Raw genomic sequence first — 144,179 nt, forward strand, 5'->3', positions numbered from 1 at the left:
GATGCTGGGTTTTGGCCACAAATGAAGTTATGTGGGGCAGAGAGGAAAAGGTTGCAGGTGCCAATGTGTTTCAAGTGGATTTTTAGGTGTATTTGGCTAATTTTGCAGAGAAATCATGAAAAACAGGGTTACTGGTGTTTTTCGGGTAAATACCTATTTACTTTGAGAAATGCTGTGGTGAATAGCTGCGGGCGGAGGCCGAACAGGTCGGATTGCAGGTCGAGTAGGTCTTGGCGACTGTCGGGCACGTCGAATGCGCAGTGGACGTGAGTGGCATGCAAAAGTTTGCAACGTTTGTTTGCATAAAAAAAATGAAAACAACGTTTTTTGCGGCATTTTGGCTCTTTTTTGTCATGACATCAGCATGACGTCATTGGCGGGTCCCGGGTACTACAGGGTGACGTGGCAGCTAACTAGTTTGACAACGTGGCACAGGACACAGTGGCGGGGTAGGGACGGAGGTGACGTGAGCGGTGACGTAGCACTGTCGTCAGGGGCAGAGAGACAGAAGGCGGTTTGTGGTTTTATCGGACCGCCTTCTGTACGAGGGCGGTAAGTGTCAGAGGGGCTCCGATACAATCACGTGGAGACACACGTCTTTTGTACGGCGGAGAAACCGCTAGGCTATCGGAAGCTAACCGTCGAACGTCGGGGCGGCTCCGAAATCGGTGAGAGCCGTCGGATGGGGAGGGCCCGATCCGACGGTGGACGGAACTGTGAGCTGCGGGTACGATAATGTATGGGGCCCGCTGAATATTATATCATTTGTTAATATGGCGGGGGTTCAAACCTTTGGGTTTGTGGGTTATGTGGGTTTTATATGGTTTGTGCGCCGGGGGTAGAGTTTAATTGTTTAATCAAATATTTAAACAAAACCCGAAAATGTGAGCGCGCAGGGTAAAACATTAAGGTTTATGGGTAAGAGAGGGGAAGGGAATGGTTATTAATTTAACCAAATGCTAAATCAATTCCAGGTTTGAACGCGGAAAGGCTAATGCCAAGCCCCAAATGAACTTAGCATTTCCCCAAACTTATGTTATAGGGCTATAGTGCCAAGGGGTGGGAATATGTATTATTTTTGGGTTTTTATATATTTTTTTGTATAATAGGGGATAAGGAAATGATCTAGGGAGCTAGATAATAGAGTTAGGAGTTAATATGACCTTGTGAAGTGAAAGTGTAGGGGTATGAAGCTAAGTTTATGAAATGGAACTTAGGCATAATACTGAATGGAATATGGAGAAATGATTTTTAGACAAGAAATGTGGCTTCTTTTCATTGAAAAAAGTCAAAGCTTGACTTAGTATTTTACAAAAATGAAGTGATAACAAGAGTGGTTGGGCAGATCCCAAGGTCCTTCAGGGGATATTAGTAAGAAACTTTGCGGGGGGGGTGAAAGGGAGTTAGACATGCTTCCATAGTTCTGCCATCAAACAATTGCTTCGATATTCTTTTCATTGATGAGATAAAATCTGATTGAATCCAAACCTTGCTTCTGCAACCTCAAACTACCTACCGAGCCTAATACACCTAACATTTTTTCTTCCTTTTGCATGGGTGCACTTATACTTGCAGACCCTGATTATTCTCTTTCCTTTTGACTGCCCTCCTACCAAAATCAACCCTTATCTCTTCCAAGGGCCCCGATTAAGCAGTTGGGCTCCTTAATTTCTCTACCTAGCTACTCAACTGCCAAGCTTGAATTGATTGGACATTCTCTAGTCTAGAACAAGCAATTTAAAACATGGCATGGTCCAGATTGAACTGTTGGGCCATCCATCAAGCTAGCAGTGGCATTTGGACTAACCACTTTCCTGATCTTTCTTTGGGGTTCATTTTTATCATTTTTCTGACCAATTTACTCTTTTTGCCCTTTGATAATTCTTTTAGGGCATACCCTCTTCACATTTTTTAACTTTCCACTAATGCCTTTTTACAAAATATGGAACCTTTGCAACATGAAAAAATAAACATATTTGGCACTTCCACTGTCAATCATGAAAAATAACCTATTGCTATAGGAACCTAGCAAAAGCCATGATTTTTTTATTTTTGTGATGAAAAGGTAAGATCTTACTCCCTTATTACATTTAATTTTCCTAGGCTCCAACCTACAGGAGGCTGCTACCTCAATTTTATGCAAGAGGCAACATGCAAGGAACCTCCAACACTCCTATGTTTTTTTTGTACACTACAACCCACAGGAGCCTCTTACCTCAACAAGTTCCAACGTGATATTTATGAATCTACTACAACCCATAGGAGGCTCTTACCTCAACAAGTTCTAACCTAATATTTATGAATATACTACTTGAAATGAGACTACAATCCCCTGATGCAAACAAGAATCAACAATGTTTTAGATTTCCTGGTCATCAATTATGCATATATCCATCTTCATATATTCCTCTTCTTCCCTTCAAATCTACATCACATAAGCTTCATATATGTTTATCCTATTGCTACTTTTCCTTCTTGCTGCTCCTTTTCCTTTGTTGTTCCTATTGTTTCTTTGCCATCACCTTCATCTTTTGTTTTCAAATATCCCTACAATATACCTTTATTCTCATATGCCTTTTCTACTCATTTTCTGCTCCTTTTCCATCAATGACAATAATTCCATAAATTTCCCCCTTTGACATTGGTGGAAAAACACTCATCCTCCCCTTTAGTTTTGGGAAGTGTCCTACTTACCTCCCCCTTTGACATTAATCACAAGGGGTTGTGATTGCAAAAATTCTTATTTTCCTTCAGAATAGGTTCATCATCCATTTTTTCATCAAACCACTATCAAGATTAAGGTTTAGTAATATTACTGATTATGTGGCTTCATATCACCTTGTTCATATAGGTTTTTGAATTGTTAAAAGAATCCTAGGTTCATCATCCATTTTTTCATCAAACCACTATCAAGATTTAGGTTTAGTAATATTACTGATTATATGGCTTCATATCACCTTGTTCATATAGGTTTTTGAATTGTTAAAAGAATCCAACAGTAAATTTTCTTGGGATATTTTGATGCCTTGTGACACTATGAGCATTATATCATTCATGATTATGCATACACACAAAAAAAAATCCAAAGCAACAGTTGTACCCTGCATCTCCACTATTTCTCTATATCCTTTGGAAGCAAGATCAACAACATACATTAGCCTTATTTTTTTTATACAATATTCATGAACAAGACCACAACTTTTAAATAATTTGGAATTTGCATATTGAGGCTCCTAATAAGAATCTAATATTGTGAGTGATATTTACGATATACCAATGAATGCTATCTATCTCTCTTTAGTTGTGCCACAACATACATATCAAGTAAGTTGCACTGGAACATATCAGGTGTTTTAACAAATTCTATAATGGTCCTCATAACTTCCATTTTTTTCTCCTCATTTAATGTGTACGCATTCTCACCATTAAAGGTTTTAAAGTACTTCAAAAGAAAGGAGTAAGATTCTTTGCTAAGCCTTTATTATCTTTCAAAATTTTGGAAATAACAAAAAAAAAAAAATAGTTCTCGCCGTGTATTCTTTGCAACAATGGATTCTTTCAAGAATGTATCCATATTTTTGAAATGAGGAATGATAAGATCTACAATTTTCCCATTAGCTTCCATCTTAAGAGTTCTCTTGTAAACCAAGAGTTTTCTAAATGACTTGTCGAGAACATTGTACAGATTGAAGAGTACTTTCAAGCACAAAGCATGTTTGTCACTGGGTTGTTGATTGAATTTTGTTACTGTCTAGTCATCTTCCTTTCACCATACAAACTTGGGCTTCATCAACGTAGTATATCATTTTAACTAATGCAACTTCAGGCCATGCGTTAGATCACACCATGTCTGTAGTGAAACGAGCCACAACAAGAGTGGAATCCTCATCCCAAGTGTCTATGAGTGTTGCCAATAGTGCAAGCAAGTTGTAGTTGGAGTTGAACGAGTATACGGTGGGGATTATTTTAGTACACTACAATAATAGATCCTCAAATCCCCTTAATTATTTATCTAATTCAATTTACTAGGAGAAGCATGAAGCTTGTCTACTACACTGCAGAAATTATCCAACCAATATTCAAAAGGCATGGAATCCAACCCATTCTCAAAGGCCTCATAGCGACATTACAATGCTTCAACATTATACCTTGTTTGCAATGTTGTTAGAAACCCAATCCAAACCTTCATACAATCCTTCACCATAAGTAGGACGGGTACACTAGATATACCATTAATGTTGACGTAAAGAATACAGGACAAGGTTAACAGTTATCTGAGCAGCATCCATTGCTTTGGGAAGATATTATTTGTTTTCAAATACAAGGAGAACAACATATGAAAACTCATTTTCATTCAGTGTATTATGAAATTAAACTTTTTCTTCAACAACACAGTTCCTGTTATTACAGCAGCATCAAGGCCCACCATCAGAATATGCATTTCCTTTCTGGAAAACTTGCGCTGAAAACAACTTGGTGAACATGAGCCCCATCTTGCCAAACTGAGAGAAAACCAGATATTTTATAAAATCACAGACCCTGGTGATGAAGAGCTCGTTTCTGCAGAGGCTTGAAATGAATGAATATTGGTTGTCCATTAAAACAATGATATATCTGCCATTGTAAAATATATCGCTCCGACCAACGACAATAGAATGAATACCAATTTATATTCAACGATAATATCGTTCAACTATAATATCACCCTTCCAGTGACAATATCCTATATATATATATATATATATATATATATATATATATATATATATATATATATATATATATATATACACATGAACATGAACATGTTACCATTCAAAGAGAATATGAGGCTGCATTGTATCTATGGTAATATCAGACAACAGAACTTTAATATACATATATTAACGCTCTAGCTCCATATATAATACCATAGATGATGATCAAACTATATATAATATCATATTAACGCTTCAGCTCAATATGTAATACCATATATTAATGCTCCAGCTCCATAGATTAACGGTCCAACTCCATATATAATACCATATACACTGACCATTGTTAAAAAAATGCAATCATGTAATGCAATATACAGCACCGCTATACTGCAATATATACTATAATCATAATATTTGGATGTGCATTTAAGCTTAGAACTATATTTTCGTATATCTAACTTTCGAGGAATGGGCCCTTCCTTCTATTTTGATGTTGAGGCGACTGAATGACTTGGTCGTATTTCTACTGTCAGGTGTCATCTTTATTTTATTCGTTGATCGATGGGAACCTTTAGAAGGGTTTAAATGCATGCATCGACCAAGATAATATTCCCATGCGATAATCTTTAACGGTCCTAATCCTGCAATAATCTTCCCATGCGATAATCTTTAACGGTCCTAATCCTGCAATAATCTTCCCATGCGATAATCAGCCGTCCTAATCATGTATAAACTTCGTCAAATTATATTTGCTACCGATGTATATCACCAACATATAGTTTGTATAGCTGCAAATGATAAGCACAATGTGTAAGAAAGAAAGGTGTTCATTATCTGGTTCTTATTGCAATAATTCTAACACTATTATGGAGAATCAAGCATCCAAAAGACATGTCTCTTTACCAGAAGGATATTGTTAATGGGCCAATCATATAGAAGCGGTGTTTCCAAAAGATTAGAGAACAGTGAACTGGCCATATTAAATACCAACAAAGAACATGATATCATATTCGCATATATGACAAACTCATAATATAATGCCAATCCTAGTGCAATGGATTAATTCCAATGCACAATATAATATAATATAGGTTGCCACCATGTATTTAAACAAAACCATGATACGCTATGATGTACTGAGAAATATACGCTATGATAGGCAAGCACTCCACTCACTCATGATATGTTACACAAAACCATTATAATATGAATGCTTCCATGATATGCTACATAAAACCCTTTCCCATGAGAAAAGAAACGAAAAAGAAAAGAATTACCATGTAGTGTCAACCATTGAATGCTTTTCATGACCTATATCTAACCATATATATCAAATCCATAACCCAATGCACTGCTACCATAATATGATATCCTTTTCTCTGCCACCATTATATCCACCGTAACATAATACGATAAGGCTATAGAATATGTAATGTTTCATCTCAGGTTTTTCTCAGATTGTGTTACATAATACGTTTCGAATATGAGATTCTCTAGGTCTGGCATAATAGTGAATATAATAATGATATTCACTGTTCTCTAATCTTTTAATGGAACAGAATGGCACACAGGGAGAAAAAGCACTAGACCCTCAAAGGGAAGACCAATTTAGGCAGCAGGAAAGGCCACAGCTGGAAGTTAGTCGCAACAAAAGAACTCATGGATCAGAAGGATCAGAATCCGACAAAGAACCACCAGTGAACACACAAGAATACACACAGGCCATCATTGTTCCCCCTTCCGACTCTCAGGGTTGGCCTAGGGTGGAGAAGAAGAAAGGCAGAAAAGTATAGGCTTGATGTAATTGTTAACTTATTTTTATATTTTTTTTAACAGTGTACTCGTCCTATTCATGGACAGCTATCTGCATATGCTCAAAGCATCTACAAAATGTAATTTATTTCAATATAAATATAAATTGCGACAGCTATCTGCATATGCTCAAAGCATCTACAAAATGTAATTTATTTCAATATGAATATAAATTGCGACTTTTTTCCACGTGAAAAAACACAACAAGTGCGATGATATGTCAAAATGACACCGCCCCGTAGGATCTTGACACATATCTATTGTTGGAATATTGATATAATAATGAAATTTGTTGACATAATAAACCTTTTCTGAGGAATCTGGACCATTAATATGAACATTTTTCTAATTATTATGAATGTTGGCAACCTTTTGCCAATGCATTGAAAGGTCCCACTCGATATCAAACGTTGGCAATAAAGAGTGCATTAAACATTGGGAATGATATTATGCTACATTAAATGTTGTTATAAATGTAACACTACTTATAATGTAAAGGGTTATAACATCAGATATCTGTACCCCTGTTTACTGGCCCTCTATCCATTTTTCCTCTGGTAGCTATCATGTGTTACCTGTCATCTCTCGACATCCTCTTCATCTCTTTGCTGGTGTGAAGATAAAATCCTCTCTTTATGATAAAGTGCCTCAGGCTAAATTTTCTATTAGCAACAGCCAGCAAATCCCTATACTTTTGTTTGAGATTGTACACTGAATTCCACAAAAAAAAATGTTGTGAGGTCTTTTGGAGAACTGGATTCACCAGTTTGCGTACATGCATTGATGAGTACAATGTTGAGTCATATCTAAATGGCGTTGTTAAGTGTAAGCATTTCTCTTAGAAGTTGGGATTTTCCAAAACTTATCGATCCCACTACACCCGGTCCAAAATTCCTGAAATTTTATTTTCACATCTATGAAAATGCACACCAATCACAGCACATATTTCTACCCTCCTTTTTTTAAAATCTTTACTAAGGGAATGCCTTATCCCGAAAGTATAAGTGGGTTAAAAAAATAATATAGGTGTATTATTCCAATTCTTAACACATTGAAGCGTCTCCTGATATTTAGACATCCACTTCCTTTGGTTGTGTTAAAAGATTCATGAATTTGCAAGAATCAAAATATTTGGAGCAAAAATGCTATGGTATGTAGATTCATTTCCTTTTGCAGCAACCTTGCATTTAGAAGATCGACATCATCAGCTAGTTTGAAACTTCTTATTGTCCATGTGGTAGATTCATCTTCACTTATGTGTAGAGATATTCTATTTTTTTATTATCATAAAGATGTGCCAAACACTTATTCAAAAGATTAATGGCATGGTTAAAGAGGAAAAATGACGCATTCACATCTTGGCTTACACAAACATTTTTATTACATATTTAAGACTTAAATGTCCATGGTAGCCTTAGATATTTTTTATAACTAATACTGAAATTTAAAAAACTCTGCTGTCATAGTCTTCAAGGAACATTATTCTGGTTAATGACCCTTGAGGTGTTTTTTCTCTTAGACTGCTTGAATTCTTCTTCTTTTGGTTTCTTGAGCAGCTCCCCCTGGCTATGATCACTTCATTTTGTTATTCAAGTATCAAGTTGCTCCTTTTTCTTCCTCTTCCATACCTTAGTTGTCTGCCTTTTGTTGTTGTCTGCATTTCTTTTTGGATTATTGTTTGGTATGCTTGGAGTTGCTTCTATTTTTTATCTAGAACTCTTTTGGGCATTTTCCAGTTTGAAGTCTTTGGATTTGTGTCCAAGATTGCTACACAAATATCACCTTATTTAACCAAGATATGGGAGAAATGGTGTGTGTACTCTTGTGCTCTTATTTGCATGGAATTTACATTCAATGTAGGTCCAAATTCATTGCACAAATAACAGTAACCATGGAAGTGTTTTGTGTACCTGATGTATGGTTGTCTTTTTTGTTTTCTTATGTGACATGGCCTTCTTTTTTGCTGCATCTTCCACTAAATAAAATTGTTTTGCTTTATCTTACATTTTGTTGCTACATGACCATCTTCATGGCAAGAAAAACATTTGATGTCTTTCAAGGGAGAAAGGAATCTCCTTTGAGATCTTTGAAATTTGTTAAACTCATCTCTAGGAGGAAGTGACCTTTTTGTAAAAATCATTTTCTTCAACTCATTCTTTGGATCTTGTTGTTTCTTCTTGGTTTTGTTTGATTCTTTTTTATTCACACTTCTTATACCTTCCTCTAATGGTATTTTCAGGGATGCTTCAATATCCTCTACTACTACCTTTAAGCTACTACTCTTTCCTTCTAAGTCCTTCATGGATGCAATCTCCTCTCCTAGTTGCTTACACAACTTGTTCTTTTCACCGAAATCTCTTCTATATGAAATCATTTCATACACTAATCTTTCACACCGTAGCTACTTCTCCTTTAGCTAATTATTCATCATCTCCTCTATTCTCTATGCCTCTTCAAGATGTGATCTAGGTGGATATTGTTGGCCTCCTGCCTATTCCACTTAAACCCCCAACATTGTCTCTTTCATTTTTTCAGTTTCCTTAATTGTAGCACAATTTACTATTTTTGGTAGTTTTTCAGGTCCTAAACGTTGGGGGTCGTTTTAAGGCCCTAAGCCACGTTTTTAGGGAAAACAGAGAGACTAGAAAAGCCCCAAACCACTTTTCTTATTTCCTTTCAGCCTCTTCTTCGATATCTTCAAAACAAGGTATTACGTTAGTCAAATGGAGATCGTATGCCAAAGTTATGACCCTGGGAAATTGATGTACAAATTTACCCAAACTGGGCCCACAATTTTGGTGCTTCATCTCCTAGGGTTAGGTTTTTGGATGTTTAGGGTTTTTTATTATTTCTCAATAATAAATAGGACTTTAAACCTCAATGAAACATAGTTTAGAGCCATGTAGCCGCCACATCTCCTCTAAGAGATAAGCTACCATCGCCCAAGCTAGTTTATTCCATTATGTTTGTAAGCATATTTCAGTATTTTGATATTAATAAAATGATATGTTATTTATGTCGCATATCTGTATTTATGGTTATATCTTCTCTTTCTCTGTTTTTTTTCCTTTGCATGTCCCGAGCAAGGTCAAGGTATAAGGAGTTAGGGATCGAACTAATTGAACCTTTGCAAGGCCAGCCTCACAAACTTCGACGACCTTCCATTGAGGAAGAAAAGAAAGATGAGGGGGTAGGAGATCCTTTCAAAATATTTCTCAAGGAAGCTCTCGAGCGGCAAAGGAATGCAATGATGGTAAATTTTCCCATATCCTTCAACGACTACCCACAGGCGACACATCTTCATCCGTCAGCCACTCTTGAGGCACCACTCCTTTTAAGGTACAAATTAACTTTGACATTCCCATATTTTATGTCCAGATAGATGTAGACGTCGTAGACAAATGGTTGAATCTACTCGAAGCATATTTGTTAGTTCATGAATTTTCCAATCGGGAAAAGATTACTTTTGCACTTCTCAAGGCCACCCCACACGTCAAGGATGGGTGGGAAACCTACTGTGAACAAAAGGAAGACAGGGAATCCTTATTGTTTTTAGCCGCACCCACTTGGGATTATTTCTGAGTGTTGACTTAGTGGGCCCTAACCGAGGTTTAGAGTTAAGTTTTCCAAACAAATCCCCACACTACTGGCCCTTTCCACATCAATCCATGGAACGCAGACTGAAGTCTCACCCGAAGCAGTATGGGGGGGTGCTTGAACCAAGTTTCCGCACCTAGAGATGATTATGATGTCGTTTTATGCCCTAAACCTGCCTTCACGTACATCGATAAGCCCTTGAGGCTTATCGATATAACTCCCTCTTACCAGCCTCTAGGCCTTCACGAAGGTCTATGACTATCTTTCGCAGACCCTAAACATGTGAATCAACCACTTATGCACCTCTATAATCACTCCTAAGTTTGTTATTACCCAGATCGGCTTAAGTGTCTGATATTTTTAGCATGCATTAAGATATTCTTCGTGTAAACAAATATTATTACTTACGTTCATATAACAATGTAAACCATGCATAATCGCGCATCAATATAGTATTAAATCATAAACCCAATATTCATCATGAAATAAACGCATTCATTAATAACAGAAGTAAATGGACAAAACACAGATCTTTCCAAAATATTCTCTTTATTGATACTTCAGATTTAATTGTAGACTCAAGACTACCCTGCACACTTAGCTATAGGGGTCCGCGCACTCAACTGCGAACTATACTCTAGGCCTTTGCGCACACAGCTGTAGAGCCTCTCTTCTACTCTAAGACTCTTCACTCTTCACTTCTAATGACCCATTACATCAACTATGAACTTAACTGAACTTCCCTAGACTCTCTAAGGCTCTCCTTTTTATACAATCCCATTGTCCGCAAACCATGAGTAGGTTTATACAAGCTTACACAAGTTACATAAAAGAAGGGAAAATCCCTTTATGACACTTACCATCTACATGTTCCGCGACCATAACTTGCGAAGACTTTACACTTTACATCACAAAAACTTGGGCGTTTGCCCCAAAATTGACCATAGAGGACCCTGTCCCAACAACCCCCAACACAAATATTGTGACTCGCCCTCAAGTCACTCTCTTGACGCGAAGATCTTGTTGCAGAGACCTGCCAGTTCAACATGCACTACTGCTACCTCAGTCGCACTCTTCATGGCTGCCTGTTTCCTCGGTGACTCGTGCACCAAAAGCACCTTCTTCTGTTTATACTTCTTTGGCTTGGGAGCCTCTCTTGGTGGGCAGGCTTCGGCCTAGGAAACCTTGGTGCCTTAGGCATTGTTGCTGGATCCTCCCTACTCATGACCTCAGGGGCAGCTCCCTCACAGGCGATAAAACCCCTAGTACTAGCAGTCTTAGCTGGTGCAGACATGAAGTTGTTAATGAGGTTCTAGGTTTCCTTAGGTAACCTATCAAACACAAAACTAGAAATCAAGTCCTCAAAGATCTCATGGTTCATGCGCAATAGATATCATAGCACATAAATTCTCAGATTGCAAAGTGTTTCTCGTTGCACAACCATCTGTAATTTATAGGCAATTTCGAATTCAAATTCAACCGTTCCCCCCAAAATTCGTCCATAAATGCGAGGTTGGCAGCGGATTTCCAAATATTTCACACTTGATTTCAGCTTTAAATGCCTTAAACATCGATCGTTCGCTCCTCTTAACCGTCTACTGGCAGTTAGGTCATGAACAGTGACAATAACGCTCACTTTCTAGCTACGCTACGCGGTCTCTCGTCCTACAGCGTAGCTCCCTTCACGCGTCTATTAGCACTGTGACACCCTTCTATTCCATGCAGTCGCCTCATTGCACAAATCTACAACCCGAATAGTGTATTTTATAGTCCCGTGCCTCCTTGCATCTCCCTACAGTGCTAAGATTATGCTACCATCATATAGTCATTTGGTCAGATCCCCAGTGTATGGCTTCAATCGACTGCCATTTACCTTTCCGGGAAATGGATCTCCATTCAATTTCACAAGATGAACTGCTCCACCATCGGTAATCTCCTTCATCACATATGGCCCCATCCAACGAGTTAGAAATTTGTTTGGAAATTTATCAAATTTGCTATCATATAACAGAACTAAATCTTTTACCTTGAAGGTGCATAGTTTGATGTGTCGATCGTGCCATGCCTTTTCACACTCCTTCTAAACTTGTTGATGGAATCCAGCCAAGAATATATCTTCCTCCAACTCTATCAGTTGCGTGAGCCTCTCTTCTAAGGATTCGCAGTCCATTATCCTTGTGAATGCTGCTATGCGTAGACTAGGTACAATGTTTTCCATTGGCATCATGACTTCTATGCCATAGACCAGCCTGAAAGGTGTCTATCCAGTCAACTTCTTACAAGTAGTTCTATAGGCCCTTAACACCACTGGTACATGCACGTCCCAATCATTCCTTTGCGCATTGCAAACCTTTGTTAGCTTATTCTCCAATATCTTATTAAACACTTCCATTGTCTCATTAGCCTGAGGATGATATGGCATGCTTTTTTTTATGATACACTTGGAATTCTTTCGTCACCACGCTGATCGTTTCATTAGGAAAGTGCATACTGTGATCACTCATCAAAATCCTCAGGCAACCAAACTTGGTCAACACATATTGAAACAAGAACTTCACTATTGTTTCCCCTATACAATCTTTTACAGGCTGCGCCTCTACCCATTTGGTTAAATACTCAGTCACGGTGATGATATACCGTGCACTCGTCTTCTTTCCTGGAGGCTGAATCAGCCCTACAAAATCAATTTCCCACTTTTCAAATGGCTACAATGATACTTGTGGATTTAGAGGTAGCTCATCCCTCCGTGATGGCCTGCCCGTCCTCTGACATGCATCGCATGCCCTACAATATGCTTTCGAATCCTTATGCAATGTTGGCCACCACAACCCAGCGTGTAAAATCTTCTGCGTTGTTGCCTTTCCTGCATAATGGCCTCCCACAGCTCCTCCATGAGCTTCAGCTAGGATACTGCTTCGTTCAAAATCAAGCACATAGCGTCGCAGTATCTCGTCTGATCCCATTTTATACAAATGACCTGCAATCACAGAGAAGTCTGCCGCATGCACCACTAATTCCTTCTTCTGTTGACTAGTGTATCCCTCTAGAGCTATTCTCGTAGTCAGGAAGTGGATGATGTATGAAAAATGATTGTCTACCATGTGCACCGCAAAGAGCTGCACATTAGGTAGTCCTTCCTCCAAATTAATGGGCTCCTCACCTGTTTCAGTGCGCGATAGATTATAGAGTCCTACATTAAATTTCCCTCACTTCACAATGAATACAAAATCATACTCCTGAAACAACAACAACCATTTGCATATTTTCCCCCCAACACAGGCTTGTTGACTAGGTACTTTAAGGTAAAATGGTCTATGTACATCTTAAAGTGTCCACCTAGCAGGTAATGGCTGAACTTCTGGAGCGCATAAATGATAGCCAACCCTTCACGCTCTGTCATCGAATAGTTCTTTTCAGCCTTCGATAGCTTCCTTCTTGCAAATGCTATCGGGTGATCCAGCTCTCCTTCACCAGCTTGTGTCAGTACTGCTCCCAACATAATACATGATGCATCTACATGCACATGAAATTCCTTCTTCCAATTCGGGAATACTAGGATCGGCACGGTGACCATTTTCTCCTTTAACGCATCCAAACTCCACTGACATTCTTCATTCCAATAGAATGTAGCGTCCTTCTTCAACAGTTTTTCCATCGACACGATGATTTGAGCATAAATCTTGATGAACTTTCAATAATAACCAGTATGACCCAGTGTTGCGCACAACTGTTTAACACTTCTTGGCACCTCCAAATTAATAATAATTGTGATCTTAGCTGGGTCCACCATTAATCTTTGCTTGCACACTATGTGACCCAATGAGATTCCAAAAGGGATGCAAAATAAACACTTCTTCAAGTTTAACGTGATCTAATATCTCCGACACGTATCCAGAATCAAGTGCAAACTAGATCCATGGCGTTTGACCAGTCCAAACACCATCCAATCATCAAAGTATACCTCCAAAAACTTGTGAATGAACTCTTTGAATGCCGCAGTGAATACGCGTGAAAATATTTCTGGTGCATTCTTTAGTCCAAAATACATTACTATATACTAGAAGCATCCCCACTCGATCGTGAAGGTCATCTTACTCCTGTGTTCCAACACGATCTTGATCTGATGGTACCCCGAGAAACCAACAGTGAATGAATATGCTTCCTGTCCTCCTACATTATCCAGCACTTCATCAGTGAATGGAGTTGAAAAGGATCATGTAAGCAAGCATCATTTAGCTTCCTGATATCTACACATATCCTTATTTCATATTTTTGCTTCTTTTCCTAAACAACCATAGGACTTACCCAGTCGGACTCCTCTACTGGTTAAATGGTACCTGTTGCCAACATTTTGTCCAACTCCAAGTGAACCTTTTCCTTATACTTAGGATTAAGTTGATATGACCGCTACTTCACAGGCTTCACGTCTAGTTTCAACATTATCTTCATTACTCCTAAATCCCCTATTATCCCTTTCAGGTATAAAAACTTTGTAGGGAACAAATCCTGGTACTCACGAAGAAACTTAGTGACCTTATCCACCGTAGTATCATCCCAGTAGTCCCCTATCTTCAAAAGCTTTGGCTCCGCCTCTGTCCCAATGTTCACTTGTCGCGTTTTCAGCGATGTGGTGATATCTGGATTCTCTATCTGTGGCCCCTGAACTTCACGGTGACCTTTTGTCTCTAGGATATTAATGTTGCTTGGATCCTCCTCTTCTTCTTTAGTAGTCATATTGTAGCACTCGAACGCATGGCGTAGATGGGTGGTCCAATTTGCCTGAATCAAATCCAAGGGATCATGCAGGATTCTAAAGATCGTTTCTTTGACATCCTACAGCGCTTCATTAATGCACTCAAATCCATATTCAAAGCTGAATGTCATCAAGAATCCCTGTCTCAAAACATCCCATTCGTCTGTGCCATGGTGGAGCTCTGTTTCCAAGTACCAATTCATTGGTATTACATGTAAAGTGTGACAGAACAAATGCACCCACTCTAGTTCTTGTTCTACTCCATAAGCATAAGTCCATTTTTCCAAGTGGTCGCGTAGATCACTCCTTCCATCATATTTCTCTGTCAATCATACCTTTGGGTGACCAAACCGCACCCTCATCAGTCTTTTGTATTTGCGCCATCCATCGAAATTGTCTTTATGCGTACCCCACCATCTTGTAGGTGTAGCACGCAGTGCCAAGTCCAAGGCTTGGAAGCGATGCTTCTATGGCACTTCCCTTTCAAATGCATCCAAAAATTTATCAACATCAGTTAAACCATCATAATAAGGTAGACTTCTTACCTCTGATGATACGCAGTGTAGCGATTTGGTCATCATGTTACATCATAGCGTAGACACTTCGTGCAATCTATTCTACTAGTGTTCCAATTCCTCATCTGAATTTGATGTGCAGGAGATTTTTCGGTCCCATGCAATACATCCATCAGCTATCAGATTCACCCAATCTTGATCTCGCATCGTTTTCTTATAAATTTGGTCCAAAACATTGTCACTTTCATAATCGCGGACCGGTTCAGTTTAGCATAGTCCTTTTGCAGGGTCCAAAGGTACTACTACGTGGAGCAATTTTCGTTCAAATGACATCATCTACTTCTTCAAATTGATCAACCCATTCATTTCAATAGCCTAGTCGATCCCAAGGTGCGCGGGGTAGGGATTACTATCATTGATAATCTTTATCACTTCGAAATCCTCCAATTCACTCGCGCCTTCAATATCAATTGTCACTCCCTGCAATATTCCCATGGGGATAATCTTTTGCTAATTTTCCATCCTCAATTGAATAGGAGACCACCGTAGCATAGGTCTCCCCATTCTCTCCCATGTTTGTTTCGGCAAAACTTTCGCATTTGACCCAAGATCTAAAATAACTTGTTCCATTTCATATTCTCCTATTTGCGCGGTGAGCCTCATCTCACGCCTTGTTCTTGCCTTATGTTTACCAATCTTCCTGACCATGTGCAGTCCCTCCGGAGCATTACCAACACATTTATTGATCAACTCTTGTAATCCTTTTACAGCCTTGCTATCACATAGAAGCTTCATACAAGCCTCCAAAAAGGTAGTAAGCATGGATGGGTCCATTTCTTCAGACTTCTTATCCCGACTTCCTGAGGTAGAAGCCTCAGCGAACCTTTTCTTCACTTCCATGAAGGTTTCTTTCGCGCACTCTAGATTAAAGATGACCTCCTTCTTTGGAGCTTTGCGGACCCATTCACTTTCTTCAAGCTACTTTCCCTTATCTTCGCTAGTCATCATTCCACTATGCAGCACAATATTCACATTAGGATCCTCTTCAATGGGATCAACCCTCATCATCTCCAGGTTCTAGGTAGGTTGCTGAGGCTTCGTTCCCTTTTCATGCATCTTAGCTATTAATACATGGCAGTCTTATGTCGCGTCGTCAAACTGAGTACAGTATCGATACGACAGGTGCGTCTCGTTCGTATATTCTCTCGCGTAGTGTCTTGATCCCCCACAATTGTAGCAAATAACTTGCCCCCACCCTCTCGTAGGTCCTCCTCCACCTCAACCTCATCCGTGCCGCTGATATCCTCCTCACGCTCCCCCAATGCCTTGATCCGGAGGCCGATTTTTTTTCTACATCTGATATGCGGGCATTCTCTCCATCATTAACTCGTAACTACGGCAATTGCACTCCTCGTGACCTACTGATTTGCATAAGTTGTAGAAGATTTGTTTCAGTGTCTATACAAATTTCTGCAACAAGTGGCAATTATTTGTCACATATTTGCCAGCTACCTAACAGATAGCACACCATAGCGTGGGCCCCATACTTGGCTCTGCTTGGGCTTCCGACCTTAGAGGCATTGTTCCTCCTCCTACAACATAATTCATGAAGATAGGGCAATGATCTTTATCATGCCCCTGACTCTTACATTTCAAACACCAGACCTCTTCGCACACCTCTAGCCGAGCTGCTATATCCTTCTTCAAACATTGGAATTCTAGGAAAAGGTTCTTGAATTGGTGTCTCCCAAAGCAGCATCTTGAATTAGTGTCTCGTACAATCTCATCGTAATTTCTAGGGCCTCCACCTGGGTCCCAATCTTTTGCTGTGATAAAGAAACCCTTAGATGAGGCAAGAGCAAAGCCACAAACCATTTGCAGTGCTGCCCATCCATAAGATTCATGTTAGCTTCACGGATATTGCACTTCAATCTCTGATCCATCTCCCAGGGTGTTTGTTGATCCCCTATTATGTCCCTATCACTATCAGTTCAATCCACATTTTGACCTCTTTTTGGTACTATGGAACCTACTTTTTGCTAAGTTTGCTATCCTAATCTAGTCCCAATCCCCATTCGAGGTAAATCTTCTTCTGATTTTTTTTGGTTGTTTGTTGGTATATTTAAGTGAATATAAGTAGCATATTCTTAAACTAACTTATTCTTGTAATTGAGTGTAGACTTCTCAGCAAAATGTGCAGGACTATACCAGAAGATGTGGTTAAGGAACCATGACTCTCTATTTCAATACTCAAAGTCCACATATGGATTGGTACTCAAACAATGCAATGGGCAAGGAATCACGCGCTGTTGGATGGGAAGATCGAGCCAACCACAAGTAGAACGCATCCAATCTCAAAATCTTCGCTCTCCTTCCTTTAGATACAGCATACACTAAGTTGGGGTTTTGTTACAAAGTTGTTCATCAATTTGAGCCAGCAGTTCAAACCAACTTGTTTTGAAGGAATAATATTGTTCAACTGTTATGAATTTCTATTTTTAAGTTTAGAGTCTAATTGTAATCAAATGCCTATAGAAGGCGGGGGTGTAATATGTCAAAGAGCATGCTGAACCTTTGAAATATTTTTCTGTGTAACCGTGACTTAAGTTCTAATAGAAGTTTGTTATGATTCTCTTGTTTTGAATTCCAGTGGAACGTGTTGAATGGGAAGTTGATGCTCATGTTTTAACTATGATTACAACTGTTTCGTTACTGTAAGTTTAAAACCCCCCAGGTGTGGCTGGGCCCACCCATCTGGGTTAGCTCTGTATTTTTCATTAACAGTGTCACTATGAATTAGTGCAATTAGTTTCCTTTTTCCATTATCAGTTAGTTTGATTGCGTTGTCTTATTTGATTGATTAGTCCATATAGCTATGTGAATAGTTTTGAGGTTCTTGTTATTGACATAGTGGAAATTAGATTTTGATGTGAACTTTGTGTGCCTTCCAAACTAGAGTTGTACCGTTACTTCAACATACTCTCATCTTAGACGCATCGTATGATCTCTTTCTAAATAGATGGCATTAGTACCTGTGGACAACGCTAGAATAAGTCTTTAAACTCCTTAACACAATCTTAATTGATTAAAGACAGGCTCGGTTTATCCGCCAATTCTACCTCTATTTCTCTGGAATGAATGACTCAAATAAATCCCTTGACTGAACTGTAGCATAGAGTAGGCAACCCAAAATAGGCGAATGTTGCATTGACTATTCAGGATGTTATGAATTGAATTAATGACCAAGGTAGGAAGTCACATTATTTTCACAGATGATTGATTGGAATTCGCTTCATTTCCGTTCATTCAACAAACTATCGGATCAATGTGTTGTGGGTTGGTAACAAAACATTGCGGGAACTATTTTTGTGTGATTATATACTGAAGACCAATTCTTTAGTTTACCTCCCCTACTCACGCAATTGCCAATTTCATTAGCCGACTGAAACGAGTGCTCTGCTCTTTTTTTGTGCAATAATTAGTCTCATTGAAAGATTGATCTTTTCTTAATTCATAAGGTTCCGGTTATCCACTATGTAGTTAAATCATTGCTTAAATTTGCAACAACATATTGGTTGTGAGTAAGGATATTCATAAGTCATGATTGATGTGATCCTAGAAATATTTAAGTATAGTTCCTTGAATTTGTGTGATTACATAACTAGGATCAGCATTAAGATTTCTTTCATTAATCAAATCCTGTAAGTAGCTGATTTGAAGATGGGACAATAAGTAAGTGGTAGAGTAATACGGAGTAAATCCTCCAAATTAGTACTTAAATCCTGAGTCTTGATAAGGGAACATTAAGTACAAGATGATTGTTTGATCAAAGCGCTGCTAGGACAGACTACTCATTTGCTTACAAGTTGGATGGTTATAAATTGCTTTAGGAATGAATTGTTATTCACAATCAAGAGTTCAATCAGTTGGGTAGTTATTAGTATAGGTTGTTTGGTTATTTCAAGTAAGAACTTCTATTACCGTAGGATGCTTGTTGAGGAATGATTGAGTGGATTTTCACATAAAAGTTTGGTACCAGCATTCAGAGATTTGATTGATACTATTTGGTGTGGATAAAAGTTTGTTTTCTAAAGATACATAGTTAAGTATAGATTTGAATATTGAAATTTGTAAAGGTTTTAGATTGAATTTGATTGTTGGGTTTGCTCTTGACAACTAGATGATTTGATTTACAAATAGTTATCACTCCATAAATTGTAAAAAGGAAATCATCAAACTCTGACCTAGCCTTGAACAAAGAGAGCACAAGGCAATTAATGTTTACGAACCCCAGGTTGACAATTAATATTAAGGGATTCAATCTAATCATTTAAATCTCACAACATTTTGGCGCCATTGCCAGGGAAGTTGTCATTTCTTATTCAGGTAACCATTATTATCAGAGTTTCAAGATCTTGCAGGACTGTCAGAGGGCGAATAGAGTATGGTAAGACGTGAGTGAAGAGCCACGCATCCACTTTTGTTGGGGTTGCTCCAACGTCTGACCGATCACTATTTATTCTTGATTTCTATTTTCCTTTATCTTTATGCATAGAAGTATAGGTAGACCTAGGGACAGTAAAGGTAGATTTATTTCAAATTCTAAATTTCCTACAACTTTTGGATCAATCAATATACCTATTCTAATCGCTCCTAATCGATATGCATATCTAAGACAAGAAGGAGGAAGTCTTGATGCCAACGTGGTTTCAGATCAGGAATTCTTTGATCGAGAAGGAAGGATCGTTCAACAGGTTGTCTTTGACAACCCTGTAGAAGAACCAGTAGAATAGCTAGACCCCTTGGATGAGCAGTCCACCAACATCTACCGCGTTCCAATACCCCGGTCCACACCATAATTATCAAACCCCAGCGAGTACCTATCACAAATATGGAACATGTAGATGGTGAGGACAAAAACCATGACGAACGCCACGAAGAAGGGGAAGGACCTAGATGGAATGTTAACCTGTTTGGAGGAAACCAAGAAGAAGAAGAAGTCACTTTCGAGTTCCCTATCTTGGATGTGACTCGTGACATCAACATGAAGAACATTCTGATGGCATCTCTACCACTATTCTATGGTAAATCATCCAAAGATCCCGAAGATTTTCTCTTTGAATTCTATATTTTATGTCGTAGTTATAATTACTATGAAGATGCACATAAACTCAAATTGTTTCCCACCACATTAAAAGACGCAACCCTTAGGTGGTTCATGAGTCTAGGGAAGCATACCATATACACATGGGGTGATATGAGGTCAACTTTTCTTAAAAAGTGTCAAGATTTCTGTAAGAGTAGGGACATTAGTGATATCCTTAGGATGCAGCAAAATGAAGACGAAAACCTAAAAGAGTATCATGAGAGATTCCTGTACAACTTTCATAAATCCCGTGGAAGCACCCTAGACCAAAAAATCATCAAAACTGTGTTCCTAAAAGGGCTAAGAGATGATTGCATAGAAACATTGAACTTGCTTAGTGGTGGGGACATTTACAAGAAATCCTTTGTTGAAATCATTGACCTTTTTCGTACCTACTCTAGAAGCCAAGCTAAAGTAGGTAAAAAGCTTCGTGAACTTTGAGACAATTCTCAATACTATGTGCAGAAGAAGACTGCAGCTAATGTTGTCACTAGAGTTGAGTTGGGGAATCTATTAGAGAATTTCAAAACTAACATCTTGAATATAATCAGTGACCAGCTTGAAACCATGAAAATAGACCAAAAGCATGAGGCTGAAAAGGTAGCCATGGCGATCTTTTGTCCCAAGTGTAAGCGTAAACATGCAGAGAGGAAATTTCCTATGAATTCCATAGAAGTTTGTGGAATCTGCACTCTAGAGCACCCAACCAAGAAGTGCCCATCACTCCTCAGTCTATAGGCCATTTACAAAGGCAATACTGAAACCCTTGACGAAGCTCAAACAGCTAAAAGACCCAACTGGAAAGGCCAGAGTCAGAGTTCGTTCCCAGACTTGAATTTTCAAGGATATTGCCAAACCCAACCTTGGACCTTTCTTGCATCCTACTCCCCTTGGGTTGCTCAACAATCACAAGGTACTTCTTGGAACCAGAATTGGAGAACAAGTGCTTATGTTACCAACTATCAACCCCCAATTCTACATGCCAACCCCAATTCTACATGCCTTATCCAAATATGTTGAGCACTTCATATAATCCATCCATGCAAACTTATTAGCAGGCATATAACCGTAACATGCATCAACAACCTACATAGCTGCCACCTCCTCTACATCAATTATTACCAATGCTTGCCAACACAACACCTCCTATACATCAATTATTACTTGCACCTACTAACACACCCCCTCGTAGACACCAGCTAATATAAAACCACCATGACCTACACTATTGCCTGCACAACCCATACCTAACCCAAATCACAACAGGACACCTCAACCTGTGTAAAACATAGATATCCAACCCTTTCCTACATACATGATCACTACCATTCCTATGAATGAAATCCAATTGCAGTCGGGAAAAATAGTGAGTAAAGGGAAATCGACTGTGGTTATTCAAGAAGAGGTGCCCTCCCCATCATCTGAAAAACATTCATAAAATGAAAACCAGCAAACAACAGAAAAAGAATTGATTGAACCACCATATGCAGAGAGACTAATAGTAAGGAAAGAAGAGGTCCCACTTGAATATGACCTAGAAAATGAGCTTAGAAATGTCTGTATTAAAATTCCACTTTTACAAGCAATCTGAGACATCCCTATATACACTAAAATTGTCAAGGATCTTTGCATCAAGAAACTAGGGAGAAAAGGGCATAAAAACCAGAATGTCAAAATTATGAGTCAAATGTCCACGATGATTTCAGATATGCCTACCAAATACAGTGACCTTGGGAACCCCATTGTCACTATCAAAATAAATGGAGTGCTTCTGCCAAATACTCTTGTAGATTTAAGGGCTGCAATAAATGCAATGACTTATGAAACAATGTATCAGCTGTCTGGGCTGAAAACCACCCCTATTCTTTTAGATATGGCGGATAAATCTGTTGTCAAACCAATAGGATCCTTGGAAGATATAGTAGTCATTATTTCCTCCTGGCAATATCCTATAGACCTTGTAGTCATTTCTCCAAAAACCTCTAGACCTGGACACCCTGTTGTCCTAGGAAGGCCAAGGCTGGCAACTACGGACGCCATCATCGGATGCAGAAATGGGGAAATGATTATTTCAAATGGTTCTCACTGTTGGGTATGGGATCCCCCACAACAGGTTTTGGGGCTCAAAGCCCAAGTTTTGGTGAAAGATGGTGTAGAACTCCGCGAAGTATGGGCACAGAGCTCAAAGTGTACAATAAAGTCATAGGGTTGTCCGACCTAAAATATTGTGATCTAATGTAAAGTTTTGTTGGCCTACCCATGGTCCGCGGATTATGGGATTGTATAAATAGAGCGAGGCTCTAAGTGTAAAGATAGCATAGCTTAGTAGAGAATAGATAGACTAGTGAAGGCATGGTTAGAGCATAGAGTGGAATTCGAAGTGTACTGGGTCGTAGTGGTAGGAAGAGGATCTATAGCTGAGTGCATAGAGGCCTAGTAGAGTTCGCAACTAAGTGCGTGGACCCCTACAGCAAAGTGTGCATGGCAGAGTCGGGTCTGTGCTTGGGATTGAAATATAATAAAGAGAAGTTTATTCTGTGCATCTATTTTGGAATCTTTATGTTGATGTTATTCATCACTTTTACTATGTTTATTTACTACGCGCACTTGATGAATACTTGTACGAATGCTTATATGTGAATTTAATCTAAGTAATTAGCTAACAGAGACTAATTAAGGAAGACTTGGGTGAATAACATGGGTCACGTTGCGGCTAGAACTACACGAAGACAGTAGCACAAGGCAGGGGGTGCCCGCAGGTGCATGTAGAACAACAAGTGCAAAGGTTGGACCGCGTACCAATCACCTCATATCAGACATCTGCAGGGTTTGAAAACCTGGTTCTAGCACCCTCCCATACTAATTTAGGTGAGACTTGAATCCGCGCTCCGTGGACTATTGCCAAAAGGGCGAGTAGTACCAGGATTTGCTTGGCTAAATGACTTCTGAACCTAGGTCATGCCCCACTAAGCCAATAAATGGTTCCGTTGCTGAGACCGAGATCTACATAAGGGATGTCCGATGTCGTGCCACTGGAACCCAACAAAGAAGGAAATTGAAGAGTGGTTGGACAAGAAGATTCACGAGTTCGCAACACAGGAAAATAGAACTCTGCAAATATCTGAGGAAAAGTGGTTGGAGCGCTACGTGTATATGGAAATCCACGAGATTTTATTTGCATCCTTTCCTTCTGAGCTATATGAGTGGATGGCAAAGCTAGTAGACAGCCAAGGAAGGGGTAGGCTCGATAAACCAATAGTGTGGACTCTGAAACTAGTGTGCAAACTAGAAGGCTTAGAGGATAAGATAGCACAAGTTGTGGGCCAATGGCTCGACCAAATCATAGGGGGATTTACCACTGAGTTCGAGGTGGACACATCTGTTAGTTATAGTGAGGCAGAGCGACATTTTCTCAAGGGACCGTGAGGTAAGTATATTAAATCTTTGAACACCTGGAGTAAGATGTTGTTATGTGAAAATTGGGTTGTGCGAATAAATTAATGTTTGGGACTACACGAAGCGGAAAGATCTACAGAAGCGGAAGTAGTGAAGAATTAGAAAACAGTCCCTTAATTTCATCCTCGCGGGAGAGCGAGGACGAGCTGGTGAAGGTTTCTTTGAGAAGCACGGTTAGTTTGATAAGGCAGCAGATTCCACGGTTACCACCTCCACCCACACTGCCACCCGCTTCACCTCCCTCACCTCCATCTCCACCCACTCCACCTCCACCACCTCCACAGTTCAGTATCGGGAGCATGATCAAGCTACCAGTATTTAGAGGAGCAGGGAATGAGGATCCGAATCAATTCCAGTTCATGGTAAGAGCAGTATGGGAAGCACAAGGTGTCACGGATGACAATATTAAGAAGGATACGTTGGTGAGCATGTTGTAGGATCATGCATTGACATGGTATATCAAGCACTCTAACGACCACACAAATGCAGGGATTGAAGAGATCCAGAACAAGTTGAATAGGGAATTTAGCAAGCCAAAGTTAGAAACATAATCAATCAACGGGTTTAAAGAGATTGCGATGCTCCTAGGCGAGACTCCCTAGGATCTAGATCAACAGCTGAAGAGTACAATCCATGAAGCCAATATGACATGGACAAATGGACAACATCGCACATGGTTTGTAGCATCTCTGATACCACACTTAAGGATGGCGTTGTCATAGCAGAAACTTTCTACCCAGGTCGAAGCATTGGAGATGGCGTTGAGATTACATGAGACCCCGATATAGGACCCTGGGTTGGGAATTCAAGAAATCCATGCGCAAGTACAAAATCTATGTTTGGAAATGCAAAGCTTGAAGCAGGATAGGGCACCGCAGCAAAAGGCACGCGAGGAGGTATGGTGCATAAAATGAAAAGGATAGGGCCATGATAAGGATCACTGTCCAGTGTTTGCGAACTACTTGGCAAGAGGAGGGCCAATGCTGTTGAGACCAGAGGTGCAAGCAGGGCCAAGTGCATCACCCACTTTATGGTGCATAATCTATCAAATAGGAGTGAAACACATGATGGACAATTTTCATTTGCTGCAAAAATATACACAGACACCCCAGCAATTGTTTTGTAATTTCTACAGGTCGGTAGGCCACGATGAGCGCACTTGCCGCAGTTACGAGCTAATGTGGATCGAACCCCAGCCTATAGGGTGCAAACTGAAACACGAGCCCTCGACCCAGATGCGGCGATGGCACACACTGGATTTCAGGGGTGAGGTTGGGGACGAGGTGGAATGGGACCAGGAACAGGCTGCGAACAGCTAAATTGTTACAATTGCGGAGGAGTAGGGCACTATGCCCGTGATTGTACCAACCCGAAGAGGATATCTTGTTCATATTGTGGTCAATTTGATCATGAAACAATAGACTATGCTATGTTGATCACAAAGGTGCGTGAAACTGGAGTATTCTAGCCTCCCCTGACTCAGAATATACAAATGATGAGGTCTGAGCCGCACGAAGAAGACCCGAACGTAAACGTGATGCTCAGAAGCGGTACGGACTGAGACAAGAAATGAACGAACCTTGACTTACTACCCTTGACCTCGATCTATACCTCGACCTCACTTCATGCTATGGATTACACGTACCTCGAATGGATCCATGGCGATCATTACTTACAATGCACCTGTTTTGATAAGTTGATTATGCACGGTCATAAAATGACAGGCCATAGGAGAAGATACGAGGAAATAGCCAGAGGAAAGTACATGGGTTCACAAGGCTCCTGCGAAGGAACCCGAGTTTGAATTAGAGAGTGCAAAGGAGACATTCATGGAAGCTAAGAAGAGCTTCGCAGAGGCCTCCACTTCAGGTAGTAAGGATCAACCAGAGCCAGGAATGGATCCTTCAATGCTCACTACCTTTCTGGAGACATGCAAGAAACTATTGCACAACAACAAGGCGGTTAAAGGACTACAAGTGCTGATCACCAGGTGCATGGGGTTAGGAGAACCACACGTAGTCAGGAAATTGGGAAAGCATGCATTGCGCACTGGAAGGGAAATGAGGTTGACTACACAGATTGGTGAGTATTAAATAGATCAGGTAATCCTCGATTTGGGTTCGGACGCGAATGCATTACCAAAGTAAACATGGGATCGCATGGGCAGGCTTGCATTACAATGGTCCCCTATTCAATTATAAATGGCGAACCAACAGAATATTTTGCCCATGGGAAGGTTGCAAGAGGTAACAGTTGATATTGAAGGCACGAGCGTGTAGGTGGATTTTGAAGTAATAGAGATTGTTGATGACAGCAATCCCTATCCTGTGTTGTTAGGAATAGACTGGGCCATCGATATGAATGGAGTCATCAACCTGAAGAAGCACAAAATGATATTTGAGAAAAATTCACTACGCGTAATAGTCCCACTAGACCCAGCTGAAGGAGCACGCTACACTGAACCAGTGCACGACGACGATAGCGAAAATGATCCTGATTGTATTTATAAGATAACTGTGTGAGACCAGGATTGGGTGAATCTGACTGCAAATGGGAGGATCTCTTATGAGCGTGAAAGCTCCCGCACTTCAGATTTAGACGAAAAAGTAGAGTGATATTAGAATCGGTTGCATGAAGTGACAATGCTAAATTGCAACATGATGGTTAGATCAGTGTGTTGCATGACAAAAAAGGCAAGAGAGCTATGCTATGGGGTAAAATGCATGGTGTATGGAAAATAAAAACTACCCTCAAAGGCCTTCCCGGGACCTTTGACAGATTGTAAGATTATCTGCAGAAGCTACCAAGTTATACACATGTTCATCTATCAAATATCAATTAACAAAGTATGGAAAGAGTATTACCTCAAGTCTCCTTCTAGATTTGTTTGGAGATCACAATGCAACCAAGAGGAACTCCCTCAAAGCCGACTCCAAATCAATTCCTGCACAAAGGAAAGGCAAACACAATCACAACATACAATCTTGAAAACTAATATAAGAATGCACAATGAACATATATTTGTATATAGCTTAACTACTCATCTAAACAAGTATCGAAATGAACAACTTAATGAACAATGTTACTGACACTATGGAGTAGGGAACACAACTGCAGTTCTTTGTTAATAACGGAAGAGTGATGACAACAATCCGTTGTATCAGTCTTCCCTTGCCCCTTCTTCTTCTCTCTCTCTCTCTTCTAGCTCACTTTTTCTGATTTGAGTCAATGCTCAACAGCTTAGTAGGCCATCCTTTCAAATGCTCTAACCTCCTTCACAATGACCCTCACCTTGCTTATATAGCAACTAATTTAGGGTTGCCAAGTTCCTCGTAGAGTTCACTAGGGTAAAAGCAATGAAATTGCTCTACTTTTCAACTCTTTCCCATTTTCCTTCTTTTCTTAGATTAGAAATCCTCCAAATATCTCGATTTTGGATGTTTCCTTGCTTTTCTTGAGCAAATTTAGGGATAAATATCTAGATATTTGTGAGTCAATTCATTGGTTTGACCCATTAAACTTCCCTTAGTTTCACTAACGCTAACCCTAGTCTAACAACTTGAGTTAGTAGGGTCAGTAACGCACCCTTAGGCTTGCTAACAAGCTTTATAAAGCAGGTTTTTAGTGTGTAACCAGCGTTAGTGTGGAATCAAGGCATGCAATTGTGGTCTTTGCTTCAGTCATCATGTCTTTCACCTCTGAGTTGATTAGAGGTCATTTTGTAGTATAACAAATGCCCCATAAAGTATGAGATCAAAGGCAAAGACGATGGGCGAAATACTTTACTAAAACTGTAATTTTCTGTCAAAATTTGTAGAGAGAGAGAGAAGCTTCGGGCGGCAAGGAAAACCTGATACAACACATATATATATAACTGCTAGAATCATGTCTTGAGTTGGGCATTCCCATGCTCAATAGCTATGTCATAGTAATATTCTCTGAAGAGATATAACAAGGCTAGCCGCTGATAAGCACAATGTGGATCCAGTGTCATAATAGAATCATCCTGAAACAGCTATCTCCAAAAAACAATATCCGCAGCTTGGGAGAGGAAACAAGGTTGAATGATGCAAGCCTCTACCCAAGGTCTTGATTTCCGCTTCACTGAACAACATAGATCGATACATGTGAAAAAAAGTGTTGATGTCGAACATACACAAAATCATCTTAATACCAATCAGTAATGGAGACTGTTAATAGATGCGAGGAAGGCCACTGATAATGGTGATGGTCTCTAAGATGCACAGTACAAACTAGCGAGTGTGAAATATTTCTTTGTCGTCGAACACCCTTAGAATCACTTAACCAAGAGCTAATAATGAGAACCCCTGATCAAACAGAAGGTAACTTGCCACTAATGTCTGCAAGTACTAAGGCACTGAATGTGTTTCTAGGTTATCTTCCTAGATAGAGTGTTGAACTCGATAGGAAGAAACTTGTCGAAAGGTAGGCAATGATGTGTCCTACATCAATCGACACGAAACAGGACAAGAATGATTTTTTTTTGAGGAATCTTTTGAGAATTTGGGTCTAAACAATGGAGGTCATGATGAAAGGATATGTTTGATCGGTTGATGGAGGAAACAAATGGGTAACCCTTGAACAATAGAAGGCACGACAATGGTTTTAACCAGACATCACTAGACTCATGAACACTACAAAGTGTTAGGATACAGAGACACAATTACATTAGGGTATATGGGCTAAAACTCATAGAATGGTAGGGTTCATATTGAGAGGCCATCAAAAGGAAGTTTTATCTGAGGGAGTGCCATGTTCAAGGAAACGACTGTTGCCAAACCACACTTTCTAATACAGAATACAGTTGTATTTTCCAATTTCCTCGTCTGATTAATTTAATGAGTCCAGACGAGTAAACTCATCGATATTTTCATGTTTAAAGAGTATGAAAAGGATCACAAAAAGAACGACTCTTTGCCCTATCTGATTAGTTTAATGAGTCTAGACAGGCAAACTCGTCGATTTTTTCATGTTTTAAGAGTCTGAAAAGTATCATAAAAAGAACGACTCTATATCTTGTCTGTGTAATTTAAAGAGTCCAGAATAGACAACTCAGTGGTCTTTTCATATTTAGAGAGTCTAAAAAGATTGTAAAGTGCAACTCCATGGTGGTCCCTTTGTCATAGTTGTTAACTGGGTGCGAAAAAAGGTTAATAGTATAACCGGATCAGTTATTTTTCCGTTAATTAATATATTGAACCTGGATAAAGAGAAACCTTTTTTCAATAGATGTCGACCTCAGTTTGTTATGAGTACGAGGTGATGAACTAAACTCATTTTTCGTCTTGAATTTTTAATGAGTCACGCGACGACAAACTCAATACCTTCATCAAAATGTTTAGTGAGTCAGATGAAGAAAATTGAGGGTATCTTTTTCAGTTTAGTGAGCGAGAAAAAGAGGGAAAAGAATGGCTCATCCCTTCTTCATAGTTTTATGAGCTTGAAGAAGGGGAAAAACTCAGGGATTTTTTGATTTAAGAGAGAGAAACGGTCCTAAAAAAGAAAGTGCTCTTGTCGCTGCAGTATATTTTTAACAAGCTCGATAACAAAAATTTGGGATTTTTCAGTTTAACGAGCGAGAAAGGTACCTAAAAGAATGCTCGGGTCATCTTCAACAAGTTTAACAAGTAGAAAGACTAAGCTCAGGATTTTTTCAGTTTAAAGAGCGAGAAAAAAGCGCCTAAAAAGAATGCTCCTTTGGTCTTTTTCAGTTTATGAGCTGGAAAAAGATCAAAAAGAGTTGCTCAGAGCATCATTGTATGGATTTAATGAGCACAATGATGAAAACTCGAAGATGTTTCTATTTTTTAAAGAGAAACAAAATATCACAAAAAGTGCTCCAACCATCGTCGCATAGATTTAACGAGCTCAATGATGAAAACTCGGAGATGTTTATATTTTTTAAAGAGCAATAAAATATCACAAAAAGTTCTCTTTTTCTTCGTTGTAGTAGTTTAACGAGCCCAAAGAAGGAGACTCAAGGTTTTTTGGATTAATGAGCAAGAAAAATACCATAAAAAGAATGATCGATCTTCTTCATGGTAGTTTAATGAGCTTGAAGAAGGAGACTCAAGGATTTTTTGGATTAACGAGCAAGAAAAATACCATAAAAAGAATGCTCAAACTTCCTTGATCTCATGCTTAACAATAGAAGGGTCTATGCCTTGCATTTCCTCATAAGACCAAGGGAAAACATCGCGGAAGTCCCTAAACGGGTAGGTGAAGCTCACAATTTCCTTAGGATTGTGATTGGCTCTAATCTGTATGGCTTCCATGGTGTTTGTCTTGATGGAAATATCGATGAGTGATGTTTTTGAAACATTGCCCATGTTTCCTTCTGCCTCCATAGTCTGGAGGATCGTATAGGGTGAGGAAACGATTTCTCATATGTCAGGGAACATGATTTGAAGAGGCATCATGTCCGAATTAGATATCGAAACCTGATGGTGTGAGTTCTCCCAAGGTTGCTCTTCTAAACACGTGATCTCTCTAATAGTTTCGTCCATAGGTAGGAGTTGATTGAGTGGATCAAAAGAAGGAGTGGTTATGGGAGGGGCAGTGGTACCATCGGCAGTAACTAACATGACTGGAGATGTGGATGTGGATTGAATGGCTTGGTAGGCCAGTTCAGTTGGTGACAACGATATTTGGTCTCCGTATGTGTCAAGGTCTAAAGGAGCTGGTAGGATCCATGGATCGGTCTATTTATGAGGAATAGATGAAAGCATGTTGACCAATTGCAAAACCTTGGGCGGCTGAAGAGGAAAACAACCCATGAGGGAAGAAGCCTTTAGTAGACTGGTACCTAAACTCACATAGTAGTCAGTTCCACCTCCTACTAGGGGTACTGAGCCATTTGGTAATGGTGAATAATCAGGGGTGCAGAAAGACAACTAATCTACTATAATAACCTTTCCATCCAATGGAAATTAGATGATGCGAAAGATAGTAGATACGATGGTCGTCATGGCATATGTCCAACTGCGGCCCAGCAAGAGATTATAATCGAGTTTTTTGTCTACGACTTCTATGTCCACCGTTATGGTTTTCCCATACAACTTGATGGGAAAACTGGCTAGGTATCCTTTTGGGATAGAGGTGTGGCCGTCGAAAGCTTTAAGGGAGTTTTATGGTGGGGATAGGGTTGGGGAACCCATGGCGAGCGAACATGAAGTTGACATGATGCAGGTAGAAGCACCTTCATCGATGACAATTTTGTGTATACCTCTACCTTTCGAAGTTATATGCACCTGGAATGCAAGCTGGTGAGAAAGGGGAGGTTTACACTTGTCCATGTCGAAAATAGCAAGCATGGAATCCATTGGGTCAATACCTCCAATAGCCGAAAGCAAAGCTTTTTGTTGTGTCAGGCATGTTTGTAATACTTAGAGCGTTGACATATGCGATGACGTTTACACCAAATCCTCTCCAATGTTGTAGTGTTGGGCAACATGTGCAGATGTATTGTGTGTTGTGCATCGAAGTACCCCTTTTGGGGGTTGAATTACAAAGTCCTCAACTAGCCTATCGATATGCAAATCGTTAGGCAACAGTGGGTTTTGACCTGAGGATGGTTCTGTTGGAGGAGCGATAGGAGCTCCATAAGATTTGGCTCTTGTGGCAAGTTCTACCGTTTCAAATGTGAAAATGGTAGAAGATCCTTCACCAGCTGAAGGATGTTGTGAACCATCATTGTCCCCTTGTGGGGGTTGCGGTTGGTTTGCAATAAGATTTTGCTATTGTTGAGTGGGAAAAGGATTTCTAAGGACAGAAGGGGACTTACCAAAATCCCTTTTGGCAAGGTATTCTGTGCATTCTTGAAGGCGCGGAAGACGCCAAGTTGTGTGGTATTTAGCACAGAGTTTTCATGGATATCTAGTGGTTTTATCCTTTTCCTTGTTAGTAGGCACAACGGCCTTCTGTTTTGGGTTGGGCTGCTTCGGTGACTGCTCTTCAGAAGGAGTAATCTTTTTCTTATTCTTCTTGTTCTTGCCACTATACTTTTGTGTAAACTGCACAAAGTTTATCGCAGTGGCAGGAGGAGCAGTCATATTGGTAGAGGGGTCCACTGCCAGCTTGGCAATGGAACCACTGAGTTGTTTTACAGTGGCCCCAGAGGTTGCACCGACAATCCTGTCGGTGTGCACTCTAGGGTGCTGAGTGGCGAAAGCATTGGGGATTATGTCGTAAAGAGTGCCAGACTATGAATATATCAAATCTAAGTGTTGGACACGAAGTATGGATTGGTCTTCTGTGACCGCACCACCTAGAGCGAAATCTCTAGTGATTTGAGGAAGTAAAGACCTTTAGAACTAGTCCGTTAAGAGAAAGTCTAGGATGTGAGCTTTTACTAACCTCCACCCACGTCTCCATTCATGAATATGATCGGAGATGTGGGTGGCGGTATCCTGACGAAATGAAGTGAGGATCTCTATCCCAGTCTCATAGTGGATAGGTAACTGGAAGTGCTTTAGGAATTCCATCACTAAAGTGTCAAAGGTGTTTATTGACATGCGTGGTAACTAAATATACCATTTCACTGCATTTCTAGTGAGGGTGCGGGGAATTAGACGTAACGAGACACTATCATCCACCATAGAGTTTGAAACACACCAGAGATGGTAGGTGGTGATATGGGTGCCCGAATCCTCCCCTTGTTTTCCATCGAACTTTGGGATGTCCATTGGAAATTTATGCGGGATCGGCGGCCATTGTAAGTTGTGATAGATGGAGTCGTTTTTCAACTTGTATAAGTTGGGTATATCCAATGTTGCCAAGAAAGGCAGAGAGTTAGGTGCCCCCAAATTGGACCATGGTGATGATGGATGACTTGAGGAGCTTTGCGCTCCTCCCATCGTTTGGTTCCCCATATTATACATGGGTTGCATGGCGTAGCAGTTGCTTTGAGCTATGGTGTTGTAGAGTGGATTTCCATGATGATTTTGATACTGAGGTATGAAATTGCCACCAGTAAAAGCGGTGCCCCCTTGAATCATTTGAAGATGTGAGTAGGGTGCCCCCATGGACTAGTTGGGAACCCCTTGAGGATTCCCGCCCAACACAAAACTAACCATTTGTCCTTGATTGACAGAGGGAACGCTCATGTCAATTAGCGACTGACCATGCATGCTTGAGAACGGAGGGGGAACTGTTACGTTCCCTACTGGCATGTGCATATTGGGAAACCCCCCAGGTATATGAGTCTAGGGGTTTGAACTGTACATTGGCGGCTGACCATATTGTTGGTAAATGGGAACCACACCCATAGTGCCACACTGAGTGTTATAGGGAGCACTGTATGTGGTGCTTGTCGAAGGTATGCAGTTTGGCACCGTAGGGGTGGAACCTAGCATTTGCTGGGTTCCACTCGTATGGGGTGTCATGTGAGTGGTTGTACTTGGGACAATGGGATAGCGAGATTCACCATTACCAGCATTGTGGTGACTATCGACTAGGGGAGTGGTGAAGGACCAAAAGTGTCCCTAAAGTTTCACAACCTGTTAGTCGTTGACTGGATAGATGGAAATGTTCCAACTACCAAAGCAGGAAGTACTGGTGCCACTGGAATCAAGAGTGGGTCAAACTGATTCATGAGTGGAGGGTTAAAATTAGGAAGAAATCCTTTTGTGAAGAAATCCTCCAATAAACTTGAATCGTCGGTTGTCCATACAGATCTCGTGTGAGATCTGGGAGACTGATTCCCCGAAGAGGAGGAATCCGGTTCAGTGGGACTCGGTGGATCTTCCACAATGAGTGGAGAAAGTCCTAACAATCATCTGGAGTGATGACGAGGGCCGGATGTGGCCACGGTGACCATTAAGTTTTATAAAATAAATTTTATCATGATGTTCTTTAAAGTCTAAAAAATGATAGCACTCAGGTACCTAAAAATATAAAAAATACACTAAATATATCAATCAACAAATAGAGGGAAATTATCTCATCTGATAAGAACCAATCATCGTAGATGAAACCTAGTATCTCAATGAATAACAAAGAAGGATGGCCAGATGTACGGTTATGGTTACTCTAGAGCTTCGCCTGAACCTCAGATTGAAGGGCCAAATACTCTCATGAAGACGAGCACCCTCCCAAAAACTGAAGACAGAGTAGATCCGTCCGTGTTAGGTACCAGGACAGCTCGTCCCAATCCCCTTGTGTAAGTCCCTATAAGTTTGGCCACTAGAGATACCTCAGATCACAGACATCACCAGGGGCGACATAGTCGTAGACAGCACGCTGTGTGGGCAGGATACCTGAGTCCCCGACTCAGTTCCGAAATCCCCGAAGGGACCCCTAGTACACAAAATGCCCAAAGGATTTGTAAGAGAAGGTGGGCTACCTTCAATTACAGTCTGATGTTGTCTCATATTTCGGTCCATTGTTAGTGGAATGGTCCCGGTAATATGAGTGCAGAAGGAATTTTTTGCTCGTTAACGACACTAGTTTTGGTTTTCAACCTTGGGAAATTCACTCACATGCTTATCCCAAGATCCTAGCCTAGCTAATGTTGGTTTGCTCAAAAGAGTAACTGGTTGATTTTAATGTAAATTTTGTGTGTACTTGATTATTTGTCTTCGGTAGGGGTGTTGACGTATGAAATATGGTGAGACTCTTAACTCAATAAATCATGCAAAACAATGCTCTGATTTTTTTTTTCAATTTGATGCAAAAAAGCTTTATTCTACATATTCATATTTTTCACATATTCATAGTTTCGTCTGTGCATCTATAGTCTTTCAACACATGCATAACCAAAAGATTCTTTTCCAATATTTCCTAACAACTACTGAAAACCAAAATGAAGCAACTCTCAACTATTTAAACAGAAGGATGAATACAAATTATGAGTCTTTCTTTCAGAAAAAAATGTTTTTTAAGAGAGAAAAACCAAAACCTTTTCCTAAAAAAAATTTCTAGGACACCAATTTTGCTGACATAATACAGTTACAGATCTTATTTCAGCCCATGAGAATATTTTCCATCCCTTTTGGTCCACATATACTACTAGAAATCAAGGCAAGCGGAGACTAACGCTTTGTAACAGTGGTTACAAAGAGTGAGTAGGGTCACTAACACTCCTTGTACATAGGCACAGTGCTTTATAAAGCTCTGTGTAGCCTGGTAACTTTCGTTAGTGTGGGAAATCTTTCACAACAAGGGTTTCCAAGATCAGTTTCTGAGATGAATGTATACTAGTAGGATGCAAAAAAGATATTTGGTGGATCAGAAAAGGATTGCAGAAGAGTAGGGAGCTCTTAGAAGGAAGAGAGAACCGAGAAGGGTTTGGGTAAACCGAGAACTAGATGTATAGCCCCAGCGGAGTCACCAATTCTGCTATGGGGTAAAATGCACGGTGTATGGAGAATGAAAAGTACCCTCAAAGGCCTTCCCAGGACCTTTGACAAACTGTAAGATTATTGTCAGAAGCTACCAAGTTATATACATGTTCATCCATCAAATATCAATTAACAAAGTATGGAAAGAGTATTACCTTGAGTCTCCTTCTAGATTTTTTTGGAGATCACAATGCAACCAAGAGGAACTCCCTCAAAGCCGACTCCAAATCAATTCCTACACAAAGGAAAGGCAAACATAATCATAGCATACAATCTTGAAAACTAATATAAGATTTCACAATGAACATATATTTGTATATAGCTTAACTACTCATCTAAACAAGTATCGAAATGAACAACTTAATGAACAATGTTACCGACACTATGGAGTAGGGAACACAACTGCAGTTCTGTATTAATAACGGAAGAGTGATTACAACCATCCGTTGTATCAGTCTTCCCTTACCCCTTCTTCTTCTCTCTCTCTCTCTTCTAGCTCACTTCTTCAGATTTGAGTCAATGCTCAACAACTTAGTAGGCTATCCTTTCAAATGCTCTGACCCCTTTCACAATGACCCTCACCTTGCTTATATAGCAACTGAGTTATGGTTGCCAAGTTCCTCATAGAGTTCACTAGGGTTCTCTACTTTTTAGCTCTTTCCCATTTGCCTTCTTTTCTTAGATTAGAAATCCTCCAAATATCTCGATTTTGGATGTCTCCTTAATTTTCTTGAGCAAATTTAGGGATAAATATCTAGGTATTTGTGAGTCAATTTGCTGGTTTGACCCATTGAACTTCCCTTAGTTTCACTAATGTTTCCCCTGGTCTAACAACTTGAGTTAGTAGGGTCACTAACGCACTCTTAGGCTTGGTAACAAGCTTTATAAAGCAAGTTTTTAGTGTGTAACTAGCGTTAGTGTGGAATCAAGGCCTGCAATTATGGTCTTTGCTTCAGTCATCATGTTTTTCACCTCTGAGTTGATGAGGAGGTCATTTTGTTGTATAACAAGTTGCCGACATATGATGGATTGACAGTGGTGGATGAATTCCTGAGCAAATTTGAAAGCACAGTACTAGAAAAATAGTGGTTCGATGCGTTGAAATGGGTACTGCGCGCAACACCCGCACGATGGTGTGGTACAAATCAAGGAAACTTTGAGGACTAGCACGGATGTAGAAGGATGATGTGCCTACAGTTTGGGATCCCCCAGCTTTGAACGAGAGTTGGGCAGCAAGGACAGAGAAACTTGCGCACCCACCTATGTCAATGGGTACAGATATGTGCTGTGTAGCCCACTCAAGCACACCCCAAACTAAGGATCGAAAATCGAAACAGGACACAGTAGTAGGAAAGGAAACGTGCACCACAAACGTTCCATGTGGAAGCATTCAATAAGGTATGTGGAGTCCTGAACAGGGTTCACCAGGCAAGATAAATAGATTGGGACCTGCACATGCCAGTGATTCGATGGGCCTATAGGGCCATGTGCAAAAACCTGAGTGCGTAGACGATTCCGAAGATGAGGAGCAGAGGCGAGACCATAGTTTTGCAGGAAAGGAATCCTCACTTAATCGCTCCCACAGTTAGGACAGTACACGAGGACCAGGATGAAGAAATTATGTACCTATGCGAGGGTGAATATATGTAGATTCAGGAAGTCGTGCAGTGAGGGAACCTTAAACTTCATGAAATCAAAGAAGATCGGGTACAACTGAGGAAGAAAAGCATGTTAATGGACATGGAGACCAAAAAACTAGAAAACAAAATTGTGCAAGCATGTCGCGTTGATAAACTAAGAATGATAGGACAAGATATGGGTAGCCATACTACTGCATTAGAAGATTGTCACCAAGCATTTGTGACTCTACTACCATGGCTACGACTGCACCTTACCAGACAAAGCAACCAAGGGAGTGCACCGCATAAGGAAGAATGCACGGCGCTGACTGTCGTGAGGGTAATTGAGGAGTGTCCACGGACTAGGCTGGAAGGTGAATTGAAGCCTCGCATAGGTGGTGCGACCACCTAACTATCCGTAGGGAGCACAGTCTCAGCGCTCCAAGTAGTTGAAAGAGAGAGCGGGACTATAAAAAAGTCTGTGAGGGAGTTGTGCGATAAGGAGGTTGCGCGCAGGATTGGCATGTCACAAGGGTCATGCCTACACATTGGGGGCTGCGCTGCCCCGCGGGTAGGCTAGGAAGTGAATGTTGGTGTCACTATTCATGACAAGATATCCAATTTAAGACAAAGTGGAACAGGCGGCGGGTAATTAAGACACGAATTAAGAGCTAGATTTGGGACGATCTGCTGCCAAGAAGGCATTAATAACTCAGAAGCGGGGAGAATGGTCAAATTCAAATTCAAAAGATGCTATAAAAGCCCCAGGACTAGCCACGAGACAACACTTGTTTGTTTAAGAGTTAAGTTGTTACAGAGAACCCACAGTGTTGAGCACCAAGCGGTGTTTGAGCCCCCAAAGTCGCGAAAAACTACAGAGAGCTCAAACGAGATGACAACTACCAAGAGAGGTGTGGGTTTTGTCGAAAGTACCGCTGAGGAAGCTACGCAGATCCCTACACTGTAGGTCGGGGATGCACCGGAAATTCCAAAATCACCCCAAATGTCGAGGTCCAAGACAGATCCACAGGTAGAGGGACCAATCCGCATGTCCCCATGAAATTTGCAGTTTGGTAAACTTTCTATGGAAGACAAGGGCAAGACTGTTAATCTTGAGACAGATGATGAGGAGGAGGACCTCTAGGATTTCGTAGAGGAGATAGAGGCGAATGAACAAATGGAAGAAGACATCCAGCCGGTGCCTGCTACAACAAAACTGCCCAAGTATGTCCCTCTGCAAAAAGGGAAATAAAAAGTAACCAAGGATTTGGATGCCGCTAAGAGCACACTCGAAACCCCTGTCCTTCTAGATGGAATTATGTTTGAAGGTTTGATTCTGGGCCGCATGACCACGATGAAATTTGAAGATTGGGACCTCGCGGACAGCGAAAAGTTCCCACATTTGGAGACTAGAAAACTCATGAAACAGAGCAAGGATGGGTCAGTTACAAGGTAGAACCGTAGAAATGGTTGTGCGGTGTGGAGAAGGTCAGGCTACTCTACCTACTATGGATTCTGTATTTTCACTGTGCACCGATTATGATCTTTGTCATCATGCAGCTGATTTTCTTGGTACATGATGGGTACCTGTGGCTGGAGGAGCCCATTCCCATCACGGTGGAGCTTATTCACAGGATTTCTCGGCTTCCTTGTGAGGGAAGGGACCCCGCAGAAATAGCTAGCAAAATCATAGATTTGGCGCTCACAGAGGCCATGAAGAAGAAATACAAGTTGGAAAAGAAGCAGAGAGGCTACGTAATTAGTAGCATTCCAAAAAAAGGGGTGTGCGTAGCTGCCTAGCCATTAGTCAGGAAGGTGATGAGAAAATGCCATGGCAACAAGATACCAGTGATGGTCATCGCGTTGGCCGAACAATCCGTAGAGGGGGTCCAATTCAACTAGGCCGCCTTCCTCTGTGAAGAATTCCTCACCAACTGCAAGGAAGTCCAAAAGTAGGGCAAGACCTTCCACTATGCTTGGTTGCTCTTATCCATCATACTGGTGTCAAGGGAACTGCCTGAGGACATTCAGTTGCCTCCTCTTCAACAGGACTTGCCAGAGGCTGAAAAATATGCGTCGCTCTAGGCTACGAAGGACGGCACACGAATCTGCGAGACCAAGATATTTTGGGTGCTCATGGAGGCAAGCATCGAGATGTGGATTAACAGAAGGCCGCACCTATCCCTGACAGTGTATGATAGTCTGTAGAGCTTTGCAGACTTCAAGGCAGATATGCACAATGTGTATATTAAGGCACACAAAGATCCGGTGCAAAACTGGACCAAACTTTCGTTCATCATGATTGATGATGCCATTTTCACTGTGCTCGACTCATGGCCACCTGAGTGGCACGCCCCAGATCTGGTGGTGTACGATAAGATAGCGGTACAAAAACAGAAGGATGCCACCAAGCTACTGGCTCAGCAGAAGCGCAACGAGTAGTTGGCCAAGGAGGTGAGGGCTTTCCACAAGGCAGCGAAGGCTGTTGTAGAGCAGACCAAGGGCGTCGAACAAGCAGCAACAACATAGGCAACAGGGGCCACCATGACGCGAGAAGAAGGAGGCCCAGACTTGACCATGGGACAAGGAACAGAGGACACAATGGAAGGCACGGACCCAAGCATGACATCTACACAACTAAAATGGTCGCGCGGTACGGAACGAGCAGGCCCACGGAAGAAGACCAAGGCTTCCAAGCTAGACAACGAACCCATTACACTGACAGAGGGTGACCTCTACAACATCAGCAACACAGTTCACGAGGTCACTAGGGAAGCGCTCCAGGAAGTAATGATGGAGCAATAGAATGTGTTGGGGGCCCTCAGGGTGCAGTTGCAGCAACTTCAGGTGCGGCCCCCACAGGAGGGAACGGTAGCTACCTACGGTGCCGCAGGTACATCAACAATGAAGCAGTTGCTGCAGGCCAAAATGGCTAACACCGTCACACTACCAGAAGGAGCACTAACAACGGACAACATGGAGGACAGAGCTGCGGTGGGCCGGATCAAGGGACTTGGCCTAAACTTGGCTACCCTTCCACGGGATACATTATACTAGCTACAGGATGGAGCAACAGCAAAACTCTGCACTAGGGAAGGACATGCGGTACAAATGCTTAGCAAACAGTGAATCAACATTGAAAAGCTTAGTCTACAACGCGATGAAGTGCTGGCGCAGAATCAACCGCTAGAGCAGATAGTAGAGGAAGCATGTCATTGTGCTCCAGAGTTAGAAATTGCAACAGACCTACCAGTTGGAGTGAAAATTCACAGATTGGCGAGTGAATTCCACAAGGCAAAGGAGGAAGCAACGAGGATACAGCTGGACCTCAACCTTCAGATTGCTGAACTGTGATTAAAGGCATAGTCATCCACACCCCCGAATGTTAGGGAATAGCATGTTGGCATTATCCAAAAGGGGCTGGAGGAAATAGGATAGGCAATGCAGGACTGTATTATGATATTGGAAGAATCCCTCGCTGTCCTGACTTCCTTACAGGAGAACCCCACAATACAGCTTCTGGAAACAGAAGCGCGGGAGCTTTAAGTATAGTATGACAGTGTGCGCAGAATGATGTAGATAGTTGTCTTGACCCAACGGTTGGCGAAGCTACAACAAACAAAGGCGTTGAAGGAACAGGTGGATGTTGCGCGACAGAAAGAGGCAGTACTTAAATCACGCATCGAGCATTGGATTGATGAGGCCTTCCGCATCACCGCCAATATCGAAGGAAAGCTCGCACAAATGAAGGTGATGCATGCCTTAATATAGGGATCTACCCCTGACAGCAAGCATTCGCCAGAAAGAGTATAGCAGATCCAGCAGATGGCAGAACAGTGCGATGTGGACCTTTGCACAACACAGGCACAGTTGGAGGGGCTCCATGCCAATATCATCGCACCAGTAGAGTGACTCGAGACGAGTCACGATGATTGTGTTGGGGATTTTTTGGGCATGGGATCCCCCGCAACAAGTTTTGGGGCTCAAAGCCCAAGTTTTGGTTAAAGATGGTGTAGAACTCTGCGAAGTACGGGCGCGGAGTGCGAAGTGTACAATCCAGTCATAGGGCTATCCACCCTAAAATATTGTAATTTAATGTAAAGTTGTGTCAGCCTACCCATGGTTCGCAGACCATGGGATTGTATAAATAGAGCGAGGCTCTAAGTGTAAAGATAGCTTAGCTTAGTAGAGAATAGATAGACTAGTGAAGGCATGGTTAGAGCATAGAGTGGAATCTGAAGTGTACTGGGTCGTAGTGGTAGGAAGAGGCTCTATAGCTAAGTGCACAGACCCCTACAGCTGAGTGCGCTGGGCAAAGTCGGGTCTGTAATTGGGATTAAAATATAATAAAGAGAAGTTTATTCTGTGCATCTGTTTTGGAATCTTTATGTTGATGTTATTCATTACTTTTACTCTATTTATTGACTGTGTGCACTTGACGAATACTCGTATGAATGCTTATATGAAAATTTAATCTAAGTAATCAGCTAACAGAGACTAATTAAGGAAGACTTGGGTAAATAACATGGGTCACGTTGCGGCTGGAACTGCGTGAAGACAGTAGCACAAGGCGCGGGGTGCCCGCAGGTGCACGTAGCACAGCAAGTACGAAGGTTAGACCACGTATCAATCACATCATATCAAAGATCCCAGGGTGCAGAAACCTCATTCTAGCACCCTCCCATACTACTTTAGGTGAGACCTTAGTCCGCGCTCCATGGACTGTTGCTGAAAGGGCCAATAGTACTAGGATTCGCTTGGCTAAATAACTTCCAAACTTGGGTCAGGCCCCACTAAGCCAACACTCACAATCAAACATTGTCCATCTTTCCACCTACTCAAACAGCTTCCGAAGTACCAGTATGGCTCGAAAATCCTTATGGAGATGAAGACTGCATGTTTCCATTATTAACATTAGATCAGTCTAGAGGTCTCCAAGAACACTCTGATGAGCATGTTTTACAGTAGTCTCTAGCTGATAGTTCTTACATCAATTATCCCATATTGTTTAATGGTTATTAGCATGTGTTTAGTGATGAGTTTTAGGAAACCTACCATCCAGCCATCTTCGCCTCACTTGCAGCCATGGAAGGAAGCCAAGAGCTCACCATAGAACCTATGGAAATATTTGAAGGGAAAATTCTACATATTGGCGCAGAATTGACTGTCGAACAAAAGCAGTTGTTGATGGGTATGGTTCGAGAACAAACCGAAGAATTTCCATGGGATTACTTGGATATGAGAGGTATACATCTAGACACTTGCATCCATCATATTTACACAAATGAAGAAATGAGACCTGTTCGGCAGCCGCAAAGGTGAATGAACCTAACATTCAAGGATATCATGAAAGAAGAGCTTCAAAAAATTTTGGTCGTAGATTTTATTTACCCCATTTCCGATAGCAAATGGGTATCACCTCTAGCAGTAGTCCCAAAGAAGAACAGAAAATGGAAGATCTACGTCGATTACAGAGAAGTAAATAAGGCCACGCTGCATGATTATTTTCCATTGCCTTTTATTGACCAAGTTCTTGACACGCTTGCAGGTAAGAAATATTTTTCTTTTCTAGATGGCTATAGCGGGTACAATCAAATACAAATAGTCGAGGAAGACCAGGAAAAGACCACCTTCACGTGCCCATGGGGTACTTATTCATATAAAGTCCTTCCCTTTGGTCTTTGTAACGTTGCCGCCACCTTTCAAAGAGATATGCTTGCTATCTTTTTTGACCTAATCCATGACTGTGTGGAAGTATATATGCATGACTTCACAGTCTATGTGGATGACTTTCCGCAAGCCTTGGAAAATCTAGAGAAGGTATTGATCCGTTGTCAATAAGTCGATCTGGCCCTTAGTAGTTATAAATGCTAGGATGATGCAAGCTAAGGGGATTGTTTTATGCCATCATGTATCCTTTGAAGGAATTCAGGTGGACCTAGAAAAAATCAAGCTAATTTCACGTATCCCTATTCTGAGCTCACAAAAAGAGGTAAGAAGTTTTCTAGGGCACGCAGGATATTATCGACGATTCATTGAAAATTTCACTAGAATAGCAGCACCATTATTTAAATTGTTAACTAAAGATGCTGACTTTGTATGGAATGTTGACTGTCAACAGGCTTTTCAGGTACTGAAGGAAAGATTGTCCACAGCTCTGGTGCTAAGAGGACCAAACTGGTCCTTACCTTTTCACATTTGTATAGACGCTTCGGACACCACACTAGGAGCGGTTTTGGGACAAAGGGAGGATAACTTTCCCTATGCCATTTATTTTGTTAGCAAAAATCTCTCTCCCACTGAATTAAATTATATGGTCACTGAAAAAGAACTGTTAGCAGTTGTACATGCTATAGGGAAGTTTAGACATTATATTACTGGTTACGAGACATTTGTTCATACGGATCATTCTGTTGTTAGATTTTTAATGAATAAACCAATTACTAATGGTAGGATAACTAGATGGTTGTTGCTTCTACAAGAATTCAATATAACTATAATTGATAGGCTTGGAAGGGATAATTTGGCAGCTAATTTCTTATCTCATTTGAATCTTACGCAGTAAAGCATGCCAATGCCAGTACCCGATGAATTCCTAGATGAAGCTTTATTTGCCATTTTTACCATTACCCCTTGCTTCGCTGATGTTGCCAATTATTTTGTATCAGGAAAGCTACCTCAGAACATGTCGGCTCAGGAAAGGCATAATATAGTACAATGCAATGCTAATTACTCATGGATTGAGGGAGATCTATTTTATACAGGGCCAGACTTTATTATGAGGCGATGTGTGTAGGAAGACGAAATGCATGACATACTAAGCACCAGTCATAATGAGTCTTGTGCTGGCCATTTTGCCGAGAAGAGGATGGCATATAAAGTTCTCCGTGTCGGATACTATTTGCCTACACTCTTCAAGGATGCCAAGAATTTTGTTTTAAGTTGTGACGCTTGCCAAAGAATCGGAAGATGAGTGGCCTCCGATGAAATGCCCCTTCACCCACAAATTGCTATTGAACCCTTTGAGAAGTGGGCATTGGACTTCATAGGGCCCATCTCCCCAATTTAAAATAAGAAAAAATATATTTTGGTATGCAATGATTATGTCACCAAGTGGGTGGAGGCTAAAGAATTGTACATTACCACAGAAAAGGTGGTAGTGGATTTCTTGTTCGAAGACATTTTTACAAGATTTGGGGTCCCTGATGAAATTGTCACTCACCAGGGCACCCAATTTACATCAAAGATGGTCAAGGCACTTACAGAGAAATATCAAGTGAAGCACTGCAAATCGACTCCTTACCACCCCCAAGCTAATGGGCAAGTAGAGTCCATGAACAAGGTGTTGGAATCCATCCTTAGAAAGACAATTCAACTGCATCACAGAGATTGGGCGGAAAAGTTACCAGAGGCACTTTGGGCTTACCGAATCACTTGGAGGAATGTGACTGGGCATACTCCCTATGAGCTAGTCTATGGTAAACAAGTACTTCTACCCATTGAATTTCAGGTAAAAACATTTAGAACAGCTACTCAATTAGGCATGAATTTAAACGAGGCTCAAGAGCAAAGATTGATGCAATTGAATGAGCTAGATGAAATCCGACAAGATGCCTACCACTGAACTGCATTAGTACAGAACCAAAGAGCCCGATGGCATGATAAATTCATTAAGAATAAATTCTTCCATCCAGACGACTGAGCCTTATTATACAATAGTAAGTTTAAGCATTTCAAAGGTAAATTTTCTACAAGATGGTTGGGACCATATAAGGTAATTGAATTTTTTGATAATGGCTCAGTTCACATCTGTACTATTGATAATGACAGGAATTCTTTTGTGGTAAATGGTCATTGGCTTAAAGTTTATCATAAGTCACTCTCACGTGATCAGTTTTTGTAGGAAATTCAAAACGATCCAATATTGGAGCTGATTGATGCAAAGGACGAGCCCCTTGCTAGTTTAGTTAATTAATTTTTATCTATTTTACATATATATATATATATATATATATATATATATATATATATATATATATAATAGTGGGCTGTCACTTTTGTTATCTACAGGTGGTCCTCTCCACATCCCATGTAGAATAAAGGAGGAATTCACTAGGAGGAAGTTTATCCCTTTACCTAGGCCTAGCAGATTACATATGGAAAGGAAACTTGTGGAGTCTTCTTTGGAAGCATTCAGACTCTCTAAATATGAAGCTCCTAGGCAATGGCTGATCCAGGCTCGTAAATGAAATGGACCAGCAGTAGTTTAGGGATTCCTTGAGTATAGAATTGTTCTTTTCCAGGCTCAAGGAAATGATTACGGAAAGGAAACCTATGGAGTCTACTTTGGGCAATTCAGACTCTCTAAATAAGAATGCCTCGAGCACTAACTACTTTAGGCTTGTTAAAATAATAAGGTAGTAGTAGTATAGGGATCCTCTGGACTGTGAATTATTATTTTCCGGGTCCAAAGGAATAACTATGGAAAAGAACCCCCCCTAGAGCTCTCTTTCTGGCCATTTCCAACTCCCAAAAAAAGAAATGCCCCAGGCAGTCACCATTCCAGGCCTGGTTAAAATCCATGGATTGGTAAAGCAGTCTCCTTTACAGAAATAATGAGCAACCTGGTCGATGATATGGAATTTGAAGATTTCGGGAGGATAGCAGTCAATCTGTCCCTTACTCGTTGTCCAGCTTCAGTTGTCTTCATAAGGATCTCAGAATCTGATTTTACATGACCCTGTTCAAATAACTATGTTTTATGTCTAATCACCTCTGTTTCATGCTATGCTCAAAAGGTCCAGGTCCTATACTTTGTCCAGAAATACAACTCATATTGTACAAGAGGGCCCGAAATTTTGCTTAAATTGGGGTCCTATAATCCCTCAGCTAATGCCAAAACATACACACGAAACCATTATGTGTTACTTTGTCTATGTTAATATGTTTTGAAGAAGCAGGGCCGTCTTCATATGCAGTGGGGGAATGATCAAAACCACCATATCGCTCAGAGTTAAGAACAGACTCCTGGAAACAATACTCTATTTGCCAAAGGCTTAGCATGTTAATCTTCCAGAATCCGGGCACCCAGCACACAATCGCAGGAGGCGTTGCTTCAGCACGTGGATCACACACTTGACACAAATCATTCAAGTGGTTGAGGTATGCACTTGTATTTCACTTGAATTTTACTGATAGATAGTTAAAGTGTTTATCATTGAAGCATGCCTCGGGATCTATCCTACGACCATCATGACTGGATATCCTACGCCTCACTTGTCCAGTCCCGATTCATGGCAATTATCACCCAGCATGTTATATCTCTGCCATCACCTTCAATTTATCCTTGTTATGACCGCTCGCTGCTCATTCCGAGATGCCTTGTGTCTTCATGACGGTAATGTGCCGCCTCATAGCAAGGGTGCTCACACGTTCCATTCCTAGATCGCACCCTGCACTTAAGTGCCCACCCTCCTAATCAGAGAAAGTAGAATGATTACCATCATGAAGCCAATCCACTAATCTGATCCATCATCACAATGGGCATCCAGTTGCAATTAAAAAGGTGGTCGATTGTAGACTTGGGCGGATAATTAACCAGAGACAGGCAGTGCAGGCGATTGCAGCTAATCCATAGGTGCCATGGGAGCAGATAGACATGAACCTACCTTCGTTCAGTTCTCACATAGCGCAGAGTATGAAGGATGTAAGGTGAGTTTGGAAGAGAAAGGTTGGATGCATTTTCTCTAGAAATTCCAAGGAGCTTCGATGGTGAAAATGCCCAAGTTGGCAACCTTAGGTTCAGGATCACTAATGAGTCAGTGAGTAAGGCAATTGGACTACCAACTAACGGCAAGAAATGTGTCAAAGGTGGCCAATTAGACGTACCAAATTGCACCATGTTCCTGGAACGAGCCTACAAATCCATTAATTGGACAGAGGGAGTGCTTCGTAGCTGTATTGAGGAGCAATGGTACCCACTCCTGACAATGTTGCAGCGCTTTGTGACCTATGAAGGGAGGTTCGCTGTTGTTTTTCTCTATCATATTCAGCTCATGGTCCATTTTACAGAAGGGAGGCACCTCAATATCCCTTATTTCCTAAGGTCAAGCTTCCATAAAATGGCAAAGCGAATTCAGTCTCATAGAAAAAATCCTGAAACTACATTATATCATCATAGTTTGATCAAGATCTTATTGGTTGCTGAACTGAAGAAGTGGAAACGGTCATGGGAAGATTTCCTCATAGAGGCGTTTCTTAGACAAGGAACAGAAATTAAAGGCAGACAGCGTGCAGTAGGTCAATCCTTTAAAAACGAAGAAGCAATTCTCCCATCTGAATCTGAGCCTACCTGTTCCCCTACTCTGGTGTTTGCACATCCTCCTACAGCCATAGGTAGCTCGAAGGATGGCACCCAAAGAATGCTGGCGGAAAGTCCCATAATATCACTACAGAAAAGGAAGTATGACCGGACAAAACCTACCCAACCTAATCTCAGTCTCATGATTGAAAGTGATGCCCCAGATTCTCCAATGGATCCACCCCTCAACCCTGAAAGCATTGATCCTAAACCTAAACACCAAAAACCCCGTCCCTCCAAAACTTTCCTAATTCCTATGGCTAAAACTTCGGCTCATGGTTGTCGTTGGACCCACAATATGGCCTTTTCCCTGCAAAACATTGTTGGAGGACCCAACATCGTCCATATCCCTATTTCGTCCTCCCATGAGGCCAGTCTTCCGCAGTCTCAAACACCCATAGTAGAGGAGTCCACTGCCGCGACTAAACTCCAAATCCTGGTGGATATTACACGGGATATGGAAACCTTGTCCCCTACTGAACCAACAACAAGCAAGAATGCTACAAAGAGCACCCGACATCTGTCATCTTCTAAGGGGAATAGAGGAAAATCACCTAGGGGGAGTGTCTCGCAGTAATCAATGACCCCAACTAGAAGCCCTACACTAGATGCTGAGGAGAATTTAAAAATTCGGCTTGTGAAGCTGTGGAAACAATTACCAACCTTAGAGAATATGCAAAAAAATATAAGGTCCTATTTCATTTTGTAAAGGACATAAATAAGCAAGTCAGGGATTCCAATATGAAGTTGTACGTTCAGAATGATGCTTTGGTACGAAAGAACAAGTGCCTTCTACGTTGGAAGGCAACCCGCAACAAGCCTGCGAAACGATTGAGTACTAAGGGCCTAGCATTGCAATTCCAAAAGTGCTCGCCACCTATTGGGCAACATATCGAAGTCTTAATCAAGACTGCTAGTCTTTGACAGCAGTCTCTTTTTGTCAGATGCATGAGGGCATGCATCAAGTTAAGCATGTGAGGATGTTGATCCCCTATTTTGTCCCTATCACTATTAGTTTAATCCCCATTTTGACCTCTTTTTGGCACTATGGAACCTACTTTTTGCTAAGTTTACTATCCTAATCTAGTCCCAATCCCCATTTGAGGTAAATATTCTTCTGATTTCATTTGGCTATTTGTTGGTAGATTTAAGTGAATATAAGTACCATATTCTTAAACTAACTCATTCTTGTAATCGAGTGTAGACTTCTCAAAAAAATTTGCAGGACTATACCAGAAGAAGTGGTTGAGGAACCATGACTCTCTATTTCAGTACTTAATATCCACATACGGATTAGTACTCAAACAACACAATGGGAAAGGAATCACACACTACTGGATACAGCATACACTAAGTTAGGGTTTGGTTATGAGGTTGTTCATCAATTCAAGCGAGCAGTTCAAACCAACTTTTTTTGAAGGAATAATATTATTCAACTGTTATGAATTGATATTTTTAAGCTTAGAATCTAATTGTAATCAAATTCCTATAAAAGGCGGGGATGTAATATGTCAAAGAGCATGCTAAACCTTCGAAATATTTTGTTGTGTAACCATGACCTAAGTTCTAAGAGAAGTTTGTTATGGTGCTCTTGTTTAGAATTCTAGTGGATTGTGTTGAATGGGAAGCCGATGCTCATGTTTTAAATGTGATTGCAACCGTTTCATTACTGTAAGTGTAAAATCCCCCTAGTTGTGGCTGGGCCCACCCATCTGGGTTAGCTCTGTGTTTTTCATTAACAGTGTCACTGTGAATTAGTGCAGTTAGTTTCCTTTTTCCATTATTAGTTGGTTTAATTGCATTTTCTTGTTTGATTGATTAGTGCATACAGGTGTGTGAATGGTTTCGACGTTCTTGTTATTGACATAGTGGCAATTAAATTTTGGTGTGAACTTTGTGTGCCTTCCAAACCAGAGCTGTACCATTACCTGGACTTACTCTCATCTTAAACACATCGTATGATCGCTTGCTGAATAGATGGCATCAGTACCTATGGACAACGCTGGGATAAGTCTTTAAACTCCTTAACACAATCTTAATTGATTAAAGATAGGCTCGGTTTATCTGCCAATTCCACCTCTATTTCTCTGGGAAGACCGACTCAAATTAATCCCTTGACTGAACTATAGCACGGAGTAGGCGACCCAAAATAGGTGAATGTTGAATTGACTATTCAAGATGTTATGAATTGAATTAATGACCAAGGTAGGATGTCACATTATTTGCACAAATGATTGATTGGAATTCGTTTCATTTCAGTTCATTCAACAAACTATCGGATCAATGTGTTGTGGGTTGGTAACAAAACATTGCAGGAACGATTTGTGTGTGGTTAGCTAATGAAGACCAATTCTTGAGTTTACCCCCCTACTCACACACTTTTCAATTTCATTAGCTAACTGAAATGAGTGCTCTGCTCTGTTTTTGTGCAATAATTAGTCTCATTGAAAGATTGATCTTTTCTTGGGTCATAAGGTTCTGGTTATCCACTGTGTAGGTAAATCATTGCTTAAATTTGTAGCAGCATATTGGTTGTGAGTAAGGATATTCATAAGTCAGGATTGTTGTGATCCCAGAAGTATTTAAGTACAGTTCTTTGAATTTATGTGATTACATAGCTAGGATCAGCGTTAAGATTGCTTTCATTAACCAAATCCTATAAGTAGCTGATTTGAAGACGGGACAATAAGTAAGTAAGTGGTAGAGTAAGACAGAGTAAATCCTCCAAATTAGTATTTAATTAAAACCACACCATTTTCATTGTCGGCTCTTTACATTACAATCCCTACCATATCCTTTATTTATTACACATCATTCTCTGACTTCTTCACATATCTTATCCTGATGATGAACCACGAAGGATGGTTCGAAACGTCGATACATAAAACAAGTAAAATGCGATGAATCCGGAAGAGAGAACCACACAAAATGCAAATCGCAGAAGTCTAAAATCTATTAGTACTTAATTCCTAAGTCTTGATAAGGGAACATTATGTACAGAACGATTGTTTGATCAAAGCGCTACTAGGATAGACTACTCATTTTCTTACAAGTTGGATGGTTATAAATTGCTTCAGGAATGAATTGTTATTTACAATCAAGAGTTTAATCAGTTGGGTAGTTATTAGTACAGGTTGTTTGGTTATTTCAAGTAAGAACTGCTATTACCATAGGATGCTTGTTGAGGAATTATTGAGTGGTTTTTCACATAAAAGTCTGGTACCACCATTTAGAGATTTGATTGATACTATTTGGTGTGGATAAAAATTAGTTTTCTAGATATACATAGTTAAGTACAGATTTGAATATTGAAATTTGTAAAGGTTTTAGATTGAATTTGATTGTTTGTTTTGCTCTTGAAAACTAGATGATTTGATTTACAAATAGTTATCACTCCATAAATTGTAAAAAGGAAATCATCAAATTCTGACCTAGCCCTGAACAAAGAGAGTGCAAGGCAATTCATGTTTACGAACCCCAGGTTGAAAATTAATATTAAGGGATTCAATCTGATCATTTAAATATCACAACAGTGTCTCACCAGGCTTCATCATGGTCTTCTTGAATCTAATGATTGATTGCACTTCAGATTTGGGCCTACTGAATTCCTTATTTAGCGTAGTATGAATGTCTGCCAACGCAACTATTAGGTTATCAGTGCAGTACTTAATGTACCACGTTAGTGCTTGTTCCTGCAAAGCAGTAACCAATGTTTCTTTCTTCATCTAATCATCTATAATTTTCTAGGCTTGCCACACAGCTTTCGCGATGAACCAAAACTAGTCTGGGTCTTCATTTCCCAAGCCCTTGAAAATGGGAAAATTCACTGTATTCACCATATTGAACAGTGGTGGAGGTGGTGACGATGTGGGCGTAGGTGTACACGATGGAAGAGAATATGGAGGTGGTGTGGGTGGATGGGGTATTCGCGGTAACCCTCGCCTTATTAACTGGACAACACTCTATGAGGAAGGTTGTGCTCCTTATTCGTCATCACTCAGAGGAGGCTCAATCAATGGGCTATATTCAGGTCCTGCTCCCCTTCTGTCCCTGAATAAATTTCGACTTTGCATAGCTCCAAACATCAAGGTAGTTGCATAACCCTCTTTTCATAAGAGCATTTTAATCCAAGTATTCAAAGATCTTAAATACTTACCTTGTGATCCCTTGAAGAAGCGTCGCTCTGCTTCACTGTAGCTAACCAAGGTATCGAACCTGAACTCTGTCACAAATCCTTCAAGGACATGATCAAGCCAGTGATCGATAGCGTGCGCCATCTTATCTTCAGAGGCTTCCAATCTTCGCACTAACTTTGGGGTCCACACTATTGGACCATCAAGCCTCCACCTTACCTAGTCGTCTGCCAATTTAGCGATCCACTCGTATAATTCAACCGAGAAGGAACAGAAGACAATTTCATGTATATCTACGTATAGATACCTATCCAACCACTATTCTTTTGTCAATCGCAGATTTTTGCTTTCTTGCGCTGCGAATTCATGGATCTTTCTATCCAACCAATCTTCAATTTCATTTTTAGTTGGATTCCAATGACGCGACATCACAAATCTCTTTATGCAGATCTCGGCCCCAACAATGGAACCATTTGTTGGCTTAGTGGGTCCTAACCGAGGTTCAAAGTTAAGTTTGCCAAACAAATCCCTACACTACTGGCCCTTTCGACATCAATTCGTAGAACGCGGACTGAAGTCTCACCTAAAGAAGTATGGGGGGATGCTGGAACCAAGTTTCCACACCCAAAGATGATTATGACGTCGTTTTATGCCCTAAACATGACTTCGTGTAGATCGATAAGCCCTTGAGGCCTATCGATATAACTCCTCCTTACCAGCCTTTAGGCCTTCGCGAAGGTCTACGACTACCTTTCGCGGACCCTAAACATGTGAATCAACAACTTACGTGCCTCTGTAATCACTCCTAAGTCTGTTATTACCCAGATCAACTTAAGTATCTGATATCTTTAGCATGCATTAAGATATTCTTCATGTAAACAGATACTATTACTTGCATTCATATAACAATGTAAACCATGGAGAATCGCGCATCAATACAGTATTAAATCATAATCCCAATATTCATCATAACATAAATGCATTCATTCATAACAAAAGTAAATGGACAAAACACATATATTTCTAGAATAATTTGCTTATTGATACTTCAGATTTGCTTATAGACTCAAGACCATGGAAAATTTTAGGGGTGAATGTTCGCCCTTTGGTGAAATTAAGGGTTTTAAAATTTTTAGTGGGCGAATATTTTGTATCATAGTACATTTTTACAAATCACCTCAAATAGCCCACCTTATTTTAAGGGAGAGGGTAGAAAAGGTAAATTTAGCCCTTGAAATTAGGAGTTACAACCTTCCATTCGCCCTAATTTTCAAGAATAGGTTTTATTTAAGTGAATCCTATGGGCCAAATACCATATTTATAAAAAAGGTATGGTAAATTAATAAAAATATAAATAAATGAGAGGTATGGTAAATAAATAAAACATTTTTTATATTTACTCCATAAGTCACCTTATATACATGCAAGGGTGTAAACAAATAAAAGTATAAGTAAAGTGGAGGTATGGTAAATAAATAAAATGTCTTTTTATACTTACTCAAAAGGTATGGTAAATAAATAAAAATATAAATAAACTAGACATATGGTAAATAAATAAAACCTCTTTTTATATTTAGTCCATAACCCTCGTTCTATCTATGAAGGCTCAAAAAAGAGGTTTTATTTAAGTGAATCCTATGGGCCAAATACCATATTTGTAAAAGAGGTATGGTAAATTAATAAAAATATAAATGAACGAGAAGTATGGTAAACAAATAGAACATTTTTTTATATTTACCCCATAGGTCACCTTATATTTACGAACACTAAAAAAATGCGTTATATTTAGGGGAAACCTATGGGAAAAATACTATGGGACAAATACCATGGGCTAGATTATTATTAATACCATGCAAAAAAACATTATTAATCCTAATATTAGTATTAATAAAAATAAAAATGACACATGGTATTGACCCATGGTATTCACCTGGAATGTAGCCTATTTAAATGGGGGAATTAAACCAGCATAGATCCATCTTTACTCTAGATCGACTAACCCCCGAGAGGTATCAAATATTGTGATATGAAAACTAGCATAGAGTGAAAAATATTTGATCCCCCTCGGGGCTTGGTGGATCAAGAGTAAAAATGGATGTTGTAATTTAATGTAGGTTAAACATTTTAGCTTGGTTAAGATAAAAATAAACTATTAATTTTATTAATTTTTATAAATTACTAATAGTAATTTTTAAGCTCCACGGTATTGACCCATGGTATTCATATGAGCATAGACTATTTAAAGGGGAAATTCTATCATCTTAGATCCATCTTAATTCTGCATCTACCAAGTGCTCAGAGGGATAAATAGATTTCATCCCCCTAAGAGTCGTAGATGTGGAGTTAAGATGGATATAGGTAGGTTTTTATGATAATGAAGATATTAAATAGACTTAGGAAATTATATTGTAAAAACATCTTAAGGTGAATGGTTAAAGCATAGACATTGGACAAGTATATTTGTATACTTCTGTTTTAAATTGAAACAAATCCAGGGCTAAAAAGAATGGATTGATTGCACTAGTCATCCTTCTATAACTTTCCAAAATAGGCTGGAGTAAACAGATTGTAATTTGGGTAATTTTTCTAACTGCAAATAGGAACACACTTGTGTATTGGCAGGGTGGTTACGAGGTCCCTAGAAGTGATGAATTTGAATTTTTCTTGGTTTTATATATAGTATTAGGTTTTTTCTCATGCTTTCTGTGAATGAAACGGGTGAATTTTATCCTACACTGACTAGGTTATCGATATGTAATTTCGGTAATTTTGATTTCAAAAGATATTTAAAGAAATGCAATGATTTCATTTGTGTATTCAATAAACACAATATTCTAATGGAATTATGCATTTGTGGTTTACCTATACAGATTCCATGGAGAAGTATTAGTGGTGTGACATCAATTGTCCTCAAGCAGAGGCTTTAGTTTTACTCTTTTTTGGAAGCAAATACTTTCTTCCAACATTTTTGAGTTCCATGAAAAATTTGAAACTACTAATAGTATTCAATTATGGGTTCAAGAGAGACATAGTATCAATTATGGGTTAAAGAGATCCACACTGAATGATCTATCGGCCTTATCTTCACTTAGTTTAAGACTATTCACTTGGAGAGGCTACATGTGCCCCCACTTCAAGAGCATAGTAAAGTCATGTAGAACTTAGAGAAGCTATCTTTAAGCTTTTAATGAAGATTGGAAAAATGTCTGGGTTCAATAACACCCAGTCGAGCATTAAGCTTCCAATAATGCTAGATCTTAACCTGGAGCACTTTTGTGATTTGGAGGAGATACCCCCTCGTATTTGTGACACATCTTCAGTTGTGAATTGGACTATTACTAACTGTCATTTCCTTCGAAAGTTACTTGATGACTTGGGGAACCTCAACTCTTTAAGAATGTTAAGGAAGGAAAGAAAGTACATTATGCTAAGTTCTCTTATGCTTTTCAAGTTTTTCTTGGATATCTACAATGTTTCAGATAGGAAACTACATTCTGTCAATGAAAATTTGTCTTGATAGAAAGGCCCAATTTCAAATTCTAATGCTTTCAAAAAACATTGTATAATTGTAATGTTTCTAAAAGGAAATCATATTTTTTCAATTTAAGTATCATGATCCAATATTCCAACTTATTTTTTAGTAACCCATTAGGCTTTGTAGCTTTGAATAAATCCATGTCTTTTGATAAGATCCTCTTCCAAATTAGAACGAAGTTTCCTTTTGGCAATAACCACATACAATGTCTTGATTTCGTTATTGAGAAAATAGAGGTTGTGAAACAAGCCTGTGCCATACAAGGACTTGATTCATTGATTATGTATCAATTATGGCTCTTGATGTAACAATGTCTTGATTTTGTTGCTTGAAATAGAGGTTATGCTTTACTATTTCACAGAATTTCTTACAATCTTTCCATAAGTATTGATTTGTAATCTCCATCGCTGAGGGATGATAGTAATGACAAAGGTAATATTCCATGGTTTGAAGTTACCCTCTTACTAAATATTTAAATATATCACCACAATTTAACTGTTAGTTAAAGGAATTGTATTTGATTTGTAAACAATTCATTGCTTGATTTATAGATTTTAATTTTTTCCCTTTTTTATTTTTTTGTCAGATTTGGTATGAGATATCTTCCAAGATTTGGGTTCCCTAGTTTCCCCACCATAGCTACTAGGTTCAGATACTATCATTAAATATTCTCGGAACGTTACAACTTTTCCAACAAGTGTTCTTTGAAACATTGTTGTTGCTTTTCCATGGTGTTAATGCAAATAAGCACTGCAACTAATGCCATTATTTAGATTAAGTGCCGAAATCTAGGTGGTCTTGTAATGATGGAGTGATTTTTTTCTAGCTACTAAGGCCATATGCATTTTTATCTCTTATGTTTTTCTGAGATATTCAAATTCAGAATAAGAATTGAGGTCTCGTTTCCACTGTAGATTGCAGTCAGTTTCTTGAACATAATATATAGTAGATTATCTTTTACTAATCAACTGTGGATGTGATCCCTTGCAGGAAAGGAAATTCAAAGTGAATTTAATTTCACATTGATTTGTCAAAACATCCACATAGGAAAGGAGATTCAAAGTGACACTGATTTCACACTGATTTGTCAAAATGGAGGCAAGAGAAAAGGAAACTTTTTATTCAACAATGCTCTTAATTTCATATGTACATGCACAAACATATTAGTAGAAAATATTGAAGGGTTGCCTAAGTAATATTTTCCATTCCACTACATTCTTTACAGCTTGTAAATAAATAACTCGGAACAATTCATTACACTACTTGTTATTCTTTATTAATCAGTGGTTAAAATTTTGATATTGAATTGGCTAAGATTTTTCTTCCTTCTGTGAAATTGTGTGTTCTATAATGCTTCTTTTCCATTCACTATATATAGCATATAAAGTGTGTCTAATGGAGTAGGAAGATTTGAAAGTCTTGTGATCCTTGAGCTATGTTACAGGGTAGAAACCCAACAGGGTAGGGTAGGTGCATCCCCACAAAGGGGTCACAAATACCAAAGTTGGTATTGGCTAGTGCCTTGAGCTAGAAAATTTCCTTTACCCTTGTATTAACAGTGAATCTGGAGAGGATTCTAATATTATCTTTATAAGATTTATATCAGTTAAGATTGATGAATAAAATTCATGAGACATGAGCTAGGATGTCCTTGCAAGGTGGTTGTTGATTATTGGAAGCTATGATGGCCATTATGTCAGGCCAGGTGGTCGCACTCCCTTGATCGTGAGCACGATTGTGATCAAGATGGAAGACTTCATAGTCTAGATTGATTGTTTAGCAGTGATAGTTAGTGGGCTCATTCACAAAAGCTTCTATTTCACTAATCCTTTTTATAGAGTTGTTATATTCAATTTCCAAAGGTTTTAATTACACTATAGAGTTGAGTTCTGAGAGAGTTGTGATTCACAGTGTTAAGTATAGCAGCTATGACACTTGAATGAAGACAAGCATAGTAGAGGTATCAGACTCTGTTATAAGCTTACCTACATATTATAAGGGACTTGGTTGGCTTTTTTATAATTTTATAAACAAGTTCCATGTCGTGGAAATGTGAAAAAAAAACAGTGATATTGCCACCATGTGGCTCTTGTCATATATGGTTTTATACTTTTTCAAAAAATTCTCTAAGAGTTCACAATGCTAAGATTCACTAGGACTTTACAAACTTTTATTATTTAGTGGAAGACTTGCCAAGATCTTACAAAATTTTATAATTGAGTAAAATATTTGCCATGCCTGGTGAGAGATTCACCAAAAAATTATATATACATATTATATTATTGATAAAATCACATTCCATTTTTCCTATATACCATGGAGATTTGCCCATTTATTATACATATAAATTTGGGGGGATTCTTAAAATTTTCCCTGCTCAAGACTACCCTACGCACTCAGTTGCAAGGGTCCATGCACTCAGCTATGGACTCTACTCTAAGCCTCTGCGCACACAGCTGCATAGCCTCTCTTCTACTCTAGGACTCTTCGGTCTTCACTTATAATGACCCATTACATCAACTATGAACTTAATTGAACTACCTTAGACTCTCTAAGACTCTTCTTTTTATACAATCCCATGGTCCGCAGACCATGGGTAGCTCTATCCAAGCTGACACAACTTACATAAAAGAAGGGAAAATCCCTTTATGACACTTACTATATACATGCTTTGCTACCATAACTTGCAGAGACTTTACACTTTACATCAGAAAAACATGGGCTTTCTATCCCAAAACTTGGGCTTTTACCCCAAAATTGACTGTAGGGGACCTTGTCCCAACAACGAGACACCATCAAGGAACAATATTACCCTGTCAGGAGCTATGAATATAAATACATAAAGTGGACCATGCTATGGTAGGGAAGGGACCAAAATGTGTCGGAGTTCACAAATGTTTTCCATACCCTCCACACGAAGTTCGGTATCAACGATTCTAAGTGACATTTGGTACTCAAGTACCGTGGCTATCTACACAAGTACATCCAAGATGAGATGGAGTTCTTGGACATCTTCTTTCTCAACTCGGGATACTAATACGTTGTGAAGATTGAGCAGAAATGTAAACAGATGAAGTGAGACTTTGGATCTATGAATCTAAAGCAAGGAAAAGGTACCCCCAAACCATAGAGCAAAGGCCAAATGAAAGGCAGTGTGACTCAGGACAACCTGCCGAAGCTACCAGCAAAGAAAAACATCACGAAGAAAAATAAGGACACAGGAAAATGGTGTGAGTTCCATAAGAGATCCACTCGCAACACAAGTGAGTGTTGGGCTAAGCAATCACTAGTGGCTGAGATGAAGGCTTCCGAATTAGACGAATTTTCTGACTCTGAATCAGAACCTGACAAGGGGAATGAAAAATGGAAGTAGATCATTGGCGTGGAGCCTAGTGCCACTCTGGCCACAACCAAGATCTAGAAGAATGAGCCTGAAGATCCAAAGGTGGGGGAACACCTCTTCCACTCACAAATGTGTGTGAAGGGTTCTCCGTTGCAGTTCATTGTCGATAGCGAGAGCCAAAACAAACTCATTTCAGAAGAGTTCATGAAGTAGCTGGGCCTACCGATGACATCACACCCACAACATAGACCATTGGGTAGCTTCACCAAGGATGAGATCTTCATGTCAGCTAGTAGTGTCACCTTCCCTACAACATCAATCCCTTCATGGATGAGGTACTATGTGATGTTGCTTATCTTGAATTTTGTGATGTATTATTAGGACAACCATACTTGTGGAAGCGACATGATGTATATGAGTCTAGACCTTGCTCTGTGATTATTACTTTGGGTAATAAGTTGTAGAGGATATAGAAGGTAACCCTGCCTACCACCATATCTTTGATCACTGCAAAGCAATGTAGTAAGATCATTTCCCAAACTAGGAAATTTGTTTTGCTCATGATTCGCCCTTAGGGCAAGAAGAAGGTTATGGCCATGGCTTCTAGAAAGGGCTCCTCCATACAATAGCTATAAATGGACAAGGTCATGGAGGAGTACAGGGACATTTTCTTCTTGCCTATAGGGGTACCTATGCACTGTTAGGTCAACCACTCCATAGATCTAACCCCAGGTGCGCCGCTACCCAATGGACTGATCTATCTACACTATGTTCTAGAGAATGATGAGATCAAGAGGCAAATTCAGGAGCTATTGTAGAAAGGGCACATCAGGCCAATCTCATCACCCTATGGGAGATCAATTGTATTGGTACAAAAGAAGGACATGACATGGAGACTTTTTATTGAATATCGGGCATTGAACAAGATCACTGTCCAAAATAGGTACCCAATGCCACAGATTGATGACCTTTTGGACTAGCTCAAGAGCGCCAAATATTTCAGCAAGATTGACTTGAAGTCCAGTTATCACTAGGTGCCTATCGAACACTCTGATGTGTGGAAGACTGCCTTCAAATCCAAGGAGGGCCTTTTCGAATGGTTGGTCATGCCTGTCGAGTTAACAAATTCCCCCGCAATCTTCATGAGCTGATGGAAGACATATTGTGAGCCTTCTCCAATGCATTCATGGTGGTGTATTTGGATGACATCTTGACCTTCAACTAGATTTAGGAAGAGCACCTCCACCATATTCGAGAGGTCCTTCAAACCCTACAACAACACAAGTTGTGTGCCAATTTGGATAAATTCACTTTTTGCATGACCCAAGTTTAATATCTTGGCTAAAACATTCATGAGAAGGGTGTGCATGTGGACCTAGCCAAGATACATGTCGTTCGGGATTGGCGAGCCTCAACCACTCTAATAGAGCTCCACATATTTCTGGGTATTGTGAATTTTTACTGCATGTTCGTGTTGGGGTTCTCTCATATCACTTGGCCTTTAAGTCAGGTCACCAAGGGCAGAGCAAAAGGAAATTTTTTTTGGTCCAAAACCAAATAGAATGAGTTTGTTGAATTGAATCATTGCCTCTACCCTGCACCAGTGCTCTCATTAGCAGACCTATAGAAACCATTTTATATTGAGACAGACGCCTATGACTATGCTATTGGTGTAGTTCTTACTCAGTGGGGGCATCCAATGGCTTACCATAGTGAGACACTTTCAAACACAGTCTGAAAGTATCCCAATTATGACAAAGAAATGTATTCCATAGTGCAGGGATGTCATCAATGGAAGAATTACATTCTGGGGAAGGAAAAAGTCATCCACACAGACCAGTGACCCCTACAGTTCATACAGACACAAGGGAAGTTGCAGAATGATCTCCATCAAAAATGGTCCACATACCTACAACAATTCCATTTGAACATTAAGTACAAGAAGGGAAGCACCAATAATGTTGCAGACTACCTCAGCTAACCACCAGTCATGGCATTGATCACTATGCTCAAATCCTGTGGGCACGAAACTTCGAGGTGGTCACATCTTTACAAGAGAGATCCATAATTCGACAGAACGTACCAGACACTCTTGGAAGGGAAGAAAGTTCCAAATTTTCACCTACAGGATGCACTGTTATGCTAGCTAGGACACATTTGTGTTCCTTCAAGCGAGCATGCCAAGATGATTTGGGAGGCACATTACAATCAGGTTTCGAGACATTTCAGAGTAGAGAAAACAATGGTGGTACTGTAGAAGTATTTTTGTTGGCCAAACCTTCATCAGGATGTTGGGAAGTACATTAAATCCTGCACTGCTTGCGACATTGCCAAACCAACCATCAAGAAGCAAGGCCTATATACTACTCTGCCTACTCCTAGTCGACCTTGCGAATTAATATCCATGGATTACATGTTGGGTCTTCCTTCTACTAAGCACGGTAATGACTACGTTTTCATGGTCATTGACAGATTCTCTAAGATGGCCATTATGGGGGATTGCAAGAAGGGTATCACAACAGAGGCCATTGCTAAGCTCTTCTTTGACCAAGTGTGGGTACACTTTGGGATCCCATAGTCCATTGTCTTAGATCGAGACAGTAGATTCCTAAGTGCATTTTCTTCAAGTCTCTGGTCAATGTTGGATATCAAATAGACTAAGTCCATGACTTTCCATCCCCAAACTAATGGCCAAACAAAATTCGTCAATAGAATGATTGTACACATTCTGTGAATGTACATCTCGAAGCATCCACACACATGGGATGAAATCCTCCCCTATGTTCAACAAAGATACAACATAACTCTCCACAGTTCAATGAGCCACAACCCCTTGAGGTAGGGTTGGGATTTTATCCATTATGTGCCATTGATGTGGCCATAGCATTTGCAGCTACTCAAGCAGATTCAGCTCATGTCTAGTCCGATGTTGATAGGGCTAACAGATTCATTGAGTGCATTCAACACATCCGCTAGTAGGTTCATGATATATTAGACAATGTTAATTCTAAGTACAAGGAGTACCATGATCAACATCAGGTGCCACACAAGTTCCAGGTGGTTGACAAATTTTGGCTACATTTGTAGAAGAAGTGCCTCACTAGACCCCACTGCAAGCTTCGCCTGCTCTGATATGGATCATACACTATCACCAAGGCTGTAGGAGACAATGCCTTCAAGATTATAATTCCACCATTCCTTGGTCTGTGCCTAGTGTTCAATGTACACTGCCTTTAACCATACTTTCCACCATTGTTGAACACATCTGACATTGTAGAACAACTCACACCAACAGAGCTAAGCCCAGACTGCATGGAACATGCCACAACTGATTAGATCATGGATACATAGATCAAGAACACTCTCCTGCAGAATATCCAACTATATCAAGTTGTCAAAGCTGACCACCTCGTGCACCAAGGAAAGTGGCTCGCCAAGGACCAATTTTAGCAGAAGTTTTCCCATCTCATGGAGGCACTCAATGCAATGGGGACCATTGTTTCTTAAGGGGGAAGGATTGGTCTAGATGGATATTAGTGGCCGCCCGCCTATTCCACTTCGACCCCCAACACTGTCTCTTTCAATTTTTTAGTTTCCTTAATTGTAGCACAATTTACTATTTTTGGCAGATTTTCAGGTCCTAAACTTCTGGAGTCATTTTGAGGCCCTAAATGACGTTTTTAAGGAAAACAGAGAGAATGGAAAAGCCTTAAGCGCATTATCTTATTTGCTTTTGGCCTCTTCTTTGATATCTTCGAAATGAGGTATTATGATACCCAAAAGGAGATCATATGCCAAATTTTCTACCCCAGGAAGTTGATGTACCAATTTACCCAAACAGGGTGCACAGTTTTGGTGCTTCATCTCCTAGGGTTAGGTTTTTGGATGTTTAGGGTTTTCCATTATTTCTCAATAATAAATAGGCCTTTAAGCCTCATTGCAATATAGTTCATAGGCATGTAGCCACAACATCTCTTCTCAGAGATGAGCTAACATCCCCCAGGCTAGTTCATTCCATTCTATTTGTAAGCATATTTCAGTATTTTGATATTAATGAAATGAAGCATTATTTCTGTTGCATCTCTGTATTTATTCTTATATCTATAGTTTTTTTGTTCTTGTTTCATTTCGGATCAAGAAGTGTCTTTAGGCTTACAGCTTCTTCCTTGAATCTATGATCTCTTTCATCACATATTTGCAGCAATTTCTTATAGTCTTTGCTCTCATTCTTCAATCTTTCTGTTTCAGCCAAGTCTACGTCAAGTTTGGGTTTTTCTTTAGCTAACTTTCCTTCACAAGAATCGGGTTCAAAACAGGTCTTATGTGATTGAACACTTCCTTTTTTAAAGGAATTTTTCTTAGTTCTCTTTTTCTTCTCCTTTTCGCGAGTGCAACTACTAGTGTCTCCTACATGCATGAGTAGCAATCTATCCCAAATTTAATTTGTAGAATTTAAGTCTATTACTGCATCAATATGCTTATTATGAAGATTGTTATACATAACACATTTTTTCTTAACATTCCACTATTGTTCTTGCATAGAGGAAGAGTCTTTGTATTAAGCATCACATACAAGCTTCCATACACCAGGTCCAGAAGCTATTAGTTATGTTTTAACCTTATCTCTCCATTCATGGAACTTTGTATCACTTAACACAGGTATGCTTTGATATGCCATGACTTAACGAAGTTTACCTTCAAGTTGTTAGGCTTACATAGAAGGAAATTCTTTGATACCAATTGATGGAAACTTGACTAAACAAAGGTGGGGGGGTGAATCAGCTTAGTCCATTCATTGACATTAAAATTATTTTCCTTAAACTCATTAAATAAAACATTAAATGACCATCTTAACAAATAATGACCAACAGATTGAATATGTGAACAAATAATAAGAAAAAATAAACATCACATTAGTACATAATAAGAACACATATGGACACTAGATATAAGTGGAAACACATAAAGGGAGAAAAGTGTGATTTTGTTATTGTTGTGAAGCAAAGGTAAGCTCATTAACTAAAACATTAAATGAGCATCTTAACAAATAATGACCAACAGATTGAATATGTGAACAAGTAATAAGAAAAAAAATACATCACATCAATACATAATAGGAACACATATGGACACTAGATATAAGTGGAAACACATAAAGGGAGAAAAGTGTTATTTTGTTATTGTTGTGAAGCAAAGGTAAGCTCCTACTCCCTTTGTTATTGTTGTGAAGCAAAGGTAAGCTCCTACTCCCTTATTACATCGAATTTTCGTAGTCTCCAACCTATAGGAGGTTGCTACCTCAATTTTATGCAAGCTCAACATGCAAGGAAGCTCAAACTCCCATATGTTTTATGTAGGCTACAACCCATAGGAGGCTCCTACCTCAACACGCTCCAACTTGATATTTATCAAGATACTACTTGAAAGGAGACTACAATCCCCTAAAGCAAACAAGAATCAACAATATGTTGGTTTAACTAGTCATCAATTTTGCATATGTCCATATTCATATCTGCCTCTTCTTCCCTTCAAATCCAATTCACATAAGCTTCATATGTGCTAGGTAACTAATGCATAACACCTCAATTAGCTCTCACACATTCTCTAACTCTCTAACCTCTCCTTTCCTTCAAAAATCACATCTTTTATAAACATAGTTTTTTGGCTATTTGTATCTCACATAAGAATATGAAGTGAACAAGCTTTACCCTTTTCCTTCCACTCATTTGTTTCCAAAAACTTCAATATTTTGGATAATAGGACACAAAAATAAATGCTCCATTCAATATTATTTTCTTCCACATGTAATGATTAAATTCATCAACATAATTCCAACATCATGTAACATTATACAAATAACATATGACTATATAATTGAGCATTCATTCCTCATGATCAATAACAACATTTGCCATTAATGCATCACAATAATCTGTACAACGTCTTTTCCTTTTCCTTGGACTTGCATCTCAACATCTTCATGTCATTGTCTTAGAATCCTTTCCTTTGTTTTCATGGAGTCTTACATTTCCTTTTTTCATAGAGGCTTGCCTTGCATCACATAAAGCTTCTGCAATAAACTAGTCCTGAAATCAGTCTTATACACAACACATGCAAGCTTCAATGCTCTACCAAGTCATCAAGGCATTTGGTACTCCTTTCTTATGTTGTCATCAAACATACCAAGCATAACTTTCTACTTTACAACAACATATGCAACACCTAGCATACCTGTTTTCTCCTTTACACACCTTGTTTCTCCTACAATACACAATTCCTTCAATACAATGTAAATAAAATGTCATATCTATGTTTTTTTATTGTCTTGATACTCTTCTTTGTTGCAGGCTTCTTTGCTTCTCTTCTAGTGTTCCTTGTTGCTGCTACTTTTCCTTTGTCGTTGTTATCCCTTTTTTGCTCTTTTGTTGCTCCTATTCCTCCTTTTCCTTGACGCTGGTCTTTTTGTTTTGTTATTCCTGCTATTTCTTTGCCATCAACTTCATCTCTTGCTGTCAAATATCCCTACAATATACCTTGTTTCTCCTATGCCTTTGCTACTCTTTTTCTGCTCCTTTTCCATCAATGAAAATAATGCCATCAATGTCCCCCTTTGGCATTGATGGAAAAACATTGATCCTCCCCTTTCATTCTAAGAAGTGTCCTTCTTACCTCCCCCTTTAAAAGCAATCCCAGGGGGTTTTGATTGGACAAAATCTTCCAATTCTTTAGCATAGGTTCACCATTGATTTCTTTCATCAAACCACTATCAAAGTTAAGGTTCAATAATATTACCCATTATTTGGCTTCATATCACCTTGTTCATATAGGTTTTTGAACTGCTAAAAAGATCCAACAAAAACCTTTCTTGCAATATTTTGATGCCTGAGGACACTATGAGAATCACAACATTCATGATTATGCATACACCGAAAAAATCCAAAGCAACAGTTGTACCCCGCATCTCCACCATTTATCGAGATCCTTTGGAAGCAAGATCAACAAGAGACCATAACCGTATTTTTTTATATACAATATTCATGGATAAGAACATAGCTTTTCAATAATTTGGAATTTTCAGCTTCAGTCCCTAAATAAGAAAATCCAAAGCAACAGTTGTACCCCGCATCTCCACCATTTATCGAGATCCTTTGGAAGCAAGATCAACAAGAGACAATAACCGTATTTTTTTTTATACAATATTCATGGATAAGACCATAGCTTTTCAATAATTTGGAATTTTCAGCTTCAGTCCCTAAATAAGAATCTATACTTGTGAGTAATATTTGTGTATATCAATGAATAATTTCCATCTCTCTCTAGTTGTGCCACAACAGGAATAGTAAGTAAGTTGCACTGGAACATATCTGGTGTTTTAACAAATTCTATAATGGTCCTGATAGCTTCGTTTTTTTCCTTCACTTATTGTGTATTAACTCTCACCATTAAAGGTTTCTAAGTACTTCAAAATAAATGAGTAATATTATTTTCTAAGCCTTTATTGTCTTTCAAAATTTTCGAAATAGCAAAAAAAAAAAATTCTCGTTGATTATTCTTTGCAACGTTGCATTCTTTCAAGAATGTATCCATCTTTTTGAAATGAAGAATGATAAGATATGTAATTTTCCAATTAGCTTTCATCTTAAGAGTCTACTTGTAAACCAAGAGTTTTCTAAATCAATTCTCAAGCACATGGTACAGATTGAAGAGTGCTTTCAAGCACAAAGCATGTTTGTCACTGGTTTGTCGATTAACTTTTGTTATTATCTAGTCATCTTCCTTTCACCATATATGATTGGTCTTCATCAATGTAGTATATCATTTTAGCTTCTACAACATTAGGCCCTGCATTAGCTCACACCATGCCTGCAGTAAAACGAGCCACAACAGGAGTGGCATCCCCATCCAAATTGTCCATAAGTGTTGCCAACAGTGCGATCAAGTTGTAGTTGGAGCTGAACAAGTCTGCGGTGGGGATTATTTTAGTACACTACAAGAATAGATCTTCAACGCCCCTTAATTATTTATCTAATTCAGTTTACTAGGAGAAGCATGAAACTCGTCCACTACACTGCAAAAAGTATACAAACAATATTCAAAAGGCATGGAATTCAACCCATTCTCAAAGGTCTCATAGCGACATTACGATGCTCCAACATTATGCCTTGTTTGTGACATTTTTAGAAAGCCAATTGAAACCTTCATACAATCCTTCACCAGAAGTAGCATAGATACTCTGGATATACCAATGGTGCTGATGCAAAGAACGCAGGCCACGATCCATATGTAATACCATATATTAACGCTCCAACTTCATATATTAACACTCCAACTGCATATATAATACCATATACTCTAACTAAAACCATATAGAATATCATATTAATGTTACATCTCCATATGTAATACCATATATTAATTCTCAAGCCCTATATATTAACTCTCCATATGTAATACCATATATTAATTCTCAAGCCCTATATATTAACGCTTCATCTCCATATAGAATACCATATACGTTGATCTCTATTGACATATGAAACATTGTACTGCAATATACCACACCATTGTACTACAATATATACCATAATCACTATAACGCTATATATGACCTTCACATTGCGTCAACTTGTAGATAATATTTGGATGTGCATTCAAGCTTGGAACCATATTCCCATATAACTGATCATCGAGGAGTGCACCCTTCCTTTACTTTTACATTGAGGTGAGCAAATGACTTAGCCCTATTTCTCCTGATAAGTATTGTCGTTATTTTATTGTTCAATTGATGGGCACCTTTATAAGGTTTTAAATGCATTCCTCAACCATGATAATCTTTCCATGCGATAATATTCAGTCATCCATATTCCCATAATCGGCGGTCCCAATGATGTATAAAATTCGTCGAATTATATTATTGGTACCAATGTATATCACCAACATAGAGTTTGTATAGCAACGAATGATAAGCAAAATGTGTGAGAAAGAAATTTGTGCATTGTCCTATTCTTACTACAATAATTTTGACATTGTTCTGGAAAATCAAGCGTCCAAAAGATATGTCCCTCTACCGGAAGGATGTTGTTAATGGGATAATCTTACAGAGGCAATGTTTTCATAAGAGCGGAGAATAGTGAACTCCCCATATTAAATACCAACAATGAACATGATATCATCCTCGCATATATGACAAATACATAATATAATGTCAAATCCCAGTGCAATGAATTAATGCCAACGCACAATATAATATAATATAATAGAATATAAGTTGCCACCATGTATTTAAACAACACCATGATACCATGATATTCTATGATGTACCGAGAAATATTCATGATATGGTACATAAATCCATTGTAATATGAGCACTGCTAAGATATGCTACATAAAACCCTTTCCAATGAGGAAAAAAAAAACTACCATATAGTGTCAACCATTCAACTCTTTGAATGACCTATATCTAACGATATATATCAAAATGTTAAGCCAGTGCACTTCCACCGTTATATCCAATGCACTGCCACCATAATACGATAACCTCTTCTGTGCCACCATTATATCCAGCGTAACATAATACGATAAGGCTGCAAAATATGTAACTTTTCATCTCAAGTTTTTCTTAAATTGCGTTACATAATTCGTTCGGAATACGATTTTCTCCAGGTCTCGCATAGTAGTGATATTCCATATTTAACATACAAAAAAATGCCATTATATGTCAAAATGACATCCCCCTAGAGAATAATAACACACATCTACTGCTTGCAAATTGATATAATAATGAAAATTGTTGACATAATAAACAATTTTTCAGGAATCTGGCCCATTAATATGATAGTTTTGACGATTATTATGAAAGCTGCCAATGTTTTGCCAATGCACTGAAAGATGCCACCTGATATCAAATGTTGGCAATAAAGAGTGCATTAAACATTGGGAATGATATTATGTTGCAGTGAATGTTGTTGCCACTTTAACGTTGCTTGTAATGTAAGGGATTGTAGCGCTAGATACATATACCCTTAGCAACTGGCCCTCTCTCCATTTTTCCTCTGATAGTTGTGATGCATTACTTGTCATCTCTTTGTTGGTGTGAAAATAAAATCCTGTCTTTACAGCAAAGTTCCTTATACCACCTTTCCTATTAGCAGCAACCCGCAGATCCCTCTACTTTTGTCTCAGATTGTACATTGAGTTCCACAAAAAAACATTATGAGGACTTTTGGAAAATTGGATTAACCGGTTTGGATACATGAAATTATGAGTACGATGTCGAGTCACATCTAAATGGTGATGTTAAGCATAAGCATTGCTTTTGGAAGTTGGGATTTTCCAAAACATATTGATCCCACTACACCTGGTACAAAAGGTGTGAAATTTGATTCTTACGTTTATGAAAATGCACACCAGTCACAACACATCCTTCTCCTCCTCTTTTTTTTTTAAGATTTACTGAAGCAATGCCTTAACCCCAAAGTGTAAGTGGGTTAAAAAAATAATATAATTGTATTATTCAAATTTCCTACGTAGTGAAGCATCCCCTGATATTTAGATAGCCACTTCCTTTGCTTGTGTTAAAAGATTCATGAATTTACAAACGTCAAAATATTTGCAGTAAAAATCCTATGGTTTGTAAATTCATTTCCTTTTGCAGGTACCTTGTATTTAGAAGATCAACATCGTCAACTACTTTGACTCTTCTCATTGTCCATGTGGTAGATTCATCTTCACTTATATGTAGAGATCTTTTATTTTGTTCTCTTCATCAAGATGTGCAACCACTTATTCAATAGAGTAATGGAATGGTTAAAGACGAAAAAATGACTCATTGACATCTTGGCTTACATAAACAGTTTTATTACATATTTAAGACTTCAATGTGCATGGTATCCTTAGATATTTAAGACTTCAATGTGCATGGTATCCTTAGATAGTTTTTGTATTTGTTATTAAAATTTAACCAACTCTATTGTCATACTCTTAAAGGAACGTTATTGGGCTTTCTCTTCCCTTGAGGCTATCATAAGGTCATTTTGTTATTAAAGTTTCAAGTTGCTCCTTTTTTTCCTCTTGGGTACCTTAGTTGTGTGGCTTTTGTTGTTGTCTGCATCTCTTTTTGGCTTAATGTTTGGTCTACTTGGAGTTGCTTCTATTTTGTGTCTTGAACTCTTTATAGAGTATTTTCTGATTTGCATTCTTTGGATTTGTGTGCAAGATTGCTACATAAATATCACCTTATTTGACCAAGATAAGGTGGAAATGGTGTGTGTACTATTGTGATATTCTTTGCATACAATTTATATTTAATGCCTCTATGTCCAACTTCATTGCACAAAAAATAGTAACCATGGAAGTGTTTTCTATATCTGAAATATGTTGTCTTTTATGTTTTTTTGTGTGAGGCACACTTCCTGTTTGCTACATCCTATGCTGATTAAAATTGTTTCTCTCTTACATTTTGTTGCTACCTGACCAGGTTCATGGAAAGAAGAACATTTGATGTCTATCAAGGGAGCAAGGAATCTCCTTTGAGATCTTCTAAATTTATTCATCTCATCTCTAGGAGGAAATGAAGTTTTTGTAAGAATCATTTTCTTCCACTCATTATTTGTCTCTTGTTGTTGCTGCTTGGTTTTGGTTTCATCTTTGTTATTCACTCTGCATGTACCTTCAGCTAATGGTCTTTTTAGGGTTTCTTCATTATTCTCTATGATTGCCTTTAAGTTAGTGCTCTTTTCTTCTAATTCCCTCATAGATGCAATCTCCTCTCTTAGTTGCTCACACAACTTGTTATTTTCATCCAAATATCTGTTGAAAATTGTAACTTGGTTAGGTCTTCATAATGACATGAAATATGATTCTATGTAATGAGATGTAAATAGGAAAAAAATGAAATTATTTTATTGACTTGCTTCATGGGTTTCATGATTTTGTTTTTGAGTCAAGACTCCCATTGAGAGCCTTTAGGATTTATTATTCATCTAGTTGATCAGGTGCTCAAGTCCTAGGTGTTGTAAACATGCTCAAAATTCAAAGTGCTCAGAACTGTTTCGAAGCTGAACGACTGGAAAGTGCTCGTCCTCCCGATTCCGGCGCCGCAAACGGTTCGGAAAACGGTCGCCGTATGAGGGAGATATGGCCAAAACAATATCTTGCCCAAAACATTAGAAAATTGAATTTTTTCAAAAAAATTTAAAAAGGAATATTCCGCAGAATATTCCTTTTTTGGCAGCCAATCAGAATCCGCCACGTGGCAGGCCCGGAGGGCGCCACGTGGCCCTGGGTGACATCATCAAGCATTTGCGCCTTTGTTCATAAAAATGTTGGAGGTCCGAAGGTTTGAACCCACGACCTATTGGATACAAACACAGTACGTTACCAGCACACCACAGGCGCAGAACTTGAAAGTTATGGCGCAGAAATGTTTTTTAAATTTTAAATATGGTTATGGGCGGGAATGAAGGGGGCCAGCCCCTAAGGGCCAGCCCCCATACCCATATGACCATGACAACAAAACCAGGAGCTAAACTAACCGCCAGCACACCTAACGGTCAGCACGCACTCCGATGAAGGCATTAAATGTAACAGCAGTCAGTTGGCGGATTAGTTGGCGGTGGCGCCGAATTTGGCGGACCCGCCATATTTGGCGGGCCTAACTGGCCTCCACTAAAGTTAGCTGGAGTTCTTTTAGGGGAAACTGGCAGTCTGGAGTAAATGGCCATAACTTTGGCCCAGAAAGTCGGTTTTGGACGAATTTTTTTTTTGATTTTGGATGATTTCGACCTTCTGAAGCCATTGGTGCAGGTCTTACAGCCATCAGAGGTCATTTGCATACGTTTTGGAGCCGTGAAAGTTCTAGGAGCCACCAGGGGCCAGTATTGGGAAGACTGTACAGGGTTGCAGGTATCCATTGGAGGTGATCCAATAGTCAATCCTGAAGGATTCATGTGTTCTGAATCCATTTATACCATCTATTTCTCCTGTAGATGCTTCTATTCAGCTGTATTTTCAATTTGAGCATTTAATAAAAACAAGGACAAGCCCATTTGGAGGCTTTGGACCCAGCAGACGTAGCCCTGGAGGGGGTGAACTGCTTTATCAACTTCTTGTGCATATGTGGTTGGTTTATTTTGCAGAACAAATTCGTTTTTATGTGTTAAACAGTAAAAGGAAATAATTCTGCTATGCTTAAATGGGTTGTAATCAGCTGAAAAATTCATGTGTTTCATTTCTGCAAGACATGGGAAGCTTTTAAATATGTTTATTTCTGAATTGAATACCTTGCAAACGAATTTCAAGTAGTTTCATATTCAGATCAAGTTGGTATCAGAGCTCAGGGTTTTTGTGCAAAGATCTTCTAACTGTCTTGCAAGTATTGATGCTGACCAGGTTGAAACTTAAAAGAGGGGAAGGACAGTTGACTAGAGAAAGAGAGAATCCTCAGTCAAGGAAGGCCAGAGAGCCATCACCTACACCTTCAATTTCACCCTCAAGAGTCTCAGCAGAAGCTTCAAGGATGTCTGAGCATGGAGGAGAAATTCCTCTAGAGACAGATTCAAGAGAAGAAGAAAGAGTCTTCAGAAAGGCTTTCTTAGATCTCACTGAAATGGTGAGGATATTGTACCAAGAAAGAAATGAGAAATTGTCTGGAGAAGGGTCCAAACATCCACCTGAAGGAGAAGGCTCTTCAGGAGGTAAGAAGGATGATGATCATTCCAAGAAAGGACATGGAGGAAATGGTGATCCACCACCCCCATCTTCACCTTCTTCCTCTTCATCTTCGTCTTCTTCTGTTCATAAGCATAGATCCTCTGGAAAAAGTCCTTTTTTAAAGCTTGATGTAAAATTCGAATTACCTATGTTTAATGGTGAAGTGAATGCAGAAAAGCTTGACAACTGGATTAGGCAGTTGGAGGTTTACTTGAGGATCCAAAATATGCATGATGATGCCACAAAGATTCAGTTGGCTTCTTTGAGAATGGATGGAGCAGCCTTAGTCTGGTGGGAAGCCAAGACTAAAGAGGAGATCAAGAAATTTGGTAAGGTTACCTTAACATGGCCTGAATTTCTGTTAGCCATTAAAAAGCAATTTTATCCTCTTGCTCACATGCAGAAAGCCATTATGAACTGGCAAAATTTCAGACAACTTAAGGGTCAAAGTGTCCAAGACTACACCCAAGAATTCAGGAGAAGAGCTCTCTTGTTAGGGGTAGATTTACAGTCCCAAGACACCTTGCTGAAATACATTGGTGGTTTGCATAGCTACCTTAGACACACCATCTTGATGTTTAACCCTACTAGCCTGGACGAGGTTTGTGTCCAAGCTACCCATTTAGAGGCAAGGGGAAAAAACACATTTGAAGAGGGTAGAAACAAGCCCCCCAAGGGGAAAAGCAAAGAGAAAACCTCCAAGGGAAAAGGAAAAAAGAATGCATCTGTCAAACAGGAGAGTGAGAAAGTGATATGTAAACACTGTTCTAAACCAGGCCATGAGGAGAAAAACTGTTGGAAATTATATCCTGAAAAAAGACCTCAATTTAACAAATCCAAAGGGAAACAGAAAACTGCTGCTACTACATCTACACCACAAGATTTAGGGGAAGATTCAGGTGATGAAACCAAAATTGCAGCCATGGGTTTGAAAAACTTGAAGGGAAAAGAAGTTGAAACTCAAGCCAGCACTAGTACCTCAAACTGCCATGTACAAGCTCCTAATGAGGAAGAAAGAATTGAACTGTTTCATGTGAGGGTGATTTCAAAACATACTAAGATTGACACACTTTTTGATAGTGGGTCACAAGCAAACCTTATATCAGAGGACTTGGTCAAGCAGCTTAAACTTGAGACCATTCCACATCCGAAGCCATATCCACTTGGATGGATTTGCAAGGATGCAAATTTACAAGTTTCAAGAAAGTGCACATTGCGCTTTGCAATTACTGCACACTTTATTGATACAGTTGAACTTGATGTGGTACCTTTTGATATAGCAGGAATTGTTTTGGGAAGTCCTTACTTGTTTGACAGGAAAGCTATCTTTCATCGCCATGAAAACAAGTATCATCTGTTCAAAGATGGCAAGGAGTTCATTGTTAGAGCTCATCGCAAGAAGACAAATATAGCGATGGTGAATGCAGGACAGGTAAAAAGGCTGGTCAATTCAAGTAAGAATTTTGTTCTTCTTATGATTAAGCCCAAGGTTGATGTGAATCATGAGTCATTTGACAATTGTGATCCAAAACTTAAATCAGATCTGTATGATGTAGTTGATGTATATCATGAGATGTTTCAGGAGCCTACAGGTTTGCCTCCTAAGAGGGATATTCAGCATGAAATCCATTTGCATCCAGATTGTCCTCTTCCAAACATAGGCATGTACCGCATGTCTATTATGGAGAATGCTGAAATAAAGAAGCAAATCAAGGACTTGTTGGACAAGGGTTTCATAAGGCCAAGTACTTCGCCATGTGGGTCACCGATTGTATTGATTCCAAAGAAAGATGGCACTTGGCGTATGTGTGTTGATTTCAGGGCCTTGAACAAGATAACGGTAAAGAATCGTTACCCACTCCCAAGGATAGATGATTTGCTAGACCAGCTGAAAGATGCTCGATATTTCACTAAGTTAGACTTGCGTAGTGGATATCATCAAGTAAGAATTGAAGAAAGTGACATATGGAAGACAGCCTTTAAAACCAAACAAGGACTCTTTGAGTGGCTTGTGATGCCGTTTGGTTTGTGCAATGCACCTGCAACTTTCATGCGGGTAATGGATGATGTCTTGCGTCCTTTTCTTGATGATTTCGTTATTGTCTACTTAGATGACATCTTAATTTTCAGCAAGTCTAGAGAAGATCATGTCATGCATGTTAGAAAAGTACTTGATGTTTTGAAGAAGAATCAGTTATTTCTTAAAATGTCAAAGTGTGAATTTGGAAAGACTTCTTTGATTTATTTGGGACACATAGTAGGAGGAGGTGCTTTGAGAATTGATCCTGCTAAGATTGAGGCTATTGTGAAGTGGCCTACTCCCAAATCCATAACAGAGGTAAGAAGTTTTTTGGGTGCAGCTCAATATTGGAGGAAGTTTATCTCTAACTTCTCTTCTATAGCAGCTCCTATGCATGCAGTGACAAGTGTGAAGCATGCTTTCCAATGGGGAGGCAAGCAGCAAAAAGCTTTCGAATCTTTGAAAGAGAAGATTAGTTCAGCTCCAGTCCTTGCATTACCGGATTTGAGACAACCATTTGAGATACAAACTGATGCTAGTGATTATGCTATGGGTGCAGTTCTTCTACAGCATGGTAAGCCTATTGCATTTCATTCTGAAACTTTTAATGGTGCTGTTGTAAATTATCCTACATATGATAAGGAGTTGTATGCATTGGTACAAAGCGTCAAAAAGTGGAAACACTATTTGATGGGCAAAGAAACTGTTATACATACCGACCATCAGCCCTTACAGTACTTGCAATCACAAAGCAAGTTACAACAGTCACGACACTTCAGATGGATGGGCTTCTTGCAACAGTTCCATTTGGTAATAAGGTACAAGAAAGGTACTTTGAATAAGGTTGCTGATATGCTTTCAAGGCCTATTATTGGTGCTGTTACTTTACTTAAGAATGATTCCATTGTACATGATAGTTACATAGAACAATATGCATCTGATGATGACTTTAAAGATGTGTATGCTAACTTGAGTAAAGGGAATCATGTAGAGGAAAATGATTATCACATGCATAACAATTTGCTGTTTCATTTGGGCAAGTTGTGTATACCACAGGGGGAGAGAATAAATGTCATGAGAGAAGCTCATTCTTCTCTTATTGCTGGCCATTTTGGTGTGAGCAAAACAGTTGCACATCTACAGAGGTATTGCTATTGGCCTCGCATGGTAGATTCGGTTTCAAGGTTCATAAGAGGTTGTTCATTATGTGCTACAAGCAAGCCTAGCAATAGGAAGCTTGGTTTGTATACTCCTTTGCCGGTACCTTCTAGACCATGGGAGAGCATCTCTATGGATTTTGTAGGAGGTTTGCCAACATCTAGAAAGCAGCATGATTATTTATATGTAGTAGTTGATCGTTTCAGCAAAATGTGTATACTTATGCCTTGTAAGAAAACTATAACTGCTGAACAAACTGCTGAATTATTTTTTCATCATGTATGGATTCACTTTGGTTTGCCTACTTCCATTATTAGTGACAGGGATTCCAGATTTGTGGGGAATTTTTGGTCCAACCTATGGGAGATGATGGACACAAAGTTGAAGAAAAGTACTGCTTTCCATCCGCAAACAGATGGACAAACTGAAGTTGTGAACAGAACCATTGTGCACCTCTTGAGAGGTTATTGCAGCAAGCATCCCAAGCTTTGGGATGAACATTTGCACTACATACAGCATGCTTACAATCGTGCCAAGCACTCCTCCACCAACACCTCACCGTTTGAAGCTTGTTTTGGTTACTTGCCAAAATCACCTCTTGATTTCATTCTTGAGAAAGATGTCGCCATTGAGGGACATAGTGACATTGACAAAGCTCGTTCATTCATTGAAAGAATTCAGCAAATACATCAGCAAATTCAAGAACAGCTTGAGAAAAGTCAAGGCAAGTACAAGGAAAGGCACGACAAGCATAGAGTCGATCACAAGTTTCAAGAAGGGGATGAGGTATGGCTGTACATTAGTAAGGAAAGAATGCAAGGAGAAGGTAAAAAGCTGAAGCCTATTCGTTATGGTCCATTCAAAATCCTCAAGAAGGTTGGAAATAATGCTTTTCAATTAGATTTGCCTTCCTACATGCAAATGTATTCTGTTGTCAATGTGGAGAACTTACGTTTGTATGAACCTCCTTTGATTGCGGATCATGAAAGTGATGTTCAGCTGCCATCTATAGAAGATTTCTCGCCAGAATTTTTAGATGAGCTGAAAGAAGATACAATCCTTGACAGAAGGACACGCACTTCAAGGAGGGGCAGTGTAGATTATGTTCGGGTTGGTTTCAAAGGCAGCAAACCGAACAAGGCAAAATGGATGGAGGTGGACAGAGTGAGGGAGCTGTACCCTCACCTCTTTAACAGGTAATTGAAGGCTTTTGGGGTCCAAAAGCTTCCCAATGGGGAGGCGTGATCAGGTGCTCAAGTCCTAGGTGTTGTAAACATGCTCAAAATTCAAAGTGCTCAGAACTGGTTCAAAGCTGAACGACTGGAAAGTGCTCGTCCTCCCGATTCCGGCGCCGCAAACGGTTCGGAAAACGGTCGCCGTATGAGGGAGATATGGCCAAAACAATATCTTGCCCAAAACATTAGAAAATTGAATTTTTTTAAAAAAATTTAAAAAGGAATATTCCGCAGAATATTCCTTTTTTGGCAGCCAATCAGAATCCGCCACGTGGCAGGCCCGGAGGGCGCCACGTGGCCCTGGGTGACATCAGCAAGCATTTGCGCCTTTGTTCATAAAAATGTTGGAGGTCCAAAGGTTTGAACCCACGACCTATTGGATACAAACACAGTACGTTACCAGCACACCACAGGCGCAGAACTTGAAAGTTATGGCGCAGAAATGTTTTTTAAATTTTAAATATGGTTATGGGCGGGAATGAAGGGGGCCAGCCCCTAAGGGCCAGCCCCCATACCCATATGACCATGACAACAAAACCAGGAGCTAAACTAACCGCCAGCACACCTAACGGTCAGCACGCACTCCGATGAAGGCATTAAATGTAACAGCAGTCAGTTGGCGGATTAGTTGGCGGTGGCGCCGAATTTGGCGGACCCGCCATATTTGGCGGGCCTAACTGGCCTCCACTAAAGTTAGCTGGAGTTCTTTTAGGGGAAACTGGCAGTCTGGAGTAAATGGCCATAACTTTGGCCCAGAAAGTCGGTTTTGGACGAATTTTTTTTTTGATTTTGGATGATTTCGACCTTCTGAAGCCATTGGTGCAGGTCTTACAGCCATCAGAGGTCATTTGCATACGTTTTGGAGCCGTGAAAGTTCTAGGAGCCACCAGGGGCCAGTATTGGGAAGACTGTACAGGGTTGCAGGTATCCATTGGAGGTGATCCAATAGTCAATCCTGAAGGATTCATGTGTTCTGAATCCATTTATACCATCTATTTCTCCTGTAGATGCTTCTATTCAGCTGTATTTTCAATTTGAGCATTTAATAAAAACAAGGACAAGCCCATTTGGAGGCTTTGGACCCAGCAGACGTAGCCCTAGAGGGGGTGAACTGCTTTATCAACTTCTTGTGCATATGTGGTTGGTTTATTTTGCAGAACAAATTCGTTTTTATGTGTTAAACAGTAAAAGGAAATAATTCTGCTATGCTTAAATGGGTTGTAATCAGCTGAAAAATTCATGTGTTTCATTTCTGCAAGACATGGGAAGCTTTTAAATATGTTTATTTCTGAATTGAATACCTTGCAAACGAATTTCAAGTAGTTTCATATTCAGATCACTAGTCCTAAAATGTAAGAGTCATTTCCATGTAATGAATTCATGTTACACTTTGTAAAAGGTCATCCTGTCTATGTAAAAGTGTCCTCCAAGAACTTGTCACCTAACCTCTTCAAGTCGGCCTACAACGATGAAGGAATATGATAGAACAAGTCGCCCTAATCTCCAACTGTAAAGTTGGCCTAAATACCCAGTGAAGACTTATAAATAACCTAACTCGTCCTCATTTGTAGATACACAATTCAGAAAATAAATTCGATCTGATTTTGTCCAGATAAGTGTGAAAGCAAGGCAGAAGAAAGGTACAAAGAGAGGACTAGAAATAAGTTTGAAGAAGAGGTAGAATGAAGGTGTGAAGAAAGAGAAGTTTCTTCTCAGCATATGAAGAGGATTCTTCTCTGTATGCAAAGTAGAATTTTTCTTGGTATGCGAAGTAGGGTTTCTTCTCGGGTAGCAAAGGAAAGAATCTTCTAGGGAAGAAAAATAAAGACTCTTCTAGGTAATCAAGGTAGAGACAAAGTTTCTCTATAGAAGACCTAGAGACTGATATTCTCTAGGGAAGTTGTGAAGGTGTAGTGCAAAAGGATAGAGACCAAGTTTCTCTATAAGGAGCCAAAAAGGAGAAGTTATAGGTTAAGAATAAAGGCTAAGGAAGGAAGAGGCAAAGCATCAAGGTTGGTGAAAGGTTCTTGAGAGGATACTAGAGTCCAGGTTTTGTTTCAAGGTCTTGGTACTTATCAATTGAAGATCTAGAAGAAGAATTTTGATCGGGTTTTCCTCTTAAGAGGTGAGAGGTTTTGGCCTTGGCTAAAAACGCCTACATACTATTTTGCTTGTCTGTTATGCATACTGGTAATTGTCTTGATGAAAGAACACATTAATAATATAACAAAGAAAGTACTATAATATTAAGAAGTAAAAATGCATCACAAGTAATTATCAAGAAGAGAAAGTGTTAAATTTGAATACCCTAGATTTCTCAACATGGTTTCAAAACTTAGGTGTTGAAGACAAGAAGGGAGAGTCAAAACAAGATGACACAAAAGAATTGATATTCAAAGAAAGCATCAAAGTAGTTCAAAGTCTATCAAAGAGATAAAGGTCTAAATCAAAGAAACCCTAGATCGAAGAAGGCAGAAATAAATATTGAAACCCTAGAAGCACTTCAGATATCATCACATCATCAAAGGAGTGAATGCTCTTTAGTTTGAGAAGGATCGTGAATTAATCTCTCTCTCATTAATCACTCAAGAAGAAGGCCCTATACTAAAATCCAAATTAAGGAGGAAGCAAGAAACAATATTACAATTAATTCTATGACTATATGTGATAATATCAAAATGTATTTTTTCAAGGAAAGAAACAAATTGGTTGGGGTTGTAAATTTCTTTGCATGGAAGAAAAGAAGTGACCTAAATCTCATTAACAATGAGGTTATGGATCACATTAAGGGATCAATAACCCAACCCAGCCCAAAAAGAAGATACTCAAGATCATGCTAGATACATGAAGCGGGGAGTGAGAACCCAAAGGATTCTTATAGAATCTATAAAAGACTCTCTAATCCCATGTGTATCAAAATTGGAGAATGTAAAAGCTATATATGACAAACTGGTAGAGATGTTTTCCGTAAGTACCGTGGGAGAAGTAATATCCCTAAGACAAGAACTTTAAAAATTGGATATATCCAATGAATATGGAATAGCCTCATACTTCATGAGGATATCATAAATTCGAGATCAACTACAAGAACTAGGAGAAGTTATGTCTGATCGAGAGATTACCATAGTGGTACTAAATGCACTACCGGAAGAATGGGGTAAATTAACTTTAAGTCTATATGGGAAGAAAGGGACTACTCCATTTAAAGATCTATGGTCACTCTGTAAATTTGAAGAAAGCATACTGAAGGAAAAGATTGATGTCGGACAAAGTGAGCATAATCAATCATATGCTACAATGACAAGAAGAAATGGAAAATTTGTAAAGTTCGGTCCTCCAAAGAAAAGGAAGAACATAGATAATATAAGATGCTATGGATGTCATGAACATGGGAATTATAAAATATATTGTCCTAATCATAGTAAGGACAAGAGGAATAAGGAAGAAGTACACATTACTATAGAAGTGAAAGAACCTGAGTCAAAGAAGCCTAAAAATGAAGTAGTAAAATATCTCTACTATGACTAAGATGATCTTCTTCTCTAGAAGGTACTTACCACTTGCAAATAATCGATAGGGTGTAGTTTAAATAAGATAGGATGCATCATATTGTAAAATAGCATGATTAAAGCGTTAGTAGTAATAGCTCGTGACATGAGAAGAAAAAATTATGTCTCGTACAAATCCTATTGATTAAAGGGAATAGGAAGCTCTTAGTACCTCATTGATACTTATATAAAGAAGAAAAGGTCACCATTGACTCAGATCATCATAGTCAATAAAAGAAACATTTTCCAGGTAAGGATATGTCAGATCCTCAAGTTTCTATGATGGAATCCTTGTCAAAGGATTCACCAATCTAGAAAGGAAGAAAATTGTTTTCTTCAGGAACTCCAACTCGTGGGATTCAAGGGATGATGGTATAACAACATAGCATGAAAGCAGGATAAAGTCCTTTCAAATGAAGCTAATATAGGAAGTCTAGACAATCAAAAGAAAGATGAGGTGTGCATTCTTGCATAGACTATTATGAAAGTAATGTCATATGGTTGCAGATAATATGGATCACTATTTCCATCCTAGGAAATATGATCAAGAAAATAAAGGATCTCCTCCTCTGAAAGATTGCAGAAAAAGCACATGTCCCACTAGATGAAATCAACATAATATATATTGTCATAAGAACCATGATTAAGCTGGCTACAATCAAGGAACTATGATTGGCAGCTCCTGGGAATAAAATGTGTGAAAAAAGAAAGTAAGAGATTGGAATAATATGCAAAAAAGGAAGAAGGCATTCAACATCCAAAGTCCAAGAATATTTGACTAGAAGATCTCCCAGAAATATGTGAAGACTTTGATGGAAGTCGGAAAAGGATAAACACCCTTGACAATGGATATCTATGGGAGATGTTTCAATCTTTATGCAGAATGTTGATACTTACAGGAAGATGTTATGGTGAAAGATCATCACAAAGGTAATTTTGAGTTGAAGTGTTCATTGATTATTTTTTAACTAGGACTATCGAAGGGAATATTTGTAAATGACTTCCAATCAAATCATATAGAAGTAATGTCCTTCCAAAATATGGCATGAAAACATAATGACATGAAGGAAAGCCAAATGAAAAATATTGTTGGCTTCGTGGGGCCTCACCCAGGTTCAGTTTTAGTTAGCCAAACAAATCCCTACTCTACTGGCCCTTTCAGCATCAGCCCACGGAGCGCGAACCAAAGTTTCAACTGAAGCAGTATGGGGGGATGATGGAACCAATTTTCTGCACCCTGAGATGGTCGTGATGTTAATTTTTACCCTCAGCCCCTACTTTCGTGCACGTCGCTAAGTCTTAGGTCTCTATCAATCTACCCTTTATTTTTCCCTTTAGTACCTCCACGAAGGTGTACGATTGACCTTTGCGCAGCCTTAACCTGTGATCTAGGTACTTCCACGTAGCTATGACAGTGTATTGTATAGGTTCCCAAGTTATCTTAAGTGTTCTACTTATCTTACTAATCAATCACAGTTAGCGCCGTGTAAACTAATATTCTTACTTGCATTCAATTAACCAATATAATCACATATATAAACATTATAAATTAAACCCAAAATGCAATATAATTAGATGAATTAACAAGAACTAAATACACAGTAATTGCGGAACACTTCTCTTGATTGATATCTTTAAGTTAATACAGACTTTATCTGCCCTATGCACATATCTATAGGGGTCCGTGCACTCAGCTGTGGACTTCCACCCTAGGCCTATGCACACTCAGCTGCAGAGCCTCTACCTATGCTAAGACTCGAGAACACTTAGACTCCAATGCTTAACTCCTTACTTCATTCTTCGCTTTCAACTTAGAGATTACTTACTTAGCTCCTTTTTATACAATCCCATGGTCCGCGGACCATGGATGGATCTTTACAGTTGACTCTACACTTTACAGAATAAGGGCAGAAAACCCTTTATGACTCTTGACACCTTCACGCTCCACAACCCAAAATGTGGAGACTTTACAACTTTATTACAAAATTGTCCCAAAACATGGGCTTTTAGCCCCAAAGGTGTCCTTGGGGGAACCCATTCCCAACAAGCCCCTAACACAAACATGGTGACTCGCCCTCGAGTCACTCTATAGGTGCGGAGATCTTGGTGTGAAGACCTCCCCAGTCGACCTATATGATGACAACCTCGATGGTGCACTGTGCACCCGACTACTTCACTTCGTCAACCAACTACTTTGTTGCTAGTCCTGAATTGTTAGCCTGATGCTTCTATTGATTTTCTTGCATATTAGAAAGCTTACCTTCAATGGAGGTCGTCACTAAATAAGCTTCATCCAACTATGGCTTCAAGCACGCATTCATCAGTGCCTCCTTGTGTTGCACTACATCGACCTGTTCCTTCAATCTTTTGGCCTCCTAATATTTCGTCAGTCTCTACGTGAGAGCGATGGTGCGCACTGTACCTTTTACTTCGTTGTAGCACTGCTACCATTCCCATGCCTCTGTCTCCATCCGCTATACATTAGGGTCCTCCTACAAGCTCGTCAGGACCTCAAACGACTATTCAAACAGTCGTGTGCAATCAGCTACTGCACTGTCTACCACCGTTATTGCCTCTGTGACAGCGATTGCACGCTGCATATTTACTTATGGTGAAGTTGAAGGCGGGACCTTCAATTGTAAATCTGCAATCTATAGGCTCAACTCCAGCTGAACCTTAGCCAACTCTGTGCGAGCATCACACACCCCTGTAGCAAGCTTGTAGACCTATTCATCTACCTCTGCATCCTCAGGAATGGCCAATTCGGGGACCATTCGGCAGGCTTCCCTCACAGCCTTAATCATGCGCATATTTGTGTTAGTGAGTTCCACCATGGAAGTGAGGGTGGTGTCTCGCTGCAGGGCCATCTATTCATTATTAATCTTCTGCTCACTGATTACCTGCAAAGAACGTTGTTTGTGGGCCTTCAAATGCGTGATCAGTCCATCCTGCAGTAGGTGGAGCGCCTCACCAGGGAGCGCTGCCAAGTTCAACCCCACTCCCTTGAGGGCGCTGACAGTGGGTCTGTCAGCTTCATTTTTTGTGGTTAGTGCTCCATCTAGCAACACTATCGCTTAGGAGTCCTTCAAATGCAGCATCTCGACAACTTCTAAAGTACCGAGAGCAAGGCTGGTGGACACCGTGCCAGCCTGTGATGTCCATATCTGTCAAATCATGTAGATCCATCTGGATGGACCCCAATAGTTGTTATTGCTACTCAAACTGCTAGAGGACCTCTGTGGTGACATCCAACATCGTGTCTCCAATGTCATTCAATTCTCCCTCTGTTAGGGTGATTGGGTCCATTGATGTCTTCCTGGCCTTGGATTTCTTCCACAACCCCACTTTTCTCTGTTATTTTGGACGTTTGATGTGGTCTGACGTCGTCTATGGATCTGCTCCATTTTTTTCTATTTGCTCGTTCGTTTCATCCTCTGTTTTAGGTGAAGGCGACCTTGCGCCTTTGTCAGAGCCACACTCTGTTTCACCTATCTACTTTTTCTACATGCTGGGTAGCATCGCGTTCCACCTGGGCCTTGTCAGTGCCCTCCTTCTTCCTTTTCTTGGCAAGTTACGCCATCTTGAGGCTTGCCTCCTCCTTTTTTCACTGTGCGGTGGAATTACTCAACCCCATGTTTGGTCAATTTAGTGTGTTCTAAATTACTGATTAAAATGTCAATCCGGGATTCATAAATTGACGAAGTGAAGTGTACTATATGTACAAGATAACCATTTCCTTAGTCTTTTGTCGTTTTTGAGTTTTTTTTATTTTGTTTTTGTATTTATCTTTCCCTAATGTGTGATGGCGAAAATTAAAGTTAAGTATGGATGGTAATGGCGACTTCTATAGTGATTTTCCAAACTTAAAAGTGTTCAAAAAGAAAGCTTTAAAACAACTGTAATGAAATCAATTCTTAAGAGGAAGTAAATGTATCAAACAATGAACTAATGACAATGGCCCAGTATCCTTGCTGCTGTATGAAAAAGAAAGTAAAAACTGAACTTAAAGCAACTCAAAAACTGAAAGCAAAATCAACTAATTCACACTACTTCAACTTTTCTGATCCTTTACCCTTCAGCTCAATCTACCTTATGGGAAGCAATCATGAACAAGTTAAGCAATATGATATCTAAATTAAATTGCATAAAGGAAACTAATCACACTACTTCAACTCTTCTGATCCTTTACCCTTCAGCTCAATCTATCTTATGGGAAGCAATCATGAACAAGTTAAGCAATATGATATCTAAATTAAATTGCATAAAGGAAACTAATCACACTACTTCAACTCTTCTGATCCTTTACCCTTCAGCTCAATCTACCTTATGGGAAGCAATCATGAATAAGTTAAGCAATATGATAACTAAATCACACTACAATAAGTAATATTCTGATTTCTTACTAATAGAGTCACTTGACTATAGAAAGAAACCATAAACAAATGAGTAGTATGATGTCTAAGTAGCAGAAAAATAAATAAGCAAAACACAATTTGAAAAATGACAGTGCTGGAATTAAACTTCAGAAAATGAAAATTAGCAGGAAGGACAAGATGATCTCATATGTCAGTAGTTATCAAAAAGATGAAAATCTGCACGGGGCTGCCTAAGAAAACCTGTGGAAAAGCATTGATTAGCTGACAGCTATAAGAAAACATAAATTAAAATGTAAACAACAGTGAATTAAAAACATCAAAACAGCATGTTATATACAAGCTAATGATTATGAAAGTAGAAACATAATAAAATCAAATGAAAACTGTACAGGGCTTTAGTGCGCAGGGGCCCTCTGCCACCTCAGCCAGTCAACGAACAGTCACAAAAACGAGCTCAGGAAAGTAGTCTTCTCATGTATTAAAGTAGCAGCAAAATATATAAAACAGAGTGCAGTGGGGTGATAATAACAACAGTTCAAAAATTACATCTCCAAAAGCTTCTACACAGCGTTTATCAACGTGTTATTTATAATGAAAAAGTGTTGTAACTAACTAACTAAGTCCTATGCTGTTAACTGCGTTGCCAGAGACACGTAGATCTCCTCAGCCCGAGATCTAGCGTAACGGTCATCATGTTCATTAAATCTTCGGAGTGGTAGCTGTTGGATTCAGGTTACGGGGTTGATCTCCAGGTGTGCCGATGTCTCCGTGAGCTGAGGACTGTGCCACGTAAACTTTCACGTGCTCAAAACAGAGACGTGCCACCGCTAAATTCCTTGGTTGGCTTTGCCTTTGACCCTTGTTGACCGTGACCTTTTATGGATGATTTGGTTGATCTGAAGGGACACGTTCCATGTACCCGTCACCTGTAGCTTTCCCATGTGGCTCATTTCTTCATAGGACACCTCTAGCATAGCCTTTAACAAAATGGCTGCAGAATCCTGTGTTGGCTGCCGAAACCTGTGCTGGCTGCGGAAACTGACAAGTTTCCGCAGCTTCCTGAACAAAAGTCTAAACCAAACAACAGTCATAAGCATAGTTAGAAAACCATGTCAGAATCTCTTTTTATACTATAATGAAATGATTTAACAACTTGGTGGATGAAGTAAGTGGAAAAAGAAGGCTGAGAGGGTGTATAGGAAGGTGCAGGTTTGAGGCTCAACATACCCCCACTGTGAAGGTGTTGCATGTCCTCACGCAACCAAAATTTAGTTATTTCCCTCTAATCCATATGTTTTGAGGCTTCTGCTAGGACATCTAGCCCTCTTTTCTTCTTCTTTGATGCTAACATCATCCTAGGTTTCCTGACTAGACATTTGAACTTGAGATTAATCAATGCCCTGCTTAACTTTTTGCACTTTTTCTTCAGTTTCCTGTTTTTCTTTTGCCACAGTCCTAAATGGAGCATAGTGTTATCATGGACAATCTTATCTACCTTGCTCTGCTCTTTGAGTGCTTCATTTTCCTGTTTGATATGCCTATTTAGGACTTCTAATTCAAATACCTCGTGTTTCAAAGACTAAACTTGTGCATCTAGTGGCAGAGTGGTACTCGGTCCTGCAGCTGATTGTTTTAAGGATTCCAGGTAGTTATATACCTCTTGCTGATTAGGATCTACCTCAGGTGTCTTTCTCGGACTAAGCTCAAAATCTGGTGGAGGAGGAGGATTGCTCTCTCTTTCCGGCCGAAAAGGGCTTTCCTCATGTGGAGGACTTGGTTCAATGCTTGGCTGAGCTGGAGATTTCTCAAGTGTCTCTTCACCTAAATCAATAAAGTGAGGCTGTTTTTCTTGGGTTTTATTCACCTTTCCTTTTAGCCTAGTGCTCCTCCTTAAGTATGGATTAGTACTCTTTTCTTGTGTACTCTGTTTTCCTTTTTACTTTTTCTTTGTTATAGCAGCAACCTGAAGATGTACTAATCTTTCTGACAATGGTTGATAATCCTCCTCTATGGATTGCTTAGGGGATGGATAGACTCCTTGGATGGTTCTTTTTCCTTTTTCTTTCTTATGTTTCTTATTTTTAGCTCTATCTTCTTCTTCTTTTTGGACAGTTTCTTGAGTATCTATAGTAGGGGAGTCTTGGGCTGTAGTGTTCTTTTCTCTCCTCCTACTTTTCCTTGGAATCTTTGGTGGACTACTTCCAGAGGCCTCAGATGGCTCTTGGAAGTAGTTTCTTGTCAAGAATTGCTCCCAAGTATCTTTAGTTTTCTTCAACTGGTCCTCAATAAGAATTTTTATGAGTCCATGATGGTAGAGATGAGGTTCAATGTTGCCTATGTGTTTTTGAACTGTAATACTCATCTTTTTCAAACTCAATAGCAGAAAATGAGGCAAATTAAGAGTGTGACCCTCTAGGAAATTCATCATCAGTCTAGCATGATACATATACATAGAACCAAAATGACCTTCACACGTGATAAATTTCTGGATAACTAACAGTAGACTAGACCATTCATCTTTTAGTGCATGAACAGGGATGCCTCTTGTAAATACGGTGGTATCCATACCTTGGTTTTGTAGCATGATTCTCCATATCTGATCGTCCACACTTCTATTTTTAAACCACCTTTCACCTTCTTGAGGTAGGCCTGTGGCAGCTGCTACTGTGGCCTCAGTCACTGTGAACTTCAAGTCTCCAATCTCCACTGTTTGTCCATCAAAAGACCATGCAAAGGCTTTGGTCACCTCCTTGTTATGCCTTTAAACTTTTGTATAAATCGTAACCATCTGGCTTTCTTCAGAAATTCCTTAGTTTGAGGATAACCTTCCAAGTATTTCGGTCCTTCCGGCTCCGCTCTCAGTAATTTTCCCATTCTTTGTTTTAAATTCCAACTGAGAGTTCTTCTGCGTGTGAGGGTTCCGAAAAAATTGGCTTGGTTACAGGATTTAGGATAGACTGTAGTGGTTGCAATCGGGGTTTAGAACAAACTGTAGTGGCTGCAGTCGAGGTTTAGGATAACTGTAGTGGCTGCAATCAGGGTTTAGAACAAACTGTAGTGGCTGCAGTAAAAAATGGAGAACAGGGAATGGAAGTACCTGAATTACCGGAGGAACAGAGGGTGAGCAGCAGTAAACAAGTTCAAAATAAAATGCGGGTGCATTCGAGGAGTATGGTATTAGTGGAGTGGTAAACGAATGGAGTAACGTCGGGATTTTTTTGAATCGGATGACTGTGTATGAAATTTTTACACGTCTCAACAGACGGCTGCAGAAATTACGGCTAAGAAGAACCGTAACACAATAGGTCATGTCTCAAGAGTACGGGTAATAAATGGAAGTGCAGTCAGTCTTGAGTTTAAACTCAGAATAATCATGAGACCGTTGGAGAAATGAATGCAAGGTGTGTGGAGTGATATCGTGGAATAGGAGTGGTAATGAAGTTATCTTATCAAATCATTGCACATATTAGAACTTGTTATGGTTTGATAACTATGCATAATTATGACTTGAATTGTTATTTGATAAAAAAATTTGATCATACCTTTGGAAACTTTGTCATTTCTTGCTCAAGGCTTCTAACCAATTGCTCTTCCTTGATGTCTTGGAGATGCCCCATGTCTTTAGCTCAATTACACCTGCATTTCATGATTATTGCACTAACAATTGACTGTAAATTTGAAAACAGAGTGATGCTGGCTGCGGAAATCGTTTTTGGCTGCGGAAACTGCTTCTGGCTGCGGAAACGGCTTCCAGCTGCGGAAACTGAGACAACACCCCCTTAACTGAACAAATATAGTTAGAGAAGAACTAACTGAATGAAAATAGTCCTGAAAGGGACTTTTATTGATGAAATGAAATGGAATGAGTGGAATGAAATGAAAATGAAGTGGAGTGAAGTGAAATGGAAATGAGAATGAGATGGAGGTGAAGTGAAATGGCGAATGAGATGGAGTGAAGATGGAAAGAGAAGAAGAGGAGACTTTTTTGGAAAATATAGAGTGTCAGGTGTCCCTGATTTTCACTCTATATTTTCTGTATAAGACCGCCAATCTATGATTGGTTTTTAGGCTTATACGAATTTTTTTTTTTTTTCACTGAAAGAAACAAAGGCTAGGCTGATGGGGGAGAAGGATTCTTCTCCACCAGCCTTATTACAGAATTCTCTTGGAAAATTTTGACAAATTCCTCTTTTGAGAGTGGCTTATGATAAATTTTCAATCGGTGGCCATTCACAATGAGAGGAGTTTGAAATTCATCAATGGTCTTGATTCTTACTGCTCCATTGTTAAAGACTTTGTCAATCTCATATGGCCCAAGCCAATGAGTCTGAAATTTTCCTTTCAAGTCTTTAAACTTGGAATCAAACAGTAACGCCCAATCTCCCTCTTGAAACTTTCTCTCTTTGATGTATCTGTCATGCCACTTAGCTCTTTGATGTTGAACTAGATCAGTCCTTAAAATTTCATCTTGTCTGATCTCATCTAGCCCATTAAGCTGCTCCATTCTGTGCTTTTGGGCTTCTGATAGATTCATCCCCAACTGGACTACCATCTTGAAAGTCTTGACTTGAAACTCAATGGGGAGCAGGACCTCTTTCCCATAAACAAGTTCATAGGGAGAATGTCCTGTTGTATTCCTCCATGTAGTTCTGTAGGACCATAAGGCTTCAGGAAGCCTTTCTGCCCAATCTCTTTTATGTAGATGAACAGTTTTGGTGATGATGTTCTCAAGAACTTTGTTCGTAGATTCCACTTGGCCATTTGCTTGCGGATGGTAAGGAGTAGATTTTCCGTGCTTGATTTTGTATTCTTCCATCAGCTTCTCCATCAAATTAGATGTAAATTGACTTCCCTGATCTGTCACAATTTCTCTTGGGACACCAAAACGAGTAAAAATATCTTCAAAAAGAAATTGAACAACTGAATTTTCAGTGGCAGAAGGGAATGCTTTGGCTTCTACCCATTTAGTGACATAATCAGTGCATACCAATATATACTTCTTTTGTCTAGATGGTGGATTAATGGGTCCAATGAAATCTAAAGCCCATTTTTCAAAGGGTTCGATGAGTACCTGTGGTTGTAATGGCATTTCATTTGAAAGAGTCGGTCTCCCAACTCTTTGGCAGTTGTCACACCTTCTGACATATTGTTTTGCATCTTTGAAAAGGGAAGGCCAATAATATCCTAAAGAAATGATTTTATAGGCCGTCCTTTTGTCAGCCAAGTGTCCACCGCATGTTTCATCATGACATGCCTTGAGGATGTCAGGCATTTCATCTTCCTGAACACATCTTCTGATCACACAATCTAGCCCTGTTTTAAACAATTCATTAGGAATCCATGAATAACTTGAATTATCCTGAATAATTTTCCTTTTCTCACTAGGAAATAGGTGTGGAGGTAGCTTCCCTGTAACCAAATAGTTAGTAATATCTGCATACCAAGGAGTCTTAGTAGTTACTACAAACAAATATTCATCTGGAAACGTATCCTCTACAGGAGAATCTTCGCTAGTATTTTGGATTCTAGACAAGAAATCAGTTACTGTATTTTGTTTCCCTGGTCTATCCAACACAGTAATATTGAATTCTTGTAAAAATAAGAGCCATCTTGTAACTCTGCCATTAGTAATAGGTTTATTCATGAGATATCTAATTGCAGAATGATCAGTATGGACAAAAGTTTCATAGCCAGTTATATAGTGTCTAAACTTATTGATTGCATGAACAACAACTAAGAACTCTTTCTCAGTCACAGTATAGTTTAACTCAGTGGGAGTCAAATTTTTACTGGTGTAGTAAATGGCATAAGGAACTAAATCCTTTTGTCCCAACATAGCTCCTAGAGCTGTATCTGAAGCATCTGTGGAAATATGGAAAGGAAGTTTCCAATTCGAACCTCTCAAAATGGGTGCTTCAAATATTCTTGTTTTCAAAGTTTCAAATGCAGATTGACAATCAGGATCCCATTTGAATTCACAGCCTTTTGTAAGTAATTTTAAGAGTGGAGATGCTATTTTGGTGAAGTTTTCAATAAATCTTCTATAGTATCTAGTAAATCCAAGAAAACTTCTAACATCTTTTTGACAATTTGGAATAGGCAACTTGGAGATGACTTCAACTTTTGATCTATCAACTTTAATCCCATCTCCTGAAATATGATGTCCTAAAACAATCCCTTCAATAAACATCATAAAGAATTTTTCATGACTTAATGATAGGTTTGTTTCTTTACATCTTATAAGGACTTTTTCCAAATTCTTTAATGCCTCTTCAAACGAATTACCATAAACTGTAAAATCATCCATATAAACCTCTACACAATCATGGATTAGATCGGAAAAGATTCCTAGTACTACCCTTTGAAATGTTGCGGGTGCATTACATAATCCAAAAGGAAGTACTCGGTAAGCAAAAGTTCCCCATGGACAAGTAAATGTGGTCTTGTCTTGATCTTCAGGTGCTACCTGAATCTGATTATAGCCACTAAAACCATCCAAAAACGAAAAATACTTTTTGCCTGCTAAAGTATCTAATACCTGATCGATAAAGGGTAAAGGAAAGTGATCCTTCAAAGTTGCTTTGTTCAATTCTTTGTAATCAATGCATACCCTCCATTTACCATTATTTTTAGGTACTATAACCAAAGGAGAAACCCATCAGCTATCTGAAATTGGATAAATGAAGTTTACATTAAGTAACTTTTGGAGCTCTTCTTTCACTATCTCCCTAAGGTTTGGATTCATCCTTCTCTGAGGTTGTCTGGTTGGTCTACTGTTTTCCTCAATGTAGATGTGATGAATGCAAGTCTTAGGGTCAATACCTCTCATATCGGTATACTCCCATGCAAATGCAGTAGAATGTTTTTGCAAGATTTTGGTTAGTTCTTCATGTTGTGATCTTTCCAAATTTTTGTTGATATTCAATGTTTTTCCTGGAAAGATCTCAATGGCGGAACTACCAAATTCTTCCATAGAGAAAAGAGACATTTGTCTAGATGATAGATACTCAATGTCAGAATCTAACTGAAATTGTGTGTGGTCATATTCTGAAGATGTTTCAAAATTTTCTAATGTGTTCAGAATTTGACTATCTTCACTAACTTCAGAAATGGTAAAGACAGGTTGTATAGTATCTTCATCATCAATCCACTCATTATCTCCTATTTTTGTAATTGCTTTTGCTGGAGGATACAGATTGAATTTCTTTGTCGAATTACCATTAGAAATATACATATCCCCAGACCTACAACTGATGAAAGCATCGGCTGTGGCTAGCCAAGGTCTTCCTAAGATAAGAGGATGTCCTCCTAAATTACTCTTGGGAGTTAAAATCATGAAATCCACTGGATATTCCCAAGAGTCTAAGGAGACTGAAATGTCTTCTAATACACCATCTGGTTTAATAATTGATCGATCTGCAAGTTGCAGTAAAGTAGGTGTAAAGAGAAGGTTAGGAAGTTTCAGTTGTTCCATAGTCTGTCTACTCATAATGTTGATATCAACCCCTAAATCAATCAAAGTATTTGGAATTTCAACCCCATTGATATGTGTTTTGAAAATTGGACTACCAGGATCTACATACTTCTGCATAGTAATTTTTCCCATCATGATGTCTGCAATTTTCCCTACCAGGTGGATTCTTCTTGTGTCTCTAGGTTTCCTTCCTGGTCTTTTAAGACTCAACTCCTTTATTGTTTTTGCTAAAATAGGAATCTCTTTAATGGCTTGTAACAAGGGAATCTTGATACAGACATTCTTCAATTCATCTAGAAAATCATAGTCAGGCAACAAGATTTGTTTTTCCACCCCTTTGTCAATTTGTATTCTTTCAGGAAAGGGAGGTGTGGATGAAGATGCAGGTTGCTCAACTATAGGAGTTGTGGGGGTTAGCTCTTTTTCTTTTTCTTTCTGAGTGTTTGGGTTTTGAAGAGATGCTTTAGAACCCTTATTGGCTTCAAGAGATTCTTCCTCAGAAATGCTTTGATTTTGGGCATCTATAGAAGGTTTATCTAGAACTCTACCAGATCTGAGTTGTACATCATTGAGAGGAACAATCATATAGGCAGGAAATTGTTGACCTTCTATCATGTAAGAATTTTGAGGGTTTTTATTATTGGGGTTTGGAAATGGCTGAGAAGGAAGTTGATTTGACCTCTGTTGGAATGGAAGCAAGAGTTGAGAGTTTGGGTTCTGTTGAGAGGGTTGTTGTTGTTTAAATGGAAATGATAGTTGTGGGTTTTGATTTGGAAGTTGTGGAGCTTGTTGGTTTTGAAAAGATGGAGGATATTGATAAAATTGAGCGAATCTCCCATAAGGATTTTGCATACCTTGTACCCATGATTGAAAAAGATTTTGAGGTTGGGACCAAGGTTGTTGCCAAGGATTCCAATTTGGTGGGGGTTGAAAGTTCATAGAGTTGTTAAACTCTTGATTTTGTTGCCCCTGCCAAGGTCTCCTTGCAACAAAATAGAGAGACTCAATTGTATTTGGATCTTCTTGAAAGACAGCTTTGAGCCCAGGAATTGAAGGACAATCCTTGGTCTCATGATTCTCTGAACAAATCGCACATGTTTCTACAACTTTTGCATCTAAGGGACATTCTCTGAGAGCATGTTTTTTTTCTACATTTTGGGAAAAATATGGCTAAAGCTTCAGCTTCTGCTTTCTGCTTATTGTGGATCTTAAGAGTGTCTAGTTGCTCACTAAGACTCCCTAAGATATCAGTTTTGAATTCATCAAGCATATTGCCAATCTCAGCCCTACCTACTGATCTAGTTGCAGATTTGTTTGCTCTGATGAGAGAATGATCTCTAGGCCCTTTTCCAGTTTTAGATTTTCCTCTTGAGAGATGGACACACAGTTCTGCTATGTCATGAAGTGGAAGTTGAGATATGTCTCCTTTTCCCATCATGTTCAAAATATCTATCCATTCATCTGTAATGGCTTTTAATAGAAGGGCTTTCAAGGTCTCCTCATCTAAGTTACTCATTTTTGCTCTTTTCAGATTGTATTGGAATCTTTCAAGTAAATCCTCTAAGTTTTCATCTTCTCTTTGTGCCATTTTAAATACTTCATCCTTGTGGTTGGTAGGCATACAATAATCCATGTATCTATCCAGAAATGTTTGTTTCATATCATTCCAAGTCCTAATGGATTGAGTGAGTAATCCCATGAACCATTTCAAAGCAGCTCCTTTCAATGTTGAAGGAAACAGTTTGAGTTTTTGAGAGTCTTCCAGATAATCATAGTTTCGACACACGACCTCAAACTCAAATAGAAATGTTTCAGGATCTTCATTTCTTAACCCATGAAAGTTTGGGAGGACAGATGGTGAACTATTTTTCATTGTTGCTCGAGAATCCTCATCGACTATAGGAAATCCAAATGAGTTATCTCCATCCCTATTTCCCCCATTGTTACCTCTACCTCCTCCATTATTTCCTCCTTCCCCTCCTCTACCAAATCTGTTAACTCCCTCTTCTGTCATGGTAGTTTTCTCAGAGATTTCAGAGTCCTATGGTTCCTCTAATAATGGCGAACGAGGAGGAATTTTTCCCTCTTCTTCCTCAGATGATTCTACTTCTTCAATTACAATTTGTCTCTCTGTAGAAGAAAAGAAAGGATCTTTTCCTAGTTCAGATTCGATGGATGGTGAGGAAGAGTCTCCTAACTCAACTACTGTCTCTTGAATTCCAGGAATCCTAGGGATAGGAGTGTAGGTTGGAGATGATGGAGGTGTCTCTTGTCTATTCCTTGAGGTAGAAGGAGTTGTAAAAATCAAACTCTTGGCTCTAGCTAAAAACCTTCCCCTAGAATCTCTTGCTCTATGCATGTCATTTTTTATTTTTCTTCAAGTTGGGCTAATAATTCTCTTTCTGATCTTCCTGGTCACTCTAGGTGCAAGAAGAGAGCATACTCAAGAAACTATTAAACCAATAACTTTCTCTTTTCTGATCCTCCAGATCACACTAAGTGCAAGAGGAGAGCATACTTTGAGAGGTTATCAATTTTCCTTCCTTGAAATTTTCTTGTTTTTTTTTTAAAGAAATTGCTACCTAATTTCACTTCCCCGACAACGGCGCCAAAATGTTTGGTCAATTTAGTGTGTTCTAAATTGCTGATTAAAATGTCAATCCGGGATTCGTAAACTGACGAAGTGAAGTGTACTATATGTACAAGATAACCATTTCCTTAGTCTTTTGTCATTTTTGAGTTTTTTTTTTAAGTTTGTTTTTGGATTTATCTTTCCCTAATGTGTGATGGCGAAAATGAAAGTTAAGTATGGATGGTAATGGTGATTTCTACAGTGATTTTCCAAACTTAAAAGTGTTCAAAAAGAAAGCTTTAAAACAACTGTAATGAAATCAATTCTTAAGAGGAAGTAAATGTATCAAACAATGAACTAATGAGAATGGCCCAGTATCCTTGCTGCTGTATGAAAAATAAAGTAAAAACTGACTTAAAGCAACTCAAAAACTGAAAGCAAAATCAACTAATTCACACTACTTTAACTTTTCTGATCCTTTACCCTTCAACTCAATCTACCTTATGGGAAGCAATCATGAACAAGTTAAGCAATATGATATCTAAATTAAATTGCATAAAGGAAACTAATCACACTACTTCAACTCTTCTGATCCTTTACCCTTCAGCTCAATCTACCTTATGGGAAGCAATCATGAACAAGTTATGCAATATGATATCTAAATTAAATTGCATAAAGGAAACTAATCACACTACTTCAACTCTTCTAATCCTTTACCCTTCAACTCAATCTACCTTATGGGAAGCAATAATGAATAAGTTAAGCAATATGATAACTAAATCACACTACAATAAGTAATATTCTGATTTCTTACTAATAGAGTCACTTGACTATAGAAAGAAACCATAAACAAATGAGTAGTATGATGTCTAAGTAGCAAAAAAATAAATAAGAAAAACACAATTTGAAAAATGACAGTGCTCGAATTAAACTTCAGAAAATGAAAATTAGCAGGAAGGACAAGATGATCTCATATGTCAGTAGTTATCAAAAAGATGAAAATCTGCCCGGGCTGCCTAAGAAAACCTGTGGAAAAGCATTGATCAGCTGACAGCTATAAGAAAACATAAATGAAAATGTAAACAGCAGTGAATTAAATACATCAAAACAACATGTTATATACAAGCTAATGATTATGAAAGCAGAAACATAATAAAATCAAATGAAAACTATACAGGGCTTTAGTGTGTAGGGGCCCTCTGCCACCTCAGCCAGTCAACAAACAGTCACAAAAACGAGCTCAGGAAAGTAGTCTTCTCATGTATTAAAGCAGCAGCAAAATATATAAAACAGAGTGCAGTGGGGTGATAATAAAAACAGTTCAAAAATTACATCTCCAAAAGCTTCTACACAGCGTTTATCAACGTGTTATTTATAATGAAAACGTGTTGTAACTAACTAACTAAGTCCTATGCTATTAACTGCGTTTCCAAAGACACGTAGATCTCCTCAGCCCGAGATCTAGCGTAACGGTCATCATGTTCATTAAATCTTCGGAGTGGTAGCTGTTGGATTCAGGTTACGGGGTTGATCTCCAGGTGTGATGATGTCTCCGTGAGCTGAGGACTGTGCCACGTAAACTTTCACGTGCTCAAAACAGAGACGTGCCACCACTAAATTCCTTGGTTGGCTTTGCCTTTGACCCTTGTTGACTGTGACCTTTTATGGATGATTTGGTTGATCTGAAGGGACACGTTCCATGTACCCGTCACCTGTAGCTTGCCCATGTGGCTCGTTTCTTCATAGGACACCTGTAGCATAGCCTTTAACAAAATGGCTGCGGAATCCTGTGCTGGCTACGGAAACCTGTGCTGGCTGCGGAAACTGACAAGTTTCCGCAACTACCTGAACAAAAATCTAAACCAAACAACAGTCATAAGCATAGTTAGAAAACCATGTCAGAAGCTCTTTTTAGACTATAATGCAATGATTTAATAGCTTGGTGGATGAAGTAAGTGGAAAAAGAAGGTTGAGAGGGTGTATAGGAAGGTGCAGGTTTGAGGCTCAACACCCCACCACCAAGTCTGAGTTACTGTGCCACTCTGCCGGCTAGAGATGAAGTACTACATCAATCGCGTCATCTGTTGCCAACTAAGGTAAGTAATACCATGTCTACTCAGGGTCCTTCCATGCCTTGATTGATACGTGGTGAAAGTCTTCCTTGAATGCCACGTACTCCTGTAGTTTGGCAAACACAGCAGGTGAAAATCACGGTTTGCGATTGATAGCCATGTGGATGTTCATTTCCATCAAGATCTAGAAGATCTTACTATCCTTGATGCGTTGAGCATCCTTGGTCACCCACAACGAAGCATACTTCACTACTTCTAGCAAGTCTGGCGCAACCGAGGGGAATTGACTCTCTTATGGTAGCTCCCAGGCTACCAATACAATAGACAGCAAGAGCCACGTATAGTGGAAGGTCTTGCTGAGCTCTTGTGTGTCGCAGCAGTTCACAAGGAACTCACCGTAGAGATAGCATTCCCAATTAAAATGGACTCCTTCGGTGCATTGAGCTGCTAGCGCAACGACTGGTGCTGGCACCTCATCTGCGCGAAACTTCATCATAACCTTTACTACCAAAATTTGTGTGGCCACCCTGACCACAGGTTCATAGATACTCGAGATGGCATAGCCTCGCGACTTCTTCATGAGCTTGAATTTCTCCTTCATGGCCTCCGTGAGGGCCTGCTCGCCACCTTTTCTGCCAAACATCATGACTGAATTTTCCCATGTGGAGGGCAACCGCGTGATCCTATGGATCAATCTGTCGATGATAAGTATTGGCTCCACGAGCCATAGACACCCATAATGCACCAAGCATAGTAGCTACTTGATGACCAATACTATAATGGGGGTGCGATTGTAGTGCGCCACCCATAGTAGGTTGATCAAACCTGCCTTATCTACTCCCCTGAGCCACTTCCGTGGTTCCAATGTAGTCATCTCGGTGGTTGTGTCAACAACACAGTGCATTAGCTATTCTATCGCCAAGTGCAGGAACTTCTCATTGTCAGCTAAGTCCCAATCTTCCAGTTTCAATAGAGGAACCTGCCTCAATCGCGGTCCTTCAAGGACAATTTTTTCTGGTAGCAGAGGCATGTGCAAGGCAACCTTGCTTTCGTTAATGTCCTTCGGCACTTTGTTCTTGCCCTTACGCACAGGGACGTATTCAAGAAACTTAGTGATAGGGTTAGAACCCTCGACTTCAACTTCCTCCACTTCCACACCCAACTCCTCATCATCCATCAGGATGTCCTCAATTTCTTCCTCCTATGGCTCCAAGTTAATGGCTTTGCCTTTTTCTTGTGTGGTGGGCTGTCCTTTGGTGGGTTTCTTCTAGGCGACGGGTGCACTGGTATCGCAGCCTATTTGCCCTTCTTATCATTTGCACTCTCCTTGATTGGTGTCGGATTCGGTCTAAGCATCCATGGTGATTTGGGGACTAATACCTATACAACCTCTGGAGTAGCTCTCTCTGTCTCCCTAACAACCTTTGGCAGAGCCCCCTCGGCTATCACTACTTCGGTGTCCATAGCTTTGAATCCTGGGATAAAATCACGAATGAAATTGTGGTTGGATTCAGGGAATTAATCAAACACTGGGCAGTTGAGCAATGCTTCGAGGAATACGTGGGTCATGCATGTCTGAGAGTTCACCAACGTAATTTTCAAAATGCCAAGTGTTTTTTGTTGGGCCTCCACCTGTAATTTATAGGCCATTCTGAATTCAAAACTAACCGTTCCCCCCACATTCGGTTCATTAATGCTAGATTGGTGGCATATTTCCAAGGATCTTACCCATAAATTTTGTCTTAAATGCCAGTTGACCGCTCCATTTGGCCGCATTCCTACCATTAAATCATGAACAGTGACTTTAATGGTCACTTTCCAGCTAACCTGCATGATTTCTCCCTGGTTAGCACGACTCTCTTCGCATTGTCTCAAACCCTGTGACATTTCCTCGTTCCGCACAATCCTCCAATCGTGCAATTCCCCAGCCCGGATAGTGTATTTTATAGTCCCATGCCTCCTTTCATCTACTTGGAGTGCTAAGACTATGCTACCCTCATATAGTCACCTGGCTAGATCACTGGTGTTTGTCTTCAATCAGCTACCATTCACCTTTCCTGGGAAGGGATCTCTGTTCAATTTGATGAGCCCCAAAAATGGATAATTATATGGGCTCATTCAACCTCATAATTTGACTTAATCCACCATTCTCATTAGTTTATTGCATGTTTTTTATTATATTTATGCTAATATAGTGAATTGGATTAGTCATTATGCCAACAAGTCTAATGTGTGCTTTGTGTAGCCTTTTTGGTCAATTTGGAGACAAAATTGAAGGTTTTAATGAGCATTTGGTAGCCAAATTCGTGGGAGAACAAGGGAGAGGATTTGTAGGAATGTGTCCCCTTCATTTATGGGCCCTTACCTCGAATTCTCCACCATCAGCTCGGAGTTCAAGGGTCACCAAATCAATTATCCAAGGGCAGCCAAGCAAGTCAAGTAGGACTGTTGTTAACTGCAAGTTTTGGGCAGCCGAGTCCCTAAAGTTTAGGAGGACTTTTGGGGTCCTCAATTTGTATAAATAAGAAGGCTTAGGGCCTCATTTTGGTTAGCCAGTAGTTAGTCACTTTATAGTCATTTTGTAGTTCGATTTTTAGGCAGTAGATTAGCTTTGCTTTCAGCACATTTTCAAGTTCTCCTTGTGGACAGTTTTTGGAATGTAACATTTCTTTCTCAATAAAGATGAATCCAGCTTTGCACCAGCTCCAAATATCTCTTAGGAGGCTGTAGCTCTTGGGGTTGGGCCCATCTCAAGTGCCCAGTACCTCTTTTGTTTACTTTCATGTGTCTTTGCTTCATTCTTGGAATAAAATCTGCTATTTAGATTTAAATCTTGTTTTATTATTTAGGTTTCTTTTGATGAGTAAAATATATTTTCATGCTCAGATTTAGTTGATAGGTTGATTAACAGAAAAATCTTCAAGAAAAGGGCCAACAAACATCTATGGTTTCACCTCTCCCTCAGTGGGATTAGGAGCTGTGACTAGGATGACTTTGCTGCCCACAAAAACACTGATTTTGCTTTGCCATGCAATCACTAGTGTTTGATTTTCATGTGTAAAAGTTGGTTACAAGTTCAGACTTTCGTTTTCTTAGTTGCATGAGTTAAAATGCATGGTTTCATTGCAGGTCACACTTCTGTTCATTCTCTTTACTGGCAGCTAGCATATTAGGTCAACATAACTAGGTCTTTGAATTTACAAGTCTTTGTTTGTTCAGTTTGAAAAGCCACTTGCAGAGTACCTATTACCCGTCCTTACCTGCACATCCTCCATCTAACCTACCTGTTTCATCCTTCACTTAGAATCCTTACCTTACATTTTCCTCATTCGCTTACTTTGCCATGATTCTCATCTTCTTGTGCAACATCGTTTCATCCCTCCTTGAACAAATCTCACCATCTGCGCCACTCCTTGACTCCATCCTCCAAGTATTGAACTCCCCTACACCCCTATTTCACCTCCATACTCGTTCCTCCACCTTTTTCCCTCCATCCATTCTCCAAAATCCTCTTTTCAGAACATCCTGTAGAAATCTTTGAACATCCTGTAGAACCCCTGCAGACTTCTTGTAGAAGCTCAGAAATGAGGTTTCTTGATAGCAAAACTTTGTGAAACCTCTGGAAGGGTGTTAGGGAATACTTAGACCCTCTCTGAACCTTCCCAACCTTTTCCAAGAATTTCCTCTCGCCAATCCACCTTTGCACAGTAAGAAACAGTTAAATTGTATGCATGATAATTGTGACAACTCATTCAAAAATACAAAAAGATGTTTTATTCAGATAGTGATAACTTAGACACATGCATTTTACCTTCCTAGAAGTCAATGGCATCTCTTTCAGTAGCTTGCATCCTCTTTTTCGCATCAGTAGGCTAGCTGATAAAATTAGGGTTTGCTAGGGTTTGCATTTCCTTTCCGCTTTCCAGTTTCTTTCTGCAAGTAAATTAGCCCCTTTGAGTTAGCTTTCATTCATCAGTTAAAAAGCTTCTTCTAAGAGCTCATAGAAGTTGGCTTAAGCTCCTAGCGGACTTGTGCTAGCTGACCAAGTGACAACTGCGGCAAGAGCTAGTACTTGTGCATACAACACCGTCGCTTCCAAGTTTGTTACGAACTACCGGGTTGATAAAATTAAAGAAGGGAGTTCCAGGAGTTGCAACATTATTGCTGCAATACTGGGGCCCACCACAATTTAACCAATTGAACTGCTCCACCATCGGTAATCTCCTTAATGACATAGGGCTCTAGCCAATGCATTCTGAATTTCCTTGGAAATTTATCAAACTTGTTATCATATAAAAAACTAGATCATTTACCTTAAAGGTGCGCAGCTTAATATGTCAATCATGCCATGCTTTTTTGTGTTGCTTTTGGACATGTTGGTGAAATCTAGCGAGAAATCTTTCTTCCTCAAGCTCAGCAAGCTATGCGAGCCTCTATTCTAAGGGGCGACGATCTGTCATACCTATGAGTACCCTTATGTGCAGACTAGCCACAATGTATTCAATGGGCATCACTGCTTCAACACCGTAGACAAGCCTAAAGGGTGTCTGTCCAGTCAACTTTTTGCATGTTTTCTGATAGGCCCATAGTATTATGGGTATGCACAGGTCCCAATCACTTAGCTGACCATTGCAAACCTTGGTCAGCGCGTTCTCTAGCACCTTATTAAATGCTTCAACTGTCCCATTAGCCTATGGGTGATAAGACCTGCTTTTCTCGTGATATACCTAAAATTCCTCCATTAGCGTGTTGATCGTTTCGTTCAAAAAGTGCATACCACAATCACTCATCAAAATATTTGGACACCCAAATCGTGTTAGTACATACTCAAAGAGGAACTTCACAACAGTCGTGCCTATTCTATCCTTCACAGGTTGTGCCTCCGCCCATCAAGTCAAATACTCAGTCGCAGTGATAATGTACGATGCTCCTGTCTTCTTTCCATGGGGCTAAATGGGTCCCACAAAATCTATCACCCATTGCTCAAAAGCTTGCAACGTCATCTGTGGGTTCAGAGGCAGCTCATCTCTCCTTGATGGCCTACCAGTCCTTTGACACACATCACACGCCTTGTAGTAAGCTTTTGAATCCTGATGGAGGGTTGGCCACCACAACCCTGTGCGTAGAATCTTCTGTGTGGTCACACTTACTACATAACGGCCTCCCATGGAGCCCCCATGAGCGTCCGTGAGGATACTGCTCCTTTCAAACAATAGTACATATCATCGTAATACTTTATCAGATCCCATTTTGTACAGATGTCCGGCAATGACAGAAAAGCCTGCCGTGCGTACCACTAACTCCTATTTCTTCTGGACAGTGTAACCTTCCGGGATAGTTCATGTCATTAAGAAGTGCATGATGTCTTCGAAGTGTCCATCCGTGTTGTGCACTGTAAATAGCTGCGTGCAAGGAAATCCCTGCTCCAAATTAGTGGGCTCTTCCCCCATTTCGATGCGCAACAGATGGTCTGGTCTCATGTTCAGTCATCCAGGGTTCACAATAACTTCAAAATCATATTCCTGGAACAATAACAACCACCTACAGATTCTCCCCCCCAACACAGGCTTATTGACTAGGTATTTCAATGCAGAATGATTCGTATACATCTTAAAATATCCATGCAACAAATAGTGCCTAAACTTCTAGAGTGTGTATACCATGGCTAACCCTTCGCACTCGATGGTGGAATAGTTATTCTCAGCCTTGGATAACCTCCTGCTTGTGAATTCTATAGGATGGTCCAATTCTCCTCCACCAACCTATGTCAGTACTTCTCCCAGTGCTATACATGACGCGTCTACATGTACATGAAACTCGTTCTTCCAATCTAGGAAGACTAAAATCGGCGTGTGACCATTTTTCCTTTCAATACATCCAAGATTTTCTAATAGTCCTCGTTCCAACAGAACTTCTCCATAGGCGCGGTGATCTGGGCATATCCCTTTATAAACATCCTATAGTACCCAGTATGTCCCAAGGTTGTGCACAGCTGTTTCACACTCCTCAACACCTCCAAGTTAAGTATCATTGCGGTCTTCGCAATATCTACCATCAGTCCCTGTCTATAAACCACATGACCCAACGGAGTGCCAAAAGGCACACAAAATAATAATTTCTTCAGATTGAGCGCAATCTGGTACCTTCAACAAGCATCTAGCATCAAGCGCAAACTTGCCACATGGCGTTTCACCAGCCCAAACACAGTCTAGTCATCAAAGTACACCTCCAGAAACTTATGAATGAATTATTTGAATGTAGCAATGACTACGCGTGAAAAAATCGCAGGCACATTCTTCAACCCAAAAGGCATTACAGTGTACTGAAAACATCCCCATTCAGTTGTGAAGGTTGTCTTACTTCTATATTCAAGCGTGATTTTGATCTAATGGTACCTAGATAACCCATCAGTGAAGGATTATGCTTCCTAGCCACCTACATTATCCAATACCTCATCAGTGAATGGAGTCGGGAAAGGATCATGTATGAAAAACTCATTCAACTTCCTGAGATCTACACATATCCTTATTTCATCCTTCTTCTTCCTTTCCTGTACCACCATTGGGCTCACCCAATCAGTTTCTTCTATGGGCTCAATGATGCCTGGTGCGAGCATCTTGTTTAGCTCTAAGCAGACCTTCTCCTTATACTTCAAATTGAGACGGTAAGGTATTTTCTTAACCGGCTTTGCCTCAGGTTTTAACGTGATATTCATAATGCCCAAGTCTCCTATTATCCCCTTTAACTCCATGAAATTGGTATGAAAAAAATCTTGGTATTCATGGAGAAATTTAGCAATCTTATCTACCATCGCGTCATCCCAGTGGTCCAATCGAGTTGAACCAGATCCAAAGGATCCTGCGGTATCCTAAAGATTGTTACTTTAACTTCTTGTAGCGCTTCGTCAATACAGTCAAACCCATCTTTGAAGCTGAACATCATTAGGAATCCTTCGCGTAGAATATCCCATTCACCTATGCCATGGCAAAGCTTTGTCTCTAAGTACTAGTTCATCATGATGACATCCAAGGTATGGCAGAACAAGTGCACCCATTCAAGTTGGGGCTTCACTTCATAAGCCTTAGCCCATTTAGCCAACTATGCACGTGGATCATCCTTCCCGTCGTATTTATCTGTCATTTGTACCTTCAGCTTACCAAAGCGTGTCATCATCATCCTCCTACACTCGTGCCAATAATCAAAGCTACTCGTGTGCATACCCCACCATCTCGCAGGTGTAGTGCACAGTGCCTAGTCCAAAGCCTAGAAGCACTGCTTCTCTAGTACTTCCCTCTCAAATGCATCCAAAAACACATACACATCATTCAAGGCATCATAAGTGGGCATATTTCTTACCTCTAATGACACATAGTGCAGCGACCAGATCATCATGTTACAGCTTAGTGTGGTTACTTCATTTAGTTGATTCTACAAGCGCTCTAATTCTTCTTCTGAGTTTGAGTTGCAAGAACTCTTGCGATCCCATGTAATTTGTCCATCCACTGTCGGATTCACCCAATCTTGGTCTCGCATTGTTATCTTATATATGCAGTCCAAATCATCATCACTTTCGTAATCGTGGACTAGTTTAGTATTACGTGTCCTTTAGTAGGATCTAGGGGTACTGTTACACAAAGCGATTTCTTTTCAAATATCATATTTCGCTTCTCTAGGTTGATTACCCCGTTCATGTCAGTAGCCCAATCAATGCTAAGGAGAACAGGGTAGGGGTTGTTGTCATCCACAATTTCTATAACTTCAAAGTTAGCCAATGCACTCGCACCTTCGATATCTATAGCTACTCTTTGCATCCATCCCATGGGGATGATCTTCTGCTGATTGGCCATCCTTAACTAAATCGGAGACCACTACAGCACTGGTCTCCCCATCCACTCCCAAGTCTACTTTGGTAAAACGTTCGTGTTTGACCCTAGATCTAGAATAACCTGTTCCATTCCATATTCTCCTATCTGCATGGTGAGTATCATCTCATGCCCTGTCCTTGCATTATGCTTACCAATCTTTCATACCGCATGGTTCACCCGCAGCATTTCTGGCACATCTATTTATAAGTTCCTGTAATCCCTTTACAGCCTTGCTATCACGCAATAGCTTCATGTAGGTCTCTATAAAGGTCGTAAGCATAGAAGGGTCCATTTCCTGAATAGGCTTAACTCAGGTCCCTCAGGTAGAGGCCTCAGCAAAGATCTTCTCTTCTTCCATGAACGTTTCGCGTGCATGCTCCAAATCAAATTCAGCCTCCTTCTCTGGAGCTTTGCGAACCCATGAGCTATTTTCGGGTTGTTTCCCCTTATCATCGATCGTTACAATTCCACTTTGGAGCACGAGCACTATATTTACATTCGGATCCTCTTCATGAGGCTCAGACCTCATCATCTATAGGTTTTGTGTCCACTGCACTGGTAGCACCCCTTTGTCGCGTATCCTCGCTATTACCATAGGACAGTCCTATGTCTCATGATCAAAATGAGTACAATATTTTCACGACAGACGCGTTGGGTTAGTGTATTCATGGGCATAGTGTCTTGGTCCTCCAAAATTGTAATAGATCAGCTATCCCTGACCTCTACCAAGTCCTCCTCTGCCTAGGCCTCATCCGTTCCCCTAAAAGCCTATTTGTGCCATCCTAACGCTTTGGTCAAGAGGTCGTGTTTCTGTTTGAACTCTATAGGTAGGTGTTCCCTCCATTATCAATTCATAACTTCAGTAGTTGTGCTCATCATGCCCTACCAACATGTAGAATTTGAAGAACAATTTTTTCAGTGTTTGTACAAACTTTTGTCGCAAATGACAGTTATCAGTCGTATGTTTCCCTACTACCTGACATATAGCGCACCACAACACAGGCCTCGCACTCAGTCCTCCTTGGGCTTCCCACCTTAAAGGCATCGGTCCTCCTCCTGCAATATAGTTTGCAAAGACCAGGTAGTGGTCTTTGTCATGCCCCTGACCTTTACATTTCAGGCACCATATCTCTTTATGCACCTCCGGTCGAACTGTTATGTCCTACTTCAAACTTTTCATTTCGAGGCAAATATTTTGCAACTGCGCATGGATCTGCTGAACCCCCAGATTTAGATCTTGCATCGGTGTTTCATGTAATCTTATTGCAATCTCCAAGGCCTCTGCCTGAGTTGTAATCTTCTGTTGTGATAGTGCAACCCTTAGGTGTTGCAGGAGCAAAGCCACAAACCACTCGCGGTGATGTCCATCTGTTAAGCTCATATTAGCTTCGCAAATTTTACACTTCAATCTCTGATCCAATTCCTAAGGTGTCTCACTTGGTTTCATTGTGATTTCCTTGAACCCCACAATCGACTGTGCCTCAGCTTTATGCCTATTCAACTCTTTATTCAGCACGGTCTGGATTTCTGCCAACCCAATGTTTGGGTTATCGTTAGAGTACTTGATGTACCAAGTTAGCACGCGATCTTGCAAAGCACTAGCCAATGTTTCCTTCTTCATGTGATCATCTGTGACGCACTGAGATTCCCATATAGCTTATACGATGAACCATAACTGGTCTGGATCCTCATTTCCCAAGCCTTTAAACAAAGGCAGCTTCACTGAATTTTACATGTTGAACTGCAGTGGAGGTGGTGATGGTGTGGTGAAGTTGCAGGGGGCAATGGTGGTGAAGGTGGAGGTGGTGTGGGTAGAGGTGGTAGTCGTGGGAACCCTTGCTTTATCAACTGAACTGCACTTCGCAGAGAAGCCTGCGCTACTCTCTCTTCGTCACTCAAATGAGGTGAATTCAATGGGCTATATTCGGCACCCTTTCTTTCTTCGTTTCTGTAAGTCTTTCCACTTTGTGTAGCTCTGAACATCAAGATAGCTGCATAACCTGTTTTGCGCACAATAACATCTTAATCCAAGTGTTTAAAGACTTCAAGTACTTACCTCGTAGACCTTTGAAAAACCATGCTTTGCCTCACTATACCTAACTGAGGTATCGAACACGAATTAAGTCACCAATCCTCCTATGATATGATCAAGCCAATGATTGAACAGCATGGGCGATCTTATCCTTAGCGGCCTCAAGTCTCCATACTAACTCCGAGGTGTAGACAATACGACTGTCAACTCTCCACCTTCCTTGGCTATCTGCTAGCTTCGCGATCCACTCATATAACTCAATTGGGAAGGAACAGAAAAAGATCTTGTGGATTTCTGTATATAGGTACCTGTCCAGCCTCTATTCCTTTGTTAGCCATGGATTCCTGTTCTCATGCGCCATGAATTCATGGATCTTCCTATCCAACTAGTCTTCAATCTCTTTCTTAGTTGGATTCTTGTGATATGACATCACACATCTCTTATGCAAATTCCAGTCCCGGCAATGGAACCATTTGTTCTCTTCGTGGGGCCTAGCCTAGGTTCAACATTAGTTAGCCAAACAAATCCCTACACTATTGGCCCTTTCAGTATCAACCCACGGAGCGTGGACTAAAGTCTCACCCGAAGCAATATGGGTGGATGATGGAACAAAGTTTTTTCACCCTGATATGGTCATGATGTCGGTTTTTACCCTCAGCCCCTAATTTCGCACAGGTCACTAAGCCTTAGGGCTCTGTTAGTATACCCTTTATTCAGCCCTTCAGTACCTCCGCGAAGATGTATGATTTACCTTCGCACAACCTTAACCCGTGATCCAGGTACTTCCGCGCAGCTGTGAAAGGGTATTGTATAGGTTCCCAAGTTATCTTAAGTGTTCTACTTATCTTACCAATCAATCACAATTAGTGTTACATAAATTGATATTCTTACTTGCGTTCAATTAACCAATGTAATCACGTATATAAAAATTGTAAATTAAACCCAAAGTGCAATATAAGAAGATGCCTTAACAAGAACTAAATACATAGTAATTGCATAACACTTCTCTTTATTGATATCTTTAAGTTAATACAGACTCTGTCCACTCTACGCACATAGTTGCAAGGGTCTACGCACTCAGTTGCGGACTTCCACCCTAGGCCTCTGTGCACTGAGTTGTCGAGCCTCCACCTATGCTAAGACCCGAGAACACTTAGACTCCAATGGTTAGATTCCTGCTTCATTCTTCACTATCGACTTAGAGCTTACTTACTTAGCTCCTTTTTATACAATCCCATGGTCCACGAACCATGGGTGGATCTTTACAGCTGACTTTACACTTTACAAAATAAGGGGCAGACAACCCTTTATGACTCTTGACACCTTCACACTCCACGATCACAAAATGCGGAGAATTTACAGCTTTATTACAAAAGGTTTCCAAAACATGGGCTTTTAGCCCCAAAACTGTCCTTGGGGAAACCCATTCCCAACAAATATGATGAATCACTTTTTGATAAGTTGAGGACATGACTGAATCATAGAAAAAAGTGATGGATGATATGTGCCCTATATAGAAGTTCCCAAAGATGAAGACTCCTTGACGAAGAATAAATTCATGACATTGTACGAAGGAGCTCTTCGAGTAGTTGGTTGTTTCAGGATCTCCACATGAGGAGTTGTGGTAGGTCCCTAGTTGAGAGGGATCCTGAAAAGAAGTTTATTACTTGGAAGAAGCTTGGAAACTCCTAAGTAGGAAGCATAGGTACATTCCTTTGTGATAAGGAATGAGTACATTCCTTTATTGAATATGTCCTCCTAGATTAAAAAAGAGAGATAGACATGTTGTTCTGATCTTCACCCAGGAAGACAGAATGGAGGATTGTGTAATCATTTGACATTCGATACTCTTTAGGGATGAGGTAGGGCATCCCATTGAAGAGTAGTTGTGGAGACTTCGGTCACATATCCCATTGGTGAGACTTCGGTCATATATCCAAGAGAGACAATGATGAGGGTGTCTATAAATCATTGGTCTCACCAGCATTGGGCTCAATATCTTATGGAGAGATGGAGCTATTATTCAAGGCCTTGTTATATAACAATGTTGGTTGATATGAAGTTATACAAATGAGTTACAAGGAATTCCAAGTACCGTTATGAATACCTCCCTAGCTAAGAGGGATTGTTAGAAAGTGTAACTAGGTTCCATCTTCATAATGACATGTAAATATGATTTTATGTAATGAGACGTAAATAAGAAAAAAAAAAAAATTATTTTATTAACTTGCTCCATGAGCTTTATGAGCAAGGATTTTGTTTTTGAGTCAAGACTCCCATTGAGAGTCTTTAGGATCTATTTTTCATCTAGTCATAAAATGTAAGAGTCATTGTCATGTAATGAAGTCATGTTACACTTTGTAAAAGGTCATCTTGTCTATTTAAAAGTATCCTCCAAGAACTTGTCACCTAACCTCTTCAAGACAACCTACAATGATGAAGGAATATGCTAGAGAAAGTTGGCCTAATCTCTAGCTATCAAGTCGACCTAAAGACCCAGTGAAGATGTGTATAAATAGCCTAACTCTACCTCATTTGTTGATAAAAAATTCGGACAAGCAATTTGATCTTATTTTGGCTAGAGCAGCGCAAAAACAAGGTAGAAGAGAGGATTAGAAAGAAGTGAGGAGAAGAGGCAGAAGGAAGGTGTGAAGAAAGAGAAGTTTATTTTGGGCATACAAAGAAGATTCTTCTGGGTATGCGAAGTGTTAGTGTTAGTATTTTCATACTGCCATCAGTGATCAAAAATCCTCTTGTCATATCATATTAGGGTCCCATTCTAAATTTTTTGTCATTCCACTAGGTCATCATGCAAAAATTTGGTCACTAAATGTTGAATTAGGGTTTCCAAGGTTCCAATAAAACTCCATTCCATTTCATAAGACTAGCAAGTAAACGGTTGTCAAATAACATCTCTTCACCATGTGAAGATGATTTGTAAAGAGAAATGCTTATTTCATCATGTAATTTTATGTTCACTATATGTAATAAGTATTGTTCCTAAGCTGCCAACTCAATCTCTATATGCTAACTTCATTAAAGAAAAGTCAAATTCAAAGAGTTCTCAAAGACAATCAAAAGATCAATTTTTCAAAGGAAATAGTCAAGTGAAAGGGTAATGTTTCAAAAAATTAAGTGAATGCCAAAGGGAGTTTTCTTTTCCCAAGGGTGTCCAAATCATCATTTTCCACAAGCATTAAACCCTAACTTCCTCTCCTACTGAGTTAGGGTCGGCTATGGAATCAAAGAAATCTAAGCAGACGAGGCCTAAGGGAGGTCATTTCAACAAGTATGAGGCCATTCAAACTCATAAAAATCATACCTCCCTCATTTTTCAAGAAGTCATTCCAAGGGACAAATCATTTGCCACACATAGGGCCAGTTTTTCTTCCAACTATGTTTCCAACCAAATAGAGATGAATTTTACAAAAGTGAGAGGTTTTTGTCCATCATAAGAAAATCATGAAAATCTCCTTCTATTTTTACACGGGTGTCATGGTTTCTGAGAAATGTCAAAAATACAGTTGCTACAAGAGAGTTGCTACACTTTTGGAGTGACCTTGGGAAAATCAATTTTTGCCCTAGCTGGAGTGTCCAAATGACTTTCATGATGAGTCAAATGATAACTAGAGAGAAAGAGATTTCCACTAAGCTATCATGACCTCAATTTGGAGTTCAGTAAGACATCAAAAAGTTTCTTGCAAGAGAACACTTCATTTTATCACCCTCATTCTGAACTTTTTGACTAATCTTGGGAGAATCAACTTTTGGAGGGTCACATCAAGTCCATTTTGAAAACTGAAGGTATATTTGGAAACTAGAAAGGACACAATTTCCAATACACTATTTTGGGCTCAATTTGGACATCGGGAAGGTAGCCAAAATCAACCTTCAAGTTGGAGGGCGTGTTCTAAACTTGGAGAGCACGTTTGACCAGAGTGGTGCGCGTTTACCTGAAATTTTGATGCATTTCCTAAGGGTGTTGCGTGCCCATAAAGAGAGGGAACGTTTGACCATATTGCTACAAATTTTCCCAGAAACTTCCAAAGCTAGCCCACAGAGCACAACATCCTTTCCAAACTTCAAAATGTGTTACCAACATGCTCCAACACCATAAGTTGGTTGAAATCACATCACTCCTCTCCTCCACAGTTGATTTATATGGTGTTTCATTATGTTTTGGTGTCATACTAAATTCAAAACCCTAGTAACATAATCCCATCCCTAAATTCCATTTCCTAGCTTCCCACTACCATTCCTACATTTCAAAACTACCCCTTGCCACCTCCCTCATATCACACATCCCCATTTCCATCTCCTCAATTTCCTCACACCATTCCATACTCTCTACACCTACATTCCATTTCATCACCTCCCTAGGGTTTCACTCCAAAAACTCAAAAGAGCCCATGCAAAGATTGAAGCCTTGACCAAGAAAGAGGAGAAAAGGAGGCTAGACATTCTTGCCGAGGCATCACTCCATGCCTCAAACACATGATTTTTTGTCATCCCACCAATTTTGAACATTTTTGAAGCAAATTTTGTATCTTGTGAATTACTGTGTTTGTTGAGGAATTTTTAGCATAGTCATAAGGTCAAACGCACGACACCTAGGGTGATGCGCTCTTTTTTTGGGCGTCTGATGAACAAAAGGTCAGCATATTTGGATTCAGAGTGATGACGACATGCCCCCTGTGCATTTGCTGAGCAGTTGGAGGCAAACAAGTGAGCCAAAAAGGTCAAAAACCACCAAAAAACCACCTTTCTGCCTCAATTCTGGCTTGGGCACTATGCATTTACCAGTCTTGGGAGATTGCGTTTTTCGTATGGAAAACGAGCTCCAAATTGAAAACTAAAGACATATATGGAAAGTAGACTTGAAGGGCTTTCGAACGAGCTACCTTTGAGCAAATTTGGACACCAAGAAGGCATCCAAAAGAAGTTCTGAACTTTGAGGGCGCGTTTGACACTTAAAGGGCATGTTTGACAAAGAGAGGGCACGTTTGCTAGTCTTCTCCAATTTTCACTGTTTCTCTCGAAATTGATTTTCACCTATGAGAAATTGATGTTTTACTGATGTAATTGATAAGGATGATGGAATTATTATGTTTTTTACTGTTACCTAGGGTAAATACATTAGGTAAATAGCCTAAATGAGGTGTAATGAATCAATTCATTTAAGATAGGAATGAGTCACTTGGACCATCCTACAAGTTAGATATCAATTCAGATTTTTGTGTAATATCTTCCTCACCTCATGGATTCGACCCCTTAGGATGAGGGGAAGTGGTTTTCATGTCTACTTAGTCCCTTTCTTCACCATAGACAATGGTTGTACTCTCTTGGATGTTGTAATAGCTTTCAGACTTTGGCATGGAATATATTGGATGAAGTTGCAACTATTTTGGTGGGCTTCCTATGGCATGGTATTTAATCTTGTTTCTTCTTCAGTTTCATATGTGTGAATGTTTTGGTCCTTTCATTATCCATTTCACTCTAATTATGTTTTATTTTCAAGGTGTGATAAGCAGAATTCATCTTTGTATGCTCTGTTTTAGGAAAATCATCATAGATTGTTTTATTTCTTCAGTTTAAAAAGAATTCAAGACCCTTGTGCTTCTTTTAGCATCCCACTGGTATAAACCATTTCATCAGTATACTACAAAGTTTAAAGTACCTTGCATACCTTGCCCCATCAGATGTCTATAATTCTCATTCAATTTGCCCTAACCTAGTTCATTCTATGACCTAATTCACTCATCCTTGTGACTACCCAATTAAATTAAATCAAACAACCCTCTGCACTTTACATCTAGCCTAAAACCCTTTTCTATCCAGCCCTCTCTGGCTTTGTAGGGCTAGCTACCAAGTCAAAATATTGGTTTGTGGCTACCTTAGCTGGACTCTTCCTCGGCCTTGGAGATCCGGAGGAGTGATAACATACTGGCGTCGTTGCCGGGGAATGAGATATTCATTTTCCATGGGTGTGCGACAAAGTTTAGATCTAATTGTTGATGGTGAACAATATTTGGACACATAGGAATGTTGTACCATTCACCTGGAAACTCCATTGACTGAAAGATCCAGAAAATCAACAATTCATGGCAACTCCACTGCATTAAGATCAATAGCTTCAAGAACTTTCAAGTTGGGATCCATTGCAAGAACGTATTCTCCATTGAAAAGAGATCACATTCCAGGTTTCCCAAATAAAATGCCTAAGGTAAATTGACAAAGAAATTTGCTTATGTTCAAAGATGTGAAAGGTTATGATGTTGCTCTTCATCTGGTGAGATTTCACATGCATGTGCATATATTAAAGATTGATTTTCCTGAATACTAATTGATGAAGATATTCATGGTCACTTTGGAAGGTGAAGCCCAATCTTGGTATGAAAGTTTGTCACCTACTTTTATTTACTTTTTAAAGGATTTTCATACCATATTCTTTGAAAGGTATAAAGAATCTTGTCCATCCTTAATTTTAGTTTAGAACTGTTGTAAAAATGTTGATAGTTTTATTGAAAATTTTGAGAATGTTTATGGAGATGATGAATTCATGGACGATGAGATCATGGAAGCCCTGTATGAAAATCCATTTCAGTAGCATAAGGAAATCTTAGATGATACTTATCAAGATGCTCAGGAAAGTTCGCATCAGGCTGAAGATCTTTTTACAGTTGAAAATGATGGAACACAAGGTCTTACTTCAAATCTACTTGCAGCAGAAGATGGTATGAAGGAAAATCAAGTTCCAATTTCAGATTGTGATAAGGTCAAGTTGCCTATTTGAGATCTAGATTCAGATTGTGATGATGACGAGTATGTTGTTCTGGAGACCATAAAGGAGAGCTCTATTGTTGAGATCACATTGAATGAAGAAAATGAAGTTATTGACCCACGTGTTCTCATGTTATGAAACTAGCTCACAAAAAGATAGAAAAGATAGATCAATGCCTTAGAAATAAGCCTCTTCGAGGGGGAAACCTCCTTTACATTACACAAATGAACAATTCTTGGATGATACAAATGACAAGACTTCCTTTCTATATATAGGAGTGTAAGGGATCATAACATAATCTACATCGACATAACAATAATAATGTAATGGAACAACAATAACAATAGTGGGCTTCTATGGGGAACAATAATAACAATATGGGGACTACATGGGCACAACAATATAATAAGAGGGTTGTACTAATAAAAATAAGGGGTTACAATAGTAGTATAGGGACCTAACATGCCCCTCTCCTTGAAAAAGTGTTGTCCTCAATGCTTGAGTAGTTCTGGATGATTCTGTATAAAATTCTCACACTCCCATGTGGAATCTTCAGCGGGTAAGTTCTTCCACTTGATGAGATACTCTGAAATTGATCGATTTTGTAGCTGTTGATTTCTTGTTTCTGTGATTGCTTCAGGTTCCAATATGATTTTTCGTTCCTCGTCAAATTCTGGAAATATTATTTGAACCGAGATCTTCTGCAACTTTTGAATGAGTGGCCACACTTCTTCATCATTCTTCCATTCATCCCTTACTTCATTTATCCAATCTAGTTGGATAATAGAAATAACAAAAAACAATGCTTCCACATCCTCATCCTTTCTTGAGAGCACATCTGCAACAACATTTTTCTTCCCTTTTTGTAGATGATTTCAATGTCATAGCCCAACATCTTTGTGACCCGTTTTTGTTTCTCTTTAGAGGATAATATTTGTTATAAAAGGTGTTTAAGACTATCATGATCCGTTTTTACCTTGAAGTGTATTCCCATTAGGTAGGGTCACCATTTCTTAAGTGCACGGTATTCCGAACATTTCCTTTTCATAAATAGCTTTGTGTAAATAATTTCCTTTGATTGGATGACTTTCGAAAGCAATGGGTCTTTCATCTTGCATTAAAATAGCGCCAATTCCATTTCCTGAAGCATCACATTCCACAATAAAGGTTTTTGTTAAGTCTGAAGTAGCTAAGACCAGTGCTTGGCACATTACTTCTTTAAGATGTTCGAAGACCTTTGTTGCTTCTGGAGTCCGTGAAAATGCATCTTTCTTCAATAATGTTGTTAGAGGTGTATCTATTCTCCCATATTTCTTAACAAACTTGCGATAATACCATGTCAACCCGAGAAATCCTTGCAGATGCTTTATGGATGTGGGGATTTTCCATTCCTTAATGGCTTTAATTTTACTAGGGTCTACCTTAACACCTTCATGAGATACAATATGACCTAGATATTCCACCTCTTGTACTCCGAAGAAACATTTGGAGATTTTTGCATAAAATTGTTTCTCCTCCAATAGTTTGAGCACCCTATCAACATGTTGAACATGATCCTTCCAAGACTTGTTGTAGATTAGTATATCATCAAAAAATACAAACACAAACTTTCTAAGGAAGGTTTTGAAATTGGAATTCGTCAAACCTTGAAATGTATAAGGTGCATTGGTAAGGCCAAAATGCATGACCAAAAATCCATAATGACCCTCATGAGTTCTAAATGTTTTTTCAGAATGTCTTGAGTCTTCATTCTGATTTGATGATATCTTGAACGAAGATCCAACTTCGTGAAGTAAATTGATCCATGTAATTCATCCAATAATTCATCAATGACAGGAATGGGATATTTATCTTTAAGAGTGAGCTTGTTGAGCTCCCTATAATCCAGACACATGCACCATGATCCATCCTTCTTGTGCACAAATACTACTGGAGCAGAGAAACAACTTTGACTAGGTTGAATTATACCAAACTCTAGCATTTCTGCAACCATATGTTCAATTTCACTCTTTTGGGCATAGGGATAACTATACGGCCTAATGTTTAGAGGAAACTTCTTGGAATCAAATGAATATCATGATCATGGTCACGAATAGGTGGGAGGCCTTTGGGAGTCTCAAATACCTTGGAATGATTGTCCAAGACTTTTTGGAGATCTGGAGAAATAGATGATTTTGATGTGGGAACCTCTAGCGAATATAATTGTGCAATTACGCCTTGTTTTTCCTTCTTTAGAATCTTTGTCATACCCTTAGAGTTGATTATCTTTCCTGGTTTCCCTGCAATACCCCTTAATTCAACTTCTTTTCCTTCCACACAAAATTTCATGAAAAGTTCTTGGAATTAAAATCTATTGTACCCAAAGATTGTAGCCATTGGACTCCTAGTACAACATCAACACCACCCATTGGATAGCTTGATATTATGGCACTTTCCAGAGCAATTTATGGTTTCTCCACTTGCAACCATCACATGACACTTTGGTGTTGGGTATAGGAAGCAATTCAATTCCTTGGCTATCTTACAATGAATAAAATTATGGGTATTGCCTGAATCAATCAACACTATTACCTTTTTCTTCATGATATGTCCTTCTATCTTGATATTTTGAGGAGTGGTGATCCCAACCAATGCATTACAAGACATGGTCGGATTCATTTCTTCTTTCTCGATGTGATCTTTCACTTCTTGAACCTTTTTCTTCTTGATATGTCCTTTTATCTTGAGATATTAAGGAGTGGTAATTCTTGCCAATCCTTGACAAGATATGGTCGGATTCATTTATTCTTTCTCTAGGGTTGGTTCCTGGTGTATATCCTCTTCTTTTGATTTTTCTTGATCATTTTCTTCCTCTTCTTCACAATCTATGTAAAATAATTTCTTCTCAGCACACTTGTGACCTTTAGTGTATTTGTTATCACAAATGTAACAAAGGCCTCTCTCTCTTTTTTCTTCAAATTGTTGTGGCATAAGCCTTTTAGGTTGTCGAAGGATAGGAGAAAAAACACTTCCATATTTATAGTTGTGAGTGGTGGGCTTCCTTGTTTCCATAATTTCACTTTCAATTTTTCTTGCCAACCTCAATGCTTTCTCCAATGAATCAGGTTCCCAAAGATGAACCTCATGTTGAATGTTATTCTTTAAAGTCCCTATGAAGACGTCAATACTTTGCTTCTCTGGAATATCATTTACCCTTATATTCAATTTTTGAAAGTACTCAATGTGCTCTACCATTGAACCCTTTTGTTTGAGATTTATCATTTGGCTAAAGAAGGTGTTCCTCTTTGTATCCTCATAATGTGTTATCATTTCCTCCATGAAAATTGACCATGTAACAAGTGGTTTACGAGAACAAAGCCCTTTATACCATAAAAATTGATTCGGTTATAAATAAGTAGATGCAATAAGTACCTTTTGTAACACTGTTACACCATGTAGATCAAAATATTTCTCCATCTGTAGTATCCAATTTATCGTATCCTTGCCATCAAACTTCCTCATCTCATTTTTTCTTGATATTAGGAGCTCGATCTTGAAACGACTGTAACTCTGTAATTTCAGATCTTTAAGTTCTAAAATTTTGGCTTATAATAGCCCTCTAAGTCCTCTTTCTAACTCCATAATTATGCTCACAATTGGATTCCCAAAGAAATATTTATTCCCAATCTCCCACGATGACCTAATTATAGACTAGTTCCGTAGAGTGAAATTGTACGATGTGCCACGTGTCACTATTTTGACCTTAGGTTATTAAAATTATACCCAAACAAAATAAAGTCCCTCCTCTTTCTATAACTTCTTATGAAATTTCAATCTGATGCTCAAAGTGAAATTTATGACGATTTTCCCAAGGTCACCTATTTAGCATGTAATTCGGGAGTATGCAAAAATCCTAACTTCCTCTGATCATATATCCGAAAATATAGCTAGAAAAGTCCTGAAATTCATACCTGCGGTTCAAACCAATTTCTTCTCAAATGGGTTTTTTATTTAGCTTTTTAAACTTCCTGGAGAAAAATTTATAGCGAAAATTCCATGATGACCTGTTTTAGATGAAATTTTGGAGCTTGCAAAAACCCAAACTTCCATAGATAATATATCCAAAACTATAGGGAGACAAGATCTGAAATTTAGACACGAGATTCAGTGCAGTTTCTTCTCAAATGGGTTTTTTGTTTAGCATCTGAAACGTCACAGAAATAAAGTTATAGCGAAAATACCACGATGCCCTGTTTGGAGCAGCGAAACCCTAGAATCCAAAACTCTAATACCAAATGTTATGAAACCAGTTCACAAAATGATAGAAAAGATAGATCAACGACTTAGAAATAATCCTCTTCGAGGGGGAAACCTCCTTTATATTACACAAATGAATAATTCTTGGATGATACAAATGACAAAACCTCCTTTCTATATATAGGAGTCTAAGGGATCATAATATAATCAAAGCAAACATAACAATAATAATGTAAGGGAACAACAATAACAATAGTGGGCTTCTATGGGGCACAATAATAACAATATGGGGACTACATGGGCACAACAATATAATAAGGGGGTTGTACTAATAACAATAAGGGGTTACACTAGTAGTATAGGGACCTAACATCTCACCCCATTACAACAAAATCTTCGAAAGCACGTAATCTAGCCCATTTATGAAAAACGAGACGAGAACTTTGCTCAAGTAAGTGAAAAATCTTCTTTGGATGACTCTGGGGTAAATGATAGAAATTTCAGTGTTGAGTTTCAAGGACAATCTGAAGAACCTAGTCACTTTGATATATTAGCTTCCTCTTTGCTTTAAGATGAAGGAATTGTGCATCTTGATAATCAAAAGGAATCACATGAAATGAATCAACAGTCTCATGAAAATTTATATACTCCTTTGCTTGAAATTAATGAAGATATTCAACATCCTTGTCAAACTTTAGGAGGTAAAGAAGACAATTACTGTTTTAGCAAAAGAAAACAAAAAGTACTTTCTCCTCTTTCTAAAGATGAGATAGATCAACTCCTGAAAACTCATGTGACAACCCAAGCTAATGTAGGTTTGTCGTGTTCACATAGTCAAGAAGGTGTTAGTGAAACTTCTTCCACTTTTGAAAATGAGGACAATCTTGAAATTAGATTTATATATCAGCTAAAATATATTTCTTTCTTTCATGAAGATGACAGGGTTGTCGTGTTTGATAATCTTGAGGAATGTTTTCTATTTAAGAATGACTTAGACTATGAATTTGAGGAGTATGAGCCTGAGAGAGACAGTATGCCAGAAATCAAGTCAGAATTTCTCATGCTCAAGGAATTTACAGCCAACACTCAAATAGCAGAAGTTTATACTTCCCTATGCCTTCCTATCAATCAACAACCTACTGTTCTTTCAAATCAGAATGAAGGGAGTACTTGTATTTTTGTTGCTGCATCTCAAGACAACGTAATGCTTCCAGATTTTCAAGATCCCTTCAACAATATTTTGCAAGCATTGGAGAGGATGAATGTTGTCTAGTTTGTTAGCATAAGCCTTGGTTTTAGTTGTTATTGTGAGTTGCCTACATGTATGTCATTCTTCCTACTAGGGGGAAGTGAGAGAAGAATTTCAGTAAGTATCCATCTGCTGGGTTGATTACATTGGAAGGCTCACTTCACATGATTGTACATATTTCTTTAGTAGGCAAGTGGTTGTCATCAGGATTTGAAGCCCTCAAATATCGATGGTCTTCTGTCATTAATAAGCTTTGTAAGTACTTGTTTCAGTTAAGTAAGTCTTGAGTCATTTTTCAGTCATGTTCAAGTCAATTTCGAGTCAGTTTGTGTTATTTGAGTTGTCAGCGTTTACTCATGCATTTCAGTTAAGTTTTTGACCATATTGGCCCACATGGTTAGGCAATCGGTCTACGTTTTTCTTGACATCTCCAAGGAGCTGCCATCACCAATAAGACCGATGTTAGTGCCAGTATTTTCATATTGCCATCAGTGATAAAAATGCCTCTTTTCATATCATATAGGCTCCCATTGCAAAATTTTTGTCATTCCACTAGGCCGTCATGCAAAAATTTGGTCACTAAAGGTTGAATTAGGGTTTCCAAGGTTCCAATAAAACTCCATTCGATTGGATAAGACCGGAAAGTAAAGGGTCATCAAATAACATATCTTCACCATGTGAAAATGATTTGTAGAGAGAAATGCTTATTTCATCATGTAATGTTATGTTCACTATATGTAATAAGTATTGTTCCTAAGCTACCAACTCAATCTTTATATGCTAACTTCATTAAATAAAAGTCAAATTCAAAGATTTCTCAAAGACCATCAAATGATCAATTTTTCAAAGGAAATAGTCAATTGAAAGGGTAATATTTCAAAAAGTTAAGTGAATGCCAAAGGGAGTTGCCTTTTCCCAAGGGTGTCCAAATCATCATTTTCCACAAGCACTAAACCCTAATTTCCTCTCCCACTGAGCTAGGGTTGGCTATGGAATCAGAGACATCTGAGTAGAGGAGGCTTAAGGGAGATCATTTCAGCAAGTATGAGGCCATTCCAACTCATAAACATCATACCTCCATCATTGTTCAAGAAGTCATTCCAAGGGACAAATCATTTGCCACACATAGGGCCAGTTTTTCTTCCAAGTATGTTTCCAACCAAATAGAGATGAATTTTATAAATGTGAGATAAACTTTTGTCCATTATAGGAAAAGCATGAAAAACCTCCTTCATTTTTTACACAGGTGTCATGGTTTTGGAGAAATGTCAAAAATACAGTTGCTACAAGAGAGTTTCTACACTTCTGGAGTGACCTTGGGAAAATCAATCTTTCCTCTTGCTAGATCATCCAAATGACTTTTGGGATGAGTCAATTGATAAATATAGAGGCATATCTTTCCAATAAGCTATCATGAGCTGAATTTGGAGTTGCGTAAGACCTCCAAAAGTTTCCTGCAAGAGAACACTTCATTTTTTCATCCTCATTCTACACTTTTTGACCAGTCTTGGGAGACTCAACTTTTGGAGGGAAAAATCAAGTCCATTTTGAAAACTAATGACATATTTGAAAACTAGACGGGACAAGATTTTCAATGTGCTATCTTAGGCGCAATTTGGACACCGGGAAGGCTGTCAAAATCAACCATCAAGTTGGAGGGCGTGTTCTGAACTTGAAGGGCGCGTTTGACCAAAGTGTTGCGCTTTTGCTTGAAATTTTGGCACATTTCCTAAGGGTGTTGTGTGCCTGTAAAGAGAGGGTGCATTTGACCATATTTCTATGCGTTTGCCCAGAAACTTCCAGAGGTAGCCCACAGAGCACAACATCCTCTCCAAACTTCAAAATGTGTCACCAACATACTCCAGCACCACAAGTAGGTTGAAATCACATCACTGCTCTCCTCCATAGTTGATATATATGGCATGTCATTGTGTTTTGGTGTCTTACTAAATTCAAAATCCTAGTAACATAACCCCATCCCTAAATTCCATTTCCTAGCTTCCCACTACCATTCCTACATTTCAAAACTACCCCTTGCCACCTCCCTCATATCACACATCCCCATTTCCATCTCCTCAATTTCCTCACACCATTCCATACTCTCTACACCTACATTCCATTTCATCACCTCCCTAGGGTTTGACTCTAATACTCAAAAGAGCCCATGCAAAGATTGAAGCCTTGACCAAGCAAGAGGATAAAAGGAGGCTAGAAATTCTTTCCAAGGCATCACTCCATGCCTCAAACACATGATCAGTTGTCATCCCACCAATTTTGACAAGTTTTGAATAAAATTTTGTAACTTGTGAATCACTGTGTTTATTGAGGCATTTTTAGCACAATCAAAAGCTCAAACATGCAGCACCTAAGGTGTTGCGCTCTTTTTTCAGGCATCTGATGAGAAAAAGATCAGCATATTTGGATTCAGAGTGATGAGGACATACACTATGTGCATTTTCTAAGCATTTGAAGACAAACAGGTTAGCCAAAAAGGTCAAAAACCACCAAAAGACCACCTTTCTGCCTCAATTCTGGCTTGGGCACTGTGCGTCTACTAGTCTTGGGAGATTTAGTTTTTTATCAGGCGAATGAGCTCTAAATTGAAAACTAAATACATCTCTGGAAAGTGGACTTGAATGGCTTTCCAATGAGCTATGTTGCAGTAAATTTGGACGCCAAGAAGACACACAAAAGTAGTCCTGAACTTCAAGGGCATGTTTGACACTTAAAGGGCGTGTTTGACAAAGAGAGGGTGCATTTGATAGTCTTCTCCAATTTTCACAATTTCTCTCAAAATTGATTTTCATCTATGGGAAATTGATGTTTTACTGATGTAATTGATAAGTATGATGTAATTATTATGTTTTTTACTATTACCTAGGGTAAATACGTTAGGTAAATGGCCTACATGAGGTGTAATGAATCAATTCATTTAAGAGAGGAATGAGTCACTTGGACCATCCTACAAGTTAGATATCAGTTCATATTTTTGTGTAATATCTTGCTCACCTCATGGATTCTACCCCTTAGGATGAGGGGAAGTGGTTTTCATGTCTATTTAGTCCCTTTCTTATGGTTGGACTCTCTTGGATGTTGTAATAGATTTCAGACTTTGGCATGGAATATATTGGATGAAGTTGCAACTATTTTGGTGGGATTCCTGTGGCATGGTATTTTAATCTTGTTTCTTCTTCAGTTTCATATGTGTGAATGGTTTTTTCCTTTCATGATCCATTTCACTCTAATTATGCTTTTCAAGGTGTGATAAGAAGAATTCATCTTTGTGTGCTCTGTTTTGGGAAAATCACCATAGATTGTTTCATTTCTTTAGTTTAAAAAGAATTCATGACCCTCATGCTCCTTTTAGCATCTCACTAGTCTAAACCATCTCATCACTATACTACGAAGTTTAAAGTACCTTTCCTACCTTGTCTCATCAGATGTATGCAATTCTTATTCAATTTGCCCTAACCTAGTTCATTCTTTGACCTAATTCACTCATCCTCGTGATTACCCAACCAAATCAAATCAAACAACCCTCTACACTTATCTAGCCTAAAACCATAATCTATCTAGCCCTCTTGGCTGTGATCCTTTGGAGAGATCCCTCTCCAGCTTGGTAGGGCTAGCTACCAAGTGAAAAGATTGGTTTGTGGTTACCTCAGCTGGACTCTTCCTCAACCTTAGAGATCTAGAGGAGTGATAACATACTGGCACCATTCTCAGTGAACGAAAGATTCATTTTCCCTGGGTGTACGACAAATTTTAGATCTAATTGTTGATGGTGAACAACAGTTGGACACATAGGAAGGTTGTAACATTCACATGGCAACTCCATTGACTGAAAGATCCATAAAATCAACACTTAAATGGAAAATCAACACTTAAATTTCTTTGGATGACTCTGTGGTAAATGATAGAAATTTCAGTGTTGAGTTTCAAGGACAATCTGAAGAAGCTAGTCACTTTGATATACTAGCTTCCTCTTTGCTTGAAGATGAAGGAATTGTGCATCTTGATAGTCAAAAGGAATCACATGAAATGAATCAACAGTTTAATGAAAATTTATATACTCCTTTGCTTGAAATTAATGAAGATATTCAACATCCTTGTCAAAAGTTAGGAGGGAAAGCAGAAAATTATTGTTTTAGCAAAAGAAAACAAAAAGTACTTTCTCCTCTGTCTAAAGATGAGATAGATCAACTCCTGAAAAGCCATGTTACAGCCTAAGCTAATGTAGGTTTGTCTTGTTCACATAGTCAAGAAGGTGTTAGTGAAATTTTTTCCACTTTTGAAAGTGAGGACAATCTTGAAATTATATTTATAGATCAGGTAACAGATATTGCTTTCTTTCATGAAGATGATAGGGCTATAGAAATTCTCACTATAGATCAACAGATGATGCAATATACTAAAGCAAAATAGAAGATCTACTTCTACAACAAACTTTGTGGAAGCTTAATAAAATATGAGCAAGATCAAATAGAAGACATATAACTGAGAATGAGAAATCAATCACACATGAACACAGAAGAATAACTCGATGAAAGCCTTAGCCTAAAACCCCAATCTTTGTATTATCATACAAGTGGAAATATGTTTAAGTTACAAAAAGAATCAGCTCACAAGCTATCCTGCTCTCTCTGCAATCAAACAATGTTGCTCATAGACTAAATAGACACAAGATATGCCTTCCCTCATCCCTCCAAGCCTCCTATTTCCTTGCACAGTTTTCCTTGGGGTCCAGTGCTGCCACCTGTGTGAATTGGCCTCTTCACACACTCACTAACTTCTAATCTAAGTGCACAATCGTGAAGGAGATAATTCCTTTTGCATGGATGAGTTTCCTTTATAGGAAAAATCCTCCAACTGATAGTACACTGTCCCTTCCTCTGATCTCAACTGGGTCTCTGACTGAACTGACATTCATGAGTTATTTATGAGAGAATATTTAGTTATTTGAAGATCAACAGTTGCATGCATGCAAGCATTAACTAACTAAACTCACAATTGATTCAACAAATTGTTTGAACTAATATAACTGGACTTGACTCGATTAACTGAGCCAACTAATTACAACTCAATATTACAACTCATCCTTATCTCTTTAACTGAGGGATAAATTCCTCAATCAATGGAGAAACTGTTGCATGTCTTCACATAGACTTCATGTTTGATTTCCTACAACTAATTAACTCAAGATGAATTAATTAATTTTTTTCAAACAGCTGCTAAGATCAAATTCGAATTTTACTTCTCAATTTTAGTTCGGGGACTAACTAAAATTGGAATCTATCCTGAAATACTATTTATAGAAATGCTATTTTTAGCATTTCCATTTTTCATTCCTTGTTGCTATGTCCAAAACTGGTACCTGAGATTATATTTATAGCAATGCTATTTATAGAATTTCGATTTTTAGCATTTCTTGTTGCCATTTTCAACACTCCCTCTCAACAAGAAAGGCATTCAACTTGAACTCGATCCTGAACCTTTGGAATGTTATGCATGCAACACTTCTCCCAAGTGTTGTAGCTCTAGAAACTTTAGAAACAAAAAAGACTCCCAACTGACCTCCCTATTGGGCTAGAAACATCTTCTAATGCTGAAGATTCCTCTGCCGCTGAGAAGTGCTCCCTTTGTGACCTCTGAGCTACTGCAACGCTCCATGCATCTCGCACCATTGCACACCTCTCTGTGCCATCCTGCACTGGTGCAACACTCCTATGCCTCTCACATTGTTGCAACATGCTAGCTCTTCATTGTCTTGGGATTCCTACACTGTAGCTCTCTCTACCGCTCCATCCACATTTGTCTCTACCCACTTAGCCAGTCCTACTACTCCTCGTCGGGGCTCCTATAGCAGGGTCTAATCAAAGAGGTTGGGTACCTCAATGATCCTGACCCTATTACAGCCTTCTTGGCACTGTAAATCCACATCGCCCCAACCTTCTACCTGGAGGTATGGATGCATGTGATCCCTCTACCCACTTGGCCCAAAATTTCCCCCTACTAGAGGTCTCTACATGAGTAGATGTCTCCACTTGATCTCCTCTCATCTTCTCTAGTTGTGGCTACTTTATAACCTCCTGAAGCTGCTTCACAAATTTTTGGGTAGCGGATCCCCCCATAGCGGGTTTTTGGGGCTTGAAGCCCGAATTTTGGTCAAGTGTAATGTAAAGACCCTGCGAAATGTGGGCGCAGAGCGCAAGAGTCTATTGTTGTCTACCCTAAGATAATGTAATTTAATGTATAGTGTGTCGGCCTACCCATGGTCCGCAGACCATGGGATTGTATAAATAGAGCGAGGCTTTAAGTGTAAAGTAAGTCTTAGTTTTGGGATGATGGATTAGCTCTGAGTCTGTAAGTCCAAGTCTTGGGTTGTAGTAGTAGGAAGAGGCTCTGCAGTTGAGTGTACAGAGACCTGATAGAGTCCATAGCTGTTTGCGTGGATCCTTGTAGCTGAGTGCGCAAGGTGGAGTTGGGATTGTACTTGGACAGAGAATTAATAAAAGGTAAGTTGATTCTGAAATATTGTGTGTCTATGCTTCTATTATATTCATGCATATTTTTACAGTTTTATGATTGCGCGCACTTTTTATGAATGTCGAATGATTAATGAAAATATTGGGCCCACACAATTAAGTTAAGATCTATAATAATAGCATAGTAAGGATAAATGATCTAGACAACACCTTTTCACGCCCTTTACAGAGCTGCGCGGAAGTAGTTGCACAAGTTGCAAAGGACAGATGACTACGCAAAGCAGTGCAAGCACATAGGTTCAGTTCACGAACTTCCTAGATTTCATCAAGACATCCCTAGGGTGTGGAAACCTGGTTCCATCACCCTCCCATACTACCTCGGGTGAGACCTCAGTCCGTGCACTGTGGACTGTTGCCGAAAGGGCTGGTAGTTTCAGGATTTGTTTGGCTAAATCCCTTCTGAACCTAAGTCAGGCCCTAACAAGCCAACAAATGCTTCTATTGCCGGGACCAGGATCTGCCTAAGGGATTCTGATGTCGTGCCACTAGAACCCAACAAAGAAGGAAATTGAAGAGTGGTTGGACAAGAAGATTCACAAGTTCGTGACACAAGAAAACAGAACTCCGCAGGTATCCGAGAAAAAGTTGCTAGATCGCTACGTGTATATGGAAATCCATGAGATCTTGTTCACATACTTTCCTTTTGAACTATATGAGTGGATCGTGACGTTAGCCGACAGCTAGGGAAGGTGTAAACTCGACCAACCGATAGTGTGGACTCCGGAATTAGTGCACAGACTAGAGGCATCAGAAGATAAGCTCACGTGAGCTATGGATCATTGGCTCGATCGGATAATAGGGGAATTTATCACTGAGTTTTTAATAGGCACGACGGTGAGCTACAACGAAGCAAAACAATGTTTTCTCAAGGGACCATGAGATATGTACATTAAATCTTTGAATCCCTGGATTAAGATGTTGTTATGTGAAAAGCGGGTTATGCGAATACATTAATTGTTGGGTTGTGTTATATTCTTTCCATGTAGTTAACAAGGGTTTTGAGGGGTACCCGTAACCCCACTTTATGGGGTCCGAGGCAGCGCCCCGAAAAATTTTGGTTTTGGACCCTATGTTAGGTTGGGCGGAACCACCTATGGTTTTGTGCATGATTTTCACACATGTTTTTGGATGCGATGCTTTTTGGTCCATGGTATTGAATGCGATGGTTTTCGGTCCATGGTATTGGATGCTTCAGCATGTATAAATATGTATTATAACATTGAAAGGAATATAATTAAAAATCAAATTGGTAGTCTCGGTTTTGGTATCCAGGGGAAAATCTTTGTTTTATGTGTTATGCTCTCGCATTGTTCATTTTATGTGTTTTAAAATTCGTATGTAGGTAATTTCTATACAGGGTTAAAACCCGTATTTGGTATCAGAGCTATTTTGGCTTCAAGGGGACGCCTTTGTTGCTGAGGGGTTTCGCTCGAGCCTGTGGTAGACCTTGTTCAGTGGGAGATCTGTGAGATCGATTCTAGTGGTGAAAGAATATGGCGAGCAGTGGAAAGATAGAGATCGAGAAATTTAATGGTCAGAGTTTTGAGTTGTGGAAACTCAAGATGGAGGATTTGTTGGTGGATAAATATCAGTGGATCGCAGTAGATCTAGGTACTAAACCAACAGGATTGTCTCATGAAGAATGAAAGAAGTTGGATGAGAAGGCAAAGAGCACAATACGATTGTGTGTCTCAGATTTAGTATTGTTGAATGTATTAGGGGAAGCTACGACGAAGGCTTTATGTGACAAGTTAGGGACTTTGTACCAATCTAAGTCTCTGGTGAATAAACTTTTCCTGCAGAAAAAGTTGTATAAGCTGAGGATGAAAGATGGAGACTCAGTGATAGAGCATCTGAATTCATTTAATACTTTGGTAAGTCAGTTAGCATCTGTTGATATTAAAATTTCATATGAAGATAAGTGCATCAGTTTTTTGTGTTCTCTACCAAATTCATGGTATAGTCTAGTTATTGCAATAGGTAGCAATGTAATTGCCTTGTAGTTTGATGAAATAGTCTCAGCCTTGCTAATAGAGGAGATGAGACAGAAAAATATGGAGAGCTAGAATGGTGGTGCCTTGTCTATACGAGGACGGTCCCAGAATAGAAACAAAAATAAGTCATCGAGTGGGAGATCTACATCTAAAGGGAGATCTAAATCTTCAGGAAAACCTATAAAGGTGGTGTGCTAAAAATGCGGAAAGGAAGGCCACTTTAAAAGGGACTGTAAATCTAAAGCTCCTGAGAAAGGAAAGGGATCTGATGAGGCTCCTTCTGCAGAGGCGAAAACCACCTCAAATGAAGGTGGGGATGTGTACTTGGCTTCTTCAAGTACACATGTAGATCATGAGGCATGGTTGATTGACTCAAGTGCATCCTTTCACTTCACTCCCCATAGAGAGTGGTTCTACGAGTATGAGAAATATGATGGTGGTGATGTCTTCTTGGGGGACGACAGGAAGGCAAAAATCATTGGTCGCGGAAAGGTAAATTTGAAGTTGCAAGCTGGAAGAGTTAGAACACTTCCGGGTGTTCTACATATTCCTGCATTGGCCAGAAATCTAATTTCTGTAAGCAAGTTGGATGATGTAGGTGTAAAAATGGTGTTCGAGAAGGATACCTGCAAGATGGTTCAGGTAGCACTGGTATTGATGTGTGGAGTTCGGATTGGAACTTTGTACAAGCTGCAAGGTAGCACGATTGTTGATGGGTGTAACAGTTCAGTGGTTCTTGAAAGTGGAGAAAAAAATCTAGTGGTCTCTGGAGAGAAGACCATTCTGTGGCATCAAAGGCTTGGACATATTAGAGAGAAAGGCTTTCAAATACTTCATGATAAAGGTATGGTAGAAGGTATGAGTAATAGCTCTCTGGATTTTGATTTCTGTGAAACTTGTGTATGTGGGAATCAGAATCGGATGAGTTTCCCCTCTGGTGGTACGAGGGCGAAATAGATATTAGAGCTTGTGCACAGTGATGTGTCTGGACCTGTGAAGTTTCCATCACTGGGTAAGTCTATGTACTATGAATCATTTATAGATGACTTCTCAAGGAATACATGGCTATATTTCCTTAAGAAGAAATCTGAAGTCTTTGACAGGTTTAAAGAATTTAAGGCTCTCGTGGAAAATCAAACAGAGAAGAAGATAAAGGTGCTGAGGACAGATAATGGTAGAGAGTTTTGCAGCAAGGAATTTGAAGAATTCTGTAAGAAGTGTGGTATAGCACGGCAAAGACTACTCCATATACACCTCAGCAAACTGGAGTTACAGAAAGAATGAACAAGACGTTGATGGAAAGGGCAAGAAGCATGCTCAATGGTGTCATGTTAGGACAAGAATTCTGGGTAGAGGCAATGGATACTGCATGTTACCTGGTCAACAGGTCACCTTCATCATCATTGGAGGATAAGACTCCACATGAGGTATGGACTGGTAAGAAACCCTCTCTTTCACATCTAAGGGTATTTGGATGTGATGCATATGTACATGTTCCAAAGGAGAAACAAACCAAGTTGGATAGTAACTCTGAAAAGTGCATCTTTATTGGGTATAAGGATGGTTTAAAGGGTTATAAACTTTGGAACCCAGTAACAAGGAAGGTTGTGTATAGTCGAGATGTGGTGTTTAGAGAGGTGAAAGATGTTATTAAACATGAAGTCCAACCAAAGGAACCTGAGAAGATAGAGTTTGAGCAAAAGGAGGAAGAATCAGACTCTACAGCAGAGGAGGAATCAGAAGATGAAGAGCCACAAACTCCGGTTGTGAGAAGATAATTTGAGAAAGAAGGCATCCAGAAAGGTATAGTCCATCTGCTTTCTATTCAAATTTTGCTTTGTCTGTTATTGATGATGATCCCAGAACTGTGAAGGAAGCAGTGGATTCAAAGGATGGAAAACTCGGAAAGAGGCCATGGTTGATGAAATGGCATCTTTGCACAAAAATGAGGTTTGGGATCTGGTGGAGTTGCCGGCTGGAAGGAAACCCATAGGCAGCAAATGGGTGTTCAAGAAGAAGACAAATGCAGAAGGAAAGGTGGAGAAATAAAAATCTCGGTTGGTAGCAAAAGGTTATTCCCAGGTGCCGGGAATTGATTTTGGTGATATTTTTTCTCCTGTTTCCAAGGTAAATTCTATTAGATTACTTTTATCTGTTGTTGCTGCTTTTGATTTTGAGGTAGAACAAATGGATGTGAAGATAGCATTTCTTCATGGGGATCTGGAAGAGGAAATATACATGAAGCAACCTGAAGGCTTTGCAGTGAAGGGTAAGAAAGAACCGGTATGCAAGTTAAAGAAGTCTCTGTATGGGTTAAAATAGTCACCAAGGATGTGGTATCAGAAATTCGATACATTTATACGGGGACTTGGCTTCATCAGAAGCAAAGCAGATCATTGTGTGTATTTTAAATTAATTGGTGACCGTGTTATTTATCTGGTCTTGTATGCAGATGATATGTTGCTGGATGGAAATGACAAAGAAATTATCCAGGATTTGAAGACCCAATTTTCCTCCAAATTCGACATGAAAGATCTTGGTGCTGCAAACTATATTTTGGGCAGGGAAATTAAAAGAGATTTGGCAAAGAGGAAGTTCTGGTTAAACTAGAGGAAGTATGTCGAGACAATACTGCAGAGGTTTAATATGCAGGATAGTAAACCGGTGAAGGTTCCTATTTCTGTAGGTGTGAGGTTATCTGTTGAACAGTGTCCCAAGACACAAGAAGAGGAAGAGGAAATGTCCATTGTTCCATATGCAAGTGCATTCGGTAGCTTGATGTATGCAATGGTCTGTACTAGACTAGACATTGCACATATAGTGGGAGTATTGAGCAGGTTTATGTCAAAACTAGGAAAGGAGCATTGGACAGCAGTGAAGCGGGTTTTCAGGTATTTGCGTGGCATTAGTGATTATGGTTTGTGCTACCAAGGAAGACCAGGATTGGACAGAGTTTTGGATATTCGTGGCTTTGTTGATGCAGACTGGGCTGGAGATCTGGATCAAAGAAGATCTACAAGTGGGTATGTGTTTAACCTATTTGGAGGTGTAGTCAGTTGGATGAGTAAGAAGCAATTTGTAGTGGCACTATCAACTACAGAGGTAGAATACATGGCAGCCACTCATGCAAGAAAGGAAGCAGTTTGGTTGTAGAGATTGTGTTCAAGTATGGGGTTAGTACAGGAAGCTATAAGGATAGACTGTGACAGCCAAAGTGCAATTTTCTTGGCAAAGAACCCTGCATATCATTCAAAGACAAAGCACATTGATGTTCAATATCACTTTGTGAGGGATATGATAGAAGACAAAATGGTGTTGCTAGTAAAGGTGGACACTTTGAAGAATATTGCACATGCATTGACAAAATCTATGAGCTCTGAGAAGTTCTCTTGGTGCAGAGAGACAATGGGTGTTTTAGGGCTAGAAAAATGACTAAGCTCTCTTGTGACCCTCTGTGGAAAGAAAACAACAAGTGGGAGAATGTTGGGTTGTGTTATATTCTTTCCACGTAGTTAACAGAGGGTTTGAGGGGTACCTGTAACCCCACTTTATGGGGTCTGGGGCAGCACCCAGAAAAATTTTGGTTTTGGACCCTATGTTAGGTTGGGCGGACCCACCTATGGTTTTGTGCATGATTTTCGCACATGTTTTTGGATGCGATGGTTTTCGGTCCATGGTATTGGATGCGATGGTTTTTGGTCCATGGTATTTGATGCTTCGACATGTATAAATATGTATTATAACATTGAAAGGAATATAATAAAAAATCAAGCTGGTAGTCCCAGTTTTGGGATCTAAGGAAATCTCTGTTTTATGTGTTATGCTCTCGCATTATTCATTTTATGTGTTTTAGAATTCGTATGCAGGTAATTTCTATATGGGGTTAAAATATAAATTAATGTTTGGAATGATGTGGAGCAGAAATATCTACAAAGGTAGCGGGGAAGTAGGGAACAGTCCCTTAATTTCACCTTCGTGAGAAAGTGAGGAAGAGCTCGCTCAAGTCTCTTTGAGAAGTGCGGTCAGTTTGATAAGACAACACATTCCACAGTTACCACCTCTACCCACACCACCACCCACTTCACCTCCTTCACCTCCATCTCCACCCACTACAACCCACCAACCCCATAGTTCAGCATGGCAAGTGTGATCAAGCTACCCATATTCATAGGAGTAGGCAATGAGGATCCGAACTAGTTCTGGTCTGTGGTAAGAGCAGTGTGGGAAGCACAAGGGATCATAGATGACAACATTAAGAAGGCTACATTGGTGAGCGCGCTGTAGGATCACGTGTTGAAATGGTATATCAAGCACTCTAATGACCACCCTAATGCAAGGATAGCAGAGATCTAGAATGCGTTGAACATAGAATTTAGCTGGCCGAAATCAAAGACACAGTCAATCATCGGATTTAAAGAGATCACGATGCTTCCAAGCGAGATCCCTTGGGATCTGGATCAGCAATTGAAGAGTACAATCCACGAGGCTAATATGACGCTCACGAATGTGTAGCACCGTGCGTGGTTTGTGGCATCTCTGACACCACACCTAAGGACGACATTGTCACAATAGAAGCTTTCAACCCAAGATGAAGCATTGGAAATGGTGATGAGGGTGCATGAAACACCGATACAAGATCCAGGTTTGGGAGTTAAACAAATCCACGCACAACTACAAAATATCTACCTAGAAATGCAGAGCTTAAAGCAGGATAGGACACCATGGCCAGAGGTGTGCAAGGAAGTATGGTGCGTAAAATGCAAGGGCCAGGGCCATAACAAAGACCACTATCTAGTATTCGCAAACTACTTGGCAAGATGGGGGCCAATGCCATTGAGACTGAAGGCACAGGCAGGGCCAAGTGTGACAACCATGTTATGGTGCGTGATATATCAGATATGAAGAAAACACATGACAGATAATTGTCATTTGTTGCATAAGTATACACAGACTCCCCAACAGTTGTTTTGTAATTCTACAAGTCAGTAGGCCACGATGAGCGTACTTGTCACATCTACGAGTTAATGATGGATCGAACCCCGAGCTATAGAATGCAGATAGAAACGCGAGGCCTTGACCTAGCTGCGGGGATGGAGCATGCTGGATTTCAGGGGCAAGGTCAAGGACGAGGATGAATGGGACCAGGAAGGGGTTGCAAACAATTAATTTGCTACAATTGCAGGGGACTAGGGCACTACGCCTGCGATTGTACCAACCCGATGAGAGTATCTTGTTCATACTGTGCTCAGTTTGATCATGAAATGATAGATTGTCCTACGTTGATCACACAGATGCACGAGAAAGGCATACTCTACCCTCCTCTAACTCAGAACATCCAAATGATGAGGTTTGAATCATGTGAAGAAGATGAAAATGTGAATATGATGCTCAGAAGTGGTGCGACCATAGGGGAGGATAAGGGGAAACAACCAAAGGAAGATACATGGGTTCGCAAGGCTCCTACAAAGGAACCTAAGTTTGACCTCGAATGCATAAAGGAGACGTTCATGGAAGCTAAGAAGAGCTTCACGGAGGCCTCCACTTCAGGAAGTAAGGATCAACCAGAACCAGGGATGGATCCTTCTATGCTTACTACCTTTCTGGAGACATGCATGAAACTGTTGCGCGACAATAAGGTATTTAAGGGACTATAGGAGTTGATCACCAAGTGCGCAGGGTCAGGGAAACCGCATGTAGTCCGGAAATTGGGAAAGCATACATTGTGCACCAAGAGGGAAATGTGATTAACGGCGTAGATTGGCGAGTATGAAATGGATCAAGTAATCCTAAACCTGGGTTCGGACATGAATGTATTACTGAAGCAGACATGGGAACATATGGGGAGGCCTGCATTACAGTGGTCTCCTATTCAATTACGAATGGCGAACCAACAGAATATTTTGCCCATGGGGGGGTTGCAAGGGGTAATAGTTGATATCGAAGGCGCGAGCACACAAACAGACTTTGAAGTAATAGAGATTGTTGATGACAACAATCCTTATCCCGCGTTGCTAGGAATAGACTATGCCACTGATATGAATGGAGTCATCAACCTGAAGAAATGAAAGATGATATTCGAGAAAAAGTCCCTACGCGTAGTAGTTTCACTAGACCCCACCGAAGGAGCACGCTACACCGAACCAACGCACGATGATGAAAGAGATGACGATATGGATTGTATTTACCAGATAACCGCACGAGACTAGGAGCAGGTGAACCCAATTGCCGATGGGAGTATCTCATGGGAGTGCGACAACACTTGTACTTCAGATGCAGACGAAGAAGTAGAATGCTGGCAAAACCAGTTGCACGAAGTGACAACGCTGAATTGCAACATGATGATTATATCATTGCGCTACGTGATGTCAGAGGCAAGGGAACAGCCAACATATGAGGGAGTAATAGCGGTGGATGAATTCCTGGACAAATTTGAAAGTGCAGTACCGAAACAACAACGGTACAATGCGTTGGAATGGGCATTGCATGCAATACCTGCACGATGGTGGAGTGCAAATCAGAAGACCATTGTAAATTGGTGCGAATGTACGAGGCAGATGCACTTATGATTTGGAAGCCCCAAGTGTTGAACAAGAGCCAGATAGCTAGGATGAACTAGCTTGCGTGCCCACCTATGCCGATGGGTGCAGATAAGTGCTTTGCAAGCACATCCCAGAATAAGGATCAAAAATCAGAACTAGACACGGCAACAGGAAAATCCACAAATATCCCCCATCAGAGCATTCAAAAAGCTATGCGGAATCATGAACAGAGTTCACCAGGCGAGACGAACTGACTGGGACCTGCGCGTACCAGCGGTTCGATCGGCCTATAGGGCCATAAGAAAAAACTGGAATGCGGAAGTGATCCCAACATTGGCGAGAAGAGACGAAACCATAAGCACAGAGAATAGTCCCCCTAAAACAGCTCCCATAGTTGGGACAGTACGTGAGGACCTAGGTAAAGGAATTATGTAGTTACAGGAAGCCATTCGATGAGGAAATTGGAAGCTTCACAAACTCAAAGAAGGTTGGGTACGGTTGAGGAAGAAAAGCATGATTTTGGACGAATAAATCAGCAAACTAGAAGCCGAAGTCATGCAAGAATGCTGCACCGAGAAACTAAGCACGATGGGGCAAGGTATAGCCAGCCATACGACTATAGTAGAAGAATTTGTGACCCTGTTACCATGGCTGCGACCGCACCTGACTAGACAAAATAAACAGGGGAGCACACCATACAAGGAGGAACAGGAAGCGCTGACTGGCGCGAGGGTAACTAAGGAATGTGAATTGAAGCCTCGCATCGGTGGTGCGATCACCTGAATATCCGTATGGAGCATAGTCTCAACACTCCAGGTAGTTGAAAGAAAGCGTGGGACTATTAAAGAGTCTGTATGGGAGATGCGCGAGACAGAGGTTGCCCGTAGAATCGGGATGACACAAGGGTCACAGCCATGCATAAGGGGCTAGGCTGCTACATGGGTAGGCTGGGAGGTGACGATTGGTGTCACTTTTCATGACAAGAGGTCCAATTTAAGGCAAAAAGGAGCGGGCGAAGGGTAATTAAGACATGAATTAAGAATGAGATTTGGGATGATCTGCCGCCAAGAAGGCATTAATGATGCAGAAGTAGAAGGAAGGGTCAAATTCAAATTCAAAGGATGCTATAAAACCCCTAGGGACAACTTCAGGGCAACACTTTGTTGTTTGAGAATTGAGCAAGTACAGAGCATTAAGTGCCGCGTACTCTTACCATCCTCAAGTGTAGACGTAATGACGACTACTACAACAAGAGTGCGATTCTCCAAAGTTACCGCAGAACCTCGTATGGCCCATGAGGAGCCTAAAGAGGTGGAAGCTGCGCCAAAAGTTCCAAAATCACCATGCATGCCGCGGCCACAAAAAGATGAGCAAACGATGGGGAAAATCCATGTATCCCCAAGAAACCCACGATTTGGCAAATTGTCAATAGTAGAGAAGGGAAAAGCCATCACCATTGAAACAGAGGAGGAGGAGGAAGACTTGCAGGCCCTGATCGCCCAAATTGAGGTGCAAGACGATGAGGTAGAGGATGCCTCGCAAAAGCATTCTGTGACAAAGTTACCTCCTTACATCCCCCCATGGAAAGGGAAAGCCAAGGTACTAAAGGACCTGTAGGCCAAGAAGAGTGCACTCCAGACCCTACTCCTCCCCGATGATCTAAGGTTTGAAGGTTCGTTGTTGGGACAAGTACCTACTATGAAGTTCGAAGATTGGGACCTCGCGGACAGCGAGAAGTTCCCATAGTTGGCTGCGAAGAAGTTAATGAAGAAGAAATGGTTGTGTTGTGTGGAGAAGGCTGGGTTACTCCATCTGTGATGGATACCCCACTTCCACTGCGCACCCATCACCATTTTTGTCATCAGGCAGCTGCTGCTCTTGGTGCATGATGGGTATCTCTAGCTAGAGGAGCCGATTCCCATCATAGCCAATCTAATTCACTGAACTTCTCGACTGCCAGCCAAAGGAAACGACCCCATGACCATAGCAGGCAAAAGCAGCGAATTGGCCCTCGCAGAAGCTATGAAGGCCAAGTCTAAACTAGAAAAGACAAAGTGGGAGTATGAAATAACAAGTATTAAAGACCAAGGTGTGCATGTAGCCACCCAACTACTAGCTAGAAAACTAATGAGGAAATGTTGCGTCGACGAAGTACCAACGTCTGTGATTGCATTGGCAAAGCAATGTGCAGAGGGGGTCTAGTTCAACTGGGTGCAGTTCCTATGTGATGAATTCTTGACGAACCGTAGGGAGGCCCAGGAGTAGGGTAAGACCTTCCACTATGCGTGGTTGCTCTTATCCATCCTGTTGGATGTAGGGGAGCTATCGGTAGACAGCTAGTTTCCCACTACTAAGGGTGACCTGCTCGAAGCCGCGAGGTACACCTTGCTCTGGGCCACAAAAGAAACGAATAGGATTCATGAGATAAAGGTGTTTTGGGTGTTCGTAGAGGCGAGCATCTAAACATGGATCAACCGTCGACCGCGCTTGTCCCCTACAGTTCATAACATCCTGCAAAGTGCAGTAGAATTCAAGGCAGATATGCATAACCTGTATATCCAGGTGCGCAAGGATCTAGTATGAAAATGGGTGAAGCTTTCGTTCATTACAAGCCTCTAGAGTGATGTGCCTCGGGCTTGGCAGAAATGGAGAAGGTTGCAGCTCAGCAACGAAAAAAGGACACCAAGCTGCCCCTTGCATAGCTAGCTGAGAGGAAGTGTCAGGAAGAAGAAGAAGCCACACGACAGAAGCCGGCTAATGTAGCAACAACAACATAGATAACAGAGACCACAACCATGCCAACCAAAGAGGTCGAGGAAGGCCAGGAGGTGTCTTCAAGGCAGCATATCGAGGAAAGGGACAAGGAGGAGGACCTCACGGACCCCAGTATAACATCAACGCAACTCAAGTGACCGCGTGACCCGAAGAAAACCATCCCCGGGAAGAAATGGAAAGCCAAAAAGACGTCCGACAACCTGATCACGTTCACAGAAGGTGATCTATTGGATATCAGCAAAACGATTCGGGAAGTCGCGGAGGGCGCGCTCCAGGGATTGTGGACGGAGAAGAACACTGTGTTTGGGCTGCTCAGCGTGCAGCTACAAGGTTTACATGTACAGCAACCCCAAACAAGCAAAATGGCCCAGTATGTCACAGCAGGAACCGCAGAGGCCGAATAGCCGATGTGCACTCGTATGGGTAACACCTTCATCATGCCCGAAGGCTCATTGGCAGTAGTAAGAGAGGATGACCGGGCTATGATGATTAGCATGAAAGAAGTCACCTTGAACTTGGCTACCCTGCCATGTGAAATACTGTACTAGCGATAGGATGGGGTCATCGTCGAACTCTACGCCTGGGAAGGCCAAGCGATCCAGGTCCTGCATGAGCAGAAAATCAACATGGACCAGCTCAGCATCCAAAGGGATGTGTTGGTTTCATAGGCTAGTGGATTGGAGCAGGCTGTAGAGGATGCATGCAGGAGCATTCCAGAGTTTTCCATGCCAGCAAAACTACCAGGAGCAGAGCGGGTCCATAGATTTGTGGCCAGAGTCCGCGAGGCCCGGGAGGAAATGACAAATGTTCAGTTGGAGTTGAACCTACAAATAGCCGAGCTGCAATTGAAGGTGCAGACCTCCACAACACTAGAAGTCAGAGAGAAGCATGCCTATACTATCCATATGAAGTTGGAACAAATTGGCCTGGCGAAACAGGGGTGCACCGGGATGTTGGAGAAAGCACTAACCATACTTACGCACCTATAGGAAGATCTGAACCTACAGCGCCTAGAGGCAGAGGCATGCGAGTTGTAGTAGGAGTATGACAGTGTCTGGAGCACCATGCAGACGGTTGCCCTTACTCAACGGCTCACCAGACTACAACAGTCAAGGGCACCGAAGGACCGATTAGACGTCGCGCACCAAAGGGAAGCCCTGTTTAAAGCACACATCCAGCCATGGATCGTTGAAACGTTCACAATCACAGCTACCATTGAAGGGAAGCTGGCACAGATGCAGGAACTGTACACTATTGTATAGGAATGGGACCCGTCACACGACAGTTCAGAGATACGTGTGCAAAAAGTACAACAGGCGGCAGAACAGTGTGTTGTAGACACCCAAGATGCGCAAGACCTGCTGCATGGACTTCACACAAAGATCACCGCACCAGCAGAGTGACTCGAGACAAGTCACGATGATTGTGTTGGGGGCCTGTTGGGCAGCGAATCCCCCCATAGCAAGTTTTTGGGGCTTGAAGCCTGAATTTTGGTCAAGTGTAATGTAAAGACCCCGCGAAATGCGGGTGCGGAGTGCAAGAGTCTATGGTTTTTTGCCCTAAGATAATATAATTTAATGTAAAGTGTGCCAGCCTACCCATGGTCCGCGAAGCATGGGATTTTATAAATAGAGTGAGGCTCTAAGTGTAAAGTAAGTCTTAGTTTTGGGATGATGGATTAGCTCTGAGTTTGTCAGTCCGAGTCTTGGGTTGTAGTAGTAGGAAGAGGCTCTGCAGTTGAGTGCACAGAGGCCTGATAGAGTCCACAGTTGTGTGCGTAGACCCCTACAGCTGAGTGTGCAAGGCGGAGTTGGGATTGTACTTGGACAGAGAATTAATAAAAGATAAGTTGATTCTGAAATATTGTGTGTCTATGCTTCTGTTATATTCATGCATATTTTACAGTTTTATGATTGCGCACACTTGTTATGAATGTTGAATGATTAATGAGAATATTGGGCCCACACAATTAAGTTAATATCTATAATAATAGCACAGTAAGGATAAAGGATCTAGACAACACCTTTTCACGCCCTTTACAAAGTTGTACGGAAGCAGTTGCACAAGTTGCGAAGGACAGACGACTGCGCGAAGCAGCGCAAGCATGCAGGTTATGTTCGCAAACTTCCTAGATTTCATCAAGACATCCCTAGGGTGTGGAAACCTGGTTCCAGCACCCTCCCATACTACCTCAAGTGATACCTCAGTCCGCGCAATGAGGATTATTGCTGAAAGGGCAGGTAATTTCAGGATTTGTTTGGCTAAATAACTTCTGAACCTGGGTGAGGCCCCAACAAGCCAACACCAATTGTGGCTCCTCCACAATTGTCTGAGGCTTCTTCTAGCACTGCATGTTGAGAAGTAATGTACTCTCTCTCTCAACCACCAAGCCTCCACCAATCGCCTTGCTCCTCAAGGCTTTGCATGCATCTTGAACCTCAAGAGCATACAGGTTCTTGACTTGTGAACTGATCTGCTTCACCTATCTCATGGTGATGTGTCTAAGGAAAACCTTTCCCTTACTGAAGACTACATCATAGCCTTTGTCTTCCAGCATTGCGATCGACACCAAATTTTTCTTCAGTCCTGGTACATCCTTAACATCGGTCAAGGTAATACGAGCTCCATGCTCCTTCTAAAAAACAACCATGCCTACACCTGAGACGCTATCCTTTTCATCATTACCCATCACTATGAGTATCTGGAGATCTTTCTCCTCCAAGGTACTGAACAAACTCTTGTCATCAATCATGTGGAAAGAAGCTCCACTGTCAAGAAACCAACCACATCCCACCATGGATGCAACCATGCATGTGAAGAGGGTGAAATCCAACTCGAACTATGAGGCCAATGCCTCACCTTTAGATCCTTCCTTGTATCCCATCTTGGATTTCTTCAGTGGACAATTTGTAGCAAAATGGCCCACCTCATGACAATGAAAGCATTGCACTTTTGATTTGTCAAACTTCTTCCCACCATGGGAAGAACTGGATTTGGAATGGGACCCCATCCTCGCCTTACTCGCTAGGACTATATTTTCCTCATCATATTTCTTTGATGAGGATCCATCTCTGGTGCTTCTTATTATCTCCTCCTACATCAGATCCAACCAAAGTCGTTCCCAATCTGGCAATTTTTCTCTTCCATTAACCAAGTCTTGGTAGCTATGCCAGCTCTTAGGAAGACCGAGGAGTGCAAGACTCACCATGTCATCATTGGCTGTCATGATCCCTACCTTTCCAATCTCATCCCTGCAGGTGGTGAGCATGTTAAGATATGTAGAGATCGTGTTGCCCTTTTCACACTTGATTTTCACAAGCTTGTATTTCAGCACCAGCTTCCTTTGATCGTTGTTGTTTTGATATAGATCTTTCAATGTTTTCCACATCGAAAACAGTGTCTCCTTCCCATGGAGGCTCGAGACAATGTGGTCTCAAACTCCCTCCAAGAGCATTCTCCTTGCTCTAGCCACACATTTCTTCCATTCTTCCAATTCTGTAGCATCAGATTTTGTCGGCTTGGGGACTTCTTGATCAATGAATTCCTTTAGACCATTATCCTCTAATACTGCTTCCATGCGATTCTTCCAGGTTATATAATTCGAGCTACCATCAAGGGCATACTCGAGTCTTAAACCATTGAACGCCATTGGTGAAATTGAGATGTGATAAGAACTCGATTTCTATATTCAGGAACCTCAAACATCAGACTTCTCCCTTCTTGTATATTGTTCTTAACTTTGATCACCTTTGCTCCGATACCATGTAGAAATTCTCACTGTAGATCAACAGATGATGCAATATACTAAAGAAAAATACAAGATCTACTTCTACAATAAACTTTGCGGAATCTTAATTGAATATGAGCATGATCAAATAGAGCACATATAACTGAGAAAGAGAAATCAATCACACATGAACACAGAAGAATAACCCAGGGAAAGCCTCAGCCTAAAACCCCAATATCTATATTATCATACAAGTGGAAATATGTTTAAGTTACAAAAAGAATCAGCTCACAAGCTATCCTACTCTCTCTCCAATCAAGCAATGCTGCTCATAGACTGAATAGACACAAGATATGCCTTCCCTCAGCCCTCCAAGCCTCCTATTTCCTTCAACAGTTTTCCTTGGGGTTCAGTGCCGCCACCTGTGTGAATTGGACTCTTCACACACTCACTAACCTCTGATCTAACTACACAATCCTAAAGGAGATAATTCCTTCTGCATGGATGAGTTTGATTTATAGGAAAAATTCCCCAACTGATAGTACATTGTCCCTTCCTCTGATCTCAACTGGGTCTCTGACTGAACTGACATGCATGAGTTATTTATGAGAGAATATTCATTTATTTGAAGAGTAGCCATTAAATGCATGCAAGCATTAACTAACTAAACTCACGATTAATTCAACAAACTATTTCAACTAATCTAACTGGACTTAACTCAGTTAACTGAGCCCACTAATTACAACTCAATATTACAGCTCATCCTTATCTCTTTAACTGAGGGATAAATTCCTCAATCAATGGAGAAACTATTGCATGTCTTCACATAGACTTCATGTTTTATTTCCTACAACTAATTAACTCAAGATGAATTAATTAATTATTTTATAAATAGCTGCTAAGATCAAATTCTAATTTTACTTCTCAATTTTAGTTCAGGGACTAACTAAAATTGGAATCTATCCCAAAATACTATTTATAGCAATTCTATTTTTAGAATTTCCATTTTTCATTCCTTGTTACTATGTCCAACACGGGTACCTGAGATGTTATTTATAGCAATGCTATTTATAGTGTTTCTATTTTTAGCATTTCTTGTTGCCATTTTCAACAAGGGCTGTCATGTTTGATAATCTTTAAGAATGTTTTCTGTTTAAGAATGACTTAGACTATGAATTTGAGGAGTATGAGCCTGAGAGAGACAGTATGCCAGAAATCAAGTTAAAATTTGTCACGATCAAGGAATTTATGCCCAACACTCAGATAGCAGAAGGTTATACTTCCCTATGCATTCCTATCAATCAAAAACCTTCTGTTATTTCAGATCAAAATGAAGGGAGTACTTGTATTTTTGCTGTTACATCTCAAGACAAGGTAATGCTTCCGAATTTTCAAGATCCCTTCAATAGTCTTTTGCAAGAATTGGAGAGGATGAATGTTGTCTGGTTTGTTAACATAAGCCTTGGTTTCAGTTGTTATTGTGAGTTGCCTACATGTATGTCATTCTGCCTGCTCGAGGAAAGTGAGAGAAGAATTTCAGTAAGCATCCATCTGCTGGATTGGTTACATTGGAAGGCTCACTTCACATGATTGTACATATTTCTTCAGTAGCAAGGTGGTTGTCATCAAGATTTGAAGCCCTCAAATCTCGATGGTCTTCTGCCATTAATAAGATTTGTAACTACTTGTTTTAGTTAAGTAAGTCTTGAGTCATTTTTAGTCAATTTCAAGTTAGTTTCGAGTTAGTTTGTGTCATTTGAGTTATCAGCGTTTAGTCATGCATTTCAGTTAAGTTTTTGACCATATTGGCCCACATGTTTAGGCACTAGGTCTACGTTGTTCTTAACACCTCCAAGGAGCTGCCATCCCCAATAAGGCCAATGTTAGTGTCAGTATTTGCATACTGCCATCAGTGATTAAAAATCCTCTTTTCATATCATATAGGATCCCATTTTGAATTTTTTGTCATTCCACTAGGTTGTCATGCAAACATTTGGTCACTGAAGGTTTAATTAGCGTTTCCAAGGTTCCAATAAAACTTCATTCCATTGCATAAGACTGGCAACTAAAGGTTCATCAAATAACATCTCTTCACCATGTGAAGATGATTTGTAAAGAGATGATTATTTCATCACATAATGTTATGTTCACTATATGCAATAAGTATTGTTCCTAAGTTGCAAACTCAATCTCTATATTCCAACTTCATTAAAGAAAAGCCAAATTCAAAGAGTTCTCGAAGACCATCAAAAGATCAATTTGTCAAAGGAAATAGTCAAGTGAAAGGGTAATGTTTCAAAAAGTTAAGTGAATGCCAAAGGGAGATGTCTTTTCCCAAGGGTGTCCAAATCATCATTTTCCACAAGCACTAAACCCTAATTTCCTCTCCCACTCAGTTAGGTTTGGCTATGGAATCAGAGACATCTGAGCAAAGGAGACCTAAGGGATGTCATTTCAGCAAGTATGAGGCCATTCCAACTCATACACATCATACCCTCATCATTTTTCAAGAACTCATTCCAAGGGACAAATCATTTGCCACGCATAGGGCTAGTTTTGCTTCCAAGTATGTTTCCAACCAAACAAACATGAATTTTAAAAAAGTGAGAAACTTTTTTTCCATCATAGGAAGAGCATGAAAAACCTTCTTCATTTTTTACACAGGTGTCATGATTTTGGAGAAATGTCAAAAATACAATTGCTACAAGATAGTTGCTACACTTTTGGAGTGACCTTTGGAAAATCAATTTTTCCCCTAGCTGGAGCATCCAAATGACTTTTGTGATGAGTCAAATGATAGCTAGAGAGAAATAGCTTTCCAATAAGCTATCATGAGCTCAATTTGGAGTTGCGTAAGACCTCCAAAAGTTTCCTACAAGAGAACACTTCATTTTTGCACCCTCATTCTGCACGTTTTGACCAGTCTTGGGAGAATCAACTTTTGGTGGGTCAAATCAAATCCATTTTTAAAAATGATGGTATATTTTGAAACTAGATAGGACAAGCTTTTAAATATGTTATCCTAGCTGCAATCCAGACACCAGGAAGGTAGTCAAAATCAACAATCAATTTGGACAACGTGTTTTGAACTTGGAGGGAGCGTTTGACTAGAGTGTTGTGCTTTTGCTTGAAATTTCGGTGCATTTACTAAGTGTGTTGCATGCCTATAAAGAGAGGGTACGTTTGACCATATTTCTGTGTGTTTTCCTAGAAACTTCCAGAGGTAGTCCAAAGAGCACAACATCCTCTCCAAACTTCAAAATGTGTCACCAACATACTCCAACACCACAAGTAGGTTTAAATCACATCACTCCTCTCCTCCACAATTGATTTATATGGTGTGTCATTGTGTTTTGGTGTCTTACTAAATTCAAAACCCTTGTAACATAATCCCATTCCTAAATTCCATTTCCTAGCTTCCCTCTACCATTCCTACATTTCAAAACTACCCCTTGCCACCTCCCTCTCACACATACCCATTTCCATCTCCTCAATTTCCTCACACCATTCCATACTCTCTACACCTACATTCCATTTCATCACCTCCATAGGGTTTCACTCCAAAAGCTCAAAAGAGCCCATGCAAATATTGAAGCCTTGACCAAGAAAGAGGAGAAAAGGAGGCTCGAAATTCTTGCTGAGGCATCACTCCATGCCTCAATCACATGATCATTTGTCATCCCACCAATTTTGACAAGTTTTGAAGAAAATTTTGTAACTTGTGAATTACTGTGTTTTTTTGAGGCATTTTAAGCACAGTCAAAAGGTCAAACACACAGCACCGAGGGTGTTGCGCTCTTTTTTGGGGAATCTGATGAGAAAAAGGTCAGCATATTTGGATTTAGAGTGATGAGGATATGCACCCTGTGCATTTGCTAAGCATTTGGAGACAAACAGGTCAGTCAAAAAGGTCAAAAACCACCAAAAAACCACCCTTCTGCC

General features: G+C 39.8%; 2 pseudogenes; both read right to left on the reverse strand.

The window, feature by feature from the left end:
- Positions 1–2,948: 2,948 nt before the first annotated feature.
- LOC149221422 (uncharacterized) lies at positions 2,949–65,299 on the reverse strand (annotated as a pseudogene).
- Positions 65,300–65,464: 165 nt separating this feature from the next.
- On the reverse strand, positions 65,465–66,250 carry LOC149221423 (uncharacterized; annotated as a pseudogene).
- Positions 66,251–144,179: the final 77,929 nt, after the last annotated feature.

This window comes from Pinus tabuliformis, chromosome Q (genome assembly GCF_031772625.1).
Source record: "Pinus tabuliformis cultivar Carrire ecotype Pingquan chromosome Q, CPIR1, whole genome shotgun sequence".
Taxonomy (NCBI): domain Eukaryota; kingdom Viridiplantae; phylum Streptophyta; class Pinopsida; order Pinales; family Pinaceae; genus Pinus; species Pinus tabuliformis.